The 136,311-nt window shown below is 44.9% G+C and overlaps 2 protein-coding genes across 3 annotated transcripts; both read left to right on the plus strand.

Annotated features, from left to right (window-relative positions):
* The first annotated feature begins 43,912 nt into the window (after nucleotides 1-43,912).
* Nucleotides 43,913-56,935, plus strand: LOC141270861 (uncharacterized). 2 transcript variants are annotated; one of them, XM_073680957.1, is made up of 8 exons: nucleotides 43,944-44,005; nucleotides 47,876-48,100; nucleotides 48,707-48,857; nucleotides 48,987-49,166; nucleotides 49,250-49,373; nucleotides 49,457-49,554; nucleotides 49,690-49,780; nucleotides 54,775-56,935. In XM_073680957.1, exons 2-8 carry the CDS (start codon nucleotides 48,003-48,005, stop codon nucleotides 56,115-56,117), a joined length of 2,085 nt encoding a protein of 694 aa, XP_073537058.1. In that variant the 5' UTR covers nucleotides 43,944-44,005; nucleotides 47,876-48,002; the 3' UTR covers nucleotides 56,118-56,935. The 2 variants fall into 2 exon arrangements, with proteins under 2 accessions (XP_073537059.1, XP_073537058.1); XM_073680958.1 differs by lacking the exon at nucleotides 47,876-48,100 and having other exon boundaries at nucleotides 43,913-44,005; nucleotides 54,775-56,932.
* A 7,722-nt stretch (nucleotides 56,936-64,657) lies between these two features.
* LOC141271713 (uncharacterized) lies at nucleotides 64,658-121,270 on the plus strand. The gene is made up of 13 exons (XM_073681804.1): nucleotides 64,658-64,710; nucleotides 73,730-73,879; nucleotides 74,009-74,188; nucleotides 74,272-74,395; nucleotides 74,479-74,561; nucleotides 74,760-74,850; nucleotides 76,666-76,811; nucleotides 109,780-109,929; nucleotides 110,059-110,238; nucleotides 110,322-110,445; nucleotides 110,529-110,611; nucleotides 110,805-110,892; nucleotides 117,415-121,270. The coding sequence occupies exons 2-13, from the start codon at nucleotides 73,802-73,804 to the stop codon at nucleotides 118,935-118,937; spliced, it is 2,850 nt and encodes a 949-aa protein (XP_073537905.1). The 5' UTR covers nucleotides 64,658-64,710; nucleotides 73,730-73,801; the 3' UTR covers nucleotides 118,938-121,270.
* The last annotated feature ends 15,041 nt before the right edge of the window (nucleotides 121,271-136,311 follow it).

A 136,311-nucleotide genomic window follows, 5' to 3' on the forward strand; every position in this document is an offset into this window, starting at 1 on the left:
GTAGGGGGCGCTGTTGGTATTGCGTCGCCCGGGGGTACTAGGCCTGGCGACCAGGCCGATGGTACTTCCTGCTTGGCCACGCTCGGGGTCGAGGCGTGTGACGTCACAGGGGTCGCGGCTTCCGTTTGAGGCCTAGTCTGCGGCGGTAACGTTGCAGCGACGGGCACGGCAGGGGGTACTTCGGGCTCTGCGACGGGGAGCTGGGGCAGGCACGCGGTTTCCCGGCTCGGGGTAGTGACGTCCCCTTTACCTGCCTCCATTCGTTCGGCTCCCTTCTCGGCGCCGTCTCCGGCCTTCAGTCCTCCTGCGCCATCCTCAGAGGCGGTCTGTCTCCTCGTCTCGGGTGGCGTGCTCCGCTGACGAGTCTCAGTCTGCTGGGCCATCTCTCGGCTCCACTCCGCCAACGTCTCTCGTTGCACCCGGGCCAACCTCTGTGCGAGGCCCTCCAGCGCAGTCTGTGCACACTCCCGATCTCGGGAGAGCTGTGTTAGGATCTCCAGCAGGCCTTCTGGAGTGGCGACCTGCAACAGGCTCCTGACCACTGGGTCGGTGCTGCCTGGAGTGGCGGCCCGCATCAGGCTCCTGACCACTGGGTCGGTGCTGCCTGGCTCTCCCTCCATCTCCGGGTGTGCTTTCTCTGGACTCTCTTCCAGACGTCTTGTCTCCGGGTGCGCTCTCTCCAGACTGCTCCAGGCGACACCCATCTTTGTTCTCTTGTTCTGTCTCCGCCCACATCGAGGGTGGTCCCGGGGCAACTTACTGATTGTCAGTTCCAGGGGCAGTTCTCTTACGCTGATGGACACTTCCAGCATCACAGTCTCTGTTGGTGGGCGCGGTTTCCGCTTTTGGCGCCATTCTTCGACCTGGCCCACGATGGGAGGTGGCCTCTTGCCACCCTCTGGCACGCCCATAATGGCGTCCGCTCTTCCAAGGCGGGAAATCTTTGGAAATGGCGGGAATCGTCTCCCAGTGGCGGGAAACTCCGTGGATGGCGGGAAAAAGCTGCAAATGGCGGACAACCGGCGGGAAACGACCTGTGATGGGGCCCGATGGCGGGGACCCTCCGGAACCGGCAGGAGACTTCTTTTTAAGGTAACGGTGTACTTATCTTCAGGCACGCAGTACCCGGTTGTTGCGGGCTCGTTATCCTGCCGACTACGCCAAAGTTGACGCGCCCCCTGGGCCAGTGTTGTTGGGGATACCCGGAGCCGGATCAGATGGGGGTTGTAGTCTCCGAGTGGCTGTGACCCGGTCCGTGCCCAGGGTGTCAAGCTCAGTGTGTGGCAGTCCTTATGATGTTACTAGATGTTCTTTTGTGTCGACTACGCCACCCGTTGAATTGCGGTCAATACGGCCGCCGCTGCAGCAGGGTCCGCTGAGGCTGGTGATGTATGTGCAGCTCAGGTAGTATAACCCCCAACGGGAGGGGTATAGCCTCAGGGGGTCAGTTGCAGAGGATGGGGGTTGTGGTGGTGCAGCGGGGATGGAAATGAGACTCAGAGTCGGGCTGTGCAGTTCAGGGTTTGTTTACTTACTGCAGTTGTTCTGGTCACTCCGGCCTTAAGTGACCACCCGAGCCGTGCTGCGTCCACCAGGTCCTGGACTCGGCCAACCCCCAGGTGATTCTGGAGCGTGGTCCTGAGCTCCCTTTCTGTCCTGTCCTCTTCTCTGGCCTTCCCCACCAGGGATCCACCTATGTCCGGCTCCCTCGGGCCTCTTGGTGGTAAACCCTTGTCTCTGGGTTCCCTGACCCTATTCCTGGTCTGCCTTCCGGGTGGATTTAGTGGGTGATCGTGGCAGATCCTGCCCACGACCTCCGGTCCCTGGCTAAGGTGTGCTGTAGCCTCTGCCAGCTTGGGATCCGGTACCCTGTTGCCAACTCTTCACCCTCTGGTCTAATTTGGGCTCTTGGAGTTCCTTCTTTCTCCCCCTCTGGGTCTTTCTTTCTCCTCTCTCTCTCTGGGCCTTGGAGCTGCTCTTCTCCTCTGCTCTCTTCCTCTGCTCTGCTCTGACAAAAGACTGACAGACTGACTGACGTCTCACAGACTGACCCTGATCTAAGATGGTTCCCACCTTATATACTCCCTCTATGTGTGAGCTCAGGTGACCAGCACCCAATGAGCTCCTAGCTTTACCCAGGCTGCTCCCCCTATCTGCCCCTACACTACTGGGATGTTCCACCCCCCTCCCACTCCAGCCAGGAACAGACACTGTCGTACCTGCACATTTCTCTAGTGGGAGTACCATCGGTCTGTTCCCCGGAAATGGGATGTGTGTAGTGCATGCAGCTAACTGAGCTCAGTTCCACACTCCATCCTTACCCGGGAGTGGAATATCACACCTCTGGCTGAGGTGCAATACCCCTGTAGCAGCCGAATCCTCAGGGTGCTACACTTGTACCCCAAAACATAGTGTCCGAAAATTGAGATTTTGGTTATGGCTATTATTCCATGTCATGTGATAAGGCTCGTTAAAGGGTCGATATTGACTTTTAGGATTATTACTTCCTATAGGTGGCACTAGAGTTCTAGTTCTCTTCCTCTCTGAAGAGACAATTTGCACATTTCCCAGAGGATCATTGAGGCTTAAAAGTCTCCTCACCTTGACAAGCTTAACATGTCACTCTCCGCAAGGAGAAATGTTACCCCTTGGATACCAGTATTAAACATATAATGATTTCTATAGATGGATTATTAATAAGGATTTATTATAACCGATGGATTCTCCTTCTCTCCAGGGCCGTCTACTTAGTGCATCATAAAGACTCACACCAGACCTTTGCTATGAAGAAAATGGCTAAGCGGAACCTAAATACTGCACAGAGATTGGAATGGGCCTTTCTGGAGAGGGACATCTTAACATTTGCTGATTGTCCATTTGTGGTCTCCATGCTCTGCTCCTTTCCAACTAGATCTCACCTGTGTATGGTCATGGAGTATGTAGGAGGTAAGACACATCTATTGTATTATATTCAGCCCATGTCGGCTTTCATCTTATCACTGCTCATATCATTAGGACATTGTTGGTTACATCCCCACAGAGCATTTACTATAGGTTATCTATTACCAAGATGCTCGTAAATTCATTGATCTTGGTGCAGGGGCGCTATGGGGCTCATCAGTCGGAGGGGGTCTGTCGACGCTCGGCAGTGGGCAGCATCCCTCCACCTGTCATCACAATTTCAGCGGTATTTGCTTCTTCAAGGAGGTGGGGCTGGTGGGGGCAAAAATACTGAGTAGGTGGCTAGTAGGGGCCAAAATACTGAAAGGGGGCCGTATGACTAGATATGGGGGGACTGTGAATGCTGAGTGGAGGTCATCATATTAAGTGGGGTGCTGTGGGGGTCCTCACTCTATATGGAGGCCCCCATTCTGTGTGGGGACATCATACTGAGTGGGGAGTTATGCGGACCATTATATCGTGTGAGGGACTGTGGGAACCATTATCCTGAGTGGGAGGGTTGCTGTGGGTGCCATCACACCGAGTAGGGGGTTGTGGCTGGCCTCCTTCTAAGTGGTGGCCTCCTTAGGAGGATTCACTGTGGGGATACCATACTCATTGAGTGTGGGTGTGGGCATTTTTGGGAGCATCATACTCTAAAATGGCCATAAAAGTTGTATTGCTGGTGAGAACACCAAGCTGCTTCAACAGGGATATAAATATATTTCTTTTTTATTTTTTAGGGTGGGGGGCAATTACAACTTTTGATATGGGGTCTTGTGATTTCTATGTGCGCCACTATCTGTGTGATCTCCCCAGGATGTTTCCGCTCACTGCTCATTATACATCATGGTTATCTGCTCGTGGTATATCATGGTTATCTTCTGTATAAACCCCTCACCGGTCATATTTCCTTTCTTCTATAGGTGGAGACTGTGGGACCCTTCTAAGCACCAGGGGTCCTTTCTCTGTCCCCATGGCCCGCTTGTACTTTGCAGAGGCGGTACTTGCCGTGGAATACCTGCATAGTTACGGTGTGGTGCACAGAGACCTGAAGCCGGAAAAGTAAGTGCCCCCGTAGTATAATAAAGTGGGGAAAGTTGACATTTATTATCATTCAGTCTGTGAGGCTAAAACCATCTTCTCTTTTGCAGCCTCCTGATTACATCTACTGGACATATTAAAGTTACCGATTTTGGGATTTCAAAACTTGGTCTAATGATACCGAAAACCAACACCTACAAGGAATTAGCAGTGGACATCTCCAGAGAGTTCCAGGACCGTGAGGTCAGCATCACCTACAAGAACTTAGCTTGTTATTTGCAAATCTCATCACACTATTGTCTCTTCTCTACGTTCTTCCTTTCTAGAGAACTTTTCCACTAATATTTTATCTTCTGCATTGTGTTTTAACGATGATATCTTGTCATAATAATTGTTTAATCGATTCTCATCTCTATCTTCTGTTGGTTTCCAGTTCTGTGGCACCCCATGTTACATAGCCCCAGAGATCATCCTGAAAGAAGGCTATGGAAGACCTGTTGACTGGTGGTCATTGGGGATCATCCTGTATAAATTCCTGCTGGGATGTGTACCATTTGATGCTGATTCCCTCACTGAGCTTTATAAAAGGGTTGTCATTGGTGAGTAGAATAATCCGATCATTGCGTTGATTGGTTACATTTGTTTAGTTATTTCCTTTGTTTTATGTTACAGTCCAGTAAAGAGGTTTTATTTTCTGTAATTTTCTATGTAACAGGAGAACTAATTTGGAATTGTGATCGCGCTCCACCCCTGGATGCTCAGAATCTCATCACTGAGCTGCTCAGAAGAAATCCTGTGCGTAGACTTGGGACAGGTAACAGATATACTAGTATTAATATTCCCTTATTAGACCAAGGACATATCGCTCATGTCCATGTAGATCAGCATTTCTCTATCAGCTCATCTACTGTATTTCTAGTTCTCCACACTAAGACTTTCAGTTTATTTCCTTCATGTCGGCTCAGTTTTGTCATTAGTTCAGATTACGATAAACTGTTCAGATATGGAGCCATCCCTGACTATGTCCGCATCACTTTTGTTTTTCTTTTTCTAGGAGGAGCATTTGAGATCAAGGTTCATCCATTCCTGAGTGACTTGGACTTTGACAACATTCTGAGCCAGGAGCTGGAGTATGTTCCTCAGCTTGTTTCAGACGCAGACACCAGCTTATTTATCAGTAAGTAGAAGGAGACGTCATCTAGACTAAGCGACTGTTTGTCTCATCTTCCCTAATATGTGATCATCTGTTCCCATTAATATTAGTGATAAATAGTGACTGTGTTATACTGACAACCTCTAATAATACTTCATTACCTATTTCTTGTAGATCATTCTGATATAAACAAACATCTTGTCTCAAAGGATGAGGAAGGCACAAGTGAGAACAATGAGAGCCTTGACTTCCAAAATTTTACGTCATCTTCTGAAAAGCTTTGTAAAGTAAGTATGTGATTAATAAATCCAAAATATGTAAAAAAAATAAAAAAAACTCTAAAAGTACATAAAAAAAATATTTTATATCTTATTTTTATCCGTATTTAGCTCTGTACCATCGCTACCAGGATGGTGAACAATGAGGATCCCAATGCCCCTCCATAGTATACACAAGAAACCAACACAAACATCTCAGAAATGTGAGTAGATTAGAAAGGGTCATTACTGGGAGTTGCAGGCTGATCTATGTACACAACACCAAATATAGGACATAAATAACAGAATATCAAATGCAGCATTCACCGCTTCATGGTTAACGGTCATTGTACTTTTGGCTTCAGAAAATGCAGAAGATAACAGCCCATAATTGTGGCATGTCATGCATTTTTAGCACTGCCTACTCTGTAGGAGAGCTGTAGTATTACTTGCCAGACATTCTTGGTAGTTGTGTTCTGATCCATGGAAGGTAGTTTTGAGCAGAAAACCTTCCCCACTATGACGGTGATATGTCCTATTAGGCCTTATAGTCAGTGTTCTTATAGTGAGACAACCCATTTTATACTGTGTTTACTTACGATTTACATGTTTTTCTTCTTCAAACAGGCAGAAAGAATCTGTTCCTGTATGTAATACAGACGATGCTGTTACCATCTTGCCACCCTCGTCCCCATTGCCAGGTATGTACATGTCTACAGCACCAACAATGTGAATGTTGACTTCAAGGCTCAAATATTTCCACATGGTTTTTCTGGTCTACTATGTTATCCATGTTTCATGGATCTCAGCTATGTTGACCATGGGTTCGTACTGTATCCCTATTTCCCTAATTTTTTACAGGAGTTTTTTTTCATGTATTCTGTATATTACGTTGTATCATCTAGTAACCTAGTGAGATATAGCGACTGTGTTATACTGACACCCTCTAACAATCCTTCCTTACCTATGTCTTGTAGATCACTCTGATGAAAACAACCATCTGATCTCAGAGGATAAGGAGGGCACAAGTGAGGACGATGAGAACTTTATCTTCCGAATATTTGCATCATCATCTTCTGAGAGGCTTTCTAAAGTAAGTATGTGATCGATAAATCCAAAATATGTACAAAAAAGGATCTACAAAATTAAAAAGTATATATATTTAATAACTTATTGTTATCCACATTTAGCACTCTACCACCACTAACGGGATGGTGAACAATGAGGATCTCAAGGCCCCTCCAGAGTGTACACCAGAATCCAACACAAACATCTCAGAAATGTGAGTAGATTATGGGGTCATTACTGGGAGCTCCAGGCTGATATATGTGCACAACATCAAATATAGGACATAAATACCATAATATCAAATGCAGCATCCACCGCCCCATGGTTATGAGTCATTGTGCTTTCAGCTTTCGGAATTGTTGGAGATAACAGCCCATAATTGTGGCCGGTCATGCACTTTTAGTGCTGCCCTCACTGTAGGAGAGATGTAGTATGAAATACCGGTCATTCTTGGTAGTTGTTTTCCTCTCAGCTCTCTATAAAAGGTAGTCTTGAGCAGAAGACCTTCCCCACTATGACAGTCATATGTCCTACTAGTCCTTATAGTCGGTGTTCTTGTAGTGAGACAACCCCTTTTATATGGAGTTTACTTGAGATTTACATGTTTTTCTTCTTCAAACAGGCAGAAAGTATCTGTTCCTGTATGTAATACAGACGATGCTGTTACCATCTTGCCACCCTCGTCCCCATTGCCAGGTATGTACATGTCTACAGCACCAGCAATGTGAATGTTGACTTCAAGGCTCAAATATTCCCACATGGTTTTTATACAATACTATAGGTCTCTTATGTTATCCATATTATGACAAAGCAGATCCTATAAGAAGATATTGTTATTGATTTTTGTTTTTAAATTTTTCATCAGAATTTCCATCTCATGAAGAAAGAAAATCGGCAATAAATCTGAGTATGGAGCAACAAAACTCAGAAAATGGAAAAAATGGGAAAAAGAGACGAGGTAAGTGTGAGAATCAACTCCATGTTGTGTGATGTCAGTGAGAATAATTCATGTGGAGTAGATGTCATCTGTCAGTGATGGGATTGTCACATGTATGATTGCTGACAATGACCCCTGACCTCTGTATGATAATATTCCTCTGCCGTCCGGCCACAGTGACTGCACAGCATTATCATGTAATATGGAGTCCCATCACTTACATTATATTTATTTCTCTTGTAGGTTCCATCTTCCGCCGGATCTTATCATCCTGCCGGCGTGGATTATCCAGGGCTGCTCGCGCATTTGCATGCTGTCACTGTTGCCCTAAAACCATCTAAAAGACGGGACACCTAAGCATCTAGCGCCCTGAAGTCCAGCAGATCCACCATCACTGCTGGAGCTGTATAGAAGGACCTTCACCATCTACCTGTGGCCTTCTGACTGGTCAACCTGGACAAGTTTCAGTAACGCCTCTGTCATCGGGCTCCGCGGTATTCATACTGCTCGTCTGACTTGTCATTTACTGATCACCTGGTATCTGACCTCGGCTATCTTCCTGACTTTGATTTAGTCTATTGATAATGTTCACGATTTTATTCATCCCATTATTAATTAAAAAAAAGTAAAATCTGTTACTGTTGCTCTGATTCCTTTTTGTGTTGAATTCACAAATACTTGTAACTCACTAATTGCTCTTCTTCTCACTAAATGTATTTCTCATTATCCTTAATGCAGCAGTCAGTCTCATATTTCTGTCCAGCAGTTACACTGGTGCCTCCACCCTGTACCAGTCATTACACTCATCCACAAACCTCTCCACACTGCTGCACAGTCCTGCATCTCTACCATATCTACACTCCAATGAGCTAAGATTAACATCCTCCATAATCAGGACCTCCCACTCTCATGTCCAAGACATTTTCTCTGCTGCACCAGCTCTCAGGAGTGCACTACTGCAGGCAATCAGGTTTATTCCCACTATCAGAAATTTTAAGTGTGCAGTAGAAACAGATTATTTGTGGCAGGACTATCAAATCACCTCACTATTCTAAGTTTTTCCTACAGCACTCAGTAGCACTTAATATTTGTACATATACAGATAATGGTTGGTGACTGGTTCATGCAGCCTTAATTCCACAAAGATAGAAATAAAAGGTCAACATGTTTCATACATCCAAACCATCCTTAATCATGGCAGAAAAACATAATTTTAAGTTCCCACTATGAATATTTGGTGAGATATCACAGCTGTGTATTTTCACAGCACAAAGAACGCATCTTACAGATCAGCAAATCACAGTGTGCTGACGCTTAGTGTTGTAGTTTTGAACAACACCATTCATTTTATCATATAATGTGTTGAAAAATGAGAAAAAATGCCAGGTTTGGGTTCCTTCATTTTACAGTGTGTATTGTGTTGTAAAAACAAACTGACAAAATGATTCAGAGTCAGTAGTACGATTACTGTGATACCAAACTTATAAGGTTTATATATATATATATATATATATATATATATATATATATATATATATATATATACAGTGTTTAGCATAGATCAGTACACCCAAATAGATTTGTCAGCAAACCTGTAGTTTCCTTTCAGAATCATCATTTTATATGGGATACCATACTACAAAATACTCTCGCAAATTTGAGCCATTGAATGCAAACAGGATTTGGTATTTTGCAGACCCCAAAAAAGTAATTTTCTTAACAAACTCATTCAAGATCATGTTTCAAAAATGAGAACATCCCAGTAACAGTCTTAAGAGAAAAGCTAAGTTTAGACAACAAAATTCTAATTAACAAGAACTGAACCACAGGTAAGTGTAATTATTCATTAAACAGATGTCCAGCAGACAGGTGTCTGTAAAAGGAAGTTACTTAATAAAGAAAACTCCTTCCCATTTCATGCTATCAGCAATGGCACCACATAGAAGGGAAATGTCACAAAACCTGAGAAAGAAAATAATTTCTTTGCAATAAATGTGAAGTCTACAAGAAGATCAGCAAAACTTTACTTATCAGTCAGAATACTGTAGCAAAAGTGATGCAAAACTATAACAAAGATGGAACTGCAACCATCTTACAGAGACGTCCAGGCCGACTATGGAAGTTAACACCTAAACAAAAGCGTCCTCTGATGAGAAGGGTAAGTGGCACCACATAGAAGAGAAATGTCACAAGACATTTCTGAGAAAGAAAATAATTTCTTTACAAAAAATGTGAAGTCTACAAGAAGATCAGCAGAGCTTTTCTTATCAGTCAGATGGAAGTTAACATCTAAACAAAAGCATCTTCTGATGAGAAGAAAATCGACAGGCAAATTCATTGCTATTAGCTGAAGAAGTAGAAAGCCAAACTAGGGTGAGTGTTTTCCATGACACGACACGGTGTACACTGCAAATGAATGGCATTCATGAGTGTCCTCCACAAAGGAAGCCTCTCTCCCTTAAAGCCCATGAACAATAAAAGTCCATCTACAATTTGCCAGGGTCCATGCTTAAAACTATGAGGACTACCGGGACTCTATACTGTGTATGTGCATCTTATGTGTATGTCCGTATTTTATGTTTGTGTGCACTATGTATATGCATACGTTAAAATGTGTATAGAGTATTAGCATGTGCAAATTTTATATGTGTGCCTAATATAAATATACATGGAAATGTATATGTAGGTGGTGCCTGATGGAGGGTGGGGGGCCCAGATCAGAAGTCCTGATTAAGGGCCCTTCACTGTCATTGTCTGCCCCTTATATAAACAGTAAAATCTCCTTTAATAACTGGACTTCCATTGGGGTGGACTTCTCATAGATGGCCAGTATGCATACTATATTGTGAATCTGGGCATCTCTCACAGAAAATCTGATCTGGATATGAGGGTGGTCTTCTATAAGCGGTGATGTTTTGGAGAGATTTAGGGAAAAGTCCCAATTCTTATCCATCGATCTGGTAATTTGAGTAAAATATTTGTGTTGATAACTGATCACAAAGTCACAAAATATGTAAGATTTGGCATAACCTGGTTCATTTTTCAAAAAGTTATGCTCAATTTTTTTAGCACCAAGTTTTGTTGCTTTTTTGTAGACTTACACTAACTTAGTATATTGTGTGAGAATTAAATGAATTATGAATTAGTTGGCGCATTTTACCACACTCTGGGGGTCCCTGACAGTCCTTCTTTACCGGCCCTGTAGTGATGCCAATGTAAACTTCCAAGTGACCGCGCAGTCAATCACTGTCACGAATGCAGGACAACCTATGATTAGCTAATTTTTGGGAAATCCTTATAACAAAAGGGGATTGAAAATATTTACAATTATTTTAAAAGCATTAAAAAAAAAACAGACCCAATACTTATAATTAGTTTGTTGAAAGTAGTCTAATTAAAGGGAGCTGAAAGGATTAGAGATTATGAACCCGATTCACCAGTGTTTTTGCCAGAAAACTGGCATAAAGCTCTTGAAAAGTTGCAAAGTTTTGTGACTTTTCCCATTTTCACATAATTTTAACTTCTTTAAAGCCCAAGACGTACTGATACGTATCTGCGCCCTGGGACTTAAGAGCCTGATACGTATTAGTACATCTTTGCGATCGCGCACACAGGCTGTGCGGGCGTGATCGCCGCCGGGTGTCAACTGATTGTCACAGCTGACACCTGGTGCTATGTGCTGGGAGAGGTCCCGCACATTAACCCCCGCAATGCTGTGATCGAAGTCGTTCGCAGCATTGCGGGGGCAAGGGGAGGTGATCGGGATAGTCACCTCTCCTGCCGGCGTCCAGCAATGTGTGCCGCGGCTTCCCGGATGTTGCCATGATGACCCGATTCACTGAGGGGTGCAGTTTTAAGAATGGTGTCACTTTTGGGTATTTTCTGTCATAAAGACCCCTCAAAGTGACTTCAAATGTGATGCGGTCCCTAATAAAATGGTTTTGTAAATTTTGTTGGAAAAATGAGAAATCGCTGGTCAATTTTAACCCTTATAGCTCCCTAATAAAAATAAATTTGGGTTCCAAAATTGTGCTGATGTAAAGTAGACATATGGGAAATGTTATTTATTAACTTTTTTTGTGTGACATATCTCTCCGATTTAAGGGCATAAAAATTCAAATTTTGAAAATTGCAAAATTTTCGCCAAATATCTGTTTTTTTCACAAATAAACACAAGTGATATCGAAGAAATTTTACCACAATCATAAAGTACAATATGTCATGAAAAAATATTCTCAGAACCAGGGGGATCCGTTGAAGCGTTCCAGAGTAATTACCTCATAAAGTGACAGTGGTCAGAATTGTAAAAATTGGCCTTCTCATTAACGTGCAAACCACTTTGGGTTGTAAAGGGGTTAAGGACTCTACCTGCATATACAGTCATGGCGGAAAGTGCTGGCACCCTTGAAATTGTTTCAGAAAATTACACATGTTTTATTACACGCATGTTTATTTCATTTGTGTTTATTGGAACAACACAAAAAAACTGAAAAAAAAAGGCAAATTGGACATAATTTCACACAAAACTCCAAAAATGGGCCGGAATACAGATATATATTTTTGATGGGACAACACTGAAGATGCGACACTTTGATACAATGTACAGTAGTCAGTGTACAGCTTGTTTAACTGTAAATTTGGTGTGCCTGCAAAATAACTCAACACACAGCCATTAATGTCTATACCGCTGGCAACAAAAGTGAGTACACCCCTAAGTGTGTTCTCAGCTGATGTTATTTGTTGGTTTTTCTTTGCATCCCGAACAATTTTCTTGGCAGTTGTGGCTGAAATTTTTGTTGGTCTACCTGACTGTGGTTTGGTTTTTACAGAGCATCTGATTTTCCATTTGTTAATCACAGTTTGAACACTGCAGACTGGCATTATCAATTCATGGGATATCTTTTTGTATCCCTTTCCTGTGTTATACTCTTTTTGCCTCCCTTTCCTGTGTTATACAGTTCAACTACCTTTTCCCGTAGATCCATTGATAATTCTTTTGCTTTCTCCATCTCAAAATCCAGAAACGTCAGTGGCTGGATCCCAGAAACTCACTCAGCTTTATGCACACACACTGATTACAAGCAAACAGTTCATAGGTGAGGATGTTACCTTTAGTAGCCACCCATTTGTGTCAAATTCTGTGCATGTTATCAGGCCAAAATCATCAGGGTATGTAAACTTTTTGATCAGGATTATTTGGATGTTTTTGGTTGTCATTAGTGATGAGCGAGCACTAAAATGCTCTAGTACTCGTTGCTCGGGTCGAGCAAATTGAAATACTCGGGTGCTCAACCCGAGCAATGAGCCCAATATAAGTCTAGGGGAAACTTGAGCATTTTTCAGGTGGCTCCCCACGGCGGTCTGCAGAGGGCCTAAAAATTGCCCAAATCGATCGGAACTGTGCTCAAATGACATGTGAACAGCATGGGGAAGACCCCTGGAAGCATTTCTGACTCCCAGATCACTGCTGTCAACAACGTTGTCAGAGTATTACGCCACTTTTACGACGTAAGGAACATCCTTTCCAGGGTGATGACTTGTATATAAGGCAAAATAAATAAACAAAAACAAAAATACTCCTACACACCTTGGGCTATGTTCACACGTAGCATTTTTGACACGTTTTGCACTTTTGCATTGCTTTCAACCAAGACAAATGCATTCACCAGGAAATGTCATTTTAACATTTTACAACCTTATCTGGCCATGTGGTGTGTGACACATCATCAGACACATGCATACAGTGCTGAAAAGACATGGGAACAGCAAGGGGAAGACCTCTGGAAACATCTCTGACTCCCAGGTCACTGCCTAAATGTGTGCCCATCATAAGTGATCCTTGGCACATGCGAAGATGCCTCCCGCCATGCACCTGTCGTTGCAGACTTGCAACAATCACCGTCCACGTCCTTGTCCCACTGCAGTGTTCAGTTGTCCCTACCCCATTCCTTGGAATGCAAGCACAAGAATGCCGGCAGCCACCCACCCACAGGCTGCAATACGATACTGCCAAATTTTTGACAGCTGCTTGCACTTGAAATGTGGCCTTTTAGGCTCGTGGAGGCGGAAGCTTTTCATAACCTCATGCCGGCGGCGGCCGGGTGTCCATACTCGGTCCCCAGCCGCCAGTATTTTTCCCGGTATCGCCTTCGCCTTCCACAAGCACGGGTCCCACAACATTACCCATGCCCTACCCAGTGCACTTACTAAGAAGGACTGCCTAACCACAAACACGTGGACAGGTGAATGTGGCCAGGGACGGTACGGAGCCAGTCCACAACTTTTTTTGATAAGAGTTGCATTTAGCTCAGTGAAAGGACTGGCATAGAGGGAAACCGTATCTACCCTGAGTGTCATTTCTCCCAGGAAGTCCTCTAAAGCTGCTTGCACTTGAAATGTGGCCTGAACATTACTGCTGGTACTTTTCTGTGGGAATTTTCTTGCCTCCTACCAGCCTGGAATATTTCCAGCAAACTATGGTACAACACCATGGTATTAGCACTGCCCCCAGTACCAGCAGCGAAGCCATCCTCAATTTCCTTCTCTGGAATTTTATTTGGTAGACTGAGTGGCTGCCAAAATACATTTTCTCACAAAGGAGCTGATGATAGAGTGGCAGTAGATTCAAGTTTCTCCAGCCTGTTAGATATTAGAGGGTGAACGGCAGCACATTGGATCAGTGGTTAGCACTGAAGTCTTGCAGCACTGGGATCCTGGGTTCAAATCCCAGCAAGGACAACATCTGCAAGAAATTTGTATGTTCTCCCCATGTTTGCATGTGTTTCCTCCTCAGTAAAAATAGAGTGTCCTGGAATCTTCCCACACACTTTTCTTAGCCAGGACTGCTTCTCGGCAGGGTTGGACAGTCCCACCAGAGAATTCTCTGGTGTGCCTTGGCTTCTACCTCAGGAGAGTTCATGATAGCGCTAACTTTGCAGCTGCTATGGGGCTCTTGAGCGAGTGAGAAAGGTTAGCCCTCAGAAACAAATCCTCTGGTGGGCACAATGTTTTTCAATCTGAAACAGCTTCTCAGTGGGAGTTGTATTTCACCACAGCCATATTCTTTAGCTCTGTGAAAGGACTGGCATATAGGGAAACCTTATCTACCCCGGTTGTCATTTCTCCGTCACCAGGTTCCGCCGATTGTAACACAAGACCATGCCTGCCTGTATGTTCAGCGGTGAGAGCCACAGATCAAGCTGCTGTGTTACAGCTTTCAACAACTATGCAGCGCTGGTCGGTTTGTCAATTAAGCATTAAGCATGTTATCTTCAGCACAGCCTGTTGCTGTTTGGCCAAGGCAGTGCTGCAGTGCTGTCAGCTTGTGACTGATGTGGTCATTTCGGAGATGGAGGAGGAGGTGCATGAGCTGAACAATGTGATTACATTGAGGTTAAATTGGTGATGCTGTTATTTATACTAAAGAAAGATCCTATTGTTATGTTTTTTTATGTTATTTTTTATGACAAATGCATTCACCGGGAAATGTCATTTTAACATTTTACAACCTCATCTGGCAATGTGGTGTCATCAGACACATCCTGTTTTATTTATGATGGAGGGACTCTGAAAGTCATAAAGCCTATTTTTATAGGAACATCAGACGGCCCTTACTATTCTTAAAAGGCCAGCAGTCGGCCCTAGCTATTGTTAGAGAGCCATCAGAGGGCTATGCTTTGTTGTTCCCATTATTAACAAGTGGGTCTCCTATACTGTTATTGCGCATCCAGTGACTGCAAGGGTTGTCAAAAATTTGGACGCAACCTAATACCCCTTTGAAGAGACATAGAGGAGGGTCTCAGTAAAAAAAATGTTCCCATTATAAAGGAGCGGGTCTTCTATAGTGGTAATGCCCATGCTGTGACTGCAAGGGTGGCCAAAATTTTTGAAAAAAAACACTAACAATTTAAAGACACAAAGAGCATGGCCACAGTAACAAGGTACGACATGTTCCCGTTAGAAAGGAGATGGTCTGCTATACAGTTATAGGGTATGCAGTGAATCCAACGGCTGACAAATTTTAGGAAAAACCCCACTAAGAATTTAAGGACACACAGAGCAGGGCCACAGAAACAAGGTACGACATGTTCCCATTAGAAAGGAGAGGGTCTGCTATACAGTTATAGGGTATGCAGTGAGTCCACCGGCTGACCAAGTTTAGGAAAAAACCCACTAAGAATTTAAAGACACATAGACCAGGTCACAGTAATGACAAATTCCCATTAGAAAGGAGAGAGTCTCCCATAGTGTTGGACTATGCAGTGACTGCAAGGGCTGCCAAAAATTTGGAGGCACTTCAATGGCCCTTGGAAGAGATGTGGAGGAGCGCATCATAAAAATTTTTTACCATTAGAAAGGAGCGGGCCTCCTATACTTGTAATGCCATGCACTAAGTGTATGGGCTGACAAACATTTACTCCTGGGGGGTATACATGAACATACTGTATAAAAATTTTTTTTTACGGGCATCATAAAAATGTAGCGCCCCGAGGGCTCGGCCGCTACAGGGGTATTGCACCTCTGCCAGAGGTGTGATATTCCACTCCCGGGTAAGGATGGAGTATGGACCAGGGTTCAGTTAGCTGCATACAGCACACTCACCCCATTTCCAAGGGACAGCTCAACGGTGCTCCCATTAGACAGAAATGCAGGCACGACAGACCATGTCCCTGGCTGGAGTGGGGAGGGGGTAGGAATACCCAGTGATGTAGGAGCAGATAGGGGTTGGTTCCTGAGCGTAGATAGGAGCCCATTGTTTGCTGGTCACCTGGGCTCATGTTCTAGAGGGAGGTATAAAAGGTGGGCACCATCTTAGAACAGTGTTCAGTCAGAGAGAAGAAGTGACAGAGTGGGGGCCTCTGCAAGGGGCTCTGCTCCGTAGGTGGGCCTAGCCTCTGAGGCCCAGCCATCACAGAGAGAAGAGAAGAAGAGAAGTTCAGTGAGTGGAGTAAGAGAAGGAGTTCAGCCAGAGAGGGCTGACAGGGAGCTGTGGCTCAGTCTGGGCCCAGCTCCACGAGGCAGGCCTAGGGTGAAGGCCAGAAACAGAAAGGAACAAGAACAGAAAGGAACAAGAACAGAAAGGAACAGAAGAGAAAGAGAAAGAGAGAAACAGAAGGGCTCAGGAACAAGACGGCAGAAGGGACCCTAAGAACCCACGAGAATACAGGGTGAAGGGTCAGGCAGATTAAGGGTACCGGATCCCAAGTTGGTGGAGGAGAAACAGCCCTCAGCCAAAGACCGGAGGTCGTGATCATTTATTGGTGTGACGCCTCATCAAACCTGCTAGGAAGGCACCATATAGGACAGCGGGGAACGGGAACCACGTTTACCCGCACAAGTCCGCCGCAGCTGGACAAAAGTGGGTCACTGGTGAGGCAGGCCAGAGAAAGGATTGAAGGGGTCCTGTGTCATGCTCCTGAACTGCCTGGGGTTGACCGAGCCCCTCACCTGGTGGACGCAGCACGGCTCGGGCGGTCATTGCTTACAGAAGTGACCCGGAGTACATGAACTGTGAGTAAAAGACATTGGACTGCAGTACGTTGTCTGTGTACTCTTTCGCTCCTCCAGCACTAACGGCACTGGGACTCTCTGCACCATCACCCCCACCATCCACTACACTGCCTTGGGGCGGCACTCTTCCCGTGGGGAGTCACACTATCTCAGCTGCATACATCATCAGCCCCAGCGGTCTGCCTTGCAGCGGCGATTCATAATAACCGCAATCCACGGGTGGCGCAGTCGGACATCACTTAGGACTGCTAAAGGACTACCACTGGTCTGACCACCCTGAGCCACGGAACCGGGTCGCCACTACTACCCCCACCGTCTCCCTATTGCCCGGCTCCGAGTGCCCCACGGCCCAGGGGCAAGTCAAACACACTTTAAAAAAATTATGTGGGTGTTGCATCATGGACCACGGTCACCCTGGTGATATGGTGGTGGAGGATGAGGAGAAGGAGGAGGACAAGAGCAAATAGCCAAAATCAGGAAGCGTATACCCATGTGTGGGTGTGAAAAGGTGCATGGGAATACACCTCCCAAGAAAAGACACTGGATTTGAGTTTATGTTACGCTGCTATCATTCGGTGGTGTTGAGAAGCCTGGCCCAATCCAGCCCTTGTTCATTTTTATAAGAGTCAGCCTGTCAGCATTTTCAGTTGACAGGAGGATGCGCTTATCAGTTATAATTCCACCAGCGGCACTAAAAACCCGATCTGATAAAACGCTGGCGGCAGGGTAGGCCAGGACCTCCAAGGCATAGAGAGCCAGTTCATTCCACATATCTAGCTTGGATACCCAATATTTATAAGGCACAGAGGAATCACGGAGGACGTTGGTACGGTACGGCAAGGTACTCCCTCAGCATCTTCCCAAACTTTGCACTCCTTGTGAGAGTACCCTGCGCCTCAGGGCCTGTGCGATGGGAGGGTCTGAGAAAACTCTCCCAGAACTTTGACAGTGTTCCCCTGCCTCTGCTGGATTGAAGTTGTGTCTCTCTCGCCTGTACTCCTTGGTTGTCGAACGAAGTGTGCCCTCTGCCTCCAGCGTTTTCAGATGGGAATTTTTTTAATAGGTCCGCAACAAGGGCCTTCTGGTACTGCCTCATTTTTGTACACCTGTCCGCCTCAGGAATAAGAGATATAAAGTTCTCCTTGTAGAGTGGGTCTAGAAGTGTCACCAACCAGTAATGACCTAAAATTTTGAGAATGCGAGGGTCATGGGAAAGGCAGCATAACATAAACTCAGCCATGCGTGCCAGACTACTAACAGGCAAGACTTCCGTGTCCTCACCAAGAGGATGACTGACCATGCTCTCCTCCTCCTCCTCTCTGTCCTCTGGCCATCCACGCTGAACAGACGGTATGACAGCTGTGCAGATAGCACCGTCTATAGTGCATGAAACTAGTTCCTGTCCTTCCTCCTCCTCCTCTTCCTCATTGTCACCCAATCCACGTTGGGATGAGATGAGGCTTGGCTGTGTGTAATCACCCTGTATGGTTAATTGCTCCATCTTATCGTGCTCCGCCTGCAATGCATCATCTTTGATTGTGAGCAGAGAGCGTTTCAGAAGACAGAGAAGCGGGATGGTGACGCTAATTATGGCGTCATCGCCGCTCACCATCTTGGTGGAGTCCTCAAAGTTTTGGAGGATGGTACATATGTCTGACATCCACGTCCACTACTGAGGTCTTATGTGTGGAGTCTGAACTGAATACCGATAGCCTTTTTGATGCTGGTACTCAACAACTGCCCTCTTCTGCTCACAAATCCTTCCCAACATCTGCAATGTAGAGTTCCAACGTGTGGGGACATCACACACCAGTCTGTGAGCCAGAAGCTGCAAACGCTGCTGAAACACTGCAAGGGCGGCAGAAGCTGTAGCTGACTTTCTAAAATGGGCACACAGGCGGCATACTTTAACAAGCAGATCCGGCAGCTCCGGGTAGGATTTGAGAAACCGCTGAACCACGAGGTTAAGCACATGGGCCAGGCATGGTACGTGTGTGATCTCGCCTCGCCTCAGAGCCGCCACCAGGTTCCGGCCATTGTCGCACTGTAAAATAATACTCTTCCTGTATTATTTTTTCTACTGAGGACTTCGCAAAGTATCAATATCACGATATTCTTATAAAAAAATGTATCTATTTATTCTTGGATTGTCCATTAAAAAGAATCAGATTGCAGCAGGTACATACAATAATTAGTTATAAAGTAATTGTCCATTTGTCCATAATTAGCTTAATTGTTGAGATTCACCCATCTTTCCTTGGATCCTGGCTGTTAAATCATGTCTTTGTCCAGCACGTGTCCAGGCCTACATGTCATCTGCTTCTCAGCATGAAGATTCTGTGTCTTGTGGGGTGGGCAGAGCAAGAGAGCCCCCCCTTTCTGTACCATGGGCTTTTATAGCCAGTCGTATGGCACACCTGTTCTACATATGGTAGTGAACCAAAAATGCACACACAAATAGCGCATGTCAACTAGACACGATGGCTGAGGCATAGAACTCAGATTTAAGAAAAATGATTATCGATTAACATTCCTAATGAATTTCCATAATTAACCATTTAACATTTCCCCCTTTTTTGAGAATAAAAGGACTTTAACTGAAAATTCTCTAAAGAAGATACATTCATCAATCATTTTTCTTTCCTTCTTCCTTGGCAATATCATTAAATTTCCATAATAATAATAATAATAGTAATAATAGTATCAATATCGGATTATTATTATATAATGATGTGAATTCATGTTATGGTAAGCCGTGACTAATATTCATTTAATATGTATAATTATACTTCCCTAAATCTAAATTGAAGTAATCACGGGTCCCATCGTCATCATCTGATGTCATCGGGTCGTCGTCTCGTCTTCTTCTTGGTTCTTTTATAACACGGTCTTTAGATGAAAACTCCTTTGAAATAAATGACAGCGTGTAGATATTGTACAGTCCATAATTGTGTTCATTATTGTTCAGTCCATAAACTGTTCTCTTTATTAGAAAGATCATGTGTCAATTGATAAGAAAACAAAGTCCATGGATGAAATGTAGCTTTAATATCTGTGCGATATTCTGGAATCTTCCGTGTGTCCGCACTGGTCTCGTGTCACTTTTGGAACAGATGTGACGTCTTTGGTCAGTAAAGCAAGGGTTAACTTGACACTTTCCTGCTTTATATAGCACCATAACCAGTACTCAGTCCTTTATATACAGGACACATATGCCAGGTATTACCTGTTCACCAGCTGTCATTGAAGCGTTGCAGGTGATAGGAAACCACTGGAACGTGATGAAACTTGAACACAACCCAGTTCATATAGGATCCTCGTCCTCTGCCGTCCTGGTGATCAGTGGTGTGAATTGTATTGTATGTAATGGACACAGTCTATTATCACTCAGCATTCACACCTGTTACCTTCTGAGACTTCCAGATATCTGCTGTTTCTTCTTGTAACCTTTGAGAATCTCTTTGATTTATAAATATTAAAAGTCTTTATTAAGAAAGAATTCATAATTGCGATGTCTTGATTGAAGTCTTCATTCCCTAATCTGATACCAAATCTGGCAATTTTTCCTAACCTATAATATCACAGCGTACCATAGCAATCAATAATATCCATCTAATTATTATCAAAATATTAAAATAAATTATGTTTGGAATAATAACCAATAATAGATAATAATTCATTATTAATCAAGTTCTCCATATGATAGAACATTTTTATGTCATAGGTGTAATTACCTTTTCCAACCCATAGGTGTCAGTGTGTTTTGAAACAACAAGTGTTTATATCTTTAATAAAACCAATAATACCAAAGAATGTATACTCCTGAACCAAAATGAATAAATATATATGAATTTATAAATGAATGAATGAATGAATGAATGAATTGTTGTGTTTACTCAGAAAATGTAAACATTTTTCTTATATTAATTCATATCATCATTATATTTGATGAAGCAATATTCTTGTACTTGACATTACCCCATTAAATATTAATGTGTTTTCTCAATTGAAATATTGAACTGAATTAAAATCAAAAATTGAGAATTAAAAATGAAAAATGGAAAAATAAGAAAATAAGAATAAAATTTTAAAAATGAAAAATAAAATTAAGTGTAAAAATAAGAATAAAAATAAGGCCTTTAAATTTTAATGACAAATGCAGAGTAATTATATTCTCCATAAAAATACCCTTATATCTCCATTATCTGGATGATTTCATATTTGTCATAACCTTGTATCACCAAAAAATTATTAAACTATGCAACTTTGCATGTAATACCCTTCTTAATTATACCATTGTACCTTATTAATATTTTACCTTTATTAAAATGTGTAAAAAATAAGTATTGATCAAAAGTGATTATGTAATCAGGATCAAAAACACATTTTCCCCCTTAATACCAAAAATATTATTTTATAAAATTTATGTATATATCAGAACCAAATTAAAAATAATTATTCTTCTATAAATATTTTGCATAAATTTCATATCGATGAGTAGCATAGATTTGTCTAAAGAGAGGTGTGTACCTATTTAGGTAACCATTAAAAATAATATCATAGTTATTCAAGAATATTATCATGTGGAAAATTATTCTAAATGTAAATTTGCTTTGTAAACCATTTTGATGTGTGGTTGCCCTTATCCACTATTAGTTAAATCAAGAAATAATAATTATTAAAGAAATATAGAAATATATATATTATGTAGATAATACCTAATTATGTATTATAATTTTTCTCAGAATTAAATATATTTTTGTACCTTCACATAAAGAAACATTTTTTTTCCAAACATACAAACGTACGAGGCCTCTGTCACATCAATCACACTTAGCAGCTGCTGATTTACTCATCTGTCACCTTCACTCTGACATTCACAGATCTGTTCAACTCAAACATTCCACATATGAAGTTTTAGATATATATATATTTAACCCAAAATTGTTGTATCCCAATTTATTAATGTGCATTGTCATATCAATTAAATATCTTAATATTCTTTGAATATTCCCCAAGTACATATTATATAATATGAGAGTAAGTCACTTAAATTTCAGACACTTAAAAAAACTTTTGTCTTGCAAAAATAGAAATGTCCTTAGGTTCCTTTTTTTTTTTTTTTTTTTTTACTCACTGGCTGCCAGGTTTTAAGTTACATCAGCTGGAAATAGAATGAATGGGATCCTATACTATTAGCTCAAAATTCAAAGGTCGCAGCTGTCACACGTCATGCTGTAAAGCTACTTTTTATAAAATAAACACTTCATGCACAGAAAATATTAGCAACACAAAAGAATTAATAAGTATTACATATATTTATAGTCCAACTAGTTATATTGTTAATTTTTTAAAATGTAACACACATAAATCATGCATTTTTTCAACTTCCTGTGTGAATAAAGAAATAAATCCATTTTAGAGTTGTTTGATCAAATCCTGCTTTGGAATGAAAACTCTTTAAGGAAATATAAGAAAATAAAATTAAATATCAAATTCATACAGAAACAGAATTATTTAAATATCTTATACATATATTGGTTGGTTCTAATGTAATTCAAAATATTGTTACTTAAATTTATATATGAAGTTCTAATTTATTAATTAATATATATATATTTTATAAACATATATATTAATACAATTATACACAATCTCTACTTAGACAAGTGTATATATATATATATATATATATACATACATACATGAACTACTAGAAACTATGTAACTACAATTTTACTGCATAAGATTATAAATAAATATTGAGACATTGTATAACATTTTGATACAAAATTATAATTACAGTTTTTCCTTAGCCACTCCCTAAACCAAATCTTCTGTCTCTCTCAAATATCTCCAGGAACGCCCTATTTAGGAAAGACATTTTTCTATCCTTCAAAACCTCAGAGAACTGCCTGTTCTTCTGTCCACATTCCATGACGTCACTCTCAGCTGGTCGTCTCACCTGCCTCTGTCCGTCTATTTCGGCCATTTTCTTTTCTAGAGAATCACAGTTCTGACTGAGAATTAACTCATTCTGTGAAGAGATGGACCTTTGCACTGGCTGATATGGCTTATAACAGATATGAAATCTTCTGCGTATTTGATAGAGTTCACTATGGGGATGACTCAGTCTAGGAGAGTTTGATATTGACTTTTGGTAAGATTTTACCTAACCTGGTTTTATAAAATTAACTTGATTTATTTCCTTTTCACGATTCTCATGTTTTCTAACAGAATCCAGCAACTGAGCACATTTGAATAGGGATTCTTTTTGTGACGCTATAACTCTAGATACTGGATCTAGGAATTTGAATTTTTGTACAAAAGTTGTTATCATATGTTGTACTTTTCCATTTTTGATGAGAACTTTGTACAACCGTTCAAATATGGACATAAATGTATATGTACATTCCTTCCTACCAATCCTTAGTTTCTGCAGATCTTCTATGTTGGGAAAATCCTTTGTGACACAATAAATCAAATATCTTAATCTGTCCGAATCATTTTCCCATCCATTAGGAGAGTCATTTTCACAGGGCATTAAATGTAAACGTCTGGACAATGTCACAGGAATCCATATTTTAAATAATTGATTCCTCTCCTCATTGGATAAATCAAACTTATCAGAGAAGCTCACAAATGTCTCTGAATTTCTACAGGCATGGATTTTGACATCATATTTTGGCATGATTTTGTATAATTTCAGCAAATTTTTCCTCATTTTAATTTGTAGTTGAGCCTGGGTAATTCCTGAATTCTCTGATATTTTTAGTGGCTCTTGTACGTCCGTTCCTCCTACGTCACTCACGTCTCCTCCCACATCACCTAGTATGTCGGTTTCTCGTATCTCAGTCATGTCTCCTCCCATGTCAGGTTTCTGTATGTCCGTCTCTTGGTCAGACCCAAGGTCACCTTCAGTTACAGACACGTGTCTTACTTCTTGTTCATTTTCCACATTACAGTCAGAATCAATCACCATCTGACACTTCTTCTACACTATTTTCCTGCTTAGAAATCTCTAACACAAGACTATGAAAAAAATCTACCAAATGTAGAATATTTCTCAATTTCTGTTTGTCTCTATTTACCAATTTAGAAGTTAACTGTAAATTCTGCAATTCACATTCTTTGTATAAACTGAGCCACAAAACTTCTATGTCATCTCCTACATTAACTTTGAAATTAATATTACTTTGTTTAGCAAAAGAAGAAATTATATCCATATTTTGCTTACCTTAAGATTCCTTGGCTTCTCTTTATCAGCACGTCCTGTCTTCAGTTGGTCTGATTCTTTCCCTGTGTGATTCTGTTCCTTGTTAGTACCTCTGCTTCCTGTTAGTCTTCAGTCTGTAGATTCTTTCTGCTTCTCGTGACAAATTAGTGAATTTACTGACACGTGAACAACAGCTGTTCAGCTTGTCAGGACTTCCCCCCTTGTTCACGGAAGAAATTCACTTACTTAATTTAAAAAAAAAACGAAAAAACAGGACTGGCTGGCTCACCATTGTAAAATAATACTCTTCCTGTATTATTTTTCTCTACTGAGGACTTCGCAAAGTATCAATATCACGATATTCTTATTAAAAAAATGTATCGATTTATTCTTGGATTGTCCATTAAAAAGAATCAGATTGCAGCAGGTACATACAATAATTAGTTATAAAGTCATTGTCCATTTGTCCATAATTAGCTTAAATGTTGAGATTCACCCATCTTTCCTTGGATCCTGGCTGGTAAATCATGTCTTTGTCCAGCACGTGTCCAGGCCTACATGTCAGATACTTCTCAGCATGAAGATTCTTCTTGTGGTGTGGGAAGAGCAAGAGAGCCCCCCCCTTTCTGTACCATGGGCTTTTATAGCCAGTCGTATGGCACACCTGTTCTACATATGGTAGTGAACCAAAAATACACACACGAATAGCGCATGTCAACTAGACACGATGGCTGAGGCAATCCTTGTATAGAACTCAAATTTAAGGATAAAATGAATATCCATTGTTAATTAACATTCCAAATGAATTTCCATAATTAACCATTTAACAGGTTTCCTCCCATCAACTCAGGAATAGGTTAGCATACGAGGGGGCAAAGGGGCTCCCCATCGCAGTACCCCTGAGCTGGTAGAAGTACTTCCTGTCAAAAAGAAAGATGTTGTGATTAAGAGTGAATTTTAGAAGATCCTCCATGAAGTCATTATGTCTGCTACACTCTATTGATCTCGATTTCAAGAAATGTCTTACTCCTCTGATACCGTCCTCATGCGGAATATTACTGTACAAAGCCTCAATATCTAGTAAGGCCTGCTCCCCTACATGCATGTATACATGCTCAAGGGTCTACATGGAGGGGAGCAGGGAAAGGGAAAACCAACTCCAGAGGGATTATTTCAACTGTAAAACCTCAGGACTTATTCTAACTGCAGGACCTCTGGCGGCACTGTGGAAATATTATACTGTGTGTGGGGGAAGTTGGTACGGTAGGAATATAATATACACCTGTTTATATGGAATATATATTTCATGTTCATCCCATGTGCAAGATACACAAGAAATCCATAATATCTCTACATATGTTTGGACCTGTAAGTTTATATGTTCATTCTTTTTATTTATTCCTTATCTTCATTCTTTTTAGTATGTCCCAGAACATTAAACTGTGTGGGGGGGCATCATACATCCTGCATAAGGGGCATAATGGGGGCATTATACTGTGTGGGGTCATCAAACATACTGCATAAGAGGCATAATGGGGGCATTACACTGCGTGGGGGCATCATACATCCTGCATAAGGGGCATAATGGGGGCATTACACTGTGTGGGGGCATCATACATCCTGCATAAGGGGCATAATGGGGGCATTACACTGTGTGGGGGCATCATACATCCTGCATAAGGGGCATAATGGGGGCATTACACTGTGTGGGGGCATCATACATCCAGCATAAGGGGCATAACACTGTGTGGGGGCATCATACATACTGCATAAGAGGCATAATGGGGGCATTACACTGAGTGGGGGCATCATACATCCTGCATAAGGGGCATAATGGGGGCATTACACTGTGTGGGGGCATCATACATCCTGCATAAGGGGCATAACACTGTGTGGGGGCATCATACATACTGCATAAGAGGCATAATGGGGGCATTACACTGTGTGGGGGCATCATACATACTGCATAAGAGGCATAATGGGGGCATTACACTGTGTGGGGGCATCATACATACTGCATAAGGGGCATAATGGGGGCATTACACAGTGGGGGCATCATACATACTGCATAAGGGGAATAATGGGGGCATTACACTGTGTGGGGGCATCATACATCCTGCATAAGGGGCATAATGGGGGCATTACACTGTGTGGGGGCATCATACATCCTGCATAAGGGGCATCACACTGTGTGGGGCATCATACATCCTGCATAAGGGGCATAATGGGGGCATTACACTGTGTGGGGGCATCATACATCCTGCATAAGGGGCATAACACTGTGTGGGGGCATCATACATCCTGCATAAGGGGCATAACACTGTGTGGGGGCATCATACATACTGCATAAGAGGCATAATGGGGGCATCATACATCCTGCATAAGGGGCATAATGGGGGCATTACACTGTGTGGGGGCATCATACATCCTGCATGAGAGGAATAATGGGGGCATTACACAGTGGGGGCATCATACAGACTGCATAAGGGGCATAATGGGGGCATTACACTGTGTGGGGGCATTATACATACTGCATAAGGGGCATAATGGGGGCATTACACTGTGGCGGGCATCATACATACTACATAAGGGGCATTACACTGTGTGGGGGCATCATACATCCTGCATAAGGGGCATAAAGGGGCATTACACTGTGGGGCATCATACATACTGCATAAGGGGCATAATGGGGGCATTGCACTGTGTGGGGGCATCATACATCCTGCATAAGGGGCATAATGGGGGCATTACACTGTGGGGGGCATCATACATACTGCATAAGGGGCATAATGGGGACATTACACTGTGTGGGGGCATCATACATCCTACATAAGGTGCATAATGGGGGCATTACACTGTGTGGGGGCATCATACATCCTGCATAAGGGGCATATGGGGGCATTACACTGTGGGGGGATCATACATACTGCATAAGAGGCATAATGGGGGCATTACACTGTGTGTGGGGCATCATACATCCTGCATAAGGGGCATAATGGGGGCATTACACTGTGGGGCAGTAAAGGGGTCCTGTACTATGAGAACAATACGTTTCCTCCCTTCCTGTCTCCATAGTTGGATCGTATGTATCTATTACAGGAAACAGAACAAAAACCTTATGATTCTTATAAAGGGGCAACACAAGACCCCAAAAGAGTCTCCGTGCTGAAGGGGTTAATGCCCCCTGCGCCCAGTAATGGGGTTCTCCACATACCTCCACCTGCAGAGCCGCCACCACATATATGGCTGCTCTGTGCGCACAGGAGCTGTGATGAGGTCACAGGAGGGGAGGAGTCAGGGGTCACATGATCAGGGCCTCAGTGGATGCAGGACTCTGCTGTGCTGGTTGTCATGGTGCTGGATGAGCTGAAGTTTATGTGTGGGGTCAGGAGGGGTTTACAGTGTGGATGTAGCAGAGCCGTGTGTGTACGAGGTGTACGGAGCGGAGCCGCGTGTGTACGAGGTGTACGGAGCAGAGCCGTGTGTGTACGAGGTGTACGGAGCGGAGCCGCGTGTGTACGAGGTGTACGGAGCAGAGCGGCGTGTGTACGAGGTGTACGGAGCAGAGCCGCGTGTGTACGAGGTGTACGGAGCAGAGCCGCGCGTGTACGAGGTGTACGGAGCGGAGCCGCGTGTGTACGAGTTGTACGGAGCGGAGCCGCGTGTACGAGGTGTACGGAGCGGAGCCGCGTGTGTACGAGGTGTACGGAGCGGAGCCGCGTGTGTACGAGGTGTACGGAGCGGAGCTGCGTGTGTACGAGGTGTACGGAGCGGAGCCGCGTGTGTACGAGGTATACGGAGCGGAGCCGCGTGTGTACGAGGTGTACGGAGCGGAGCCGCGTGTGTACGAGGTGTACGGAGCGGAGCCGCGTGTGTACGAGGTGTACGGAGCGGAGCCGTGTGTGTACGAGGTGTACGGAGCGGAGCCGCGTGTGTACGAGGTGTACGGAGCGGAGCCGTGTGTGTGCACGAGGTGTACGGAGCGGAGCCGCGTGTGTACGAGGTGTACGGAGAGGAGCCGTGTGTGTACGAGGTGTAGGGAGCGGAGCTACATGTGTACGAGCGGCTGGGAAAACTACCCATTCTTCGGTGACAGTAAAACTTAATCCCGGTATCGATCCACAAGTAGTGCCCTATAAGTACTGTCCAGAATGCGGTGATACATGATAACGTCCGAGAGTTCCAGAGAGGAGATCTTATTGTCCCTATAATCTCCCCGGAGCGGAGCTGTGCGTGTGTACGAGGTGTAAGGAGCGAAGCCGTGTGTGTGTACGAGGTGTGCGGAGCCGCGTGTGTACGAGGTGTATGGAGCGGAGCCGCGTGTGTACGAGGTGTACGGAGCGGAGCCGCGTGTGTACGAGGTGTATGGAGCGGAGCCGCGTGTGTACGAGGTGTACGGAGAGGAGCCGCGTGTGTACGAGGTGTACGGAGAGGAGCCGCGTGTGTACGAGGTGTACGGAGAGGAGCCGCGTGTGTACGAGGTGTACAGAGAGGAGCCGCGTGTGTACGAGGTGTACGGAGCGGAGCCGCGTGTGTACGGAGCGGAGCCGCGTGTGTACGAGGTGTACGGAGCGGAACCGCGTGTGTACGAGGTGTACGGAGCTGAGCCGCGTGTGTACGAGGTGCACGGAGCGGAGCCGCGTGTGTACGAGGTGCACGGAGCGGAGCCGTGTGTGTACAAGGTGTACGGAGCAGAGCCGCGTGTGTACAAGGTGTACGGAGTGGAGCCGTGACTATAATCAGCCTTTGGGGGATGAATAGTTTTCTAACTTTGACCTTAGAGGGGCTTATTACAATGTGATCCGCATGTTGAAGGGTGATGAGTGGAAATCGGCGTCTTTAACGTCTGAGGGTTTATTCTATAATCTTGTTCTGCCTTTTGGATTCTCCAATGCACCAACAGGATTTCACAACTTTCTGAATGACGTTTCTCTGATTACATTGGGAGATTTCTTGTGATTTATCTTGATGATATAGAATTTTCTCTCCTGATTTGGATTCTCACCAGGAACATGTCCGTGTTGTATTAGAAAGGTTGAGGGAGAATTCTTTGTTGAAAAAATTGAGAAATGTTTTTTTCTGTTCAGGAAATTTCATTCCTGGGGTTAATTTTATCGGCTGATGGGTTTACAATGGATTCTAAGAAGATGCAGGCCATAATAGATTGGGTCCAACCTAGTGACCTGAAACTGCAATGTTTTGTAGGATTTGCAACTATTATATATATACTGCTCAAAAAAATAAAGGGAACACTTAAACAACAGAATATAACTCCAAGTAAATCAAACTTCTGTGAAATCAAACTGTCCACTTAGGAAACAACACTGATTGACAATCAATTTCACATGCTGTTGTGCAAATGAAATAGACAATAGATGGAAATTATTGGCAAGTATCAAGACACATTCAATAAAGGAGTGGTTCCGCAGGCGGGGACCACAGACCACATCTCAGTACCAATGCTTTCTGGCTGATGTTTTGGTCACTTTTGAATGTTGGTTGTGCTTTCACACTCGTGGTAGCATGAGACGGACTCTACAACCCACAGAAGTTGCTCAGGTAGTGCAGCTCATCCAGGATGGCACATCAATGCGAGCTGTGGCAAGAAGGTTTGCTGTGTCTGTCAGCGTAGTGTCAAGGGGCTGGAGGCGCTGCCAGGGGAGGGCAACAACCCAGCAGCAGGACTGCTACCCCTGCCTTTGTGCAAGGAGGAACAGGAGGAGCACTGCCAGAGCCCTGCAAAATGACCTCCTGCAGGCCACAAATGTGCATGTGTCTGCACAAACAGTTAGAAACCGAGTCCATGAGGGTGGTATGAGGGCCCGACGTCCACAGATGAGGGTTGTGCTCACAGCCCATCACCGTGCAGGACGCTTGGCATTTGCCACAGAACACCAGGATTGGTAAAGTCACCACTGGCGCCCTGTGCTCTCTACAGATGAAAGCAGGTTCATACTGATCACATGTGACAGAGTCTGGAGATGCCGTGGAGAGCGATCTGCTGCCTGCAACATCCTTCAGCATGACCGGTTTGGCAGTGGGTCAGTAATGGTGTGGGGTGGCATTTCTTTGGAGGGCCGCACAGCCCTCCATGTGCTCACCAGAGGTTGCCTGACTGCCATTAGATACCGAGATGAGATCCTCAGACCCCTTGTGAGACCATATGCTGGTGCGGTTGGCCCTGGGTTCCTCCTAATAAAGGACAATGCCAGACCTCATGTGGCTGGAGTGTGTCAGCAGTTCCTGCAAAATGAAGGCATTGAAGCTATCGACTGGCCCACCGGTTCCCCAGACCTGAATCCGATTGAGCACATCTGGGACATCATGTTTCGCTCCATCCACCAACATCATGTTGCACCACAGACTGTCCAGGAGTTGGCGGATGCTTTAGTCCAGGTCTGGAAGGAAATCCCACAGGAGACCATCCGCAACCTCATCAGGAGCATGCCCAGGCATTGTAGGGAGGTCATACAGGCACGTGGAGGCCACACACAATACTGAGCCTCATTTTGACTTGTTTTAAATACATTACATCAAAGTTGGATCAGCCTGTAGTGTGTTTTTTCACTTTAATTTTGGGGGTGACTCAAAATCCAGGCCTCCATTGGTTAATAAATTTGCTTTCCTTTGATGATTTTTGTGTGATTTTTGTTGTCAGCTCATTCAACTTTGTACAGAACAAAGTATTCAATGAGAATATTTCATTCATTCAGATCAAGCATGTGTTATTTGAGTGCTCCCTTTATTTTTTTGAGCAGTATATATAGTGTAATGTTATAATTGATAGCATCCACCTTTCGTGTCTCCCCTATTTCCTCATAGATTGTAAGCTTGCGAGCAGGGCCCTCTCTCCTCCTGGCATCTGTTGATTTATGTGATTATTGTTATTCTGTAATGTCTTTTATTGTCGGTACAAGTCCCCTCTAAAAGGTAAAGTGCTGCGGAATATGTTGGGGCTATAGAAATAAAAATTATTATTATTGGAAATTCATTAGGGGGTTTTCTCAGATTGCTGAACCTCTTACTTACCTCAAATGTAAGAGGGCAGATCTCAAGGTTTGGCCACTTGATGCTATTGGGGCTTTTGTATTATTGAAAGAGTGTTTTATGTCTGCTCATATTCTAATCCAACCTGATCGTCAAGAACCATTCATTGTGGAGGTGGATGCTTTGGAGGTCGAGGTAGGGCCGTTTTATCTTAGGGTTCCAAAACTCTGACCAATTTGCGGTCATATGCTTTTTTCTCGAGAAAATACTTAGTTCGAGAACATAACCAGCCAGCTGTGGGCATGTTACAAACTTGATTTGGGAAAACTACCCATTCTTCGGTGACAGTAAAACTTAATCCCGGTATCGATCCACAAGTAGTGCCCTATAAGTACTGTCCAGAATGCGGTGATACATGATAACGTCCGAGAGTTCCAGAGAGGAGATCTTATTGTCCCTATAATCTCCCCGTTTATTACATCTCCATATAACAATCAAATGCTGTAATGTTCTAAATCCAACTACGTTATTACCAGTGGATTTAGAAAAGGGAGGAGAATATCAGGGTGGGGAAGACAGAGAAACTGTGAGCCAAAACCTGCCCCTGTTTTTCAGACTAGCAGATGAGGAAGCTCAATGTGACATTACACATGAACATGACAGTCAGGCATTGATGGATGCAGACACATAGGGCTTGTTAGATATCACTGATGTCCCCTCACTAACACTTCGGATGAGTATTTTGTAGATGGTTCTAGAGCTCGGGATAGTGATCAAGGACGGTTCATCACCGGGTATGTAGTAGTCCAAAATGGTAAGGCAGTATACATGAACCACTCTCCTCCAGCGGCTCTATGCCAGAGGCTGAGCTAAAGGCAATCGCTGCAGCGTGCAATCTGGGAAAAGGTAAAGAGATTCATGTATTTTCGGACTCGAGATATGTTTTAAAGGGGCGCACATGACTTTGGCGCCATTTGGCAGAGCCGTAAGTTTCTGACCTCTGCTGGCAAACCTATGAGACGGTAGAGCAGCTACTCACAGCACTCACCCTTCCCCGAAGAACAGCTATTGGCACACACATGAGAACAAACTCCCCTTGCTGTAGGGATTGCCTTGGCCGACCAGGCGGCTAAGGAAGCAGCACGACTACCTCTGACTAGAATACTGGCCATAGCAGACACGGCCCTCTAGGGGACTCAGTGACCGAGAGTGCAGGAAGCCCCTTTTCACAGAGGACACTGCCACCGCACCTGCCCCAGTGGCCGTTGATCGTGAACTACTGCAGGTCTTCCAGACCCAGGCTCCCCCACACAAACAACGCATGGGCCAAAGCGGGTGCTGTATGGTCAGGGGTATGGCAGGTAAACACCAGGTTTTTGCTCCCACGCTGCCTGTTCCCCATGATGGTTGCCCTTGCACATTTCCCCGGTGCACAACTCAAAGGGTGTTATTTGTGTAGTGGTGCTACAAAACTGATGCGCCTCTGGGTTTCCGAACACGGCTACAAAGTATGTCTAGTTTGTGTGAAACATAACCCCGATAGACCTATTCGAGTCCCACAAAATACACGCCCAAACCAGGTTACCTGTTTCAGAGACTGCAGGAGGACTACATACAGCTACCTAAGGTGGGTACTTATGAATACGTCTTGGTATGCATCGAACTCTTCCCTTGGTTGCCTGAAGCTTGGGCCGTGACCAAATCTAAAAACAAAAATTGATAAGTGAGGTGGTTTGTAGATATGGGGTACACAAAACCATAGAGAGTGACAGAGACACACACTTCATCAGAGAACTGATGAAACAGATCATGGCCAGTCTGGGGATCAAACAGGTTTTCTATGTTCCCTATCACTCACAAAGTAGTGTGAAAGTGGAACGTTAATGGTACTCTGAAATTAAAAATCCAGAAGTGCATGGAGGAAACACACTTGTCCTGGGTAGATTGCTTATCCATTGCATTATACGTATACAGTGTGGATCGCCCCAAGAGGTAGAGAGAAGCTGTCCCCTATGTAGGGATTTGTACTCACTGAGCCGCGTTGGAGGTAGGCACGGGTTCACACAGTGATGCAGTCCACGGGTTCAAACAAACTGGTGGTTTATTTAATGTCCATATACCAGTTAAGAAACAAAAGTAACAGCCTTTTCCTGGCAAGCTCAATATAACAAGTCCATGCAGCACGGCTTCAGCTGTTTAAACAAGGTGCTTTTCTATGCCTCCTGCAGAGCCTAAGAAGCACCTGCAAGGTCTGCTCACCTTGTCCAACAAACACAGACAGACAGAGACAGGCGCAGCTGTCTTAAATTAGCCTTCCAAGACCTGGACTGGAGGTAAGTGACCTAACAGGTAATACCTCAGAGTGTTAACGCCCACTTAATGGCCAAACATTCTTTTTCTACAATGGAGTAGTTCTTCTCACAATCAGAGAGCTTCCGACTGAGGTATATTACAGGGTGTTCTTGCTCCGTTAATCTCCTGGGACAAGACTGCTCCCAGCCTGACATCCGATGCATCCGTCTGGACCACAAACTCCTTTGAGAAGTTGGGCGCCACCAAGACTGGTTGTTTACAGAGGACCAGTTTCAGTCCCTGGAAGGCCGCTTCAGCTTCCGGGGACCACTTGGCCATAGCTGACTTCGTCCCTTTCAGAAGATCCGTCAACGGGGCTGCTATCAGGGCAAAGTTAGGGACAAATCTTCGATAGTAGCCCACAATGCCTAGAAACGCCCTGACCTGTTTCTTCGAGAGGGGCTGTGGCCAGTTCAAAATCGCCTCAACCTTATTTATTTGTGGTTTTATTTCCCCTCTACCAACCACGTACCCTAGGTACTTGGCTTCCTCCATCCCCAGGGCACATTTCTTCGGGTTGATAGTAAAGCCCGCCTTCCTTAGGGCATCAAGTATGGCTTGAACTTTGTCCAGATGACTTTCCCAGTCCTGGCTAAATTTGATGATGTCATCTAGGTAGGCCGCTGCATACTTTTTGTGAGGTGTTAAGATCCGGTCCATGGCTCTCTGAAAGGTGGCCAGAGCTCCCTGCAACCCAAACGGCATCCTGACATATTGATAACATCCGTCTAGCTCGAGAAGGCTATCTTCTCTTTGGACAGGGGAATTTGCCGATATCCTTTGGTGAGGTCCAGAGTGGTGATGTACCGAGCGGGTCCTAGCCTTTCGAGAAGCTCATCTACCCTAGGTATTGGGTAGGCGTCGAACTTTGAGACCTCTTTAGCTTCCTATCGTCGTTGCAAAACCGCCATTCCCCATCTGGTTTCGGCACTAAGACTACACTGTGTGCAGAATTATTAGGCAAGTTGTATTTTAGAGGATTATTTTTATTATTGATCAACAACTATGTTCTCAATCAACCCAAAAGACTCATAAATATCCAAGCAGTGCACAAAATTTAGAAATAAACATTTCTAACACGCAAAAAACAAAACCAAAAAAATTAGTGATCAATATAGCCACCTTTCTTTATGATGACACTCAACAGCCTTCCATCCATAGATTCTGTCAGTTGCTTGATCTGTTTTCCATCAACATTGCGTGCAGCAGCCACCACAGCCTCCCAGACACTGTTCCGAGAGGTGTACTGTTTTCCAACCCTGTAGATCTCACATTTTATGATGGACCACAGGTTCTCTATGGGGTTCAGATCAGGTGAACAAGGGGGCCATGTCATTATTTTTTCTTCTTTTAGACCTTTACTGGCCAGCCATGCTGTGGAGTAGTTGGATGCATGTGATGGAGCATTGTCCTGCATGAAAATCATGTTTTTCTTGAACGATACCAACTTTTTCCTGTACCACTGCTTGAAGAAGTTGTCTTCCAGAAACTGGCAGTAGGTCTGGGAGTTGAGCTTCACTCCATCCTCAACCCGAAACGGTCCCACAAGTTCATCTTTGATGATACCAGCCCATACCAGTACCCCACCTCCACCTTACTTGCGTCTGAGTCAGAGTGGAGCTCTCTGCCCTTTACTGATCCAGCCTCTGGCCCATCCATCTGGCCCATCAAGAGTCACTCTCATTTCATCAGTCCATAAAACCTTTGAAAAATCAGTCTTAAGATATTTCTTGGCCCATTCTTGACGTTTCATCCTATGTTTCTTGTTCAAAGGTGGTCGTTTTTCAGCCTTCCTTACCTTGGCCATGTCCCTGAGTATCGCACACCTTGTGCTTTTTGATACTCCAGTAACGTTGCAGCTCTGAAATATGGCAAAACTGGTGGCGAATGGCATATTGGCAGCTTCACGCTTGATTTTCCTCAATTCATGGGCAGTTATTTTGCGCCTTTTTTGGCCAACACGCTTCTTGCGACCCTATTGGCTATTTGCCATGAAATGCTTGATTGTTCGGTGATCACGCTTCAAAAGTTTGGAAATTTTAAGACTGCTGCATCCCTCTGCAAGACATCTCACAATTTTGGTCTTTTCAGAGCCAGTCAAATCTCTCTTCTGACCCATTTTGCCAAAGGAAAGGAAGTTGCCTAATAATTAAGCACACCTTATATAGGGTGTTTATGTCATTAGACAACACCCCTCCTCATTACAGAGATGCACATCACCAGATTTACTTAATTGGTAGTTGGCTCTCAAGCCTATGCAGCTTGGAGTAGGACAACATGTATAAAAAGTATCATGTGATCAAAATACTCATTTGCCTAATAATTCGGCACACAGTGTATAGGACTGGACCATCCACTTTTGGACTCTTCAAAGACTCCCAGGTTAAGAATCCGCCTTACTTCTTTTGAGATCACCTCTCTGCGGGCTTCGGGGATCCGGTATGGTTTTAGATTGACGCGAACATGAGGCTCTGTGAGAACCTCATGCTCTATGACCTGAGTGAGTCCTGGCAACTCCGAAAACAGGTCTTTATTTCGCTGTAACAACTCTTTGCACTGTTGCTTTTGGGCACGTGACAGTGACTCTGCCACCTTGACCTCTTTCACATCAGCCTCAGCCACTAAACAGGGAGCTTCCGTGGGCTCTCTATCTTGCCATGGCTTAATCAAGTTAACATGGTAAATTTGGAAGGGCTTCCTCTTCCCTGGTTGGTGGATTTTATAGTTGACTTCCCCCACTTTCTCTACCACCTCATAGTGGCCCAGCCACTTGGCCATGAACTTGTTCTCCACTGTGGGCACTAGCACAAGCACTCGATCTCCTGGATTGAACGATCTCACCCTGGCTGACCTATTATACACCCTAGACTGTGCCTCTTGTGCCTTGAGGAGGTGCTCCCTCACAATGGGCATCACGTGGGCAATTCTCTCTTGCATCTGGGCAACGTGCACCACCATGCTCCTATAGGGAGTGGTCTCAGCTTCCCAGGACTCTTTCACCACATCCAGGAGTCCTCGAGGGTGTCGTCCATAGACTGGTTCAAACGGGGAGAAACCTGTGGAAGCTTGGGGAACTTCCCTGATGGCGAACTACAGATAGGGAAGCAGATAGTCCCAGTCTCAGCCATCCTTTTCCACTGCTTTCCTCAACATTGCTTTCAAGGTTTTGTTAAACCTCTCGACCAGTCCGTCCGTCTGGGGATGGTACACGGAGGTTCTCAGTTGTGCAATCTACAGTGTCTTGCACAATTCCCTCATGACCTACGACATAAATGGAGTTCTTTGGTCTGTTAGGATCTCCTTAGGCAACCCCATTCTTGAAAACATGTGGACTAGCTCCCGGGCTATACACCTGGCGGAGGAGTTTCGTAGTGGTACTGCCTCCGGATACCGTGTAGCATAATCTAATACCACCAGGATATACTGATGCCCTCGGGCGGACTTGACCAGAGGCTCCACTAGATCCATTGCTATGCGTTCAAATGGAACTTCGATGACGGGTAGGGGCAGTAGGGGACTGCAGAAGTGGGCCACTGGGGAGGTTATCTGGCATGTGGGGCAGGAACGACAATAACTCTTTATTTCTCTATAGCAACCTGGCCAGTAGAATCTTTGGAGGATCCGTTCTTGAGTCTTGTCTGCACCCAGGTGACCACACAACACATGAGAATGAGCCATGTCTAACACCCTGCGTCTATAGGGCCCTGGCGCCAGCAACTGTTCTATTACCTCACCCCTTGGCTTGGTTACTCTGTACAACAAATCCTCATTTACAGCAAAATGAGGGAACCGAGTGTCAGCCCCCGGATCCTGAGGCACACCATTTAACACAGTAACATTTTCAAAGGCCCCTTTCAGAGTTAAATCCCTGAGTTGGGCAGTTCCAAAGTTTCCCTCGGACACCTCCAGCTCAGGGATATTGGCCTCAGTGGATGTTGTCTCATCCTCATTGCCCACCAGCACACACATGGGAAACTCATCTACTATGTTCTGCGGGTAAGTTTCCTTAGGGGCGATCTGGCTGTCGTCTGAGCAACCAGGTGTCCCCGCTTTCCCCCACATTTCCCAGAATAATGCAAAGTCACGTCCAATTATTATGGGATGCAATAGGTCCTTAACGACCGCCACTTCATGAGATGTGGTGCCACAGTCCGTGTTTACATCCACCTCGGCCACAGGATAGTTCTTAGTGTCCCCATGGATACACTGGACACCCACCACCTTCCCAGGAACCAGCCGATGAGAGAGCATGGCCCTTATCAGGGTCCCCAAACTTCCTGAGTCCAATAGTCCAGAGACTTGTGCCCCGTTTACTGTCACTGAGCATGCCTGAGGGCCCTCGCCATGTTGATGAACCGCGCTGCAGACGGGGTAGGCAAAATAAGAACAACGCCGGCCCATGTTGCAGTCCATTGGCTCAGAGTTTATGGGACACCGGGCGGCAATATGGCCAGGGGTATGGCATCTCCAACACACTATATTATGGGGTGGGACCTTGGGCAGCAACTTAGACCCCTCCCAAACTCTAGAACGCCCCCCAGGTGTGGCGCTAATTCCCTTCTTTTGGGTGTCCGCCGCCTTTTGGGAACCCCAGTATTGAGAGGCTACGACCCCTTGTTTTCCCAACGGACTCTCAACCGCCTGGTATCTTTCCACCAACCCCACCAAGTCATCGGCATTATGGGGATCTCCCTGGGCAACCCAGGATTTCACCGACTTCGGGAGAGAGTGTATAAACCTGTCTATAACTACCTTCTCCACCATCTGTGCTGGGGAGGAAGATTCAGGTTGCAACCACTTTTGGACCAGGTGTAAGAGGTCGAACATCTGGGACCGGGGAGGTTTGTCACTGCAATAGGCCCTGTGGTGCACCCGTTGCGCCCTGACAGTCAGAGTCACTCCCAAGCGTGCCAAAATCTCAGTTTTCAACTTAGCATACTCTTTCGCGTCCTGCAAGGCCAAGTCATAATAGGTCTTCTGCGGCTCACCTGTTAAATATGGCACCAGTACCTCCGCCCCCTGCTCTCAAGGCAATTTCTCCCGCTCTGCCACCCTCTCAAAGTCCGTCAGGAACGCCTCAACGTAATCACCCGGGGTCATCTTTTGTAATACTCTTCTTACTGTTTTCCTGACGTGGGAGCCATCACCTGGATCTGAGGATGTGGAGGTCGTCCTGTCACGGATCTGCTCTTCCAAGATCTCCATTTGTCTTTGCAGCTGTTGGAACTGCTGCATCAGAAGTTTATTTGTTTCCTGCTGCTGCTCCTGTTGCTGCTTCCTGCTCTGCTGCATGATCTGCTGCATGCTCTGCTGGCTCTGCAGGTACTGCTGCTGGAACTGCGCCTGCTGAGCCTGCTGTTGCTGAAGTTGCTGCTGCGCTTGTTGCGCCTGCTGTGCCTGCAACAGATGTTTAAGCAGGTCCTCCATTTTGTCCGACGACACTTATTAGCTTATGGCCGACTTCACCCAGAACATGTACATCTTCTTGTAGCAGTCACACTGCCGCTTGGGATCTGTGTCCGTGCTTCTAGCACCAATTGTAGGGATTTGTAATCACTGAGCCGCGTTGGAGGTAGGCACGGGTTCAAACAAACTGGTGGTTTATTTAGTGTCCATACACCAGTTAAGAAACAAAAGTAACAGCCTTTTCCTGGCACAAAAAGGAATAACAGAAGAAAGCTCAAAATAACAAGTCCATGCAGCACAGCTTCAGCCGTTTAAACAAGGTGCTTTTCTATGCCTCCTGCAGAGCCTAAGAAGCACCTGCAAGGTCTGCTCACCTTGCCCAACAAACACAGACAGACAGAGACAGGTGCAGCTGTCTTAAATTAGCCTTCCAAGAACTGGACTTGAGGTAAGTGAGCAGCTGTTCCCCCCCCCCCAGCTCTTTCAGCTGCTCGTAAAACCCGGCCATGTAATCCGGGCCCAATAAATTCCTCTCAGCACTATATGTGCTGGAGCCTGCTTCTCCGGGTCCTACATCACCGAAGCTTGGCACTTCGGAGACACATACCTCCCGTTTACAACCTCTCCGGCAGCCACCTTATACCTATTAAATACTGTTTGGTTGTGTCCCTAAGACAGGGTAGTATTTCCCACAGCAGCTGCAGCCTCCTACAGTTCCTTCACTGAATATGTCTTGGAGTTGCACAAATATCTGACTGTTACTCATAACCATGTTCTTACCTCTAGACCCCAATTGTATAAGCGGCACACACACTGGTACCAGGAGACTGGGTCATGGTCAAGAGACATATAGGGAGACCACTGAGCCCAGATACAGTGAGTCATTTTAAGTACTGACCACTGCTATTTCTGTCAGCCTCCAAGGCAAAGACACTTGGATCAACATCAGCCACTGAAAAAGGTCCTGATCCCCAGCAGCAGCAAAGATGATGACCCTGCACCTTTGTACCATGATGATGGCAATTGCATCCTTCTCCCTAACTCTCAATGAGGTACTAAAGGAGGAGAGGACTGGGACAACCAACTGATAAGTATCACCAAGTCCTGCTGCGAGGCAGTTTCTAAAGACTGAACTAAGAACTGCTGGATATGCACCCATAGCCCAATATTCTCTGATACTATGCCATATCTCGCAGTGCCCCTAACCCCATATGAGGCTTTCACCTATAGCTGTTTCCACAAAGAGACTTTTGGTACTGCCCGTTACGACGGAGGAAACCTCTGATGCAAGGACTTATGATTTATATATGATGACTTATACAACCCCTGGCAAAAATTATGGAATCACTGGGCTCGGAGGATGTTCATTCAGTTGTTTAATGTTGTTGAAAAAAAGCAGATCACAGACATGGCACAAAACTAAAGTAATTTCAAATGGCAACTTTAGGGCTTTAAGAAACACTAAAAGAAATCAAGATTAAAAATGTGGTACTCAGTAAGGGTAATTTTTTTCAGACCAATCAGAGGGAAAAAAAATTATGGAATCACTCAATTCTGAGGAAAAAATTATGGAATCATGAAAAACAAACACACAAAAGAACACTCCAATACATCACTAGTATTTTGTTGCATTACCTCTGGCTTTAATAACAGCTTGCAGTCTCTGGGGCATGGACTTAATGAGTGACAAACAGTACTCTTCATCAATCTGGCTCCAACTTTCTCTGAGGTTAGGTTGGAGCCTTGTCATGGACCATTTTCTTCGACTTCCACCAAAGATTTTCAATTGGATTGAGATCCGGACTATTTGCAGGCCATGACATTGATCTTATGTGTCTTCTTTCAAGGAATGTTTTAACAGTTTTTGCTGTATGACAGGATGAATTATCATCTTCAAAAATGATGTCATCATCCCCAAACATCCTTTCAATTTACGGGATAAGAAAACTGTCCAAAATATCAATGTAAACTTGGGCATTTATTAAAGATGTAATGACAGCCATCTCCTCAGTGCCTTTACCTGACATGCAGTCCCATATCATCAATGACTGTGGAAATTTGCATGTTCTCTTCATGCAGTCATCTTTATAAATCTCATTGGAACGGCACCAAACAAAAGTTCCAGCATCATCACCTTGCCCAATGCAGATTCGCGATTCATCACAGAATATGACTTTCATCCAGTCATCCACAGTCCACAATTGATTTTCCTTAGCCCATTGTAACCTTGTTTTTTTCTGTTTAGGTGTTAATGATGGCTTATGTTTAGCTTTTCTGTATGTAAATCCCATTTCCTTTAGGCGGTTTCTTACAGTTCGGTCACAGACATTAACTCCAGTTTCCTCCCATTCGTTCCTCATTTGTTTAGTTGTGCATTTCCTGTTTTGGAGACATATTGCTTTAAGTTTCTGGTCTTGATGCTTTGATGTCTTCCTTTGTCTACCAGTATGTTTGCCTTTAACAACTTTCCCATGCTGTTTGTATTTGGTCCAGATTTTAGACACAGCTGACTGTGAACAACCAACATCTTTTGCAACATGGCGTGATGATTTACCTTCTTTTAAGAGTTTGATAATCCTCTCCTTTGTTTGAGTTGACATCTCTCCCTTGTTGGAGCCATGATTCATGTCAGTCCACTTGGTGCAACAGTTCTCCAAGGTGTTATCACTCCTTTTTAGATGCAGACTAACGAGCAGATCAAATTTGATGCAGGTGTTAGTTTTGGAAATGAAAATTTACAGGGTGATTCCATATTTTTTTCCTCAGAATTGAGTGATTCCATAATTTTTTCCCTCTGCTTGGCCTGAAAAAAAAATACCCTTACTGAGTATTACATTTTTAATCTTGATTTATTTTAGTGTTTTTTAAAGCCCTAAAGTTGCCATTTGAAATGACTATAGTTTTGTGCCATGTCTGTGATCTGCTTTTTTTCAACAACATTAAACAACTGAATGAACATTCTCCGAGCCCGGTGGTTCCATAATTTTTGCCAGGGGTTGTATACGATGACTTATAAACGTTGTCTTGACAGACTCACTGACATCATACCCTGCATACCCTATAAATCCAAGGATTTATAATAAATATGTGGTCATCAGGCCTATAAATGGCTTCTCCCTGGTGCAGAGGGAACCTGCACCTTAGCATGCCTTACACCTGCTACCTTCATACTTCCGCCTAGTGATCTAGATATAAATGCTGTCCCCAAACATTCCATATATACATGAGCTGCAGACAATCCAACCGAATGGTAGACCTTATATAGTGGAAATGGGGATAGGGAATAATTGTATATGCATTTACCCTTTCATTACATAAATGTTGGTATTACTAGTGTATGTAACCGCTAGAACTGGTATATTTGTTATGACGACTCTATGTAAATAGATGCGTAAGACCAGACATATAAACCATTAGTTATCGCATCTGCAAAATATCACAGTGCTCCTCCAGTAAACATATATGACGAGATTCACAAACAAGATATCCGTCAGTGAACGGGATCTGTCCCCTCCAGGCTCACATAGCATGGGGAAGTAGCTGATGGATAAATTGTCTGTAAATAATAAAAAGGGAGGAATTGTTATGGTAAATATTTATACTTTGCTTTATAATTTAGACAATTCATATATCTTTGATAATTTTGTATTTTAATGTTAGCTTTATAAGTGTTCTTCATAAAAGCAGGGTGTTGTCTCTGATATAGAGATGTATTAAAGTCTTCCTTTGTTTCTGAACATATATTAAACTGATATAACCAGCCTCCTTGGGAATGCAGCAGAAGGCATGATTTATGACTTTGTTCTTTTCCAACTTATCCTCCTTTTTAGGTAATGTTATAGCAGAAGATGGAGTCCCTCAAGTTTAAAGGCCCCATCTATGCTATATAAGTCTGACAGTTATTTTAGGTGAAAACAACAGCTATGAATGTTCCTTCTTGTATCAATAGCGTGTCCTCGGGAGAAGATAAAGTATACTCCCTGGCCAGATGTTTCTTCTTGTAGCAATAATGTGTTCTTGCAGAAAGATGAAATGACCTTGCTAACTAGATAAGTCTAATTAAATATTTTAAAGCATACAGAAACTAGCTTTTTTCGCTTGTTCAGCTAAACTGTATAATCGAACCATATATGGCAAATCCGTTTCCTGCCTTTAGGGTGTATATTAGCCCTGTGTTTTGTAATAAAGTTTTTAGAGTATGTTTAGACACAAACATCCTGTCCTGTGTCTTCATTCTCTCCGAGCTCGTAATCCAAAGGATAGAAGACCCAAAATTCAGTGACGACAGCAACATAATGTAAGCTACTCCCACTTTCCTTCTCTTTATGGTTAGTAATAAAAACTTGTGACCAGGAGTCTGAGACTCAGACGAGTCTGGGACACAGACAGATTTGGTTGTGTTTCTCTTGTCTCCGATCGATCGACTCACTGATTTGATCAAAACTGGCAAACGTGTGAAACCCCTTTGAGTTTCTCCTAAAACTTTCTCTACAGGTTTCCACATCAACCTCGTACACACGGTTCTGCTTCGTACACTTCGTACACACGCGGTTCCGCTCCGCACACTTCGTACACATGCGGTTCCGCTCCGTACACACGCTGCTCCGCTCCTACACCTCGTACACACGCGGCTCCGCTCCATACACCTCGTACACACGGCTCCGCTCCATACATCTCGTACACGCGCGGCTCTGCTCCGTACACCTCGTACACACATGGCTCTGCTCCGTACACCTCGTACACACTCGGCTCTGCTCCGTACACCTCGTACACATGCGGCTCTGCTCCGTACACCTCGTACACGCGCGGCTCTGCTCCGTACACCTCGTACACATGGCGGCTCCGCTCCATACACCTCATACACACGCGGCTCTGCTCCGTACACCTCGTACACACACGGCTCCGCTCCGTACACCTCGTACACACACGGCTCTGCTACATCCACACTGTAAACCCCTCCTGACCCCACACATAAACTTCAGCTCATCCAGCACCATGACAACCAGCACAACAGAGTCTTGCATCCACTGAGGCCCCTGATCATGTGACCCCTGACTCCGCCCCTCCTGTGACCTCATCACAGGTCCTGTGCGCACAGAACAGCCATATAAGTGGTGGCGGCTCTGCAGGTGGAGGTATGTGGAGATCCCCCATTACTGGGCGCAGGGGGCATTAACCCCTTCAGCAGGGAGACTCTTTTGGGGTCTCTGTGTGGTGTGAACAGTGACGTAACAGCTGTGGACAATAATGTAGATACTAGTGATGAGCTCGCTACTACCCTATCAATCATCGGGGTGCTTGGGTTTCCGGCCAGCATGTTTTGCGGCTGTTAGGCAGCCAATAAAGGGTTTTTCCTGCCATGTACAATAATGCTGTAGCCATGTTTTCTACTGGCATTACTGTGATTGGCCAGCCGCATCGCGTCATTGGCGCACTATCCTCAGGAAGTAGTTCAGGGAGAGTTGTTTTTGGAGGGAAAGCTTAGATTAATGTCCGCCCCCACCTAAATATTATAAAGTTAAACCCTTTAGTGCTAAACCTATCAAATAAATAATGAATTTAAAAAAATGACCTGGGGTCCTGGTTTTGATAACCAGCCAAGATAAAGCAGATAACTGGGGGCTGATATTATCCGACTAGGAAGATCCATGGATATTGGCTCCTTCCCAGCTAAAAATACGAGCCCACAGCAGCCGCAGAATTGGCGCACCACATTAGATGCGCCAATTCTTGCACTTTGCTTAGCTCTTCCTGATTGCCCTGGTGCGTTGGCAATTGGGGTAATATTTATTGGGATGTATTGGCAGCTGGCATCAATCCCAGTAGTTAGTATTGGAGAGACATCAGACACCCCCATTACTAACCCAGTGAGCTAAAATAAAAAAAACACAGAGAAAACACTTCACCAATTTATTAATAAAAAAAAAAGCCATTTTGGTCCGAAATAGTCCAAGGATTCCAAAGTAGTCCACAAATGGCAACCTGAAAGACATAAAAAGAGAGAATTAAATGAATAAAGACAAGAGACAGTCCCTCATTCACCAATTTATCATCCCCGCAGCTCCAACATAGTCTATGGCGGTCCCACGATGTCCACCGATTCTGCAGTACAACCTATGGATCCTAATTCTGAGTTCGAAGCTTCATAGGTGTCTCCCGGTCAGACTGCGCTCCCCGAGAGCGATGATTTCAGTAACCTTACTGATGTCATCACCGCTGTCACCAGGTCTCGCTGAGTGCAGCCTGATCAGGAGAGACCTATGAAGCTTCATTCTCAGAACAAGGCTCCATAGGAAGAACTACTGAATTTTTGGACGTCATGGGAATGCCATGTACTACGTTGGATCTGCGGGGTTAATAAATTGGTGAATGAGGGACTGTCTCTTGTCTTTATTTAATTCTCTCTTTTTATGTCTTTCAGGTTGTCATTTGTAGACTACGTTTGAATCCTTGGACTACTTTGGTCCAGTATGGATTTTTTTTTAATAAATTGGCGAACGAGGAAACTGGGGAGTTTTTTTTATTTTAAAATAAAATATTTTTTTGTGTGTTTTTTTTTCTTTTAACTTACTGGGTTAGTAATGGGGGTGTCTGATAGATGCCTCTCCATTAGTAATCCCTGGGATTGATGCTAGCTGACACTACACATCTGACATCAACTCCAAAAAAATGACTCTAATTGGGAAGAGCCAGGCAAAGTGCCAGAATTGACGCCTAATGTGATGTGCCAATTCTAGGGCTGCTGCGGGTTGGTATTTTAAAGCTGGGAAGGGGCCAATATCCATGGACCTTCCCAAACTGTGAATGTCAGCACCCAGTTGTCTGGGTTACCTAGCTGTTTTTCAAAATTAGGGGGGACCCCATGTCATTTTTTTTTAAATTACATCTTTATTTAGTTCCCAGTAGCTACCTAGGAGTCAGAGATGCATCCAGGCATCTTCCCTATGCTGTTCCCACTCCATTTGAGCATTGTTTCCATCCATTTCAGCAATTTTCCTGCCCCCCGCAGCCCTCCTGTTTCCTGGAAAAATTATAGCGTTTCCCATTGACTTCGATTATACTCGGTACTCGACTCGAGTCCATCTGCATGTCCAACCTGCTCGATTCGAATAATGAGTACTCGAGCATTTTAGTGCTTTCTCTTTCCTACTGGATACAATTGATAACACTTCAGGGAATTTGCATGAATATGTGGTAAATACTTGCTGGGTATACATCAGCAGATCCATCAGCTGTCAGCACAAGCAGCCTTTCATGGGGACATCATGGAAAGGGAGTTGGCGTGTGAATACGCACCTGTTGTGATGATTCAGGGTCGAATTCCTTTTTCAAGCCTGTGTCATATCCCTTAGTTATACCTTATAAAGTGATTGTCACTTGACAAGAGGATACCAAATGTCAGAACCAATACACATACGTTACATAAAGATAATAAATGACACAAGAAAACAAAAAAGGGAAAGAAACGAACAACCACCGCACGTTCTTTGAGTTACAGGATTATAACCTATTGATACTAGAAATATATTACACAGGAGATATCGCAGCCAATTCCCACAAGAATAATCCTGGAAGCACAGAATTAGATATTATTTCTCAACAGTTTCTATAGGACTTAATACATTCCTGATTCCGGAGAGTAATATAAATATGAAAAAACAGAGGAATAAAGTTCAAAGAAGAAGCTTCATAGGTCGCTCCCGTCAGGTAAAATAAAAAACAATATGCACATGTGTCCCTATTAATTGGTGGGGAAAACTATCACCTTTAATAATCTTCAAACAATTCAGGCATGACGAACACGGAAAAGTGCCCCTTTTTGAATTTGAAAGAAAGTCTTTACAGATACTTTATAGTTTAATAGTATCAGCTCTAATCAAATGGATACATAGTGATGAACCCTATGGATACACAAATTGTGGGGTTGTTGTAAACATTTTATATTTAGGGAGTTTTTGTGTTGCCACCTTATAAGGATCACAATAATTTCCTTCCTTTTCCGCTGATCGATACATTCGACCCAACTATGAAAGACGATACCCAAGGAAACATGTATTGCCCACATAATACAGTGTGCCTTTCTTGGCCTCCACACACAGTATTGTGTTCCCCCAGTACCGCATCACCCCCACACACCGTAAAATGATTGCACCATCCCCCCACGCATAGTATAATGTTCCCACAGTACCACCATCCTCCACACACACTATGATAATACAAGATGCCCCACACAATATGTTATGACCCAAACCACAAGATAATAAATCCTCACTTATCCCCATCCTTAATGCTGTACAGTGTCTCTTTCTTGGTTCCCACACATGGTATAATGTTCCCATGGTACCGCCATCCCTCCACACACAGTACAATGTTCTCACTACCACCATCCCCCACCCACAGTATAATGTTCTCACAGTACTGCCATTCCCCCACACATAGTATAATGTTCTCACAGTACCGCCATCAGCCCCACGCACAGTATAATGTTCCCACACTATTACCACCCCCCCACACACAGTATAATGTTCTCATATTACTGCCATTTCCCCATACACAGTATAATGTTCTCACCACAGTATCGCCATCACCCCACACACTATAATGTTCTCACAGTACAGCCATTCCCCCACACACAATATAATGTTCCCACAGTACCACCACAATCCCCCACACACAGTATAATGTTCTCCCAGTACTGCCATTCCCCCACACACAGTATAATGCTCTCACAGTACCGCCATCATCCCCCCCACACACAATTTAATGTTCCCACAGTACCGCCATCAGCCTCACACACAGTATAATGTTCCCACAGTACCGTCACCCCCCCACACACAGTATAATGTTCCCACAGTACCGCCATCAGCCCCACACACAGTATAATGTTTCCACAGTACCGCCACCCCCCCCACACACAGTATAATGTTCCCACAGTACCTTTATCCTCAATTTTATTTTGAAATATTTTAACATGTGTTTTTTTGTTCTTTTTCCATGGAATACAGTATATGTAAGCCTAAGGGAAAATGCCCCCCTAAAAACCATCATATCCAGAGGAAAAAAACACTTTACATGGAGACATTGCCATCAAATACCTCCTGTCTTTGTGTTCTTACAAACAAGCTTTCATAAATGCCTCAAACTTCTGTGTGTGAATCAGACATGAGATCCAACGTGATTGAAGATTACAATCCGGGGAAGACGGGAAACATTCATGTAGACGGCCAGAGGTAATGTAGTTAGCAACAGACTCTGGCCAAATATGTTTGTACAACCGTAGTAGAAGATGAAGATGTCATCCTGATCATGAAGTAGTTTTTTCTCATGTCACATGTAATGAATATCTCCTGCAGTATTACTAATGCCGATTGCAGTGTCAGTAAATAACACACGAATTAGCGTTATGGAAGATAAGTCTATGAGAAACATAATCAGGTGCAGATTCCGAGGAAGAAACTGCTTGTTGTCTGTGGCCTAAAATATATAGGTTTTATTAGTAGATGTCAATGAAAAAAACAGAATGTTGTAAAATAATAAAAATATCATTGCTGCTTAGGTCCCCTGCCAGTCTCTGTATTTCCTGGTCAGTTCCAACGAACTTGTGATTCCTACATCTCATTAGGTTGCCATAGCAGTGAGTAACTTAGAACGTGTAGATGTTGTATTCTCTAGTCTTGTATGGACTGGAACATAAGTTGAATTGCTGACTAAGACATTTTCTCCATGCTCCCAATCACTGGCTATCTCCTGATATGTTTTCCCTTATTGTTTCCTGTAATTGTATTATTACACATGATTTTTATGATGTTACATCGGCTTATCTTCTTCTCATTCAGGTCTCTACAATATCGGATCTTTGCAGTGGAGATCTTCTATATTAAGAGAATTTTCCTGAATTACCCATCAAAGATGGATATGGACAGAGACAAGATGGAAGAGAGGATATTACACCTCACCCTAGAGATCCTCTTCCGGCTTACTGGAGAGGTGAGAGATTCTGATGACGTCACATTACATCATTCTTATCTATGGGAATAACAGATGGACAGAACTGGAGAGGTGAGGACTCTGGAAATGTATGTAGTGAGATTTTTTAATGTGGCTTTCCATAACTAGGATTACACAGTAGTGAAGAAGACCTCTATTGAGCGCTGTCCGGACCCTGTGTCTGAGGGATGGGGAAGACCCCTGAGCGCAATCACAGGGCCTCCACCTCACCCCCTGATACATGAGCTCATCAATGACCAGAAGATCCTAGAACTCGCCTACAAGATGATTGAGCTGCTGACTGGAGAGGTGACATTGCTGGGAATGCTGGGACATTATACAGTAACGCTATGAAGGGATCGGGGGGATGACGGTATCATTGTATGTCTCAGGTTCCTATAAGATGTCAGGATGTCACCGTCTATTTCTCTATGGAGGAGTGGGAGTATTTAGAAGGACACAAACATCTGTACAAGAACATCATGGTGGAGGTTCCCCAGCCCCTCATATCACCAGGTAGTAGACATGACTTAATATACACGGCCTATAATTATCTGTATGTAAAGAATGAATTCAGTCCCTGTATGTGTTTCCTCCAGATCTATCCAGTAAGAGGACAACACCAGAGAGATGTCCCCGTCTTCTTCCTCCACAGGACTATAAACAAGAAGATCCCAATGTTCCTCAGGATCATCAGGTAGACGTATATGTTTTATCCACCAGTATTATATGTTTTATACTTGTGTAATGAGAATGGTGGAGATGGCAGGATTAGAGCTGATCATAGATGTGACTTCTCATCTGTCTGTGACTTTTACAATATTTGTTTCAGGGTGAAGATCTGACCCTTATTAATACTACAGAGACATATGTGAGGGGTGATGAGCGGTGTAAAGAGGAGAATTCTACAGATAACTGCCCAGGTGAGTAGTAACCACTAAATGCAGAGAAGTCACAGATTCTTCTCAGTCACCGGCTGTGGCTGCTTTATAGGAGGTGTAGTCTGGCCGTATCACAATCGTGAGATCACCGTTTTGGCACTAGACCACAACATTCATCTCCACTCAAAACTGTTCAAATGACTTTGGGAATTGAAAGCCCTTTTCTATAGATCTTACAACCTGGAGGATCCACCTACCCACTTGGATTAGTAGACGCTGACCCTTACCTGCCCAGATCTGTAAACTTCAAAGCCAAATGACAGCGCACGTAGAATATACTGACAAGTTACAAAAATAACTTGAAGAAAAATATTATGATGGGCCTCCTAGAGAAAGCGGAGGGTAATGATGCTGTTGGCTTCCTAGAATCCTGATATCTTATTGGATGAATCTACCTTCTCTCTCTTCTGAACTGCTAATGACGAGCCCAGGGGATGGGGACGTACTCGGCACCCGGGCCTTGATGCCTGATCTTGGTGGATGTCGCGGTAGTCGGCGCCCGGGTTGGTACCCTGGGGTATCTCTTAAAAATGGTAATTTAAGTTTGGGGTTTAAATGTTCGTGATGCCACCTGTGGTATCTGGTGAGGATCACCAGCGCTGCAGCAGTCCTCTGAGGCCGGTGTTTAGGCAGCTTAGATGGTGTAGCACCCCACAGGTGGAGCTGGGCCTCAGGGCAGCGTAGATGTAGGGATGCAGGACAGAGGGGACCCAGCCGGGTCAGAGCAAGAATAGGGACACACACGATAGTCACTTCAGTACCTTTACTGGTGGTGTTTAAGGCACGATCCGGGGCGCTTTAGGGTGAAGGGTGCATATCAGAACTCTCCCTGTTCCTTGCCTTTTCTTGGTAAGTCTCTGACCTGCTTGGAGGTAGGCCTAACTTAGTCTCTGTCTTACACCTGCTGACCTTGTGGTAGGGCCTTCTGTTGGAGATCCCTCTCCCTGCTTGCGGGGCCTCCGTGAATCCTGGCTCTGGTACGTATCAGCTTCTGGTGAACCTGGGACCTGTAGTTCACCAGGGATTCCGGTTGTTTCCTACTGGGTCATAGAGATCCCTGTAAGCTCGGACCCGGTGTCCGGTATATGCTTTCGGGGTGAGCTGGTTAAGCTCCTCTGCCCCCTATGTTACTCACTCCACTCGCCTTCGGCCACACTCGGGCCCTCACTAGGCTACACACAGCAGCAGGCACACTGCTTCTTCACCGCTCTTATGGCATCGGTATGCCCTAAGCTCACTAACCTGAGCTGTTCTCTAAGCTTTTGCACTAGAGGAACTTGCACTGAGAACTCTGTCCCTCTCTGACTCTGAGCAGGAACTCTGTTCTCTAGACTGAGCTCGACTCTGTATTCAGACCTGTACTTGCTGAACTCTCCAGAGGAACTGCCTGCCTAACTCCACCCTCCGTATATATATCCCTATCCGGGCTCCCTCTGGTGGTCTGAGGTGGTAGGGTGGAGGTGTATGTATGCTGTGAGGGTCTCTTGTGGAGAAATCCGTACCATGCACCCCTCTGGGATCTGTGGCCCCATTGCGCATTAGGGCGCCACGCTAAATGTTCTTAAAGTGGGGCAAAAGTATTTAGTCAGCCACCAATTATGCAAATTCTCCCACTTAAAAAGATGAGAGAGGCCTGTAATTGACATCATAGGTCGACCTCAACTATGAGAGACAAAATGAGAATACAAATCCTGAAAATCACATTGTCTGATTTGGAAAGAATTTTTTTTCATATTTTGGTGGAAAATAAGTATTTGGTCAATTACAAAAGTTCATCTCAATACTTTGTTATATATCCTTTGTTGGCAATGACAGAGGTCAAACTTTTTCTGTAAGTCTTTACAAGGTTGGCACACATTGTTGCTGGTATGTTGGCCCATTCCTCCATGCAGATCTCCTCTAGAGCAGTGATGTTTTGGGGCTGTCGCTGGGCAACACGGACTTTCAACTCCCTCCAAAGGTTTTCAATGGGGTTTAGATCTGGAGACTGGCTAGGCCACTCCAGGACCTTGAAATGCTTCTTACGAAGCTACTCCTTCGTTGCCCTGGCGGTGTGCTTGGGATCATTGTCATGCTGAAAGACCCAGCGACGTTTCATCTTCAATGCCCTTGCTGATGGAAGGAGGTTTGCACTCAAAATCTCACGATACATGGCCCCATTCATTCTTTGATGTACACTGATCACTGGGCCTGGTCCTTTGGCAGAGAAACAGCCCCAAAGCATGATGTTTCCACCCACATGCTTCATAGTAGGTATGGTGTTCTTTGGATGCAACTCAGCATTCTTTCTCCTCCAAACACGACAAGTTGTGTTTCTACCAAAGAGTTCTACTTTGGTTTCATCTGACCATAAGACATTCTCCCAATACTCTTCTGGATCATCCAAATGCTCTCTAGCAAACGTCAGACGGGCCTGGACATGTAATGGCTTAAGCAGGGAGACACGTCTAGCACTGCAGGATCTGAGTCCCTGGTGGCATAGTGTGTTACTGATGGTAGCCTGTGTAACGTTGGCCCCAGCTCTCTGCAGGTCATTCACTAGGTCCCCCCGTGTGGTTCTGGGATTTTTGCTCACCGTTCTTGAGATCTTTTTGACCCCACGGGGTGAGATCTTGTGTGGAGCCCCAGATCGAGAGAGATTATCAGTGGTCTTGTATGTCTTCCATTTTCTAAATATTGCTCCCACAGTTGATTTCTTCACACCAAGCTGCTTGCCTATTGCAGATTCAGTCTTCCCAGCCTGGTGCAGGGCTACAATATTGTTTCTGGTGTCCTTCGACAGCTTTTTGGTCTTCACCATAGTGGAGTTTGGAGTGTGACTGTTTGAGGTTGCAGACATGTGTCTTTTATACTGATAACAAGTTCAAACAGGTGCCAATACTACAGGTAATTAGTGGAGGACAGAGGAGGCTCTTAAGGAAGAAGTTACCGGTCTGTGAGAGCCAGAAATCTTGCTTGTTTGTAATTGACCAAATACTTATTTTCCACCCAAATTTGAAATAAATTTCTTTCCAAATCAGACAATGTGATTTTCAGGATTTGTTTTCTCATTTTGTCTCTCATAGTTGAGGTCTATCTATGATGTCAATTACAGGCCTCTCTCATATTTTTAAGTGGGAGAACTTGCACAATTGGTGGCAGACTAAATACTTTTTTTCCCCACTGTATATGGTCCCTACAAGACCAGGTCCAGTCTTTCTGGCCAAACTTCACTTTTTCGATCGACAGCATTAAATGTGCAGTGAGAGCCGAGTGTGAATTTCTGTATGATAACAGAGTTTCCCTTTATCTAAACTTTTCAATTTCTTTTAAAACCAACTAACTTCATACAGGATAGCGATAAACTACAAAAAACATTACACCTGTGCCATGATATATCTCTAAGCTGTGCGTGGCTGATGGCTGTAATATACATTTATTCACGCCTGCAGGAGATGTGTTGGCATGGCTCGAGCCCTGGTTTCATGGATTCACTCCACGTCATAAATTCCATTATGTTTTCAATCCTCAGGAATTCAGATTACTGCACAATCTCTCCTGAAATAGGGGCACTAATACTTTCTCTACTCTTCTGGTCAGGACTCATAGTAGTTTCAATGGTCCACCATAAATGAGTGCAACTCTGGTTTAGTAATGGAGTTCTCCCCTCATACATATGTTGTTGTTTGGGATGTAACATATTTTTTTTATTCTATATCTTCCCAATGCCAGAGATCTAAATTTAAGACACCTCAGCTCTGCACTATTATAAAAAGTTCTCTTTGAATGCTTAATATTTCTTCTTGAAACTCATCTGACAGAAAATATTGGTCCTTACGATAGTTTCGATTTCCAAGAGCCACCGAGCCCCATACTCTAATTACCCCAGAGAGGTTTCACCACTAATTACTCATTTTTTACTGATGAAGACTGTTGAGTTTGATAATTTCAGTAGATGTGTTATTGTCTATACTCACAGTAGGGTGTGATGCTTTCCAGTTGGCTGAAGCAGGGAGCAGATTACTCCAGCTGGATACACCCATTCTGCCGGACTGGACAATACTACTGGTCCCAGCAACCCTTATCTTAGTGGCTGGACAGAGCATGTGATGCCCAACGCTTTTGGTTTTGACGTCTCCTCCATCACCAGAGCCTCCGATAGAATAAATAATGCGGCTTCTGGTGAGAGAAGCAGACGTCTCAGGAGCAGATCCCAGATGAGATGGGACACTCCATTTGCAGAAGCCCTAATATGACAAAATTGCTAAAAACTAGAGCAGTAGAAATCCCCATAGTGACTCCATTTTGGAAATTATAACCCTCAGTGAATTAATCTATAGGAGTAGTGACTATTTTGATTCCACTGGCACTTTCCTGAAATTAGCACGTACTGGATGTTTGAGAGTGAAAATTACACATTTGCCGTTTTATTACCCAACACATAGTGCCAAGATTGTGCTCCAGGAGACACACCCCGTAAATTCAGTGGGATCTTCTCACCATAGTAATTCCAAATACATGGATGCTAAATGTGGTTTGGGCACGCTACAAGGCTCAGAAGCGAGGGGAGATATGACTTTGGGAGAGTGGATATTGCTGGATTGGTTTATGGAAGCCATGTTGATTCTCAAGAGCCTTGGAGCCACTAATAATGAGGAAAACTCTGTTTTCCATTGACAGATGATGGATCTTAATGGGGACTTGTTTTTTGCAAGATGAGTAGAAGTTTTCATTGATATTATTTTCACCTACATAACATTGTTTGGTGTTTCTATTCCATTTTTGGGAGGCAGAATAAACAAAGAGTTGAACACCACACTCTACTGGTTCATCCTATGAGGTTTTCTATTAGACTGTTAACTGTCATTGTCTTGGTGAATAATTCAATAGCTTACATAACTGGCCGTTTCTGCAGACATTTTAAGTACAAATGTACAAAAATATATAAATTTAAAGATATTTTATTTAAAAATAATAACTGGTTTTATTCTTGGCAGATGACTGTACCAGGAGATCAGAGGGACAGCTGACATCTTCAATTTTTAAATCAGATGATCTTGAGATTCCACAGGATATAATTGAAGTGAAGGCCATTACTCCAGATATACCATCATCCCTTCACAGCACAGATCTGTCATCTGATCCTTTGAAACAGGTCCTGTCTTCTGATTCATTACCGGCTACTAAGGAAGATCAAAATCACAAAATGAGCATTAAAAAACGAACTGCTCCTAAAGCAAAGAAGCCAGTTGCACATAGTTTTCCCCTCAAAAAGTATTTTCTTAAACATCAAAAAATTCAAACAGCAGAGAATAGATTTTCTTGTTTCAAGTGCGAGAAATGTTTTAACCAGAAATCATACCTTGTTAGTCACCAGAGAACTCACACTGAGAAGAAGCCCTTTTCATGTTCAGAATGTGGGAAATGTTTTACAGAAAAATCAAAGTTTATCAGACACCATAGAACCCACACAGGGGAGAAACAGTTTTCCTGTTCAGAATGTGGGAAATGCTTTAACCGTAAATCGGTTCTTGTTGAGCACCAGAGAACTCACACAGGGGAGAAACCGTTTCCATGTTCAGAATGTGGAAAATGTTTTAACCAGAAATCGCATTTGGTTAAGCACCAGCGAACTCACACAGGGGAGAAGCCTTTTTTATGTTCAGAATGTGGAAAATGTTTTACAGAGAAATCAAATTTTATCAGACATCAGAGAACTCACACAGGGGAGAGACCGTTTTCTTGTTCAGAATGTGGGAAATGTTTTAGCCATAGATCAGATTTTGTTGAGCACCAGAGAATCCACACAGGTGAGAGGCCTTTTTCATGTTCAGAATGTGGGAAATGTTTTATCCATAAATCAGACTTTCTTAAGCATCAGAGGACTCACACAGGAGAGAAGCCTTTTTCATGTTCAGAATGTGGGAAATGTTTTGCAGTGAAATCAAGTCTTATCAAACATCAGAGAACTCACACAGGGGCGAAGCCTTTTTCCTGTTCACAATGTGAAAAATGTTTTGCAGAGAAATCAAGTTTTATCAGACATCAGAGAACCCACACAGGGGAGAGACCATTTTCCTGTTCAGAATGTGGAAACTGTTTTAGCTATAGATCAGATTTTGTTGAGCACCAGAGAATCCACACAGGTGAGAGGCTTTTTTCATGTTCAGAATGTGGGAAATATTTTAGCCATAAATCAGATTTTCTTAAACATCAGAGGACTCACACAGGAGAGAAGCCTTTTTCATGTTCAGAATGTGGGAAATGTTTTTCAGTGAAATCAAGTCTAAACAAACATCAGAGAACCCACACAGGGGACAAGCCCTTTTCATGTTCTTAATGTGGGAAATGTTTTACACAGAAATCAACTCTTAATAAACATCAGAGAACTCACAGAGGGGAAAAGCCTTTTTCATGTTCAGAATGTTGAAAATGTTTTAATAAAAACATTCATACTCACTCCTACTTCCATGCCAATGCCATTTCAGCAGTGTGTTGAGTTCACGGTGCTCATATGAGGTTGTACATCACACGAGCCCTGTGCCCAATCGGCCCCGGCTTTGATGTCCCTGTCTTCGGGAGTGTTGAACATCATCAGGAAGCCAGGGCTGCGGCTGCTCTTTGACTTCCTCTTACTGTTTGAGTTGTCTAAAGGTGGGGACAGTGAGACCAGCAGGGCTCACTTGACATAACAACCTCACATAAGGCCTGGGAACGCAAGTACCGACACAGCTGGAACTACGCTGGCATGGGAGGTTTGTATAATTGTTATTATTTTAACAGGATCAAACATGAGGAATGAGAAGGGATTGTCCTAGTACTGGACAACCCCCTTTAAAAGTCAAAAATCCCACACAGAGAGAAGCCATTATCACACCTAGAGTGTGAAAAATAAATTACCGGAAAATCGTTTTTTGTTCACCATGAAAAATAACTCAGATGAAAAGAAACTATGTATGTTATTGACAAATTGTACAAAAACATAACAGACAGTTGTATAATTAAATGAGAAAGGAAAACTACTTGAGAACTTACTGTATGATTTGGACTATAAGACAATTTTAGCAAGAAAAGATCTTGCTAATAAGTGAGTGCATCTTATAGACTGGAGGCAGCTTCCTGTGACAGAGGAGAACAATGAGACAGTGTCCTTCCTGAACACTGAGAGAACTGCTCTCTCCTCCAGCCCGACACTTATGTAACTAATTGGTGAAGAGCAGGAGAGAAAGGTACCAGGACCTGCGCAGAGGTTGCACGTCCTGAGTTAACAGATGAAGGACCTACCACCTGACTAGCTCAAGGACGTTTCAGATCATGTAATTAATCACACGACCTGGATGGAACTGCAAAATGGGGTAATGCATATGTAGTAGAGCTGTGTGTATGTAACTGTGCATATGTAGCCGAGCTGTGTGTGTATTTAAATATGTTTCATGAAGAAAAATCTCATCCATTAAAATGTAGATACTATATTTATACCTCATTAAAAAGGAACTACTACTCATTTTCCCAATCAGGCAAATTTTACACATTGTCACTTTAGAAATGAAAAAAAAAATGTATATAATTCCTAGGCCATATAAATTAAATCAGGGGTTAAAGGCAGGTAGGGGGAGGGGAATGGAGCCTCAATTCTTTCCCTGTTAGTTATCCCTCATTATTTACTCTTCCTTACCACAGAGGTTGGCACCCTAAATCAAGCGCACAAGTTGTGGTACCCCTGCTTACAGTCGTTTCACCCTGATTATCCCTATATGATCCTAGGTACTACGACCCCTCACAGGAGGAAAAAATTAAACCAAACATAGTTTTGTCAAATCATCATGAGTAGAGATGAGTGAACATTTCAATGTTCGGTTTATGATCGTAGAATTTGCAATAGACGCCGATTTAAATAGTTGAACATTCATCAAACATTTCCAAACCCCATTGGATTCAATGGGAGGTAATACCAAACGAATACACAACACCTTCAAACGGGCCCAAAAGCTACCAAAACCGATCAAATTAGGGGCAGACATCACTAAAGTGGCATCAATTTCGCTAGAGTAGATATAGTATAATTGGGACCGACACCTCTTCCACTACAGCCAACCCAGCAGATGGAGACCCAACCAGGAGTGTTCACATTTCCAAAAATTAGTGTTAACATCTGCAGCAACGAGGTAAGTAAGAGAACAGCACCACACAAGGATGTGCACACCTACCATGTAATTATCAAACATAAGTAAATGTATATTTTATTATATAGCGCAAAGAGTAACACACAAAGTAAAAACATCTAAAACTAGTTATACAAAGCATCCCTGCGGCAGGGATATATAAGACCTAGAATGATGGCAGCTAAATATAGAAATAAAGGACAAATAGATGTAAATAATTTTACCTCACAGCATATGACAATCTAAGGGACATATAAAATCTATGATGTCATTGTTGACATTAATATGTCATAAAAGTCCATGAGCAGAATAATATATGATACGAGATCTATGACATTGTGATTAACATCTGATCAGTAGGCAAAGCTACATGATACATACCATTGGGCTTTCCCTCTTATCCCTCCTGCCTTTATTCCCGAGCGCGCCCTCGGAGTGCGCCCTCCCTCTTCATGCTTATTAATTATTAATATCTGCAGCAATAGCAGGCCCAGAAGCCATGCTAAAGATCTCACAGATTGCAATTACGTGAGATCAATGCAGCATACTAAAATCTAGAACATCACCTAGTCTCTACATTCTGCGATTGGGGTGCAAAAGTCCTTGGAGATCCATGACTTGTTCATCTTGATGAAAGTTCGGTTGTCTACACTTTCAGGGGACAGCCGGTTGCTCTTATCCGTCAGGACACCACCAGCAGTGCTAAAGACACGTTCTGAGAGAATGCTGGCTGCCGGACATGATAAAACCTCCAAGTGGTGATTGGTGAGCTCAGGCCACTCATCCATTTTTGAAGATGTAAAAGGGTCCAAACCCTCCCTGATGGTATTGATATGGAGCTCTATATACTCTTGCATGCAACATCCTCTGCAGTTGTTCACCACGTGTTAGACTTGTACTCTGTTGTGCTGGTGCACGAGCTGATGTAAAAAATGTGTCAAAGGACTCACAGAAATTGCTTCTGCCACTTACACTGGGCTGCTGCTAATGCTTTGGCATTGATGAATTGACGTGCATCACTGCTGTCTTGGGGAAAACCTCTCTTAAGGTTGTGTAAAAGCTTGTTTCGATACTCCAGCATTCGCTGGTCCCTTTCCAGGGTGGCAAAATTTACTCTCATACTGTGGATCTGGCAGAGTGGCAACCCAATAGTCAGCACTATTTTGAATCCAAACTATACGAGGATCATGTTGCAGATAGTGCAGCAAGAAGGCACTCATATGTCGGGCGCTTCCATGAGGTCCAAGCCAATGCTGTGTTGGTGGCTGGGTAACACTGATGCTTGTTTCCTCCGTCCCCTCCTGGCAACCACAAACAACAGAGAAGGGATGATTATCCTTTTAATTTCCTGACTGTTGCTAACCCATCACCTCTTCCTCCTCCATTTGTTCCTCGGCTCTTGCACCTTCACAAACAGTTTGTTGGGTATCACCAGCCCCCCTCAATTGCAGTAATCCAACCTCCCTCAGCACACGCCTGTGTAACAACAGTCTGGACCTTTGAGACATTCTTATCCCTTCCTCATCCTCCTCTTCATCTGGGACCACCACCTCCCAGGCTATTCAAAGTCTGCTCCATCATGTAGATGACTGGAATATTGATGCTGATAATGGCATCGTCAGAGCTAACCATCTTAGTAGCTATTTCGAAACTGTGCAGAAGGGTGCAGAGATCCTTAATCTGTGCCCACTCCGTAAACGTCATATGCCCCAGTTCGTACTGCCAGGTCATACTGCGTCAGGGCTCGTTGCTTCTGCCACAGTCGCTGCAACATGTGTAGAGTGGAATTCCACCGTGTCGGCATATCGCATATCAACCTGTTAACTGGCATGGACAAAGACCTCTGTATCGATGCAAGTCAATGACCTGAGAGGTGCGAATAGCAGAAGTGAGCGCACAGCTTCCGTGCTTTCTGCAGCAGCTCATCCAGGCCGATATACTGCCTGAGAAATTTGTGTGCCACCAGGTTGAGGATGTAAGGCACATATGTGAGCATGCCTCGGCGTATGGCCGCCACCAGGTTTGCACCATTATCGCACACGGCCTTCAGCAGAGACAGCCATTGCTCAAACTCAGCCTGGAAAGCAGTCCACAACTCTTCAGCTGTGTGACTGCGATCTCTAAGGCATAATAATTTTAACACTGCCTAATTGCGATGAGCCCTGGCTGAACACTACGGAGTTGGTGGTAATTCGCTCAGCACAGTTGAAACGCGTATCTCATTAAGGCAGAGGTTGAGTGCGCAGGTGGAGGCCCTAGAGGAGGCAGAAGCAGTGGAGGAAGTGTGAAATACACAGGTTTGTCATGCAAGCCTTGGGGATTCCAAGTAGCCCCTTCCCTGCTTGCCCCCACAGCCACCAGAGACACCCAGTGCCCAGTCAGCAATATGTAACGTCCCTGGCCATGCTTACTCATCCAGGTGTCTGTGGTGAAATGCACCCTGTCAGACATAGATTTAGTCAAGGAACGGGTGATGTTGTCTGCGACATGCTGGTGTAGCTCAGGCACAGCTTTCTTAGAAAAGTAATGGCGACTGCGCAACTTGTTCTTTGGGACTGCAACAGCCATGAGCTTTCGGAAACCATCTGTATCTACGAGGCGGAAAGGTAGCATTTCCGTGGCCAACAGATTGGAGATGGTGGAGTTCAACTTCTTAGCTTTGTCATGTGTAGGAGGAAACCATCTTTTGGGTGACCACAACTGCGGGACCAAAAGCTGGCTGCAGTGCTGAGTGAGGGCGGAATACGGTGAACCGGACAAACTACTGGACCGTGAGTGAGGTGCAGGTGGAGATGTTATGGTGGATTGAGAAAGTTGTGGTGTGCTCGTTCTCTGAGATCAGTTAAAAACAGCAGGCTTCCGTTACAGCTGCCGGGTTCTCACTCAGCCTGAATGGAGGGGGTAAAGAACCGGAAGTTCTGCGGTCAGAGACCTGCGTGACAATCCTTGGCACGGTAACAAAGGACAAGGAAGAAGGCAGCAAATGCGGTTGATGGGGTTGCTGACAGTTGTTGAGATCCGCTGGTTTGCATTTTATCACAGTGAGATTGCCAGAGTAATGCATGTTGATTGTGCATGTGAAGGTTCATGCATGTAATAGTCAAATTATTGCACTTTTTCCCTCCACTGAGTTTTTTTTGCAAAGTTGCCAGATAACGTGAGTTGGCCCATAAGGATGCAGTGCTCGTCATGGTTGCATCATTCCATGTCTGCGCCGTAGGGCGCAACGTAACCTCCTTGTCTTCCAAATCCTCAGATGACCTACTCAGCTGTATACCTCTGGGTTCACACCAAGTGGAAACTACAACCTCATCATCATCCTCCGTGTTATCCCATTCCTCGCCCAGAGAGTCACCCTCTTCCTCTTCCTGCCCTGGACAGCACAGTACAGTCCTCGTGAGCCTCAGGTATCTGAGTCTCAACAGGATCACCCCCCCCAGGGGTTAACGTCTAGGGACGAGGGTCAGAATGCTTCTTGACCCCACTTCATCCTGCCCCGGGTCCAACCTAAAAAAATTTGGGCATCGGTGTTGATGATTTCCTCCTCTTGACTCTGTGAATCTTTGGAGTACAGTTCTGATGCCCATGGCATAGCATATGTGAACAGCTCTGCAGACTCACCCATCTGTGGTTCCCTACAGTCAGCTGGGTGGTTGGAGAGTTGTGATGCGGGGGGAAGCAAGGGTAATTGGGGTGCCACCTCCGTGGACTGTACTGTGTGTGATGTTGAGGTAGAGGAAGAAGAGGAGAGGCCACTTATAGCAGCGCTTGCCATCGACTGGAGCACATGCTCTTTTTGGCCCTCATCAACAAGGCATACCACTGTGCGGCTGCCAAAGAAAGGGAGTGGAGTAGCCTGTCCAGTAACAGAAGTTGTCAGTTGTGTTTGGATAAGACGTGATGGTGTTGGTTCACTAGTGCTTTCACTAACATTACCACCTACCCCACTTATACCTTGAACACCAAGCCTATTCCCCCTTCCACCATGACCTCACTTTTTCCAACTCATGTTGCTCAAATAGTGTGGTAGTGGCACGCTATTAGCAATAAAAAAAATAGATTTTTTTACTCTGCACCAGCTCAGCACACAGCTGCAATTCAGCGGTAAAAAATAACAAGGTGAGATATGGCGTGGTGAATCACGTTAGCAACTGAAAAAAAATGGTTTTTTTTTACTCTGCACTGTCAGAGACTGGGATCTTACTTCTCTCAGGTAGATTCTGGATAGCTAGAGATCTCAGCTGTGAAGGTTCGAATAAGACAGAACTCACAGGTTTGTCTCAAAAGAATCTCTGATTATTACTAGACATGCTAATTTTTTATTGTATTTTTGTAAGAGGTAAGATTACACAAAACGACATATGGTACTTGGCAGACATTTGGGTCAAAATAATTACTTGTCAAACCATTATCAGTTTACTATGATGGACGGTGTGGGCGATATCCTTTGTCACAGTCAAAAACTGTGTGAAACTGTCAACCTCGGCTAACCACTTGTTCTTGGGATGAATCCGGGAAATGCCATTGTTAGTACATTTATGGAGTATTTTCCTAGAATTGGTATTTCTGAGAAAAGGAATGATGTTTCTTGTCACTTGGACAGACTTGGAAACAGATGATAATTACAGGCAAATTCTTTAGTATGTAGAAACGTCATTCTCTTAGAATATTCTAGAAAAACAAGAACTGAATATTGTCTCCATTTTATCACAAGAGATTAACCATTTCTTTAACAACTCCCCTCTTTTATCATCTTGTCTATCTGTCCCTCATTCCTTTCCCTACCTGCCACTTAGGTCTGCAAGATAACCCTACTCCACAAAATACAAGGCTAATCCATTGTATATCATGGGATACCAGTCCTGCTGTGTATCCATTCAGATTAAGCTTGTTGATCAGACCTACAATCCCTTCTGCCTTTATTTCTATCCATGTGTTGTTAAAGAGGGGTCAGATGTACGTGTATATGTAAAACTACATGAAAAACAAGTGATATACAGTACAGACCAAAAGTATGAACACACCTTCTCATTTAAAGATTTTTCTGCATTTTCTTGACTATGAAAATTGTACATTCACACTGAAGGCATCAAAACTATGAATTAACACATGTGGAATTATATACTTAACAAAAAAGTGTGAAACAACTGAAAATATGTCTTATATTCTAGGTTCTTCAAAGTAGCCACCTTTTGATTTGATGACTGCTTTGCACACTCTTGGCATTCTCTTGATGAGCTTCAAGAGGTAGCCCTCATACACACACGGCTCCGCTGCGTACACCTCGTATACACGCGGCTCCGCTCCGTACAAGTCGTACACAAACGGCTCCGCTCTGTACATACGCGGCTCCTCTCCGTCCACCTCGTACACACACAGCTCGAGTACACCTCGTACACACGCGGCTCCGCTCCGTACACCTCGTACACACGCGGCTCCGCTCCGTACACCTCGTACACACGCGGCTCCGCTCCGTACACCTCGTACACACGCGGCTCCGCTCCGTACACCTCGTACACACGCTGCTCCGCTCCGTACACCTCGTACATACGCGGCTCCGCTCCGTACACCTCGTACACAAGCGGCTCCGCTCAGTACACCTCGTACACGCGCGGCTCCGCTCCGTACACCTCGTACACGCGCGGCTCCGCTCCGTACACCTCGTACACGCGCGGCTCTGCTCCGTACACCTCGTACACGCGCGGCTCTGCTCCGTACACCTCGTACACGCGCGGCTCTGCTCCGTACACCTCGTACACGCGCGGCTCTGCTCCGTACACCTCGTACACGCGCGGCTCTGCTCCGTACACCTCGTACACGCGCGGCTCTGCTCCGTACACCTCGTACACGCGCGGCTCCGCTCCGTACACCTCGTACACGCGCGGCTCCGCTCCGTACACCTCGTACACACGCGGCTCCGCTCCGTACACCTGGTACACACGCGGCTCTGCTCCGTACACCTCGTACACACGCGGCTCTGCTCCGTACACCTCGTACACACGTGGCTCCGCTCCGTACACCTCGTACACGCGCGGCTCTGCTCAGTACACCTCGTACACGCGCGGCTCCACTCCGTAAACGCGCGGCTCTGCTCCGTACACCTCGTACACGCGCGGCTCTGCTCCGTACACCTCGTACACGCGCGGCTCTGCTCCGTACACCTCGTACACGCGCGGCTCTGCTCCGTACACCTCGTACACGCGCGGCTCTGCTCCGTACACCTCGTACACGCGCGGCTCTGCTCCGTACACCTCGTACACACACGGCTCTGCTCCGTACACCTCGTACACGCGCGGCTCAGCTCCGTACACCTCGTACACACACGGCTCGGCTCCGTACACCTCGTACACGCTCGGCTCCACTCCGTACACCTCGTACACACGCGGCTCCGCTCCGTACACCTCGTACACACGCGGCTCCGCTCCGTACACTTCGTACACACGCGGCTCTGCTCCGTACACCTCGTACACACGCGGCTCTGCTCCGTACACCTCGTACACACGCGGCTCTGCTCCGTACACCTCGTACACACGCGGCTCTGCTCTGTACACCTCGTACACACGCGGCTCTGCTACATCCACACTGTAAACCCCTCCTGACCCCACACATAAACTTCAGCTCATCCAGCACCATGACAACCAGCACAGCAGAGTCCTGCATCCACTGAGGCCCCTGATCATGTGACCCCTGACTCCTCCCCTCCTGTGACCTCATCACAGCTCCTGTGCGCACAGAGCAGCCATATATGTGGTGGCGGCTCTGCAGGTGGAGGTATGTGGAGACCCCCCATTACTGGGCGCAGGGGGCATTAACCCCTTTAGCACAGAGACTCTTTTGGGGTCTTGTGTTGCCCCTTTATAAGAATCATAAGGTTTTTGTTCTGTTTCCTGTAATAGATACATACGACCCAACTATGGAGACAGGAAGGGAGGAAACGTATTGTTCTCATAGTACAGGACCCCTTTACTGGCCCCACAGTGTAATGCCCCCATTATGCCCCTTATGCAGGATGTATGATGCCCCCACACAGTGTAATGCCCCCATTATGCCCCTTATGCAGTATGTATGATGCCCCCCACAGTGTAATGCCCCCATTATGCCCCTTATGCAGTATGTATGATGCCCCCCACAGTGTAATGCCCCCATTATGCCCCTTATGCAGGATGTATGATGCCCCCCACAGTGTAATGCCCCTTATGCAGGATGTATGATGCCCCCACACAGTGTAATGCCCCCATTATGCCCCTTATGTAGTATGTATGATGCCCCCACAGTGTAATGCCCCTTATACAGTATGTATGATGCCCCACAGTATAATGCCCCCATTATTCCCCTCATGCAGTATGTATGATGCCCCCACAGTGTAATGCCCCCATTATGCCCTTTATACAGTATGTATGATGCCCCACACAGTGTAATGCCCCCATTATGCCCCTTATGCAGAATGTATGATGCCCCCACACAGTGTAATGCCCCCATTATGCCCCTTATGCAGGATGTATGATGCCCCACAGTGTAATGCCCCCATTAAGCCCCTTAGGCAGTATGTATGATGCCCCCACAGTGTAATGCCCCCATTATGCCCCTTATACAGTATGTATGATGCCCCCACACAGTGTAATGCCCCCATTATGCCCCTTATGCAGTATGTATGATGCCCCCACACAGTGTAATGCCCCCATTATGCCCCTTATGCAGTATGTATGATGCCCCCATTATGCCCCTTATGCAGTATGTATGATGCCCTCACAGTGTAATGCCCCCATTATGCCTCTTATGCATTATGTATGATGCCCCCATTATGCCCCTTATGCTGTATGTATGATGCCCCCACAGTGTAATGCCGAAATTATGCCTCTTATGCAGTATGTATGATGCCCCCACACAGTGTAATGTCCCTATTATGCCCCTTATGCAGGATGTATGATGCCCCTCACAGTGTAATGCCCCCATTATGCCCCTTATGCAGTATGTATGATGCCCCACATAGTGTAATTCCCCCATTATGCCCCTTATGCAGGATGTATGATGCTCCTCACAGTGTAATGCCCCCATTATGCCCCTTATGCAGTATGTATGATGCCCCCAAACAGTGTAATGCCCTTATGCAGTATGTATGATGCCCCCACACAGTGTAATGCCCCCTTTATGCCCCTTATGCAGTATGTATGATGCCCCCCCACAGTGTAATGCCCCCATTATGCCCCTTATGCAGGATGTATGATGCCCAACACAGTGTAATGCCCCCATTATGCCCCTTATGCAGTATGTATGATGGCCCCACACAGTGTAATGCCCCCCTTATGCAGTGCGTATGATGCCCCCACATAGTGTTATGCCCCTTATGTAGTATGTATGATGCCCCCCACAGTGTAATGCCCCCATTATGCCCCTTATGCAGGATGTATGATGCCCCCACACAGTGTAATGCCCCCATTATGCCCCTTATGCAGTATGTATGATGTCCCCCCACAGTGTAATGCCCCCATTATGCCCCTTATGCAGGATGTATGATACCCCACACAGTGTAATGCCCCCATTATGCCCCTTATGCAGGATGTATGATGCCCACACAGTGTTATGTCCCATTATGTCCCTTATGTAGTATGTATCATAGAATGGTAGAGTTGGAAGGGACCTCCTGGGTCATCTGGTCCAACCCCCTGCTCAAAGCAGGATTCACTAAATCATCTCAGACAGATGTCTGTCCAGCCTCTGTTTGAAGACGTCCATTGAAGGGGAACTCACCACCTCTCGTGGCAGCCTGTTCCACTCATTAATCACCCTAACTGTCAAAAAGTTTTTTCTAATATCTAATCTGTGTCTCCTCCCATTTAGTTTCATCCCGTTGCTTCTAGTCTTTCCCTGTGCAAATGAGAATAAAGATGATCCTTCTACAATTTGACAGCCCTTGACATATTTGTAGACAGCTATTAAGTCTCCTCTCAGTCTTCTTTTTTGCAAGCTAAACATTCCCAAATCCTGCAACCGTTCCTCATAGGACATGGTTTGCAGACCAGTCACCATTCTGGTCGCTCTTCTCTGAACTTGCTCCAGTTTGTCTATGTCTTTTTTAAAATGTGGTGCCCAAAACTGTACACAGTATTCCAGATGAGGTCTGACCAAAGAGGAGTAAAGACCGATAATGACTTCACGTGATCTAGACTGTATGCTTCTGTTAATACATCCCAGAATTGTATTTGCCTTTTTTGCTGCTGCATCACACTGTTGACTCATGTTCAGTCTATGATCTATTAGTATACCTAAGTCTTTTTCACATGTACTGTTGCTTAGCTCTATTCCTCCCATTCTGTATATGCTTTTTTCATTTTTATTGCCCAGATGTAGTACTTTGCATTTTTCCCTGTTAAAAACCATTCTGTTGGTTGCTGCCCACTGCTCCAGTTTATTTAGGTCTTTTTGAATCCTCTCTCTCTCTTCTCTAGTATTAGCTATCCCTCCTAGCTTTGTGTCATCAGCAAATTTAATCAGTTTACCCTCAATTCCTTCATCTAAATCATTGATGAAGATGTTGAACAATACAGGTCCCAGGACAGAGCCCTGTGGTATCCCACTTGAGACATTCATCCAGCTGGATGTGAAGCCATTTACAACCACTCTTTGAGTCCGATCACTAAGCCAGTTATGAATCCACCTAACAGTTGCCTGGTCCATTGCATACTTGGTCATTTTTTCAATAAGGATGGTGTGAGATACTTTGTCAAATGCTTTGCTGAAGTCAAGATATACTATATCTACAGCATTTCCCTGATCCACCCAGTCAGTGATTCTGTCATAGAAGGAAATTAAGTTAGTCTGACATGACTTGTTAGTTACAAACCCATGCTGACTCTGGTTAATCACTTCATTCTTATCCAGGTACTTACATACATGATGTTTAATAATTTGTTCAAAGATCTTTCCTGGTATAGAAGTCAGACTCACCGGCCTATAGTTCCCTGGGTCCACCTTCTTCCCCTTTTTGAAGATAGGAACAACATTTGCTCTTCTCCAGTCTTCTGGGACTTCTCCTGTTCTCCAAGAATTTTCAAAGATTATGGTGAGTGGTTCTAAAATTTCTTCTACGATCTCCTTCAGTACTCTGGGGTGTAATTCATCTGGACCTGGAGACTTGAACTCATTTATGTTAGCTAAATATTCCCTCACAATCTTTCTGTTTACAGATAACTTGGATTCTTCTATTCCTTTAAAAGGACAGTGAAAATCAGTTGATGTTACATTTTCTTTCTGAGAGAAAACAGATGCAAAATAGGAATTAAAAAGTTCGGCCTTCTCAACATCCTCTCTTACCATTTCTCCATTTTCATCCTGTAAAAATCCTATAGCATCTTTGACTTTTCTTTTACTTTTGACATACCCCCAAAATCCTTTTTTATTGCTTTTGACATCTCTTGCAAGCCTTAATTCATTGTCAGCTTTAGCTAATCTGATACGTGCCCTGCAGGATCTGCAGACTGCATTATAATCTTCTTTAGATATGCCTCCCTCTTTCCATTTAATAAACATTTCTTTCTTTCTTTTTAGCATGTGTTTAAGTTCTGTGTTCATCCATCCTGGTTTCCTTAAATGCTTCCCATTCTTCCTACTTTTCGGGATTGTTAACGATTGTGCTTTGAGAATCTCATTTTTAAAAATTTCCCATCCTTCCTGGACATTTTTGTCCTTAAGGACATCCAGCCATTGGATCCCTCCTATTCTCTTTCTGAGTCTCTTAAAATCTGCCTTTCTAAAATCTAACCTTGAAGTTTGAGTCTTCACATGTCTTCCTCCTCTAGTTATCCAAAATTCTATAATAGCATGATCGCTGCCTCCTAGGGTCCCAGCCACCTTTACCTCCTCAACCATTTCCTCCCTGTTTATAAGGATTAGATCCAAAGTAGCAGATCCCCTTGTTTTCTCCCCTACCTTTTGGAAGATAAAGTTGTCAGCAAGAGAGGATAAGAATTTGCTTGACCTGTTAGTTTTACTTGAGAGAGATTCCCAACAAATGTCTGGATAGTTGAAATCTCCCATGACCACTACGTCATATTTTTTGGAGAACTTGGTCATTTGATACATAAAGAGTTCATCCATATCTTCAGCTTGCCCAGGTGGCCTGTAGTAAATGCCTACAATGGTGTCCTTTCCGTTGTTCTCTCCTTGTATTCTTACCCAAACAGTTTCCACAGAACTCCCAGTCTCTGAAGCTTCAATCTCTGTGCAGATATACGCTTTTCTAACATACAATGCAACACCTCCTCCTCGTTTATCAATTCTGTTTCTTGCAAATAAGTTGTATCCTTTTAGCCTTTTATTCCAATCATGTGTATCGTCCCACCAAGTTTCAGTGATTCCAATGACATCATATTTCTTTTCCTGCGTTAGTATTTCCAATTCTCCTTGTTTGTTGCCCATGCTTTGTGCATTTGTATAAAAACATTTTAGTTTGTGATTGGTTTCTCTTCCTCCCATATTTTTATTTAGATTTTTTTGTCTTTGTTCTTTCTTTCCACTTCCAGTAGCAGAGATCTCAATAGTATTTGTCAGCTGTATGATGCCCCCACACAGTGTAATGCCCCCATTATGTCCCTTATGCAGTATGTATGATGCCCCACAGTGTAATGCCCCCATTATGCCCCTTATGCAGGATGTATGATGCCCACACAGTGTTATGTCCCATTATGTCCCTTATGTAGTATGTATGATGCCCCCACACAGTGTAATGCCCCCATTATGCCTCTTACGTAACACTTGCAGAGGCATATCTAGGTGTTCAGCTCCAGGGGGCGCAGTGTCTGAGTGGGCCCTTACTGGTAACCCTGATTACAGCTATGCTGGTGCAGACTAAGGCCCCGGCCCCACTATCAGTATTTAGTCAGTGTTTTTCTCAGGAGTGGGAGTCAAAATCAGGAATGGGTGATAAATGCAGAATTGGTGACTTGTTTCTATTATACCTTTTCTCCAATTGTTCCTCACCTGGTTTTGGCTCCCACTCCTGAGAAAAAATACTGACCGAATACTGATAGTGGGGCCGTGGCCTATTAGTGGGTATAGGAGAACCTCCGCAGATGACCGCAGTGTAACTAAAAGAAAAATCTCCACAAAGCCCAACACTATTCCCGCCATACAGTGACATCTAGTGGTAGATACCGGTCCTGCAGGACTTATAGACTATACAGCACAGTTACAGATGATCACAGCTGACGTTCTTTCTGATGGAGTCGTTCACTTTTCCATCTTTCTCAGAAAGACATTGCGATTTCTCCAGACAGGACTGATCTGAAGAGCTTACAGCACAGACACATCTGACTCCTCACCACCATTCCCATCTATTGCCAACCTGAACAATCCCCTCATCCTGACGATACCCCAATGCTGAGCCGCCGCTGCCGTATGTGTCCCTTTTACTGCACGTGCTGTGTGGTATAAAAGCAGTGATCCTCTCACTGCCCCACATAATAAGGCCACTGCTGTGCTCCTTACATAGTAAAATGTCTTCACAGTAGCCTCCACACTCTTTAATGGTTCCACCAGTAGCTCCCACATTGCATAAAGCCCCCCACAGTAACTCCCACACTGTGTATAGGACCCCATACTGTATGATCGTCCCCCAGTAGCCTTCAAACTGTATAATGGCCCTCGCATTAGCTCCAACACTGTATTATGGTCCCCGCAATAGATCTGATGCTGTACAATGGCCCCCACATTTGCGCTCATGCTGTATAATGGCCCCCACATTAGCTCTCACGCTGTATAATGGCCCCCGCATTAGCTCCCATGCTATATAATGACCCCCACATTAGCTCCCACGATGTCTAATGGCATCCACATTGACTCCCACACTGTATAATGGCTCCCGCATTGGCTCCCACACTTTATGATGGCACCCGCATTAGCTCTCACGCGGTATAATGACCCCCGCATAAGTGCCCACACTGTATAATAGCACCCGCAATAGCTATCACACTGTATAATGGCCCCCGCATTAGCTCTTACGCGGTATAATGGCCCCAGCATTAGTGCCCATGCTGTATAATGACACCCGCATTAGCTCTCACGCTGTATAATGACCCCCGCATAAGTGCCCACACTGTATAATAGCACCCGCAATAGCTATCACACTGTATAATGGCCCCCGCATTAGTGCCCACGCTGTATAATGGCCCCCACATTAGCTCCCATGCTGTATAATGGCCCCTGCATTAGCTCCCACACTGTATAATGGCCCCCACATTAGTTCTCATGCTGTATAATGGCCCCCACATTAGCTCCCATGCTGTATAATGGCCCCCACATTAGCTCCCATGCTGTATAATGGCCCCCACATTAGCTCCCATGCTGTATAATGGCCCCCACATTAGCTCCCACGCTGTATAATGGCCCCCGCATTAGCTCCCACACTGTATAATGGCACCCACATTAGTTCTCACGCTGTATAATGGCCCCCACATTAGCTCCCACACTGTATAATGGCCCCTGCATTAGCTCCCATAGGTTATGATCTCTGTCTGTCCCTTTCTGTGGGCTGCTACTTACACAGTCCTGATATATGACAGAGCTAAATAGAAGAAAATAGAAACAGCTAGTAGGCGCGCCCCTTGGAACGTCTTCTCTCCTTTTGCCTTCTCTCCCTTTGGGGTCTTGTCTATACAGAGTATATGTTCAGGGGCCTGCACCTATATTTGATTATCTATTTGCGCCTACTGGCTCTTTCTTTTTAGCTCTTTATCATATACTGGTGCTTCTCACAAAATTAGAATATCATCAAAAAGTTAATTTATTTCAGTTCTTCAATACAAAAAGTGAAGCTCATTTATTATATAGAGTCATTACAGAGTGATCTATTTCAAGTGTTTATTTCTGTTAATGTTGATGATTATGGCTTACAGCCAATGAAAACACAAAAGTCTTTATTTCAGTAAATTAGAATAATTAACAAAAAACACCTGCAAAGGCTTCCTAAAGCATTTATAAAGGTCCCTTAGTCTGTTTCAGTAGGCTCCACAATCATGGGGAAGACTGCTGACATGACAGATGTCCAGAAGCCAGACATTGACACACTCCACAATGAGGGTAAGCCACAAAATTGCTGAAGAAGCTGGCTGTTCACAGAGTGCTGTATCCAAGCATATTAATGGAAAGTTGACTGAAAGGAAAAAGTGTGGTAGGAAAAGGTGCACAAGCAACCGGGATAACCGCAGCCTTGAAAGGATTGTTAAGAAAAGGCCAGTCAAAAAATTTGTGAGAGATTCACAAGGAGTGGATTGCTGCTGGAGTCATTGCTTCAAGAGCCACCACACACAGACGTATCCAGGACATGGGCTACAAGTGTCGCATTCCTTGTGTCAAGCCACTCATGACCAATAGACACCGCCAGAAGCGTCTTACCTGGGCCAAGGAGAAAAAGACCTGGACTGATGCACAGTGGTCCAAGGTGTTGTTTTCAGATGAAAGTAAATTTTGCATTTCGTTTGGAAATCAAGGTCCCAGAGTCTGGAGGAAGAGTGGAGAGGCCACAATCCAAGCTGCTGGAGGTCTAGTGTGAAGTTTCCACAATCAGTGATGGTTTGGGGAGCCATGTCATCTGCTGGTGTAGGTCCACTGTGAGTTATCAAGACCAAAGTCAGCGCAGCCGTCTACCAGGAAATTTTAGAGCACTTCATGCTTCCCTCTGCCAACAAGCTTTTTGGAGATGGATATTTCATTCTCCAGCAGGACTTGGCCCCTGTCCACACTGCCAAAAGTACCAATACCTGGTTTACACACAACAGTATCACTGTGCTTGATTGGCTGCAAACTTGCCTGACCTTAACCCCATAGAGAATCTATTATAGAGAATCTATGGGGTATTGTCAAGAGGAAGATGAGACACCAGACCCAACAATGCAGATGAGCTGAAGGCTGCTATCAAAGCCACCTGGGCTTCCATAACACCTCAGCAGGGCCACAGGCTGATCGCCTCCATGCCACATTGCCGCATTGATGCAGTAATTGATGCACAAGGAGCCCCGACCAAGTATTGAGGGCATTTACTGAACATACATTTCAGTAGGACAACAGTTCGGATTTTAAAAGCATTTTTCAAGCTGATGTTATAAAGTATTCTAATTTACTGAGATAATGACTTTTGTGTTTTCATTGGCTGTAAGCCATAATCATCAACATTAACAGAAATAAACGCTTGAAATAGATCCCTCTGTGTGTAATGACTCTATATAATAGATCCCTCTGTGTGTAATGACTCTATATAATAGATCCCTCTGTGTGTAATGACTCTATATAATAGATCCCTCTGTGTGTAATGACTCTATATAATAGATCCCTCTGTGTGTAATGACTCTATATAATAGATCCCTCTGTGTGTAATGACTCTATATAATAGATCCCTCTGTGTGTAATGACTCTATATAATAGATCCCTCTGTGTGTAATGACTCTATATAATAGATCCCTCTGTGTGTAATGACTCTATATAATATATGAGTTTCACTTTTTGTATTGAAGAACTGAAATAAAGTAGCTTTTTGCTGATGTTCTAATTTAGTGAGATGCACCTGTATGTATACCGGGTGTGCCCCCGTTTTCCTACCTGTGTTGTCTTATTACTATCATATGTTATTTTTTGTTCTACTTGTTATATTTGGGTTGATATGATGAATATAAGCCTTAAGATTGCGATTGTAGGTATTTCATTTCTCATGTCACATGTAATGAATATCTCTTTAATTTACAGTATTTATTAATCTTTTTTACATCTACTTGTTACATCGGCTCATCTTCTTCTCATTTAGGTCTCTACAATATCGGATCCTCTCAGTGAATATCTTCTATATAAGAGAATTTTCCTGATTTATCCATCAAAGATGGATATGGACAGAGACAAGATGGTGGAGAGGATATTCCACCTCACCCTAGAGATCCTCTTCCGGCTTACTGGAGAGGTGAGAGATTCTGATGACGTCACATTACATCATTCTTATCTATGGGAATAACAGATGGACAGAACTGGAGAGGTGAGGACTCTGGAAATGTCTGAAGTGAGATTTATTAATGTGTCTCTCCATAACCAGGATTACACATTAGTGAAGAAGACCTCTAGTGAGCGCTGTCAGGACCCTGTGTCTGAGGGATGGGAAAGACCCCTGAGCACAATCACAGGGCCTCCACCTCACCCCCTGATACATGAGGACATCAATGCCCAGAAGATCGTAGAACTCACCTACAAGATGATTGAGCTGCTGACTGGAGAGGTGACACTGCTGGGAATGCTGGGACATTATACAGTAACACTATGGAGGGATCGGGGGGATGATGGTATCATTGTATGTGTCAGGTTCCTATAAGGTGTCAGGATGTCACTGTCTATTTGTCCATGGAGGAGTGGGAGTATTTAGAAGGACACAAAGATCTGTACAAGGACGTCATGATGGAGGTTCCCCAGCCCCTCACATCACCAGGTAATAGTCAGGACTAAATACACACAGCCTATAATTATCTGTATGTAAAGAATGAATTCAGTCCCTGTATGTGTTTCCTCCAGATCTATCCAGTAAGAGATGTCCCCGTCCTCTTCTTCCACAGGACTGTAAACAAGAAGACCCCAATGTTCCTCAGGATCATCAGGTAGATGGAGAGAAGGTGTCATGAGATCTCCTTTATAATGTGTAGACGGCTGTGAAGGTCTTGTGCTCAGTCTTGTTTTATCCACCAGTATTATATGTTTTATACTTGTGTAATGAGAACGGTGGAGATGGCAGGATTAGAGCTGATCATAGATGGAACTTCTCCATCTGTCTGTGACTTTTACAATATTTGTTTCAGGGTGAAGATCTGACCCATATTAATACTACAGAGACATATGTGAGGGGTGATGAGCGGTTTAAAGAGGAGATTCCTACATATGACTACCCAGGTGAGTAGTAACCACTAAATAATGAGAAGTCACAGATTCTTCTCAGTCACCGGCTGTGGCTGCTTTATCGGTGGTGTAGTCCGGCCGTATCACAATCGTGTGATCACCATTTTGCCTCTAGATCACAACATTCTCCTCCACCCAAAACTGTTCAAATGACTGTGGACATTGAAAGCCCTTTTCTATAGAACTTACAACCTGGAGGATCCACCTACCCCCTGGGATTAGGAGACGCTGACCGTTACCTGCCCAGATCTGTAAACTATAAAGCCGAATGACAGCGTACTTAGAATGTGCTGACAAGCTAGAAAATCACTTGAAAAAAAATATTGTGATGTGCCTGTAGAGAAAGTGGAGGGTAATGATGCTGTTGGCTTCCTAGATCCCTGATATCTTATTGGATGAATCTCCCTTCTCTCCCTTCTGTGCTGCTGAATGTCCTCATATGGTCCCTACAAGACCAGGTCCAGTCTTTCTGGCCAAACTTCACTTTTATTATCGACAACATTAAATGTGCAGTGAGGCCAAGTGTGAATTTCTGTACAATAACAACAGAGTTTCCCTTTATCCTGACTTTTCAATCTCTTTTAAAACCAACTAACTTCAAACAGGATTGCGATAGCATTACATTGCGATAAATACACATTCATTCTGATTTGATAGTTTGATTGTGGTGGGATCGGCCGGCCTCACTATAAGTGTGTAACTCCCTGGTAGTCTTTAACCCCTTCATGACCAAAGCATTTTGCGTTTTCGTTTTTTGCTCCCCTTGTTCCCAGAGCCATAACTTTTTTTATTTTTCGCTTTTACCATATCATGTACTAGAAAGTGGGGAGAAAAAAATCCAAGTGCGGTTAAATTGCAAAATAAAATGCAATTTCACAGTTGCGTCTCCATTTTTCGTTATCTGGGGTCGAGTGAGGGATTAGTTTTTTGGGTGCCGAGCTGATGTTTTTATTGATTCAATTTTAGGGGTAGATCCGATGTTTTGATCGCCCATTATTGCATTTTATTGCAATGTTGCGGCGACCAAAAAAACATAATTCTGGCATTTTTTTCTCGTTACGCCGTTTACCGATCGGATTAATTATTTCTTTATATTGGTCGGGCGATTCTGAACGCGGCGACACCAAATATGTGTGTGTTTTTTTTTTATTGATTTAGTTTAAATGAGGTGAAAGGGGCGTGATTTAAACTTTGATATGGGGATGTTTGAGAGTGAAAATTGCAAATAGACCATTTTATTGTCCAACACATAGTGTCCAGATTGTGCTCCAGGAGACACACACCATAAATTAAGTGGGTTCTTCTCACTATAGTAATGCCAAATACATGGATGCTGAATGTGGTTTGGGTGCACTGCAAGGCTCAGAAGTGTGGGGGGGATTTGACTTTGGGAGAGCAGATATTGCTGGATTGGGTTATGGAAGCCATGTTGCTTTTCAAGAGCCTTTGAGCCACTAATAATGTGGAAACCTCTGGTTTTCCACTGACAGATGATGAACCTGAGTGGGGACTTGTTTTTTGTGAGATGAGTAGAAGTTTTTATTGGTATTATTTCACCTACATAACATTGTTTGGTGGCTTTTTATTCCATATTTGGGAGGCAGAATGAACAATCAGTTGGACACCACGCTCCACTGGTTCATCCTATGAGGTTTTCTATTAGACTGTGAACTGTCATTGTCTTGGAGAATAATTTAACATTTTTAAATAACTTGCCATTTCTACAATCACGTTAAGTAGAAATGTTCAAAAATATAAAATTCAAGGATATTTTATTCAAAATATAATAATTTGTTTTATCCTTGGCAGATGACTGTACCAGGAGATCAGAGGGACAGCTGACATCTGCAATTTTTAAATCTGATGATCTTGAGATCCCACAGGATACAATTGAAGCGAATGCCATTACTCCAGATATACCATCATCTCTTCACAGCAAAGATCCTTTGAAACAGGTCCTGTCTTTTCATTCATTACTGACTAATAAGCAAAATCAAAGTCACAAAATAAGCATTAAAAAACGAACTGCTCCTAAAGCAAAAATATTGTTTGGACGTGTTCCGTCCCAAGGTCCGTCCCTGCCCAGAAGCACTTGTCCGTGGTTAGGTGGACTTTCCCCGTAACTACATTGTTGAGGGCACGGCTAACGATGGACACGTGCTTGTGTAATGCGGTGACGACACACGGGGAGAAATAGTGGCGGCTGGGGACCGAGTACCAAGGGACGGCCGCCTTCATCAGGTAACAGAAAGCTGCCGTCTCCACGAGCCTAAAGGGCAACATTTTGAGCGCAAGCAGTCGCAAAATATGTGAATTTAGTAGTGTGGCCTATGAGACGTTGGCTCCTTATTTGCGTTTGCGTTCCAAGGACTGGGGTATTGACAACTGAACGCTACGCTGGGACAAGGACGTGGACGTGCTTGCTGATGGTGCTAGTTGAGTGTGCAATGACCGGTGTAAGGCATCTTCACATGCGCCATGGACAGAGGATTGGTTTGCATGCACAACAGCGGAAGAAGCAGTGATGTCACCCGCAGACACTGTTCCTGGACCCTTGGATTTGGGCCACTTAGTCAGATGCTTTGCTGCCATCTTCCTGATCATGCTTGTGGTGGTCAGGCTGGTAGTTTTGCTACCTCTACTGATGCTGGCCTGGCAGGTGGTGCAAATGGCCTTTTTGGGGTTATCGGCAGAGTCTTTAACCCCTTAACCCCCGAGGGTGGTTTGCACGTTAATGACCAGGCCAATTTTTACAATTCTGACCACTGTCACTTTATGAGGTAATTACTCTGGAACGCTTCAACGGATCCCCCTGATTCTGAGACTGTTTTTTCGTGACATATTGTACTTCATGATTGTGGTAAAATTTCTTCGATATCACTTGCGTTTATTTGTGAAAAAAACGGAAATTTGGCGAACATTTTGAAAATTTTGCAATTTTCAAAATTTGAATTTTTATGCCCTTAAATCAGAGAGATATGTCACACAAAAGAGTTAATAAATAACATTTCCCACATGTTTACTTTACATCAGCACAATTTTGGAACCAAAATTTTATTTTGTTAGGGAGCTATAAGGGTTAAAAGTTGACCAGCGATTTCTCATTTTTCCAACAAAATTTACAAAACCATTTTTTTAGGGACCACATCACATTTGAAGTCACTTTGAGAGGTCTTTATGACAGAAAATACCCAAAAGTGACACCATTCTAAAAACTGCACCCCTCAAGGTGCTCAAAACCACATTCAATAACTTTATTAACCCTTCAGGTGCTTCACAGGAATTTTTGGAATGTGGAAGAAAAAAATGAACATTTAGCTTTTTTCACAAAAATGTTACTTTATACCCAATTTTTTTTATTTTCACAGGGGTAACAAGAAAAAATGGACCCCAAAATTTGTTGTGCAATTTCCCCTGGGCACGCAGATACCCCATATGTGGGGAAAAAACACTGTTTGGGCGCACGGCAGGGCTCGGAAGGGAAGGAGCGCCATTTGACTTTTTGATTGTAAAATTTGCTTGAATAATTAGCGGACGCCATGTTGCGTTTGGAGAGCCCCTGTGTGCCCAAATATTGGAGCTCCCCCACAAGTGACCCCATTTTGGAAACTAGACCCCCAAGGCACCTATCTAGATGCATAGTGAGCACTTGGAACCCCCAGGTGCTTCACAAATTGATTCTTAAAAATGAAAAAGTGAAAAAAAAAACACTTTTTCATTTTTATGAATCAATTTGTGAAGCACCTGGGGGTTCCAAGTGCTCACAATGCATCTAGATAGGTGCCTTGGGGGGTCTAGTTTCCAAAATGGGGTCACTTGTGGGGGAGCTCCAATGTTTGGGCACACAGGGGCTCTCCAAACGCAACATGGTGTCCGCTAACAATTTGAGCCGACAATTTGTTAGCGGATACCATGTTGCATTTGGAGAGTCCCTGTGTGCCCAAACATTGGAGCTCCCCCACAAGTGACCCCATTTTGGAAATTATACCCCTCAAGGATTTTATTAAGGTGTATAGTGAACATTTTGAACCCAGAGGTACAACACAGAATTTGATAACATTAGGTCATCATATTGAATAAGTTATCATTAGTCTTCAGCGCAAGTGCTCGCTACTTGAGTTTGCATCGGGTACTCAGGTATGCACCATGTACAGCGTGTGCTCGAGTGACATGCTCGAGTCCCTGCTCTGCATGTTTCATGGTTATTAGACACCCCAAAAAAAACATGCGGGGATCGCTCGTGCATGGCAGGCAATCCCCGCAAAGTTTTTTTAGCCGCGAAGCATATGGGGCAGAGACTCGAGCATGTCACTCAAATACCCACGATACTCAATGCATACCAGAACACCCGATGCAAACTCAAGTAGCGAGCACTTGCGCTCAACACTAGTCGCCATATCGTCATCTTTTTTTCTTACTTTTGAAAAAAATCCCAACCCTATCACAACTCTAACCCCAAACCCAGCCCTAACCCTAGCCCAACCCTAACCCGAGAGTTTATTTTTTACGCCGTTCCTCGTGCGGTATAAGTGATTAGACGACTTTATTCTTCAGGTCGGTGTGATTACAGCAATGCCAGAATCATATGGGGTTTTTATGATTGACAGCTGTCACACACTAAAATACGCATTTTTTGTAAAATCTAGTTTTTGCATCGCCATATTTTGAGAGCTATAATTTTTCCAGATTTTGGCAGACAGTCATGTGACGGCTCGTTTTTTGCGGGATGAGTTGACGTTGTTATTGGAGCCATTTTCAGGCACGTGACATTTTTTGATCGCTTTCTATTCCGATTTTTTGGGAGGCAGAATAAACAAAAGCCAACAATTCAGGAATTGTTTTTTTTGTTTTTTTTTATTCTGTTCCGCGTGTGGTAAAATTGATATGGTAGCTTTATTCTTCGGGTCAGTACGTGTACAGCGGTACCACATTTATATAGTTTTTCTATGTTTTGCACTTTTACATAATAAAAGCAATTTTATAGAAAAAATTATTTTTTAGCATCGCTTTATTCTGAGAGCTATAACTTTTTTATTTTTCGGCTGATGGAGCTGTATGGTGGCTTGTTTTTTGCGGGACGAGATGACATTTTCAGTGGTACCATTTTTATTTATAGTTGTCTTTTTGATCGCGTGTTATTCCATTTTTTGTTTGGCGGTATGGTGATAAAGCATTTGTTTTTTGCTTCGGTTTTTTTTTTTTTTTTTTACCGTGTTCACTGAAGGGGTTAACTAGTGGGACAGTTTTATAGGTCAGGTTGTTTCGGACGCGGCGATACCAAATATGTGTACTTTTATTGTTTTTTTTTTTTTTTTTTTGTATAATAATATTTATTGACGGGTACATTATATTTTTATTTTTGGTGGATTATTTTAAAAAATATTTTTGCAATTTTTTTTTAATTTTTTTTTCACTTTCTGATAGTTTTTATACTTTATTACTTTGTCCCACTATGGGACTTTCACTTTTTTTTCTCTGATCGCCTGCTTGGCACAGGAATGCAGCACCATCCCTGTGCCATGCAGGCTGTCAGCGCTGGACAGGGAGAAGATAGTTTGGAGATGCACTGCGCATGTCCAAAAAATCTTCCTGCTGTCTGGTGACCCGGATGTTGTCATGACGACATTGGGTCGTCATGGCAACATCCTGGAAGCCACGGCAGACAGCGCTGGAAGCCGGAAGAGGAGGTGAGTATCTGCGATCACCTCCCCTTGCCACCGCAATTCTGCGATCGACTTCGATCGCAGCATCGCGGGGGTTAATGTGCTGGGAGCGGTGCTTGACTGCTCCCTGCACATAGTACCGAGTTTCAGCTGTGACAATCAGCTGACACCTGGCGGCGATCGTACTCTCACAGCCTGTGTGCGCACGCGATCGCCATGACGTACTAATACGGGTCTGGCTCTTAAAGCCCAGGGCACAGACGCGTATTAGTACGTCACATGTTGTTAAGGGGTTAAAAAACAACCAGACTCGGAAAGACCTAACAGTTGTACTGGCAACGTCCGTCATGTTGATGTTACGGGGAACGGTTGCCCGCCTTCTGTCTGCGGCCACCACACTGCTTCTTCCTGCCTTTTGTGGTGCTATGCCTCCCCCCGTGTGCTGCTGTCCTCGCTCTATATGTTCTCTTGCCAAGTTGGGTCAGTTACTATATCATCCACCACCTCGTCTTCCAATTCCGCACCCTGGTCCTCCTCCTCACTTTCTGGCAATTGTGTCTCATCATCGTCCACCTCTTGTGACACTTTCCCACCGTCGCCTTCGTGTGACCGTGGCTGCTCAAATATTTGGGCATTGCTACATGCGATCTCCTCTTGCCCCGCTTCAAGTGGACCGGGGGAGAGGCCCGATTTCTATAAATGGAATAGTGAACATCTCTTCAGACTGTCCAAGTGTGGGATCAGTTGTCTCCAGGCACTCGGAATGGTGGGAGGAAGGAGGATCAGGGTGAGGAATATGCGGTCCAGACTCACGGTTACTGAGACTTGACTGTGTGGCAGACAGGGTGGTGGTGGCTAAGTGACTGGAAGCATGGAATCTGCTATCCAACCAATAACCTTTTCACACTGATCTTTGTTCGATAGTGCTGTTCTGCGGTCCCCTATTAATTGCCACAGGAAGGTCGAGCGAGAAGATGTGGGTGTTTGTTGTGGCACAATTTCAGCTAGCCCATGGCCTTGTCCTTGTCCTCTGCATGCACCATCATCACCATCACGTCCACTTCCCCGTCTCTTGCCCCGCACCTTGCCCATTTTATATATTTTCCACGTTCAGTACAAATGGCTGGATTTGAACCGCAGTGATATGTGATACGTGTGACGGACAACCACAGTTTTAAATAGCTGGCCTGTAGGTAACTATTTTTAATTAGTTACCTACTGGAGAGAGTAAGGAGAGCATTATAGAAGATGACCCCGGGGGATGATGTTGAGGCGTTCCTGACTGTTTTTGAGAGGGTGGCGGAATGGGAGAGATTGCCGCTGGGGCAGTGGGCGGAGGTTTTGGTGCCATATTTGCCCGGGGAGCCGCAGAAGGCCTATTATGATCTGACTTTACAAGACGCAAAGGAATACGCCAAATTGAAACCGAGATATTGGCACTCTCAGGAGTGACTGTCTGTCAAAGTGCAAAGGGTCCATCACTGGGCATATGCTGGCGACAGACCTCCACGCTCACAGATTTTTGACTTGCTACATCTAGTCCAGATGTGGTTGCAGCCACAGTCTTCCTCTCCTGCCCAGATGGTTGAGCATGTGGTGATGGACAGGTTCATCCATTCCCTACCCAGGCCAGTGCAGATCAGGGTTGCCCAGGGCAACCCTTGGAACACCGACGACCTTGTGGGTCTGGTAGAGAGCTACCAAATGGTTGAAAAATCCCTCCCTGTACTGGAGTGCCCAAAAGGGGGTGGGTTTACTACGGAAGGGGTTCAGAGCCACAACTGGGGGGGCGTCCCACTTCCACTGAAGGTGCCGCAAGGACTGTTGTTAAGGATGTAATCTGTTGGCCGTGTCACAATCCAGGACACGTGGCCGCCCAGTGTCATACATCTGTTGAGTCAATGGACTGCAGCCTAGGCAGACAAGGTTCACATTATGCTGTAAGGCAGCGCTAGTCATCATGCTGGGAGATACTCTCTGCACCGGGTAAATTAAGGCACACCAGGCAACACCTTCCGGTATTTCACAGTCCAGCAGTTTATTATTTATCATAAACCGCTCATAACCGAGTCCATCTCAGTGGCTCGCCGACATATCATACACATAATGTCCAAGAGCCTTTCCAGCGACAGACACGTCCACTTAGCTCCAGATACAGCCCTCAGCTAGGCAACAACATAAATGTCCACATCAATCAGTGTTTTTACCTTCGCCGGGTTTTAGCTGCTTTAGGTTTGTTCGGCCACCGCTGTGGCTTTACGGCTTCCCAGATGAGGGTCTCCAGCCCTCGTACCATCCAAGGCTACTGGTATGTTTACACAGCCAACATCCAGCCTCTGCCTTTCAGGCTTCACCAGGCCTCTCTAGGCCTCACTAAGCCTCTCCAGGCTGATGGTGCCCCACACGGGAACAGGCCTCACGCCTTACCCCCCCTGTCTCAAAACTACCAGGGTTTTTATATCTTCCAATGCACACAGGACCTGTGCTGATGTCACAGTCATGTGATTAGACATTCTGTGTGCACAGGACCTGTGCTATGTCACAGTCATGTGACCAGTCACCTGAGGGGGAGGTACATGGTCAGCCAAAACACATCCTGGACCACTACCATAATGCCACAAGCTGCTGCATTACATATCCCCCCTCTGTTCAAACTTGTGGCATTGAACACACAATATACACAATCACATTATAACCCCCAGTTCACACAGAGACCATGTACTTGACAATTGCGCTGCTCAGCCCCTGGAACATTAGCCAACGACATTAGCCCATTCCTTTAGGGACCTACCATCTGTCATTGTCACTGACTTCGTCAAGTCACATTTCCGGGTCGTAACCTTGTCAGACCTCCCCCGCTCCCAGCGGTCGGTCGTAACCTTGTCAGACCTCCCCCGCTCCCAGCGGTCAGTCGTAACCTTGTCAGACCTCCCCTGCTCCCAGCGGTCAATACCGCAGAATGACTCACACACCCTGGTATCTAAGGTCCGGTTAGACTCCGTACTGTCCCATACTCTATTGGGTCGTTTGTATGGGCCTCTCAAACCTGAGTTACTGGAGGTCTCACTACCTCTAAACCCATGCCCACTACTCTCAGGACATCTTGATAGGTCCCTAACTTCAGCTGTAGCTGTTCTGTTATTTAGGGGGCCCTTTCTCTGTCTGGTCTCACAATTTCTAGACAGCTGCCACCTTCTGCCGCTCAGGCGATTCTGTCTTTCCACTCGCAGTCTAGCGAGATTCAACTGTTCTACCTCTCGCAGGTAGGTCACTCGGTACTCCATCAGCATGCGTATATATGCAAGACTTTCTTCCGTTCCTACAGCGGAGAATGACACCATGCCGTCTTCATCTGGTATCCAGTCCTGTCGATCACGTGGACTGCTTACTCTCATCACACCCGACTTCTTTACCATCATCTGCATGGCTCGGCCATTTCTCCCAATGAGCTTTCTCACCAGAACATGAGGCACCCGGATGACCTCTTCCCGCAGACTCTGAGCTTTTCTCATAAGCTCCAGTTGTCTAACGGCTTGTTCCGTCTTCAACCGGAGAAACTGCTTCGTGTGAATATATCGCCAGTGTATGTCACTTAGGATCGCCACCCTCTTCACTGTGACTTCAGTCGTGGACAGGACCACCAGCTGTTTAGCTTCTGAGGTCGAGTACACCTCACAGGCTCCCACGGCCTTCTTAAACTCTTCATGCACAGACTCACTGGTGCATTCTCTCAAATCCTCGGGTACATCTATGAGGCACTTGTACCGAGAGGTTTCTGTCTCACCAGTGGTCTCCAAAAGATCATCTAGCTCAGGTTTCAGGGGCAACTGACTTTCAGCTTCTTCACCCTGTATACTTCCCCTGAGCTGACTCACAGCTACAAATTCACAAATTTTCATCTTTACCACTTCCATTTCATATTTATCTTCTGTTAACACTCTCTTGGCTCTCCTCAGGTCCACCTTCTCATGGTATAAGGGAGTGAGTGCAACTGGTTTGCCCTTTTCCTTCTCCAAGGAGGCCTCGTTCACTGAGTGATACTTTGCTAGGCGACCTTTGAGCTCGAAAACTTCTTCCTCTAGCTCAGCTACTCGCCTCTCAGCAGCCCATATCTGAAGCTCTTCCTGCTTCAACTGCTCTTTTAACAGTAGAGTTCTCTCAGACTTCTCTGTCTCCAATGCGCCCACTCGGCTCTCAACAGCCAGTCTTTCAAGCTTCTCTTGCTTCAAATGGGCTTGTAGCGACTCCTTGAGCTCCTTGATCTCGGCTCCTACTTCCACCGAATCATCCGAGTTCGCATTATTCGAGTAGGTATTTGTTTCATACCTCCCATCTCCAATGGCCAACTCCTGGCCCTGGTCTGTGGCTTCTCCGATAGACTCCTCCATCTTTTTCCGCTCAGCTTCCACCTTGCTGATTCTTTCCTTAAGGCATGTCTCTGCCCTCTGGAGATTATCACAGAACGTCTGCAACTCCTTCACCTGAGCTTCCAGACCAAGGGTCTTTCTGCGGAGGTCACCATTTTCATCACGGGTGTCCTGCAGAGTGGTCTCAACCACTTGGTGCATGTGCTCTGCATCCGCCTTATCATCCTCTAGTTGTGCACAGGACCTGTGCTATGTCACAGTCATGTGACCAGTCACCTGAGGGGGAGGTACATAGTCAGCCAAAACACATCCTGGACAACTACCGTAATGCCACAAGCCGCTGCATTATAATGCTTACCCAGCCTGCAGTGTGGACTGTCAACCCAGCGAGGGACCGCAGGCGTGTGCCATTTCTGTTAATGGGGTGATGGTCCTGGGGTTGTTGGACTATGGGAGTCTGGACCCCTACTAAATCTGTGGGCGTCTGCTGCATACATGGGGACGCCAAGAACTACCCGGTGGCCAGAGTGACAGCTGGAACAGACTGTGGCGCCCAATCCCATGAGGTCAGGGTGGTCAAGGACCTGATGCATCCCGTCATATTGGGGCGCGATTTTCTCTTGTTCTGGGACTTGTGGGGGAAGGGATCGAGACTGAGTTACGTGGACAAAAGCCAGGACCCGAGAGAAATATCCCAGTCGACATCGGAAGTGGATGAGTTCCCACTGTGTCCTTTCTGGCGACGAGGACCAGACTGTGACCAAGGTGGCCGACCTCTCGGAATTGGAGGTGCCCGGAGAGAACTTTGGGTCAGCTCAAGTTCAGGAAGTGACTTTGAAAGGGGCGTGAGAGAATGTTACTGTTTGTAATGGTATTGCTCAAGTGCCGGGGGTGGAAACCAGGTACCCACACTTTCCAGTTCAGGGGGAGCTTTTATACTGGGTAACTAACTAAAAGGTGAAGAGGTAGTGGAACAGCTGTTAGTTCCAGGGTCATACCGTCGGAGGGTATTAGAAATGGCCCACTCACATATTCTAGCGGGACAGCTACAGTTGAGAAAACCCAGGAGAGAATATTGAGGAGGTTCTATTGGCCAGGATGTTACCGGGAAATCTTAAACTATTGTAGGTCCTGCCCCACCAGCCAGATAACCGTGCCAACCTCCCACTTCCGTAGTCCCTTGGTTCCACTACCTATGATAGAGGACCCATTTCAGAGGATTACCATGGACCTCGTGGGTCCCTTAGTTAAACTGGCTTGGGGCCACCAATATATCCTGGTGGTCATGGCCTATGCGAACCGGTACCCCTAAGGAACTCATCCAGTAAAAGAATAGCCCGAGAGCTGGTCCATATTTTTGCACGGACAGGTCTGACAAAAGAGATTTTGACAGACCAAGGAACCCCCTTCATGAGAAGAGCGATGAAGTAGCTATGCAGAGCCCTTCAGATTGCCCAGATTCGGACCTCAGTTTACCATCCGCAGACGGACGGCCTAGTGGAACACTTCAACAAGACCTTTAAAGGCGATGCTCAAGAAGGTCGTTGAAAAGGATGGGGCGAGACTGGGACTACCTGCTCCGATTTCTACTTTTCTCCATCAGAGAAGTTCCTCAAGCCTCCACTGGCTTCTCTCCATTTGAGCTCCTGTATGGACTTCATCCAGGAGGTCTCCTTGATACTGCCAAGGAAACCTGGGAGGCCGAGTTCACACCCCACCGGAGAATCATTGAACATATCGCCCAGTTACAGGAGAGAATGGCGAAGGTGATGCCCATCAGGAAGGAACATCTCCTTCAGGAGCAGGAAGCCCAGGCGAGGGTCTTTAACTGGTCGGCAAGACTGGGACAGTTCCAGCCTGGGGATCGTGTTCTGGTTCTCATTCCCACCGTTAAAACGAAGCTCCTGGCCAAGTGGCAAGGCCCGTATGAGGTGGTGGAGAAACTCAGTGAAGTGAACTACAGAGTCCATCAGCCTGGCTGAAGAAAACCAGACCAGGTGTACCATGTAAACCTGCTCAAGTTGTGGCGAGATTGGGAACCCGTGAGAACTCCTTGTCTGGCAGCCACTCCCAAAGGCCAGATTGAAGATGGCACTATAGCGGAGACCCTTTTGCCAGCCCAGAAGCAAAGTGTCGAGAACTGCTCCAGCAGAATTGGGACCTGTTCTCAGAGCTGCTGGGGTATACCCAGGTGGTAGAACATAATGTGCTAAATTAGCCACATGTAATGGTGAACCTGAAGCCGTAAAGGATTCCTGAACACGCCAGGAGGTGATCACGGCCGAGGTGAAGAGGATGTTAGACCTCGGCGTGATAGAGAAGTCAAAGTGGATGGTTGAGCCCCATCGTCCTTGTGCCAAAACCCAACGGAGAATGGAGGTTTTGTGACGACTACCGCCGACTGAATGAGGTGTCCAAGTGTGACGCATACCCGATGCCTCACGTCAACGAGCTCATCAAGAGGCTGGGACCAGCGAGGTATATTACCACCCTCAACCTGACGAAGGGCTATTGGAAGATCCTTATGTCCCAGATGGCCAAGGAGAAGACAGCTTTCTCGACAACTCATGGGTGCTTTCAATACACTCGGATGCCGTTTGGACTACAGGGGGCCCCAGCCACCTTCCAGAGGGCTATGGATCAGATCATAGCCCCACATAAGGAGTATGCCGCAGTCTACCTTGGTGACACTGTAGTCTTTAACTCAGACTGGGCTAGTCATCTACCTAAACTACAGGCCGTTCTGGATGCTCTGAGGAAGGCAGGATTTACTAAAATCCAAGAAAATGTGCCATTGGAAAAGAGGAAGCCAAGTACTTGGGCTATGTCATCAGGAGAGGCAAAATAAACCCACAAGTCAATAAAGTGGAGTCAATCCAGACCTGTCAGCAACCACTCTCCAAGAAGCAAGTGAGATCGTTCCTGGGAATGGTGGGATATTACCGGCAGTTTATCCCAAGTTTTGCCATGATGGCTGCGCCACTTACGGACCTCTAAAAAGGCACCAGATCAACCATGGTGAAGTGGACGGAGGAAACAGTGACCACGTTTCAACAGTTGAAGCTAGCACTGTGTAAGCAGCCGGTCCTGGTCGCATCAGACTTTAAAAAAATAATTTTTGGTCCAGACAGATGCTTCAGAGGTTGACCTAGGAGCCGTACTCTCTCAAGAGATAAATGGGGAAGAACATCCCATTCTCTATCTGAGCCGGAAGCTCTTGTCCTGCGAGAAGAACTACGCAATAGTAGAAAAAGAGTGTTTAGCCATAAAATGGGCCTTAGATACACTGCGATATTACCTACTAGGCCGGAAGTTTAAATTGGTTTCAAACCATGCCCCTTTGAGATGGTTGAGGAAAAAGAGGGGTAAAAATACTAGGGTAACTAGATGGTTCTTAGGTCTTCAAGACTTTAATTTTCATCTGGAGAATAAGCCCGGGAAGTTGCACGGGAATGCTGATGCCCTGTCTAGAATTCCCTGTCTGGTGTCTGAAGGTGCCCAAACCCCCAGCTTTGGGCAGAGGGGGGGAATATGTGACAGTCACTGGTGTTATTTCCTCCAGCATGTTATATATTAGGGGTTAACTCACCTAAAGGGTGTGGTTTTATGTGAATGGCAAAGAGGGTGGGAAGTCATTCACCCTACCTCCCCTCAGGGTGATGCTGAGCAAGCTTAAATGCTCAGTCACTATTTTTTTTCTGTTGAGTTTGGAGAGGCAAGGTGTCCAGACTGGAATGCCATAGCTCAGGAAGGAGCTAAAGGCTTGGCTACAACCTGTGTGGGCGAACCTGTCCTATCATTTATCTTTTGTTTTGTAGCTTTGCCAGTAAGGCTGTGTTTATTTTGCTGGAGCTGCAGGGCTTTATGCCATACAATAAAGCCTGCAGAGAAAACCCGGTTCCCCAGTCTACTTCCGAAAGTGGCCGATGTAATATGACCTCTGCCAGGTTCTGTCCAATGGAACAGCGGCACCAGCAGTCAGACCCTCAGCGAAAAGCAAATGATGCCTCTTTACAAAAAGAAATCGGTCCAAAAAATGTTTTCGCCAACTATGACCTGGACGACTAATCAGGCTGTATGGGCAACATGGTAAGCGAGTATCATGGTGTTTTTTAAAGGTTGCTGCTGAAGACTTAAAATAAATTGTCGATGAGATCTGAAGGACTTATTGCAGGTCTACATGTGAGGACTTTGATGCAGATTATTTCTCCCACAAATCCCAATGTGTGAACACGCCCTGATACAGATCCACCTGCAGTTACTCTTCACTAATTTTACACCAAGATTTATAATTATAGAAATGAAAATTCAGCCCATAGTTCTCACAGTTTTATTAAAACACATACTGTATATAAATAATGCTAACAAAAAGGAGAAAGCTATAAATATATTTATACATACAAATTGTAACTTTACAAATCAATACATAGAATTAAGCCACGTTGGACATTAGGGCTAATGAAAGCAAAAACGTTTTGACCCGAGTTCCCAGTGCTTTAGTTGTGAAAATTTTGACTTCTGTATTTACCATAAAATTCCTTTCTCGTTGAATAAATGAAGGACAAAAGAGCGCAAGTATATGCCCGGCCAATAGTGAGCATTCCATATTATGACCCTGAGATATACCAGGGTCAGAGAGTTGATGTCCACATGAGCCATCCAGATCTCCCTGAAGGGAGAGCTACCCCCCCCAATCTGAAAAGGTGAAATGACCACAGGAGGCTGCCTGTGGGGTTCCCAGCAAGATGTGAAACCATGCGGTGTCCCCAAATGACAATGGTGACAGAAGGCGCCTGTGTCTTTTGTCTAGATGTTTTCCGAGGAAATGAGTGCCAGGACATGAGAAGAGCCTGCACGGGGGCCGGCAGAAGTGCAAACACCGGCTGGAACCTAGGAAATAAAACCCAGGAAAATATCCTATGACAATTCAGCTCTAGGAATGGGAATGGGTTTCCTCGTCTGGGTTGCGGTTTAGGATGAAGTGGAATATTTAAACATGGACACCTGGCTATTAGGCACACTATGCTGAACATCATCAATTATCATCCTTGTATCAAGCCTCCTGATGAACCTGTTGGGGAAAAGCGTTGAGGCAGATTTCTGAAACATTCTCTGATGAATACCATACACCTTCCTTTATACAGTGGGGAAAATAAATATTTTATATACTGCCGATTTTTCAAGTTTTCCCACCTACAAAGAATTGAGAGGTCTGCAATTTCTATCGTAGGTACATTTCAACTGTGAGACAGAATCTAAAAAATAAAATCCAGAAAATCACATTATGCTTTTTACATAATTAATTTGCATTTTATTGCATGCAATAATGATTTAATACAATAGAAAAACAGATCTTAATATTTGGTACAGAAACCTTTGTTTCCAATTACAGAGGTCAGACGTTTCCTGTAGTTCTTGACCAAGTTTGCACACACTGCAGCAGGGATTTTGGCCTACTGCTCCATACAGATTTTCTCCAGATCTTTCAGGTTTCAGGGCTGTCGCTGGGCAACGTTGAGTTTCAGTTCCCTCCAAAGATTTTCTATTGGGTTCAGGTCTGGCGACTCGCTAGGCCACTGCAGGACCTTGAAATGCTTACAGAGCCACTCCTTAGTTTCCTTGGCTGTGTGCTTCGACACATTGTCATGCTGGAAGACCCAGCCATGACCCGTTATCAATTCTCTTACCGAGGGAAGGAAGTTGTTGGCCAAAATCTCTTGATATGTGATCCCGTCCACCCTCACTTCTATATGGTGCCATCGTCCTGTACCCTTTGCAGAAAAAGCACCCTTAAAGTAGGATGTTTCTCTCACCCTGCTTCACAGTTGGGATGGTGTTCTTGGAGTTGTATTCATCCTTCTTCTTCCTCCAAACACGGCGAGTGTAGTTGATACCAAAAAGTTCTATTTAGGTCTCATCTGACCACCTGACCTCCCATGCCTCCTCTGGATCATGCAGATGGTCATTGATAAACTTCAAACTGGCCTGGACATGTGCTGGTGTGAGCAGGAGGACCTTGCTTGCCCTGCAGGGTTTTAATCCATGACGACATAGTGTGTTACTAATGGTAATGTTTGAGACTGTGGTCCCAGCTCTATTCCGATCAATGACCAGGTCCTCCCATGTGGTTATAAGATGATTCCTTACCTTTCTCAAATTCATCCTTACCCCACGAGGCGAGATCTTGCATGGAGACCCAGACCGAGGAAGATTGACAGTCATCTTGTGTTTATTCCATTCTATAATAATTGTGCCAGTAGTTGTTGCCTTCTCACTAGGCTGTTTGCCTATTGTCCTGTAGACCATCCCAGCGTTGTGCAGTTCTACAATTTTGTCCCTTAGCTCTTTGGTCTTGACCATGTTGGAGAGGTTGGAGTGTGATTGATTGAGTATGTGGACATTTGTCTTTTATACAGGTAATGACTTCAAACATGTGCAATTAATATAGGTAATGAGGGCAGAGTAGGAGGGCTTCTTAAAGAAAAACTAACAGGTCTGTGAGAGCCAGAATGCTTGCTGGTTGGTAGGTGATCAAATACTTATTTCATGCAATAAAATGCAATTTAAAAAATCATACAATGCGATTTTCTGGTTTTTATTTTTAGATTCTGTCTCTTACAGTTGAAGTGTAGCTAAGATAAAAATTACAGACCCATCCATTCTTTGTAGGTGGGAAAACTTGCAAAATCGGCAGTGTATCAAATACTTATTTTCCCCACTGTACAAGTGCTTCTAACTAAATTTAAGATACCATCAAAACGTGATTATCTCATATTAAATTCTCTATGGTGTTAAGGTCAGGCGAGTTTGCAGCCAATCAAGCACAGTGATGCTGTTGTTTTTAAACCAGGTATTGGTACTTTTGGCAGTGTGGACAGGGGCCAAGTCCTGCTGGAGAATGACATTTCCATCTCCAAAAAGCTTGTCAACAGAGAGAAGCATGAAGTACTCCAAAATTTCCTGGTAGACGGCTGCGCTGACTTTGGTCTTGATAAAACACAGTGGACCTACACCAGCAGATGACATTGCTCCCCAAACCATCACGGATCGTGGAGACTTCACACTAGACCTCAAGCAGCTTGGATTGTGGCCTCTCCACTCTTCCAGAAGAGACAATTACCCATTAAAAATTAACTTTTAATCTAAACACACTAAAATAGTGTACTCAATAGTACAGTTGGGACAAACTAACATATAAGAAAAAAGACAAAGAAGAAAGTTTAAATGAGGGATAGGGTGCATCGATAATAGATGCTACCACACTGGAATACAGCCACCTTCTTCTTTTTTTCCCCTGATGAGCCCCACATTCAAGGAGGGGGGGCGAAACGCGTAGGAATTATGGGACTATTTTTTTGGACATTTGATCCACTGGTGTATTTTCATATTGAAGGAAAACCTGCTGCACTGATGTCTTTTTTACTCAGGAAGAAATACCATTTAGCTTACTTTATACTCACCTGATGGAGTACTATCTTCAGGGGTACCTGGTGTCTTTTTTTCTCTGGATTGATATATGTTAACTCTTTCCGTTGGTGATCGCATGGCTGAATTTGATCTCTACAAACTGAATATCTTTGGATCAACAAGTGGAACTTGCCTTTACACCAGCCTGAACATTTCTTGGATGCAACAAGATAAGTCCATTGATTTTTTTATTGTTATTACATGTATACATGTTTTTCTGACTAGCAGCTTTTTTTTCATTTGGGACATTGTCATTTTTGTATCCATCAGCACCTCTAATATCGTGTATATTTCCCTTAACTGTTTTTGGTGAACTACAATTACTATGAAATACTCTGTGGTTCTAATTGGAGATTTTTATTTATTTTTTTCTCTGGGACACTGCTATTTACTACTTATTTTCTACATTTTTTGATCACTGGACTACTATTTTGCTTTATATTGGTGTAACATACCTGGCGGCGTCCTTGCATGGTGGTCCATCTCCCACTGTGCAAGAGGGCGCACTTGATCTCCTGTCCAGAATGTCTCTCTGGCTTCCCTCCATGCTGTCTGTTTGTGTCTGTTTCTGCTGCTTAAGGGCGGCGCCCGATCACTTCCTGCCTTTTGTACCTGCTGTGGGTCACACCCCTTGTGCGTCCTCAGCCTATTGCTGTCTGTCACTTGGTATATAGCTCAGCAGCTCCCTTCTATCCCTGCCTGAGCATAGTGTTTCCTTCAGTGTGTGCTTGCACTCTGAAGGTGCCAGGTCCCGTCTCTTGTCTCCTGCTTTTTGTATCAGTTCCCGTGTCTGAACTGAGTCCTGTATGTCTCCTGCTTTGCGGTATCAGCTCCCGTGTCTGAACTGTGTCCTGTATGTCTCCTGCTTTGCGGTATCAGCTCCCGTGTCTGAACTGAGTCCTGTATGTCTCCTGCTTTGCGGTTTCAGCTCCCGTGTCTGAACTGTGTCCTTTTTGTGTTCTCTGGTCTGTCCTGTCTGAACACGCTCCTTGCCTGTTCGTTCCGCCTTCTAGTGGCCGATTTCCTAGACCCGCTCCTGCGTCTGGTCTGTCCTGTCTGAACACGCTCCTTGCCTGTTCGTTCCGCCTCTCTGGGGGCCGTATTCCCAGACCCGCTCCTGTATCCCTCTGCAGTGTCGGTCTCCTCCGTACACTCAGTTCCAGTCTGAACTCTCTCCTGTCCTTTACCTGTTTTGCCTCTATGTCCGTTCCCTTCCTTTTTCTGCAGAGTCTGAACTCGTACCTAACTCCTGCTTGTTGTCTCTGCAAGTACTGTGTGAGTATCTGGCTCTGTCTTTCCCTTCCTGTCTGTTCCGTGTGAACAGAGCCCTGTCCTCCCTGCTCAGCCTTGTCTGCACTCTAGCTGTGCTTGCCTGTAACCCTCTGCCTGTATTGTTCCTGAGTCCCGGTGTGTACTGGGTCCTATCCCGCCTGTGTTCCTACCTGCTAGTGCCTCCCTGTCTGCACTCTAGCTGTGCTTGCCTTTACCCCCCTGCCTGCATACCCGTCGTGCCTGCCTATACCCACCAGTCTGTGTGCCAGCCTACCAGCCTGTTCCTGTATTCCCCTGTGTGGGTCAACAGCCGTGTCCGGGGTCTGTCCTGGAGTAGCACCTGGTCCCTCTGCTCGGTTCCTCCTTGGTGCACTGGCGTCGTATGCCGTCGTGCGACCCTGGTCGGATCGGGTGAATACTTAGTCACGCCCCTCCAGGCATTCACTCTCCGGCACGGTCCAGTTGAATCACTACAATCACACGCACACGCCGCTTAGCCCGGGCGTGTGCATAACAGCATGCTCAGGCCATGGTTCCCGTTGAGCCCCACGGCCTTCGCTCTTTGAGAAGTTTTTCCAGCGAATACATGCATTAAAATAAATAAATAATTTTTTTTCCCCCTTTAGCTGAGTTCCAGGCGAATTACGCACCCGTCCAGATGGATCTATCAGCTCTCGTTCCTGCGGATCCGCCACGTTACTATGGGGATCCAAGACAGTGTCGTGCATTTGTGGAGCAATGCATGCTACACTTTAAGGCCTACCCTCTCTATTTTCCTTCCGATTGGGCTAAAGTGGCCTTTATGATTGACTACCTAGCGGGTGATGCCTTGAAATGGGTCACCCCCCTATGGGAAGCATGGGATCCTGTCATCCTTGACCTGCAGGCCTTCCTGGTGGCCTTTCGTATGGTCTTCGAGGACCCTAACTCTGAAGCCCCTGCTGAAGCTTCACTTCCCAATATCCCGGAGCAGCCCCGACGGGTAATGTGTGTGGGTAGCGCAATAGTCCTCCAGCCCAATGAGACTACTGCCCACCCAGAATCCTCACAGGGTGACTACGCTTTCCGGAATACTTCTCTCAACCTCAAGAGGCAGTCCAGACGTGCTAGACTTAGAGGCAAGCCGTCACGCCAGGGTCTGTCCTCCCTGAGACCTCCTGACCCCAACCTTGAAGTCCCTACTGAAGCTTCATCTCCCTGTATCCCGGAGAAACCCCAATGGGTAATGTGCGTGGGTAGTGCACCAGTTCTCCTGGCCGAAGAGACTTCTGCCCATCCAGACTCCACACAGGAGAACTTCCTGCACCCGGCATCAGATGCTTCTTTCTCTTTAACCGGTGTGCATGTCCAAGGATGCTCCAAAGTGGTAGTTACCTCCGAGTCTCTACACCCCTCCGACCAGGCGGAGGATCCCCTGTTGCCTCCTGAACCCTCCGGGATACCACTCGATGACAAATGGAGAGAGACTTCTCTACACCCGGTACTCAATACTTTGTCCGCTTCGTCCTGTGAGCCTGACAATGGGTACCCCAAAGTGGTAGTTACCTCCGAGTCTCTACACCCCTCCGACCAGGCGGAGGACCTCCAGTTGTCTCCTGAACCCTTCGGGGTGCTACCTGGTAGCGAAAGGACAGAGACTCTCCTATACTCTGTACCTGATACCTCGCTCGCTTCGTCCAGTGAGTCCAACTTAGTGTACTCCGAAGCAGAGGTTACTCCTGAGTCTCTACACCCCTCCGACCAGGCGGAGGACCTCCAGTTGTGTTCAGAATCCTTCGGGGTGCCACCTGGTGGTGAATGGACAGAGACTTTCCTATACTCGGTACCCGATACCTCGCCTGCTTCCTCCAGTGAGTCCGACCTAGTGTACTCTGAAGCAGTTGTTTTCTCTGAGCCTCTGCACTCTTCTGACCCGGCGGAGGACCTCCAGTTGTTTCCTGAATCCTCCGGGATACCACCAGATAACAAAGAGACAGTGACTTTTCCTCATTATGTACCTGATAACCCGTCTATTTCTTCCTGTGAGCTTGACAAGATGTACCTCGAAGCAGAGATTACCCTTAAGTCTCTGTCCCCCTCCAACCCAGTGAACGACTGGCCCTCGAATTCCCTGCGGAAGATTCTGGCAGGCCTGAAGAAGAGGGGGCGTAAGGGGGGAGGTACTGTAACATACCTGGCGGCGTCCTTGCATGGTGGTCCATCTCCCACTGTGCAAGAGGGCGCACTTGATCTCCTGTCCAGAATGTCTCTCTGGCTTCCCTCCATGCTGTCTGTTTGTGTCTGTTTCTGCTGCTTAAGGGCGGCGCCCGATCACTTCCTGCCTTTTGTACCTGCTGTGGGTCACACCCCTTGTGCGTCCTCAGCCTATTGCTGTCTGTCACTTGGTATATAGCTCAGCAGCTCCCTTCTATCCCTGCCTGAGCATAGTGTTTCCTTCAGTGTGTGCTTGCACTCTGAAGGTGCCAGGTCCCGTCTCTTGTCTCCTGCTTTTTGTATCAGTTCCCGTGTCTGAACTGAGTCCTGTATGTCTCCTGCTTTGCGGTATCAGCTCCCGTGTCTGAACTGAGTCCTGTATGTCTCCTGCTTTGCGGTTTCAGCTCCCGTGTCTGAACTGTGTCCTTTTTGTGTTCTCTGGTCTGTCCTGTCTGAACACGCTCCTTGCCTGTTCGTTCCGCCTTCTAGTGGCCGATTTCCTAGACCCGCTCCTGCGTCTGGTCTGTCCTGTCTGAACACGCTCCTTGCCTGTTCGTTCCGCCTCTCTGGGGGCCGTATTCCCAGACCCGCTCCTGTATCCCTCTGCAGTGTCGGTCTCCTCCGTACACTCAGTTCCAGTCTGAACTCTCTCCTGTCCTTTACCTGTTTTGCCTCTATGTCCGTTCCCTTCCTTTTTCTGCAGAGTCTGAACTCGTACCTAACTCCTGCTTGTTGTCTCTGCAAGTACTGTGTGAGTATCTGGCTCTGTCTTTCCCTTCCTGTCTGTTCCGTGTGAACAGAGCCCTGTCCTCCCTGCTCAGCCTTGTCTGCACTCTAGCTGTGCTTGCTTGTAACCCTCTGCCTGTATTGTTCCTGAGTCCCGGTGTGTACTGGGTCCTATCCCGCCTGTGTTCCTACCTGCTAGTGCCTCCCTGTCTGCACTCTAGCTGTGCTTGCCTTTACCCCCCTGCCTGCATACCCGCCTGCCTGCATACCAGTCGTGCCTGCCTATACCCACCAGTCTGTGTGCCAGCCTACCAGCCTGTTCCTGTATTCCCCTGTGTGGGTCAACAGCCGTGTCCGGGGTCTGTCCTGGAGTAGCACCTGGTCCCTCTGCTCGGTTCCTCCTTGGTGCACTGGCGTCGTATGCCGTCGTGCGATCCTGGTCGGATCGGGTGAATACTTAGTCACGCCCCTCCAGGCATTCACTCTCCGGCACGGTCCAGTGGAATCACTACCAATCACACGCACACGCCGCTTAGCCCGGGCGTGTGCATAACAATTGGTCATTTGATGTGGCTTTTTGAAAAAAAATTTCTGGACTTTATATTTATTTCAAGATCTAATTGGACTACTTTTTGAGTCTTATATGACTCTGCATGCTGGTGGACTACATTTTCATACACCTCAATTTTTGCTGACTTATTGGGGCATTACTACTACTGTGGACATTTAGTTTTCTATATGCCATTGACGTTATTATTGGATATTTGCTGAACACGCTACTTAGGACGCTGTTTGTCAAATTTATATGTGTACTTTTTGAATTGCATTATTAAGGTTCTTTGGGGACTAGGTTAAGGATAGCCTTGGCGCAGCGGGGGCATTATTTGAATTTTGGGGGTTGATACAGTCCACTGCCAGGAAGGGATTAATTTATTATCCCTTGTATCGTATCAATTACGTTGACACTATCTCTAGTCCTTTTCACCTTTTATATCCCTCTATGTCTTTTTTCTTATATGTTAGTTTGTCCCAACGGTACTATTTAGTACATTATTTTAGTGTGTTTAGATTAAAAGTTAATTTTTAATGGGTAATTGTCTCTTCCGGTAGATAATCTTTATTTACCCTCTCTCCAACGTATGTTGGTTATTTTCTGGTATTTGGCCTCTCCACTCTTCCCTTAGTCTATGGGACCTTGATTTCCAAATGAAATGCAAAATTCAACAGCATGGACCACTGAGCAACAGTCCAGGTCTTTTACTCCTTGGCCCAGGTAAGACGCTTCTGGCGTTGTCTATTGGTCATGAGGGGCTTGACACAAGCAATGCGACACTTGTAGCCCATGTCCTGGATACGTCTGTGTGTGGTGGCTCTTGAAGCAATGACTCCAGCAGCAGTCTACTCCCTGTGACTCTCCCCCCAAATTTTTGAATGGCCTATTCTTAACAATACTTTTATGGTTGCGGTTATCCCTGTTGCTTGTGCACCTTTTTCTACCACGCTCTTTCCTTCCACGCTCTTTCCTTCCACTCAACTTTCCATTAATATGCTTGGATACAGCACTCTGTGAACAGCCAGCTTCTTTAGCAATGACCTTTTGTGGCTTACCCTACTTGTGGAGTGTGTCAATGACTGCCTTCTGGACATCTGTCAAGTCAGCAGTCCTCCCCATGATTGTGGAGCCTACTGAAATAGACTAAGGGACCTTTTTAAACGCTTAGGAAGCCTTTGCAGATGTTTTTTGTTAATTATTTTAATTTACTGAGATAATGACTTTTGTGTTGTCATTGGCTGTAAGCCATAATCATCAACATTAACAGAAATAAACACTGGAAATAGATCATTTCTGTTTGTAATGACTCTATATAATGAGTTTCACTTTTTGTATTGAAAAACTGAAATAAACTTTTTGATGATATTCTAATTTAGTGAAAAGAACTTGTATATACCATGAGGCATTATCTGGTCCTATTTAATGTATCAGTGTATTTTTTATCTATATATCAGGGTTAACTAGGGTTTTTCAGGGACAGCCACCAGTAAGCGGGGACGCCATTGACATTCCTTAGTGTGCTAACCTCCGCGGCTAGACAGTATCACCTTTGTTTAGGTGCGGGATAGAGTACGATAGTGACTGTGTTACGCACACGCCCGGACTGACTGGCGTGAGCATGATTAGTGATCCCACTGGACCATAAACTGAGGAGTGCCTGGAGGGGCGTAACTAAGTATCATCCCGGTCCGACCAAAGTCGCACGGCGGCTCAATCGACTCCGTGAACCAGGTAGGAACCGAGCTGAGGGACCAGGTGCTACTCCAGGTCAGACCCCGGTCACAGCTGTTGACCCACACCGGGGAATGCAGGAACAGGCAGGTTAGGCTGGTATGCAGACAGGTGGGTATTGGCAGGCATGGCTGGTATGCAGACAGGTGGGTACTGGCAAGCATGGCTGGTGTGCAGACAGGGGGGTACTGGCAGGCATGGCTGGTGTGCAGACAGGGGGGTACTGGCAGGCACGGCTGGTGTGCAGACTGTTATGTTCTGCTACCAGAGCTAAGGAAAGAGAGGAGATCTGTCCCTACGATAGAACTCAGCTTAATCCCTACGATATAACAGGGAACCTGATCCTGTGATCAGACCTGCTAAAGTCCTAAGCTAGTCTGTACGCAGACCTATAGATGTGGGGAAGGAATCCCTACAAGTACTAAGGACTGGGAGGAATATGGGACACCTCCTAACAGAAATAGTAGCAGACAGACGAACAAACAAAATATATAGAACATAGAGGTCAGTAGACCAAGCAAACTAACAGAGCAAGACACAGAGCACAGGCTAGCTAGAAAGTAGATATACAATGAAGTCCAGCAAAGCCAGAAGGGCGGAGCAGGATTAAATAGGCCAACAAGGTCATGTGACCAGCAAAGGAAAAAAAAAGCAAGGTTCTAACAGTACCCCCCCCTTCTAAGAGGATCCTCCGGATCCCCTAGGACCAGGCTTATCAGGAAATCTCCTGTGAAACGCTCTGATAAGTCTGGACGCGGAAACATCATCCGACCTCACCCAAGAGTTATCCTCGGGACCGAAACCTTTCCAGGCCACAAGATACTGCAAACTACCTCTATACCGTCTAGAGTTAAGGATGCGAGAAATTTCATATTCCCCGTCCTCCACCACCGGAGGAACAGAGGCAGAGGCGTCACAATCCGATACAACAGCTTTTTTCAACAGAGAGACATGAAATACCGGATTAATTCTCCAGGAGGTAGGAACCTCCAACCTAACAGCAGATTGGTTGACAACCTGAAGCACCTTAAAGGGCCCTACAAACTTGGGACCCAATTTCTTTGAAGGAATCCTCAACCGCAGATTCCTAGAGGACAACCAAACCATGTCACCAACAGCGAACAAAACCTCCTGTCGTTTCCTATCAAAGTAGTCTTTAGATTTTCTGTTGGCCTCCTGAAGATTACCACGCACATCCGTCCAAACTCTCTCCAAATCACCGGAAAAATTCTCCTCCTCAGGCACGGCAGATCCCAACTTGGAGAACGACCCAAACGACGGATGTCTCCCAGAACAACAAAAAAAAGGCGAACAACCAGCAGAAGAAGATGTATGATTGTTCAGAGCAAATTCAGCAAGTGGCAGAAACTCAGACCACCCCTCTTGATTGTCTGCCACAAAACAACGCAAGAACTGCTCAACATCCTGATTTTTCCTTTCTGTCTGGCCATTAGATTCAGGATGATATCCGGATGAGAACGACAAATGAACTCCCAACCTATCACAAAAGGCACGCCAAAAACGAGCCACGAACTGAGGACCCCTATCAGAAACAATGTCAGTAGGAACGCCATGAAGTCTGACAATTTCCTTGACAAAGGCCTTAGCGAGAGTTTTAGCGCAGGGCAGTTTGACGAAAGGAACCAAGTGACACATCTTGCTAAAACGGTCCACGACCACCCAGATGACAGTAAAACCCTCAGAGGGGGGAAGGTCAGTTATAAAGTCCATAGCCAAATGTGTCCAAGGAGCACTGGGAATCTCCAAAGGACAAAGCAACCCCGCAGCAGGAGTATGTGAGGACTTAGATCTAGCACATATAGTACATTGACGCACCCACTTAATGACTTCCTTCTGCCATCCAGGCCACCAAAAACTGCGACCCACCAGTCTCTTGGTCTCAGAGATTCCGGGATGACCTGCCAACCGAGATTCGTGACACTCAACAAACAAATCTCTCCTAAAGGTCCCAGGCACAAACAACCTCCCATGAGGAGTATTAGAAGGGGCATTCTCCTGTGCTTTAAGAATCTCATTTTCCAAAACGGAGTCCAAAGCAGCTATCACAACACCTTCTTGTAAAATGTTCTCCTCTTTCTCAGCACCGACTATGGGAGAAAAACTGCGAGACAAGGCATCCGCCTTAACATTCTTAGTACCAGGGATGTAAGTAACGGAGAAATTAAACCGCGAGAAAAACAGTGCCCACCTAGCCTGACGGGCATTCAGGCGCTTGGCAGCATCAATATATATCAGATTTTTATGATCCGTAAGAACCTGAACGGGAAATTCCGCACCTTCCAAGAAGTGGCGCCAGTGTTCAAATGCGAGTTTAATAGCCAATAATTCCCGATTACCAATATCGTAATTCAGTTCAGTCTCCGAAAATTTTTTTGAAAAAAAGGCACAGGGATGTAATCCATCCCCGTTATCCTGAGACAATACTGCGCCAACCCCCACAGAGGAAGCATCAACCTCAACCAAAAACGGCCTAGTAACATCAGGCTGCATAAGGATGGGAGCAGAGGTGAACTTCTCCTTGAGATACACAAAAGCTTCAATGGCCTCAGAAGACCACTGAACCGCATCAGCACCTTTCCTGGTGAGATCAGTCAGAGGTTTGACAATACTAGAAAAAATTTTTATGAATTTTCTATAGTAATTGGCGAAACCCAAAAACCTCTGTATCGATTTCAAACCAATAGGCCTAGGCCATTCCTGCACAGCCTGAACCTTAACCGGATCCATCTCAAAACCTTTGCTGGAGATAATGTAGCCCAAAAAACTAATTCTCTGTACAGCGAACTCACATTTCTCCAGCTTAGCAAAAAGCGAATTGTCCATTAATAACTGTAATACCTCACGCACGCTCCGCCAATGAGACTCCAGATCCGGCGAATAAATCAAAATGTCATCCAAATACACAACCACATTTTTACCGATCAAAGGTCTAAGGATGTCATTAATCAGATTCTGAAAAAATGCAGGAGCATTAGTAAGACCAAAAGGCATAACCAGATTCTCAAAATGACCCACAGGAGTGTTAAAAGCAGTCTTCCATTCGTCACCCTCCTTCATGCGCAACAGATTGTATGCCCCCTTAAGGTCAATTTTAGAGAACCACTTGGCCCCCATTAACTGGTTAAACAGATCAGGAATCAATGGCAGTGGGTAAGGATTGCGTACAGTAATTTTGTTAATCTCACGAAAATCCAGACAAGGACGTAAACCGCCGTCCTTTTTTTTTACAAAAAAAAATCCAACCGCCACAGGAGACTTAGAGGGCCTAATGTGACCGGCGGCCAAACTTGTCTGAATGTATTCCTCCAAAGCCTTCCTCTCAGGAATAGTAAGGTTAAATAAACGACTTTTAGGAAGAGTCGCTCCAGGGACAAATTCAATAGAACAATCATAGTCTCTATGGGGAGGCAAAACCTGCGATTCCTTCTCAGAAAAAACTCTCCAAAAATCCTGAATAGGAACAGGCAATTCTCCCCTATCCAAAGCTGCAATACGCCCATTACAACACTTGTCATAACATTTATGGCTCCAGGATTTAATTTCACTGGTAGACCAATCCAGTACAGGATTGTGAAATTTTAACCAGGGCAATCCCAATATTACTGGAGAAGGCAAGTTATTCAACACTACCAAATCCAATTTCTCATGGTGAACACCATTAATAGTGAGAGGAAATTCACAGACCTTGAGAGTAATATTCTTCAAAGGGGAACCATCCACAGAAACCACAGCAATGGGGGATGATAAAGGTTCAGGTTTTAAATTGAGTCTTTCCACGAATCCCCCATCAATAACATTCAGAGTAGACCCACAATCGACAAACACCCGAAATTCCATTAATTTTTCCTGAGCAATCGTGGAAGCAGCTAAAAATACACCCTTGGAATTTAAACAGGCAATACGGGCATGACTGACCATTTTTTTTTTTTCTTTCTTCATACGAAGCTCACAGCCTTTAATCAAATGACCAGATTTTCCACAATAGAAACACAAGCCTTCAAAAAATCGACGGTCTTTTTCTTGAGAGCGAGGTGCCACCGATCCAATCTCCATCGGTTCACCACTGTTAGTACATACATTCTCATAACCAGAAACTGACATAGTAGAGGATTTGCTCTCATTAACCCTTGCACGCAGTCTTCTATCCACCCGTATAGCTAATTGCATAGCCTGTTGCAAATCTTCAGGTGTAGGATAAGCAATTAGCAGGTCTTTAACCCTTTCACTGAGCCCAGCAAGAAATAGACCCTGTTTGAGTGGACCAACGACGGAAATGAGTGCAATATTTTTCCACATTACCTGATCCTTGTTTTAAACGTCTCAACTCAGTCTCAGCTGATGCGACACGGTCAGGATCATCATATAATAGTCCCAAAGCAGAAAAAAAACTATCCACTGATCTGAAGCATGTATCACTAGGTTGCAAAGAAAAGGCCCACTCCTGAGGCTCTTTGCGCAAAAGTGACATTATGAACCCTACGCGCTGGGATTCATCCCCAGAGGACTTAGGTCTCAAACGAAAATACAATAAGCAAGCATTTTTGAATGAAAAAAATTCTCGGTGTTCACCAAAAAATAAATCCGGCAAACATACCTTAGGCTCCAAGAAATGTGCTCCAGGACAGTTACTCACGTGCTGACGGAGCTCGGCCACCTCCAGAGAGAGTCCCTGCAGGCGATGAACCAAATCCTGAACCGACACCATGATGGAACAGAAAAATCTTTCCTTAGAGAATTTGCGGGCTGGACTTACTGTTATGTTCTGCTACCAGAGCTAAGGAAAGAGAGGAGATCTGTCCCTACGATAGAACTCAGCTTAATCCCTACGATGTAACAGGGAACCTGATCCTGTGATCAGACCTGCTAAAGTCCTAAGCTAGTCTGTACGCAGACCTATAGATGTGGGGAAGGAATCCCTACAAGTACTAAGGACTGGGAGGAATATGGGACACCTCCTAACAGAAATAGTAGCAGACAGACGAACAAACAAAATATATAGAACATAGAGGTCAGTAGACCAAGCAAACTAACAGAGCAAGACACAGAGCACAGGCTAGCTAGAAAGTAGATATACAATGAAGTCCAGCAAAGCCAGAAGGGCGGAGCAGGATTAAATAGGCCAACAAGGTCATGTGACCAGCAAAGGAAAAAAAAACTAAGAGCAAGGTTCTAACACAGACAGGCAGATACTAGCAGGTAGGAGCGCAGGCTGGATAGGGACCAGTACAGACTGGGATACAGGAACCGAGCCGCAGGTGCGGTGGACAAGCAGAGCAGAACTGCAGGTGCAGTGAGCAAGCTGAGCAGAGCAAAACCGCAGGTGCAATGAGCAAGCGGAGCAGAGTGAAACCGCAGGTGTGGTGAGCAAGCAGAGCAAAACCACAGGTGCGGTGAGCAAGCAGAGCAGAGCGAAACCACAGGTGCGGTGAGCAAGCAGAGCAGAGCGAAACCACAGGTGCGGTGAGCAAGCAGAGCAGAGCGAAACCACAGGTGCGGTGAGCAAGCAGAGCAGAGCGAAACCACAGGTGCGGTGAGCAAGCAGAGCAGAGCGAAACCACAGGTGCGGTGAGCAAGCAGAGCAGAGCGAAACCGCAGGTGCGGTGAGCAAGCAGAGCAGAGAGAAACCGCAGGTGCGGTGGGCAAGCAGAGCAGAGCAAAACCGCAGGTGCGGTGAGCAGCAGAGCAGAACAAAGCAGAAGGTGCAGGCAGGCAGGACAGGGCTCTGTTCACATGGAACAGACTTGAAAATACAGGAAGATAGTTAGAACACAGGAGGTAGATACAGAGGCAGGGAAATGGGAAAAGCAGAACCAGATACACACAAGGTACTTACAATGAAGTAGCGAGTGGACACTAAACTCACAAACAGAAGTACAGAGACAACGAGTAGGAGTTAGGTACTGGTTCAGACACTGCAGGAAAAGGAAAGGATCGGACATAGAGACAAACAGGTAACGGGCTAGGAGACAGTTCAGACAGGAACTGATACAGGAACAAGATACAGGAACGAGCCTGGGTACTCAGCCCCCAGGGTGGCGGAAACAGACTAGAAGTCACAGGTAACGGCCCTGGGTATTCAGCCCCCAGGGTGGCGGAAGCAGACTAGATTCAGGACAGGACCTGGCAACTCACAGTTGTACAGAACACACTGTAAGGAAGTGTTGCTCAGGCCCCTCCTACTGGGTGGAGGGGGTTTAAGTATCCAGTGACTCGCAGCAATAGGCTGGGAACACATTAGGACTGCCCACACTGTAGCTTTAAGAATCAGGAAGTAACAGCGCCGCCGCCCTAAGCCAGCAGACAAGAGACATACAAACAGCATGTACTGGAGCAAAGTGTGCAGCCTGGACTGATAGGTAAGATTGCGGTCCTGCATGATGGGAGGTGGTAAGCCATGCAAGCACGCCGCCAGAAATGTTACAGACTGTATCAATTATTCAGCAACATCATTGTTTACTGTATAGGGTAATAAAGTATAATAAAGTGGTTAAGGACGTGACTTAACTAACATTGTGCAGTGAGTCTGTTTTCCTCATAGTGACGGATATTTCTTGTTGCAAACACTGATATTATTTTTCACGTTAAACCTTTCTTTAAACTTTTTGAAACAATTTTCATTAGTGCGATCATACAACATACAAGCCTCTGATTGCTCCGGTGATGCACTGTACTACTGTAGTGCCGTGTATTATCACTGCCTGTCCGTGTAATACTAACAGTCCCATACACATGAGATAAGTGTTGGCTGAACGGTCATTTGGCAGGTGGCTATCTCTCCCGACTCCCCCATACACACAATTATTCCAATTTTTCTGCGGTCTATATGAGAGAGTCAACTCCAGACTCTTCTAGGATTATCTACAGGAATAACAAACAGAATAGCTTCTGAAATTCAGGATGCCAGATTCTTCTCTGCCCTGACATGATTTGTCAGGAGGACCCCAAATACATTATATAGTCGACCAAACCCCCAAAATCAGTGCTTACATGCAACTTTAACCTAATTATTATTATTTATTATTATAGCACCATTTATTCCATGGCGGTTTACATGTGAAAAGGGGTATACATAGCAAATACACTTAAAATAATCTTGAACAAAGCGAATCAGCGACTGGTACAGGAGGAGAGAGGATCCTGCCTGCGAGGGCTCACAATCTACAAGGGAGGGGTGAGGATACAGTAGGTGGGGGTAGAGCTGGTCGTGCAGCGGTATGGTGGGAGCGGTGGTTACTGCAGATTGTACGCTTGTCGGAAGAGGTGGTTCTTCAGGTTCCTTTTGAAGGTTTCCACGGTAGGCGACAGTCTGATATGTTGGGGTAGAGAGTTCCAGAGTAGGTGAGATGCACTGGAGCAATCTTGTATATGATTGTGGGAGGTGGAGATAAGAGGGGAGTAGAGAAGGAGATCTTGTGATGATCAGAGGTTGCGGCTAGGTAAGTACCGGGAGACTAGGTCACAGATGTATGGAGGAGACAGGTTGTGGATGGCTTTGTATGCCAAGGTTAGGGTCTTGAACTTGAGTCTCTGAGTAATGGGGAGCCAGTGAAGAGATTGACAGAAAGGAGAGGCAGGGAATAGCGGGGGGACAGGTGGATTAGTCGAGCAGCAGAGTTTAGGATAGATTGGAGGGGTGCGAGAGTGTTGGAAGGGAGGCCACAGAGCAGGAGGTTGCAGTAGTCGAGGTGGGAGATGATGAGGGTATGCACTATTGTTTTTGTAGAGTCTTTGCTGTGGAATGTGCGGATCCGGGAGATATTTCTGAGTTGGAGTCGGCAGAAAGTGGAGAGGGCTTGGATATGTGGTTTGAAGGAGAGATCAGAGTCCTGGGTTACACCGAGGCAGCGAGATTGTGTTACTGGGGAGAGTGGGCAGTCATTCACTTTGATGGATAGGTCAGATGGGGGGGTTGAGTGAGGTGGGGGAAAGATGATGAATTCAGTTTCTCGATGTTAAGCTTTAGAAATCTGGCAGAGAAGAAGGATGAAATAGCAGACAGACATTGTGGGATTTTGGTTAGCAAGGAGGAGATATCGGGTCCAGAGAGGTAGATCTGCATGTCATCAGCATAGAGGTGATACTGAAAGCGGTGAGACTCTATGAGCTGTCCCAGGCCAAAGGTGTAGATGGAGAAGAGCAGGGATCCTAGGACTGAACCTTGGGGGTCACCGACAGATAGGGGGTGAGATGAGGAGGTGGTGTGTGAGTGGGAGACGTTGAATGTCCAGTCTGTTAGGTATGAAGAGATCCAAAATAGGGCCAAGTCTGTGATGCCAAGAGAAGAGAGAGTCTGTAGTAAGAGGGAATGGTCTTTTAACATCCCCATAATATGTATGGGGATGTTAAAAGGTAACTTATTGGACGTTACCTCTGGCCTGGCCTAATAGACTTTCGTACATTGCAGGCCCAGACACCATTATTAGGCATTTAAGTATCGGAATAACTAGGCAGCCCCATACTATCGAGTATTTAGGGGAAGAGGGGCATTGAGCCGAACTCTGTCAAACTTTCTGAGATGCCATGTTTTCTTTTGACGGCAACAAGTGGTTAAACTGGCAGGGTTTATGTTGTTGCAGCTGCACCTGTGCCATCCTAGCGGTGTACATCTGTGTTCGGTGCCCAATTTCTCATTAAACAAATGTTTAATGTTTTCAAAAATAAGAAAATGTGTCTTATGCTTTTTTTCTTTTTGCAAGAATTTTAGTGCCAGTTTTATTTTGAAACTTTTTTATTTCTTCTTTTTTTCTGGTGTTTTTCTTCTAAGGCCATAAATAAACCCCATAAAACACTGTACATGGAGACTTTGGTGTCAAATAATTTCTGTGGTGTTTGTGCAAACAAAAAAGCTTTTATAAAAGCCTCAAACTTCTGTGTGTGAATCAGACCTGAGCTCTAACTTGTTAGAAGATGACAGTCTGGGGAAGATGGGAAACATTCATATAGACCAGGGGTCCTCAAACTACGGCTCGCGGGCCACATGCGGCCCGCGGAGGACTTTTATCCGGCCCGCCGGGCTATGGGCGGAGGAGAGAGGAACGGTGCCATTGCCCTCCCTTCCCCCCGCTTGCTCAGGTCCCCGGCAGGCGGATACTTACCTCTCCTCGTGCCTCCGCAGATCCGCTGTCTTCCTGCTCTGCACTTCCTGTGACGTCTCAGGTCAGAGGGCGCGGTGACGTCTTCACACCGCGCCCTCCCGAGTGCCGTCACAGGCAGCACAGAGGGGGAAGACGCCGCCGCAACGCTGGAGTCCAGACCAGAGCAGCGGCAGCAAGTGAGAAGTGAGGTGAGTATTGGATTTTTTTTTTTTTTTAATGTATGGAGGCATAGGTCATTATATGGGGGGGGTGACATCCTGCAAGGGGTATAATATGGAGGGGTGACATCCTGCATGGGGCATTATATGGGGGGGGTGACATGCTGCATGTGGCATTATATGGGGGGTGACATGCTGCATGTGGCATTATATGGGGGGGTGACATGCTGCATGTGGCATTATATGGGAGGGTGACATGCTGCATGGGGCATTATATGGGGAGTGACATGCTGCATGGGGCATTATATGGGGAGTGACATGCTGCATGGGGCATTATATGGGGGGTGACATGCTGCATGGGGCATTATATGGGGGGCGGGGTGACATGCTGCATGGGGCATTATAAAGACAGGGGAGTGATATCCTGCATGGGGCATTATATGGGGGGGATGACATGCTGCATGGGGCATTATATGGGGGGGATGACATGCTGCATGGGGCATTATATGGGGGGGTGACATGCTGCATGGGGCATTATATGGGGGGTGACATCCTGCATTGGGCATTATATGGGGGTGACATCCTGCATGGGGCATTATATGGGGGGAAAGGGACATCCTGCATGGGGCATAATATGGGGGGGGTGACATGCTGCATGGGGCATAATATGGGGGTGGTGAAATGCTGCATAGGGCATAATATGGGGGGGTGACATGCTGCATGAGGCATTATATGGGGGGGGTGACATGCTGCATGGGGCATTATATGGGGGGTGGCATCCGGCATGGGGCATTATAAGGGGGGGAACAGCCTGCATGGGGCATTATAAGAGGTGGAACAGCCTGCCTATTGGGAACATTTACCTGCCTATTGAGGACCTATGCTGCCTATTGGGGATATTTACCTGCCTATTGGGTACATTTACCTGCCTATTGGGTACATTTACCTGCCTATTGGGGTCATTTACCTGCCTATTGGGGTCATTTACCTGCCTATTGGGGACATTTACCTGCCTATTGAGGACCGATGCTGCCTATTGGGTACAGTTACCTACCTATTGAAATACCGGTTTATCTAACTTTACTTGTTCTTCATTTTAAATATTGTATTTGTTCCTGTATTGTTTTTTTTTACTACAAAATAAGATATGTGCAGTGTGCATAGGAATTTGTTCATAGTTTTTTTTTTAAAACTATATTCCGGCCCTCCAATGGTCTGAGGGACCGTGAACTGGCCCCCTGTTTAAAACGTTTGAGGACCCCTGATATAGACGGCCTGTGGAGATGTAGTCAGTGACGGACTCTGGCCAAATATGGTTCTAGAGCCTTAGTAAAAGATGAAGATGTCGTCCTCATCATGAAGTAGTTATTTCTCATGTTACGTGTAATTAATATCTCCTGCAGTATAGATAATGCCAATTCCAGTGTTGGTAAATGAGACGAGAATTAGCTTTATGGAAGATGAGTCTATGAGAAACGTGTTCAGCTACAGACTGCAAGGAAGAAACTGCTTGTTGTCTGTGGCCTAAAATATAAAGGTTTTATTACTAGATGTAAAGAAGAAAACAAAATATTGTAAAATAATAAATCTCCTCATATGTTTCCCCTTATTATCTCCAGTAATTGTATTATTACACAGGATTTTTATGATGTTACATCGGCTCATCTTCTCATTCAGGTCTCTACAACACCGGATCCTCTCAGTGAAGATCGTCTATATAAGAGAATTTTCCTGATTTACCCATCAAAGATGGATATGGACAGAGACAAGATGGTGGAGAGGATATTACACCTCACCCTAGAGATCCTCTTCCGGCTTACTGGAGAGGTGAGAGGTTCTGATGACGTCACATTACATCATTCTTATCTATGGGAATAACAGATGGACAGAACTGGAGAGGTGAGGACTCTGGAAATGTCTGGAGTGAGATTTATTAATGTGTCTCTCCATAACCAGGATTACACAGTAGTGAAGAAGACCTCTAGTGAGCGCTGTCAGGACCCTGTGTCTGAGGGATGGGGAAGACCACTGAGCCCAATCACAGGGCCTCCACCTCACCCCCTGATACATGAGGACATCAATGACCAGAAGATCCTAGAACTCACCTACAAGATGATTGAGCTGCTAACTGGAGAGGTGACACTGCTGGGAATGCTGGGACATTATACAGTAACGCTATGAAGGGATCGGGGGGATGACTGTATCATTGTATGTGTCAGGTTCCTATAAGGTGTCAGGATGTCGCTGTCTATTTCTCCATGGAGGAGTGGGAGTATTTAGAAGGACACAAAGATGTGTACAAGGACGTCATGATGGAGGTTCCTCAGCCCCTCACATCACCAGGTAATAGACAGGACTAAATACACACGGCCTATAATTATCTGTATGTAAAGAATGAATTCAGTCCCTGTATGTGTTTCCTCCAGATCTATCCAGTAAGAGATGTCCCCGTCCTCTTCTTCCACAGGACTGTAAACAAGAAGACCCCAATGTTCCTCAGGATCATCAGGTAGATGGAGAGAAGGTGTCATGAGATCTCCCCTATGATGTGTAGACGGCTGTGAAGGTCTTGTGCTCAGTCTTGTTTTATCCACCAGTATTATATGTTTTATACTTGTGTAATGAGAACGGTGGACATGGCAGGATTAGAGCTGATCATAGATGTGACTTATCCTTCTCTCTGTGACTACTTTTTCTTTCAGGGTGAAGATCTGACCCATAATATTACAGAGACATATGTGAGGGGTGATGAGCGGTGTAAAGAGGAGATTCCTACATATGACTACCCAGGTGAGTACTGACCACTAAATGTAGAGAAGTCACCGATTATTCTCAGTCACCGGCTGTGGCTGCTTTATCATTGGTGTAGGGTCTGCTGTATCACAATCGTCTGTTCACCAATTTGCCTCTACACCACAACATTCTCCTCCACCCAAAAATTTTCAAATGACTTTTGGTATTGAAGCCCTCTTCTATAGAACTTACAACCTGGAGGATCCACCTACCCCCTGGGATTAGGAGACGCTGACCGTTACCTGCCCAGATCTGTAAACTACAAAGCCAAATGACAGCGTACGTAGAATGTGCTGACAAAAGTTAGAAAATCACTTGAAGAAAAATGATGATAGGCCTCTTAGAGAAAGCGGAGGGTAATGATGCTGTTGGCTTTCTAGAATCCTGCTATCTTATAGGATGAATCTTCCTTCTCTCCCTTCTGTGCTGCTGAATGTTCTCATATGGTCCTTACAAGACCAGGTCCAGTCTTTCTGGCCAAACTTCACTTTTATGATCGACAACATTAAATGTGCAGTGAGGGCCAAGTGTGAATTTCTGTACAATAACAACAGAGTTTCCCTTTATTCTGACTTTTCAATTTCTTTTAAAACCAACTAACTTCAAACAGGATTGCTATAAACTACATAAAAAAAATATTACACCTGTGCCATGATATATCTCTAAGCTAAATTTAAGACACTTCAGCTTTGCATGATTATAAAAAGTTCTCTTTAAATGTCTAATATTCTTCTTGAAACTCATCTGATAGAATATTGTCCCTTACAATAGTTTAGATTGCCAAGAGCCACCGAGCCCCATACTCTAATTACCCCAGAGAGGTTTCACCACTAATTACTTATTTTTTACTGATGAAGACTAGTGATGAGCGAGCATACTCTCAAGTACTCGGTACTCGCCCGGATGCTCAGGTCCCCTCCCTGCATGTTTGGCGCTCTTTAGAGCGCCAGTCAACATGCAGGGATTGCCTGCCACTCACTGTAATGCCGCAGCCATATTGGTTGTGGCATTACAGTGATTGACTGGCCGCACAGCGTCATCAGGGCTATATCAGACCTGGTGCCGCCGTGCTCGTCAGTCTACTCCGCAATCAGGCAGTATAGGGAGAGGTGCTGCTGACCTAGGGAGAGATTTGGTTGTGTATTAGGTAGTGTAGGGAGAAAACAAGTACATTACACATATCCATCTCAACAAACAGTTCTTCTGAGGACTAATCCATTTGCAGAGATATCAGGCAGGCAGGGTATATAGCAGACTGCAGTGCATATAGCACAAGAGGCTCCATTCCAGTTCTGCCTTCTGCTGGATGTGTTGGATATTTCTAGAAATAGGCCCAGGTCTCAGGGGCCAGGAATAATTTTTTGGGGGTCTTAATGCTCATTATTTGCTTAAAAAGCAATCCAGAGAACACCATTTTTCTGCGCCATTTGCTTGTTGGCACTGCAGAATACAGCCAGGTCCTTTCCATATTACAGCGCTAAAAATCCAGCTATTTAAAACTGTGGTTTGTCCGTCACACGGATCACATATAATTGCGCTGAAAATACTGCCATTTTTGGCCTCCATTCAAATTTTTCTTTCGTGTGTCAGCAAAGTTTTTGACACCGGTTTGCTGTTCGAAATAGTTACCTACAGGCCAGGTATTTAAAACTGTGATTTCTCTGTCACACGGATTACATATAACTTCGCTCCAAATTCAGCCATTTGTAGTGAGCGTGGAAGATATTGTCCTCAATTTAAAATGGGCAAGGCGCGTGGCAAGGGACGGGTAACTGGACGTGATGGTGAGGGTGCATGCGGAGGCCGAGGCCGTGGGCAAGCTGAAATTGTGCCACAACAAACACCCACATCTTCTTGCCCGACCTTCCTGTCCCAATTCCTAGGGGACTGCAGCACACCACTATTGAACCCAGAGCAGTGTCAAAAGGTTGTTGGTTGGATAGCAGATAATGCTTCCAGTCACGTTGCCACTACCACCCTGTCTTTCACACGGTCAAGTCTCAGTAGCCGTGAGTCTGGACTGCATATTCCTCACCCTGATCCTCCTTCCTCCCACCATGCCGAGTGCCCGGAGACAACTGATCCCACACTTGGACAGTCCAAAGAGCTGTTCACTCTTCCATTTATAGATTCGGGCCTCTCGCCCGGTCCACTTGAAGCGGGGCAAGGGAAGATCGCATGTAGCAATGCGCAAATATTTGAGCAGCCACGGTCACACGAAGGCGATGGTGGGAAAGTGTCACAACAGGTGGACGATGATGAGACACAATTGCCAGAAAGGCAGAAGGAGGACCAGAGTGCGGAAGTGGAAGACGAGGTGGTGGATGATATAGTAACTGACCCAACCTGGCAGGAGGACATGCAGAGTGAGGACAGAGGCAAACAGGGGGAGGGAGGCAGAGCACCCCAACAGGCAGGAAGAAGCAGTCTGGTGGTCACAGACAGAAGGCAGTCAACCGTTCCCCGTAACACCAACACGAAGGAAGTTGCCAGTACAACTGTTAGGTCTTCCCGAGTCTGGTTGTTTTTTAAAGACTGCCGATAACCCCCAAAAGGCCATTTGACCATCTGCCAGGCCAGCATCAGCAGGGGTGGCAAAACTAGCATCCTCACCACCACCAGCATGATCAGGCACATGGCAGCAAAGCACCCGACTTTGTGGGCTGAACCCCAGGGTCCAGGAACAGTGTCTGGTATCACTGCTTCTTCTGCTGTTGTGCATGCAAGCCAATCCCCTTTCCATGGTGCATGCGAAGATGCCTCCTGCCCTACACCTGTCATTGCACACTCTCAAGTAGCAGCATCAGGAAGCATGTCCACGTCCTTGTCCCAGCGCAGCGTTCAGTTGTCCATACCCCAGTCCTTGGAATGCAAGCGCAAATAAGCATCCAACGCCCCACAGGCCACACTACTAAATTCCCACATTTCACGACTGCTTGCGCTCGAAATGTTGCCTTTTAGGCTCGTGGAGACGGAAGCATTCCGCAACCTGATGGCGGCGGCCGTCCTCGGAACTCGGTCCCCAGCTGCCACTATTTCTTCCAGTGTGCCGTCTCCGCATTACACAAGCACGTGTCCCAAAACATTAGCCGTGCCCTCAACAATGTAGTTACCGGGAAAGTCCACCTAACCGTGGACAAGTACTTGTGGGCATGGATGGTACATCTCGCTGACGGCACACTGGGTTAACATAGTGGAAGCCGGGACCCAGTCGGACCTTGGGACGGAACACGTCCTCCCGACGCCAAGGATTGCGGGCCATAGGTCAATCAGGGTTGCCCCCAGAGTCTGCAGCTCCTGCACCTCATCCTCCTCAGCCTCCTCCTCTTCAGCCTCCATCTCCGAAATGACCACATCATTCACAAGCTGGAAGCACTGCAGCACTGCCTCGGCCAAGCGGCAACAGGCTGTCCTGAAACTAATATGCTTAGGTGACAAACCGCACAATGCTGAAGAGTTGTGGACTGATCTGAAAGAACAGGCAGATCTGTGGCTCACACCGCTGAATCTACAGCCAGGCATGGTCCTGTGTGACAAAGGCCGGAACCTGGTGGCGGCTCTGAAGTAAGGCAAGCTCACGCACGTACTAAGCCTGGCCCACATGCTTAACCTCGTGGTTCAGCGGTTTTTCAAATCCTACCCGGAACTGCTTGTTAAAGTACGCCGGCTGTGTGCCCATTTTAAAAAGTCGCCTACAGCTTCCTCCGCCCTTGCCGTGCTTCATCAGCGTTTGCAGCTTCCGGCTCACAAACTGGTGTGTGATGTCTCCACTCGTTGAAACTCTACACTGCAGATGTTGGGAAGGATTTGTGAGCAGAAGAGAGCAGTTGTTGAGTACCAGCATCAACAAGGCCGTCGGTATTCCGTTCAGACTCCACACATAAGCCCTCAGGAGTGAACATGGATGTCAGACATATGTACCATTCTCCAAAACTTTGAGGACTCCACCAAGATGGTGAGCGGCAATGACGCCATAATTAGCGTCACCATCCCGCTTCTCTGTCTTCTGAAACTCTCTCTGCTCACAATCAAAGAGGATGCATTGCTGGCGGAGCACGATGAGATGGAGCAAGAAACCATACAGGGTGATTACACACAGCCCAGCCTCATCTCATCCCAACGTGGATTGGGTGACAATGAGGAGGAGGAGGAAGAACACGAGCTAGTTTCACGCGCTATAGATGGTAATACCTGCACAACTGTCATACCGTCTGTTCAGCGTGGATGGCCTGAGGAGGAGGAAAGCATGGTCAGCCTTCCTCTTGGTAAGGACACGGAAGTCTTGCCTGTTAGCAGTCTGGTACGCATGGCTGAGTTTATTTTACTCTGCCTTACCCATGCCCCTTGCGTTCTCAAAATTTAGGGTGATTGTCATTACTCGTTGGTGACACTTCTAGACCCATGCTACAAGGAGAACTTTAGATCTCTTATTACTGAGGCGGGCAGGTCTACAAAAATGGGGCAGTACCTGAAGTCCCTTGTTGGGGAACTATTAAAAAAATTCCCATCTGAAAACACTGGCGGCAGAGGTCACAGTTCGTTGGACAACCAAGGAGTACAGGCGTGAGAGACACAACTTCAATCCAGCAGAGGCAGGGGAACACTGTCAATGTTCTGGGACAGTTTTCTCAGCCCCTCCCATCGCACAGGTCCTGAGGCGCAGGGTACTCTCACAAGGAGTGCAAAGTTTGGGAAGATGCTGAGGGAGTACCTTGCTGACCATACCAACGTCCTCTGTGATTCCTCTGTGACTTATAATTATTGGGTTTCCAAGCTGGATACATGGAATGAACTGGCTTTCTACACCTTGGAGGTCCTGGCCTGCCCTGCCGCATAGTTTTATCAGAGCGGGTTTTTAGTGCCTCTGGTGGAATCATAACTGATAAGCGCATCCGCCTGTCAACTGAAAATGGTGACAGGCTGGATTGGGCCAGACTTCTCAACACCACTGAATGATAGCAGCGTAACATAAACTCAAATCCAGTGTCTTTTTTTGGGAGGTGTATTCCCATGCACCTCTTCACACCCACACATGGGTATACACTTCTTGATTTTGGCTTTTTGCTCTTGTCTTCCTCCTTCTCCTCATCCTCATCCTCCACCACCATATCACCAGGGTGACCGTGGTCCGTGATGCAACACCCACATAATTTTTTAAAGGCTGTTTATGATGCACGCACAAAAAATTTTTTTATACAGTATGTTCATGTATACACCCCATGGGTAAATGTTTGTCAGCCCATACACTTAGTGCATGGGCATTACAAGTATAGGAGATCCGCTCCTTTCTAATGGTAACATTTTTTATGAGTCCCTCCTCCACGTCTCTTCCAAGGGGCATTGGAATGCTTCCAAATTTTTGGCAACCCTTGCATTCAGTGCATAGTCACACACAATGGGAGACCTACTTCCTATTAACATTGGGAATATTGTTTTAAGGAGGCCCTCCTCTAAGTCTGTTCAAAGGGGTGTTGGGGTGTGTCCAAATTTTGGGCAGCCCTGCCACTCACTGCATACGCCATAACAGTATAGGAAACCCATTCTTTATTAATGGGAACAATAAAACATAGCCTGCTGATGGCTCTCTAAGAATAGTGAGGGCCGACTGCTGCCCTTTAAGAATAGTAAAGACCGCCTGATGGCCCTATAAAAATAGGCTTTGTGACTTTCAGAGTCCCTCCTTCATAAATGAAACACTATGTGTCTGATGATATCTCACACACCACATGGCCAGATAAGGTTGTAAAATGTTAAAATTACATTTCCTGGTGAATACATTTGTCACGGTTGAAAGCAATGCAAAAGTGCAAAAACGCATTAAAAACGCTAAGTGTGAACATAGCCCAAGGTGTGGAGGAGTATTTTTGTTTTTGGTTATTTATTTTGCTTTATATGCAAGTCATTACCCTGGAAAGGATGTTCCTTAACATATTTCTCAGAAAAATCCATTTTGGTTTCGTTTTTGTATGTTTTATTGCGAGTTCGTAAAAGTGGCGTAATATTTCTGACAACGTTTTTGACAGAAGTGGCCTGGAAATCAGAAATGCTTCCAGGGGTCTTCCGCATGCTGTTCCCATGTCATTTGAGCACTGTTCCCATCGATTTGGGCAATTTTTAGGCCCTCTGCTGACCGCTGGGGATGCCGCCGGTAAAATACTCGAGTTTCCCATAGACTTACTTTGGGCTCGTCGCTCGGGTCGAGCACCCGAGTATTCCAAAGTGCTCGACCCGAGCATCGTGCACCCGAGCATTTTAGTGCTCACCCATCACTAATGAAGACTGTTGAGTTTGATCATTTCAGTAAATGTGTTTTTGTCTATAGTCACAGTTTTTGACTGCCAGACTGAGTAGTATCTTCACAGTTTCTTATTAGACTATGAACTGTCATTGTCTTGGTGAATCATTCCATATTTTTACATAACTTACTATTTTTACGGAGAGTTTAAGTAGAAATGTTCAAAAAAATCTAAAATTCAAGGATATATTTTGTTCAAAAATAATTAGTTTTCTTCTTGGCAGATGACTGTACCAGGAGATCAGAGCGACAGCTGGTATCTTCAATTTTTCAATCAGATGTTTTTGAGATCCCACAGGATACAATTGAAGTGAATGGCATTACTCCAGATATACCATCAATCCTTCACAGCAAAGATCTGTCATCTGATCCTTTGAAACGGGTCCTGTCTTCTGATTCATTACCAACTACTAAGGAAAATCAAAGTCACAAAAAAAGCATTAAAAAACTAATTGCTCCTAAAGCAAAGACGCCATTTTCACATTCAGAACACGGGAATAATTTTCCCCTGGAAAAGTGTTTTCTTAAACTTCAAAAAATTCATAAAGCAAAAAAGGGATTTTCTTGCTGCAAATGTGGGAAATATTTTAACCAGATATCAGATCTTGTTAGGCATGAGAGAATTCACACAGGTGAGACTACTTATTCATGTTCAGAATGTTCGAAGTGTTTCAGCCACAAATCAAATTTTGTTAAGCACCAGAGAACTCACACAGGGCAGCGGCCTTTTTCCTGTTCAGAATGTGGGAAATGTTTTAGCCAGAAATCAAATCTTGTTAGACATGAGAGAATTCACACAAGGGAGAAGCCTTTTTTATGTTCAGAATGTGGAAAATGTTTTAGCCAGAAATCAGATTTTGTTAAGCACAAGCTAACTCACACAGGGGAAAAGCCTTATTCATGTTCAGAATGTGGGAAATGTTTTAGCCAGAAATCAAGTTTTGTAACTCACCAGAGAACCCACACAGGAGAGAAGCCTTTTTTCTGTTCAGAATGTGGGAAACGTTTTAACGATAATTCATATTTTGTTAAGCACCAGCGAACTCACACAGGGCAGAAGCCTTTTTCATGTTCAGAATGTGGGAAATGTTTTAAAGATAAATCAGATCTTGTTAAGCACCAGAGAACTCACACAGGGGAGAAACCTTTTTTGTGTTCAGAATGTGGAAAATGTTTTAACCAGAAAACAGATTTGGTTAAGCACCAAAGAACTCACACAGGGGAGAAGCCTTTTTCCTGTTCAGAATGTGGAAAATGTTTTAGCCAGAAGTCAAATTTGGTTAAGCACCAGAGAATTCACACAGAGAAGCCTTTTTCCTGTTCAGAATGTGGAAAATGTTTTAGCCAGAAATCAGATTTGGTTAAGCACCAGAGAATTCACACAGAGGAGAAGCCTTTTTCCTGTTCAGAATGTGGAAAATGTTTTAGCCGTAAATCAGATTTGGTTAAGCACCAGAGAACTCACACAGGGGAGAAGCCTTTTTCCTGTTCAGAATGTGGGAAACATTTTAACGATAATTCATGTTTTATTAGGCACCAGCGAACTCACACAGGGCAGAAGCCTTTTTCCTGTTCAGAATGTGGGAAATGTTTTAGCCACAAATCAAATTTTGTAATTCACAAGAGAACCCACACAGGGGAGAAGCCTTTTTCCTGTTCAGAATGTGGAAAATGTTTTGTGAAGAAATCATCTCTTTTTAGTCGCCAAAGATTTCACACAGGGGAGAAGCCTTTTTCATGTTCTTAATGTGTGAAATGTTTTACACAGAAATAAACTCTTAATAAACGTCAGAGAAGTCACACAGGTCAGAAGCCCCTTTCATGTTCAGAATGTTGGAATTGTTTTAACTGAAAATTGTACCTTCTTAAAGGAGTTGTCCACTACTAGGACAGTCTCTTGTCATTCCTCATGTTTGACCTCGTTAAAATAAAAACACTCATAATAACTTTCCGTGTCAGCACCGTTCTAGTAGTGTTGAGATGAGATTCGCATTCCCGGGGCTCATGTGAGGTCATCACATCACACAAGCCCTGCATTCAATCGGCTTCACTGTCGCCGCTTTCGGATTTGTTGAACACCAACAGGAAGCCAGGGCTGCAGCTGCTCTCCGACTTCCTCTTAATGTTCAATTTGTTCGAAGGTGGGGACAGTTACGCCAGCACTGATTGGGCGCAAGACTCTCAACAACCTCACTTGAGCCTCGGAAATGAGAATGCTGACAGCGCTGGATTGGGAAGTTTGTGTAAATGTTTTTATTTTAACAGGATCAAACATTAAGAATGAAAAGGGATTGTGAAAGTAGTGGACAACCCCTTTAAACATCAAAAATCCCACATAGAGACTAGTCCTTATCATACCTAGAGTGTGAAAAGTGATTTTCTGGAAAATCGTATTTTGTTGACCATCAAAAACAACTCCGATGGGGAGAGAAACTATATATGTTATTGACAAACTGCAAACAGTTGTACAGTACAGACCAAAAGTTTGGACACAACTTCATATTTAAAGATTTTTCTGTATTTTCATGACTATGAAAATTGTACATTCACACTGAAGGCATCAAAACTATGAATTAACACATGTGGAATTATATACTTAACAAAAAAGTGTGAAACAACTGAAAATATGTCTTATATTCTAGGTTCTTCAAAGTAGCCACCTTTTGCTTTGATGACTGCTTTGCACACTCTTGGCATTTTCTTGATGAGCTTCAAGCGGTAGTCTTCTTTAAATGAGGTGTGTCCAAACTTTTGGGCTGTACTGTATATGTACAGGTTAAAAGTTAACGCGTTTCGAAGTCATACACAACCTCAGGACATAACCTAATAGGTACCATGTGTAACTTGAGTTTTATATGCTTTTTGAAAAAAAACACCAAACAGGGGGGACACATGATGTGTCAATTTCATATGTAAATACATTAAAAAGAGGTCGGTTGAAGTGTTAAAGACAGAAAAATATTGAATATATTAATTGCATTAAAACATAATATCGTATATTAATAAAAACAACTGAAAAAGAAATGTTCATACCATTTGAGTAAAAAAAAAAAAAAATTGTTGTATGTATGTATTCCTAAATGAGGTGCGAACTGGTGCTCAATTGATTTATTGGAGTATGAATGTGGTTTAACAGTGCTGAAGGCCACCCAAGAGTTTCAATGATCAGAATAGAGCTGCAAAATTGGTTCATTATGAAAGGGGGAATGATATCCCAATGGTTTATACTTAGTCTCTAACAATATTTGGCACAATTATTCTATATGACATTAGAAAAATAATTATTAAAAAAGAGAATATAATGTTAACCAGTAGGTGGGGAGAAATAATGAGTGTGTGCTTAGTGGTTTTAGAGCGCGGTTTTTCTGGTGCTCCAAATAGAGCTTGTGATCATTACCAAAGGAGAGCTTCTAGTGTGGGAGCTGAATGGCATATCTGACAAAAGGAAATGTCAGATACGCCTGATAATTAGATGAGTGAGGTGGACTGTAAAGTAAGTTGATACACACTTCGGTTTAAATAAGATGAATAGTATAACACACAGGAACGTCGGCTGATCTTCCAAGCCGCACCAGAGGATTGCGGTCGACAAGCGTTCCGAGTCAGAGGCAAGCAGCAGGACAAAGAAGGTTGTCAGGTAAAACAGGATGGTGGATGTGAGAAAACAAGAAGAGATCAAGGGAAAATGGGTGAGCGGCTTCATATAATAAGATGTATTAAACGAAGGAGAATGGATCAAACGCTTACAATGTGTATTGGAAAGCATTTCATGTGTACTGAGCTGTTAGGAATAAATAGATTATTGTCACATCTTTGTGATAAACTATACTAAGTGAAGGGCTAAGTGCCAAGCTTTAATCTATACTTAAAATATATCCAATGATACCAAAAAAATGTGTTGTATATGCAGCCAATCGAATATGAGCTCTTTGTATATATGAATTGTGAAAAACGCGCTGAATATCTCAAAAATAAATGAATAACTGCTCATTGCAAAAACTATTTTAAAATAAATAGATAATTGATTAAAAGAGATCATTTGTCATTTGTTGATCCTGGAATATTATTAATCATGTTAAAATCTCAATTAATTAGTTCATAAATCTAGATAAAAAAGGAATAAATAAAGGGGGGAGGGGTTGATCCAAGGATTAATTAAAAACTGATAAGTGGGAATAAAAATTATTAAAGGAATATATCTGTGATTTCAATGTAAAAAGTTAGAGATGCGGTAAGAAGTAAATGCAAAACTGAAAAATATAGAAATAATTGCAGTATTTCATATGAATATAAACCAATATAATATATAAGTAAAGGTTCCAAAAACAGTGTTTCCTACCTTTTGTTATCTTCTGACACTAATGATCTGTGCCATATGAAAATTATGGATATATCCGAATGATGATCCTTTTGTTCTCTCCTAAATTAACTGCCCTGCAGAGCGTTACATTCTGCTCAATAGAGATCCTGGCAAATATTCTGCAGAGTGTTGCACTATGCTCAATCAAGATCCTGGCAAAATGCCAGAAAAAGTACATCCCGTTATGCCGGGTACTGGATTGTGTGTCCCAATCTTAGGTGCACTCGTGTGGTGTATGTATCTACAATCCACGTGGTGGAGAAGGAGCTGAGCGATATGAATGCGGTGCCGTCTGGCCACCGTATATCGCGCTGCCGCCTTTGCAGGTAAGTGACATCACTCAGGCAATGAATTCCGGAGTGAGTACAGTTCTTACGCGTTTCAGCGGTTACGACCGCCTTCATCAGAGATGGTGCCTGTTACCTATGGCGGTGTTTATATAGGTGCCTGTCGGGGAAATATTGTCAGGAAAATTTTCTTCCATATTTGCCTGACATAGATGTTCACCCCCTCCCTTATTCCCCTTTTTCTCAGCACAAAAGCCCCAATTAACACAGTCCAGAGATGACAATCTACAATGTATTCCTGCAAATTATCACCCACAGCCAAAATAGCTTATACAAACAACTGGCAGCCAAGAGGTGCCACCAAGCTACTTAGGATGCAATTAGTGTCAAGATCACAGTAATTTGTGTGTGATGGGGAAGGTTTGCTTTCCCCCAACTTAAAAAAGAAACCTCCAGCCACTTTGTCTCCGATATGAAATATTGTATGTTCCATAATTCTAGCGGGACCCATATTTTTATTGATAGCAACAGCCCAGGAATGTATCCATAGTTTTCCATGGCTGTAAGCAAAATCAGGGCGATGTAGCGCAAAAACACCAGAATAGCAGACTGCAGCTATGCGATGTGTAGTCTGTAAATGAATGTAAAATCATAATAGAAAATATGATATCACTTTTGGGCTTCTGGGATCAACGAGCGATGAGTTATTGCAGAAGTTAGCATTTTTAATAAAAATGTACAGGCTGGAGACCGGCCCACATGATGTCACCAAAGGGGGCGTGTGGACATATCTCCCCTTAGGTATAAGAGAACACATGGACAATACAAGAGCACTCATTGCCAGGGTGGTATAAGGATTATAAACACCTGGTCGTGTTCGATAATGCTCAAATCAAGCTGAGGAGCCCCTTCTCCACCTATATTGAATCGTCGCAGTGTTCTGTTTCTTTTGTCCTGTAATCGTTCCCTCCCCCAAAGCCACATACGCTACCAAAACGCAGGCGTCCGCCCAGGCCTGCATTATACACTGCTCAAAAAAATAAAGGGAACACTTAAACAACAGAATATAACTCCAAATAAATCAAACTTCTGTGAAATCAAACTGTCCACTTAGGAAGCAACACTGATTGACAATCAATTTCACATGCTGCTGTGCAAATGGAATAGACAATAGATGGAAATTATTAGCAATTATCAAGACACCCTCAATAAAGGAGTGGTACTGCAGGTGGGGAACACAGACCACATCTCAGTACCGATGCTTTCTGGCTGATGTTTTGGTCACTTTTGAATGTTGGTTGTGCTTTCACACTCGTGGTAGCATGAGATGGACTCTACAACCAGAAGTTGCTCAGATAGTGCAGCTCATCCAGAATGGCACATCAATGCGAGCTGTGGCTAGAAGGTTTGCTGTGTCTGTCAGCGTAGTGTCCAGAGGCTGGAGGCGCTACCAGGAGACAGGCCAGTACACCAGGAGATGTGGAGGAGGCCCAAGGAGGGCAACAACCCAGCAGCAAGACCGCTACCTCCGCCTTTGTGCAAGGAGGAACAGAAGGAGCACTGCCAGAGCCCTGCAAAATGACCTCCAGCAGGCCACAAATGTGCATGTGTCTGCACAAATGGTTAGAAACCGACTCCAGGAAGGTGGTATGAGGGCCTGACGTCCACAGATGGGGGTTGTGCTCACAGCCCAACACCGTGCAGGACGCTTGGCATTTGCCACAGAACACCAAGATTGGCAAAGTCGCCACTGGTGCCCTGTGCTCTTCGCAGATGAAAGCAGGTTCACACTGAGCACATGTGACAGACGTGACAGAGTCTGGAGATTCCGTGGAGAGCGATCTGCTGCTTGCAACATCCTTCAGCATGACCGGTTTGGCAGTGGGTCAGTAATGGTGTGAGGCGGCATTTCTTTGGAGGGCCACACAGCCCTCCATGTGCTCGCCAGAGGTAGCCTGACTGCCATTTGGTACCGAGATGAGATCCTCAGACCCCTTGTGAGACCATATACTGGTGCGGTTGGCCCTGCGTTCCTCTTAATGCAGGACAATGCCAGACCTCATGTGGCTGGAGTGTGTCAGCAGTTCCTGCAAGATGAAGGCATTGAAGCTATGGACTGGCCCGCCCGTTCCCCAGACCTGAATCCGATTGAGCACATCTGGGACATCATGTCTCGCTCCATCCACCAACGTCACGTTGCACTACAGACTGTCAAGGAGTTAGCGGATGCTTTAGTCCAGGTCTGGGAGGTGATCCCACAGGAGACCATCCGCAGCCTCATCAGGAGCATGCCCAGGTATTGTAGGGAGGTCATACAGGCACATGGAGGCCACACACAATACTGAGCCTCATTTTGACTTGTTTTAAGGACATAACATCAAAGTTGGATCAGCCTGTAGTGTGTTTTTCCACTTTAATTTTGGGGGTGACTCCAAATCCAGGCCTCCATTGATTAATAAATTTGATTTCCATTGATGAGTTTTGTGTGATTTTGATGTTAATAATCAGTCTATCATGCAGCCAGCAGCAACCGTGCGGGGCGTACACCCATAATCCTGGAGCTGGAATTCGGAGGTGTGACGCCATACGCTCTCTGTGTGCTCGCCGATGCCCAAGGAGTGAGTAGTTTGGATCGTGTGCTCGCGATTCCGGATGAAACACTGATAGCGTGACGGCACGGTGTGATATTGCGTGATCTCCCCGTTGTCGTCCCTGTGGGTGATCCCTGACCGTGCCTGTTACCTATGGCAGTGTTTATATAGGTGCCTGTTACCTATGGCGGTGTTTATATACACATGTGGTCAAAATTGTTGGTAAACCTTGTTTAATGAAAGAAAATCCCACAATTGTCACAGAAATAACTTGAATCTGACAAAAGTAGTAATAAATTAAAAATCTATGAAAATGAACAAATGAAAGTCAGACATTGCTTATCAACCCTGCTTCCACACAATTTTAAAAAAATGTAACTTATGAAATAGGCCTGGACAGAAATGATGGTACTCTTAACTTAATATTTTGTTGAACAACCTTTTGAGGCAATCACTGCAATCAAACGATTCCTGTAACTGTCAAGGAGACTTCTGCACCTCTCGACAGGTATTTTGGCCCACTCCTCATGAGAAAACCTCTCCAGTTGTCTCGTGTTTGAAGGTTGCCTTTTCCAGACGGCATGTTTCAGCTCTTTCCAAAGATGCTCAATAGGATTTAGGTCAGGGCTCATAGAAGGCCACTTCAGAATAGTCCAATGTTTTCCTCTTAGCCATTCTTGGGTGTTTTTAGCTGTGTGTTTTTGGTCATTATCCTGTTGCACGACCGATGACCTGCGACTGAGACCAAGCTTTCTGACACTGGGCAGCACATTTCTATATAGAATCCCTTGATAGTCTTGAGATTTCATTGTACCCTGCACAGATTCAAGACACCCTGTGCCAGATGTAGCAAAGCAGCCCCAGAACATAATCGAGCCTCAACTATGTTTCACAGTAGGGAGTGTTCTTTTCTTGATATGCCTAATCTTTCGGTCTGTGAACATAGAGCTGATATGCCTTACCAAAAACTTCCATTTTTGTCTCATCTGTCCATAGGACATTCTCCCAAAAGCTTTGTGACTTGTCTACATGTAGTTTGGCAAATTCCAGTCTGGCTTTTTTATGATTTTTTTCCAACAATGGTGTTCTCCTTGGTCGTCTCCCATGAAGTCCACTTTGGATAAAATAACGACGGATGGGGCGATCTGACACTGATGTTCCTTGAGCTTGAAGTTCACCTTAACTTCTAAAGAGATTAATCCTGGGCTTTTTTTTACCATTCCTATTATCCGTCTTTGATTTGTCATCAATTTTCCTCCTGCGGCCATATCCAGGGAGGTTGGCTACAGTCCCATGGATCTTAAATTTCTGAATAATATGTGCAACTGTAGTCACAGAAACATCAAGCTGCTTGGAGATGGTCTGATAACCTTTACCTTTAACTTTTAACATGCTTGTCTATAATTTTCTTTCTAATCTCCTGAGACAACTCTTTCCTTTGCTTCCTCTGGTCCATGTTGAGTGTGTTACACACCATGTCACCAAACAGCACAGTGAGTATCTGTAGCCCTATATACAGCCCCACTGACTGATTACAAGATTGTAGACACCTGTGATGCTAATTAGTGGACACAACTTGATTTAACATGTCCCTTTTGTCACATTATTTTCAGGGGTACCCTCATTTCTTTCCAGGCCTATTTCATGAGTTTAATTTTTTTTTTAATTCTGTGGAAGCAGAAAAGCAATGACTGGCTTTCATTTGTTCATTTTCAAAGATTTTTAATGTATTATTACTTTTGTCAGATTCAAGTTATTTCTGTGACCATTGTGGGTTTTTCTTTCATTAAACGAGGGGTACCAACAATTTTGACAACATGTGTAGGTGCCTGTTACCTATGGCAATGTTTATATAGGTGCCTGTGACCTATGGTGGTGTTTATATACTATATAGAAAAGCTCCTAATTTATGCTTCCGACAAGCTTTTTGGAGATGGAAATTTCATTCTCCAGCAGGACTTGGCACCTGTCCACACTGCCAAAAGTATCACTGTGCTTGATGGGCCAGCAAACTCACCTGACCTTAACCCCATAGAGAATCTATTATAGAGAATCTATGGGGTATTGTCAAGAGGAAGATAAGAGACACCAGACCCAAAAATGCAGACGAGCTCAAGGCTGCTATCAGAGCAACCTGGGCTTCCATAACCCCTCAGCAGTGCCACAGGCTGATCGCCTCCATGCCACATTGCCGCATTGATGCAGTAATTGATGCAAAAGGAGCCCTGACCAAGTATTGAGGGCATTTACTGAACATACATTTCAGTAGGACAACATTTCGGATTTTAAAAACATTTTTCAGGCTGTTGTTATAGAGTATTCTAATTTACTGAGATAATGACTTTAGTGTTTTCATTGGCTGTAAGCCATAATCATCAACCTTAACAGAAATAAACACTTGAAATAGATCCCTCTGTGTGTAATGACTCTATATAATAGATCCCTCTGTGTGTAATGACTCTATATAATAGATCCCTCTGTGTGTAATGACTCTATATAATAGATCCCTCTGTGTGTAATGACTCTATATAATAGATCCCTCTGTGTGTAATGACTCTATATAATAGATCCCTCTGTGTGTAATGACTCTATATAATAGATCCCTCTGTGTGTAATGACTCTATATAATAGATCCCTCTGTGTGTAATGACTCTATATAATAGATCCCTCTGTGTGTAATGACTCTATATAATAGATCCCTCTGTGTGTAATGACTCTATATAATAGATCCCTCTGTGTGTAATGACTCTATATAATAGATTCCTCTGTGTGTAATGACTCTATATAATAGATCCCTCTTTGTGTAATGACTCTATATAATAGATCCCTCTGTAATGACTCTATATAATATGAGTTCCACTTTTTGTATTGAAGAACTGAAATAAATAAACTTTTTGATGTTATTTTAATTTAGTGAGATGCACCTGTATATACCATACTAAAAGCCTAAAGAAAATAGGGGAAAGGGGGGGAGGGAGAATAAAGAATCCTAAAGAATAAAATATACATAAGTACACGTGCGATCTGGTTATCTAGTACGTGTTTTGCATAAGATGAGACATCGGTGTATTCACTGGGACTTTTTGATACAAATTTAAGGATTTCGTCCTTTATTTTCTTATCAGGATCTGAGGAAGTGTCTTCAGAATTATCGCTTTCTTCATCCACAGGCAAATGACAGTAAACGCTATTTGAATGAAACTCACTATATGATTGATTAGGTGATATGGATTCCGTCTTCATAAATGGCGGTATAGGACTCCTCGTATACTCGTTCTCTCTATTGCCATCACAGACTTTGTAATCCCGTGTCCGCAGTCACTATTACTGAATGAGACAGTTTAGGGGACGTAGATGTGATGTAAAGTTGTTTCCTATTGTTATCTGTGTCCCTGAGAAAGGTGTTGTCCTCTGCCTGTGTTCACATTCTGCACTTTGCCCGGCCCTGGCTTTACATGTGGCTTATCAATATTCACGTCACTCATTGACTGCAGGGAAGAGCTGAGACATCGCTGTGCTGGAGCCAGAATTGCTGGTGACCTGTCCTGTATGTCTGTGGGAGGACAATAGTAACATGGTTTTTAAGGTTGAAGGAAGACTAAGTCCATCTAGTTCTAGAGTCTGTGCCTTCCTCTATGTATTATCAAGATCAGCGCCAACACTCAGCTGTTTTCCAGCTGCTGCCATCGATAGAAAACACCTGAGTGAGGACAGCAGAGGCGCAGGGACTTCCAGCAGCGCAGGGACTTCCAGCAGCGCAGGGACTTCCAGCAGCGCAGGGACTTCCAGCAGCGCAGGGACTTCCAGCAGCGCAGGGACTTCACACTTCACAGCGGCTGTTAATCAGCTGGATGAGATCTGGCAGGCTGACGGGTGGAGGGATCCAACCTGCATGGGAAAGGGCACCATGCATGCTCGGCCTCTAGAGATGGCTATAAGGACGGATATAGATACTAGTAATGCTATCACTAGGGGGCGCCATACTGACCATCAGAGGGACATATATTTTGAATGTGGCATCATTTATAATAGGTTTAATTTACAAAAGCTTTTCTTTACATGATGTCCACAGGATTACCTATATGTTCAATGTTGGCATCACCCCTTTAAGGAGACATCCGTAATTGCTCTTTGGAGAGCCCGTCCTCCTAATGTATACCAATACTCCTGCTTCTCGTCCACATTCTCCTCTTTGTGGAGAATGGATTTGGCTCTTGTAAATGAACGCTTGCTGGGTCTTATATCTGACATCAGCTCCTGCCCAGAGCGCTATCCCATCATTCTCCTCTGTGTCTCCCTAAGCTTAATCCCCCAATACAGTACAGACCCAAAGGGAAATTAACCCCTTTTAGTTGCAAGTTATGGATCTTGAGGGGAAAATTGAAGGGAAACTAAAGGAGAATCTTGTGTTATTAAAAATACAACTTCTATCTTATATGTATGGGAAGCCATGAAGGCCGACCTTAGAGGAATATTTATAACAGAAATCTCAGCAGCTGAATCTCGGACTAAGCAGCAGGATCAATTGGTGTTTCAGGAACTGGGAGATGCAGAGAGTGCGATGATTACAGATCCAACGCCGGCTGCGCAAAACAGGCTGAAAGCAGCTCAGGACCTGCTGGATCAGGGAACATTGCAGCTGCAGGAAGGAAGAAGATGTTTCATAAGATGCAATATTGTGAAGAGGGGGATAAAGCAGGTCACTTATATCTGTGATAGCTGTCACCCAGAGGGACTCCGCCTTTATATCCAGTCTGCAGACTAGGGAGGGTAATGTGGTAGAGTCCACAGTGGACATATTGAAAGTGTTGGAGGAATACTTTGCAAAGCTGTATACTTCTCAGTTTCAACCCTCAGAAGAACAGACCCAGACCTTCCTAGATAAAGGCTCAGCTCCCCGTCCTTTCCTTAAGACTCTCGCAATTTATTAGATGAATCGCTTTGATGTAGAAGAGCTAGAATGTGCACTGAGCTCAATGACCAACGATAAAGCACCGGGAATGGACGGTCTTCCAGTGGAAGTAGATAAGAGATATAAGGAAGTATTACTACCAATATTATTGGAGGTATGCAATTCGAAGGGGGATCATTGCCACGCCCATGCACAAAGCCATAATTAAAGTGTTACCTAAAGAAGGCAAGGCCCCCAGCTTGCTGGCATCCTATAGACTCATCTCTCCTTTAACTTCTTGCTAACAGACTTTCAAAAGTAATTTCAATAATACACCCCGATCAATCTGGGTTTATGTCAAATAAGTCCACAGCGATCTCAGAAGGCTTTATATTGATATACAAGCAAGGACTGATAATATTGGTCATAGGGGGATCCTGTCTTTGGATGCAGCTAAGGCCTTTGACAGTGTAGAATGGCGATATTTGTGAGCTACATTGCAGCAGATTGGCTTTGGTGACAAATTTATATAATGGGTGCAATTGCTTTATTCAGACTCAAAGGCCAAAATAAGAGCGAATGGCTCTAAGGCTAATCGATTTTTGTTGCACAGAGGTACAAGACAAGGGTGCCCCCTGTCTCTCTTATTGTTTTCAATAGCAACTGAACCTCTTGTGGCAGCAATTAGTAAAATGTCTGAGATAAATGGATTTAAATATGGGACCAAGGAAGAGAAGGTGGCACTGTTTGCCGATGATTTACGATTATTCCTTGGGGATGCTCGGGGGTCTCTGGAGAGCATGATGATGACTATCTTTAGCTGACTTATTCCTTCCAAAGACGATACTAAGGACTAGGGAGCACTTATTATGGGTGGAGAAATGGCCATTCGGGCAAACAGGAAAAGGAAGGAAAATTAAAAAAAAATGGGGATGATCACCATAATTACAATAAAACGGCAAGGTTCCAGCAGACTGACTGATCCGACTGTTAGGCCATGGCTTCACTGTCAGTATTTGGTCAGTATTTTTCCTCGGGAGTGGGAGCCAAAACCAGGTGAGGAACAATCAGAGAAACGGTCTAATAGAAACAAGTCACCAATTCTGCATTTATCACCCACCTCTGGTTTTGGCTCCCACTCCTGAGAAAAAATACTGACCAAATACTAATAGTGGGGCGGTGGCCTTAAAGACAAACTCAGCAAGAAGTAAGAATGAAGTCGCAACAAAACACTGAGCTGCAACAAAACACCTTAAAATTTGAGATTGATTAGTCCTTTCTGTCTGACCATTGTTTTCAGGGTGGTAGGCACAGGAAAATAAATGAATTCCCAGTTTATTACAAAACGCTCTGCAGAATTTGGAGACAAATTGCACTCCCCTATCAAACACAATGTTAAGAGGGAATCCCATGTAGCCTTATTTTATGAGAAATAAAAAACCTGGAGAATATCTCTGACAAAGGAACAAAATGAGCCCGTTTACTGAATCAGTCAACGACCACCCAAAGACAGTCTTCCCACCAGACAGAGGCAAATCCGTGATGAAATCCATGGACAGATGAGTTCACTGTCTTTCTGGAATTGCAATGGAGCCAATACTCCAACCGGACTGTTATGACAGACTTTAGCGTGTACGCAAACTTCACAAGCAGATACAAAATCTTTAATATAATTATTCATAGATGGCCACCAAGAAAGCCTAGTAATAGCTTTCTGCATAGCTGTGAACCGCGGATGACCACTCATGATTAAATCATGAAACTCCTGAAACAGACGCAATCTTAGGTATACAACTACAAATAATTCGGGCCTAGGTGTGGCGAAAGGAGCAAACGATTGGACTTTACGGATCTCAGCTTCAACCTCCAAGGTTATCACAGAAACCACAATGCCCTTGGAGAATGGAGGTTTTGGAGGAGAAACAGAACTAAAACTGCTTGGAAAGTGATAGAGAAATTGAATCTAGAGAAAAAAAAAGCACCCTCTGGCCTGTCTAGGAGTTAGCCATTTAGCTCATTCAATATACGCTAAATTCTTCTGGTCAGTGACCACAGTGATTTCATGAACTTCTCCCTCCCTTTGTCTTCAAACCTTAAAGGCTAATTTAACAGCAGGTAACTCACAATTCCCAACAGCAGAATTTCTTTCAGCAGATGAAAATTTTCTTGATCAAAAACCATGTGGCCGCAAATTGGAACACTGACATAAAACGGCCCCTACCCGGACCTCCGAAACATCCACCTCCACAATGAATGGTTCTTGGAGATGGGGTTGGATTAGAACAGGAGCAGACATAAAACACTCCTTCAATTTTTCAAAAGCCCTCATAGCATCCGGTGGCCAAACCTTGAGATCTGCCCCCTTACATGTGAGGTCAGTAATCTGAGAAAAAAAAACCTAAAGAATTCCCTATAATAGTTGGCGAATCCTACAAAATGTTGCAACACTTTCAGGTCACTAGGTTGGACCCAATCTATTATGGCTTTCACCTTCCCAGGATCCATCGTAAACCCATCAGCCGATAAAATGACCCGGGAATGAAACTTCCTGAATAGAAAAAAAAACATTTCTCAATTGTAACAAACAAAGAATTCTCCCTCAACCTTTCTAATACAACACGGACATGTTCCTGGTGAGAATCCAAATCAGGAGAGAAGATTCTATATCATCAAGATAAATCACAAGAAATCTCCCAAAGTAATCAGAGAAAAATCATTCAGAGAGTTGTGAAATCCTGTTGGTGCATTGGAGAATCCAAATGGGAGGACGAGAGTATCGAATAAAACCACTAAGTACACCTCGTACACGTGCGGCTCCGCTCCGTACACACGCGGCTCCGCTCCGTACACCTGGTACACACGCGCAGCTCCTCTCCGTACGCCTCGTACAGGCGCGGCTCCGCTCCGTACGCCTCGTACACCGCACGCCTCGTACACGCTCGGCTCCGCCCCGCACGCCTCGTACACGCTCGGCTCCGCCCCGCACGCCTCGTGCACGCTCGGCTCCGCCCCGCACGCCTCGAGCACGCGCGGCTCCGCCCCGCACGCCTCGTGCACGCTCGGCTCCGCCCCGCACGCCTCGTGCACGCGCGGCTCCGCCCCGCACGCCTCGTGCACGCGCGGCTCCGCCCCGTACGCCTCGTGCACGCGCGGCTCCGCCCCGTACGCCTCGTGCACGCGCGGCTACGCCCCGTACGCCTCGTGCACGCGCGGCTCCGCCCCGTACGCCTCGTGCACGCGCGGCTCCGCCCCGTACGCCTCGTGCACGCGCGGCTCCGCTCCGTACGCCTCGTGCACGCGCGGCTCCGCTCCGTACGCCTCGTGCACACGCGGCTCCGCTCCGTACGCCTCGTACACACGTGGCTTCGCTCCGTACACCTTGTACACACGCGGCTCCGCTTCGTACACACTGTAAACCCCTCCTGACCCCACACATAAACTTCAGCTCATCCAGCACCATGACAACCAGCACAGCAGAGTCCTGCATCCACTGAGGCCCCTGATCATGTGACCCCTGACTCCTCCCCTCCTGTGACCTCATCACAGCTCCTGTGCGCACAGAGCAGCCATATATGTGGTGGCGGCTCTGCAGGTGGAGGTATGTGGAGACCCCCATTACTGGGCGCAGGGGGCATTAACCCCTTCAGCACAGAGCCTCTTTTCGGGTCTTGTGTTGCCCCTTTATAAGAATCATAAGGTTTTTGTTCTGTTTCCTGTAATAAATACATACGACCCAACTATGGAGACAGGAAGGGAGGAAACGTATTGTTCTCATAGTACAGGGCCTCTTTCTTGCCCCAGGTAGTGTAATGTTCCCATAGTACCGCCACCCCCCCACACAGTATAATCAGAGGTACAGCTAAGGTCTGATGGGACACGTTGTGAGATTTTGACCACCCCCCATCCTGATATATACAGTGGGTACGGAAAGTATTCAGACCCCTTTACATTTTTCACTCTTTGCTCATTGCAGCCATTTGGTAAATTCTATAACGTTAATTTTTTTCTCATTAATGTACACTCTGCACCCCATCTTGACTGAAAAAAATGTAGAAATTTTTGCAAATTTATTCAAAAAGAAAAACTGAAATATCACATGGTCATAAGTATTCAGACCCTTTGCTCAGACTCTCATATTTAAGTCACATGCTGTCCATTTCCTTGTGATCCTCCTTGAGATGGTTCTACTCCTTCATTGGAGTCCAAATGTGTTTAATTAAACTGATAGGACTTGATTTGGAAAGGCACACACCTGTCTATATAAGACCTCACAGCTCACAGTGCATGTCAGACCAAATGAGAATCATGAGCTCAAAGGAACTGCCCAAGGAGCCCAGAGACAGAATTGTGGCAAGGCACAGATCTAGCCAAGGTTACAAAAGAATTTCTGCATTACTCAAGGTTCCTAAGAGCACAGTGGCCTCCATAATCCTTAAATGGAAGAAGTTTGGGACCACCAGAAGTCTTCCTAGACCTGGCCGTCCTGCCAAACTGAGCAATCGTGGGAGAAGAGCCTTGGTGAGAGAGGTAAAGAAGAACCCCAAGATCACTGTGGCTGAACTCCAGAGATGCAGTAGGGAGATGGGAGAAAGTTCCACAAAGTCAACTATCACTGCAGCCCTCCACCAGTCGGGCCTTTATGGCAGAGTGGCCCAACGGAAGCCTCTCCTCAGTGCAAGACATATGAAAGCCCGCATAGAGTTTGCTCAAAACACATGAAGTTCTCCCAGACTATGAGAAATAAGATACTCTGGTCTGATGAGATGAAGATAGAACTTTTTGGTGATAATTCTAAGCGGTATGTGTGCAGAAAACCAGGCACTGCTCATCACCTGCCCAATACAATCCCAACAGTGAAACATGGTGGTGGCAGCATCATGCTATGGGGGTGTTTATCAACTGCAGGGACAGGACGACTGGTTGCAATTGAAAGAAACATGAATGCGGCCAAGTACAGAGATATCCTGGATAAAAACCTCTTCCAGAGTGCTCTGGACCTCAGACTTGGCAAAAGGTTCACCTTCCAACAAGACAATGACCCTAAGAACACAGCTAAAATAAAAAAGGAGTGGCTTTAGAACAACTCTGTGACCATTCTTGACTGGCCCAGCCACAGCCCTGACCTAAACCTAATTGAGCATCTCTGGAGAGACCTGAAAATGTCTGTCCACCAACGTTCACCATCCAACCTGGAGAGGTTCTGCAAGGAAGAATGGCAGAGGATCCCCAAGTCCAGGTTTGAAAAACTTGTTGCATCATTCCCAAGAAGACCCATGGCTGTACTAGCTCAAAAAGGGGCTTCTACTCAATACTGAGCAAAAGGTCTGAATACTTATGACCATGTGATATTTCAGTTTTTCTTTTTTAATAAATTTGCAAAAATTTCTACATTTCTGTTTTTTTTCAGTCAAGTGGGGTGCAGAGTGTACTTTAACCCTTTAAAAGCCCAGGGCGTACTAATACGTACCTGCACCCTGGGCTTTAAGAGCCAGGTATGTATTAGTACGTCCTGTGGATTTCGCCCGCACACAGGCTGTGCAGGCGCGATCGCCGCCAGGTGTCAGCTGATTGTCACAGCTGACACCCGATGTTATGTGCTGGGTGCTCCCGGTACATTAACCCCCGCAATGCGGCGATCAAAGTCGATCGCAGCATTGTGGGGGCAAGTGGAGGTGATCGCCGATACTCACCTCTCCTGCCGGCGTCCAACGTTGTCTGCCGCGGCTTCCAGGATGTTGCTATGACGACCCGATGCTCAGGGGAAATTGCACAACAAATTTTGGGGTCCATTTTTTCCTGTTATCACTGCAAAAATAAAAAAAAAATTGGGTCGAAAGTAACATTTTTGTGAAAAAAGTTAAATGTTAATTTTTTTTTTCCACATTCCAAAAATTCCTGTGAAGCACCTGAAGGGTTAATAAACTTCTTGAATGTGGTTTTGAGCACCTTGAGGGGTGCAGTTTTTAGAATGGTGTCACTTTTGGGTATTTTTTGTCATAAAGACTAGAGATGAGCGGTGTTCGACTCGAACTGTTTGCCAATCTCAAATTCGAGCTGTTTTGGGCAGTCTTCGAGCCGTTCGACAAACCCGAACGATTTGCAAAAAATTCGGCTGTTCAAGGTTATGTTTGATAACTGTTCGTGCACCAAAAGCGTAACTGGATTTTTTCATAGTAATACTGTTAATCAATGTTAATAGACAGTTTCAGTGTAGAGTGGGCGGGGGGAGGGGCAGGGGATGGATCTCTGCAGAAATAAAGCCGATCTCCATTTTTTTTTCTTTCCCACATTTACAGTGGCGCGGTGCAGTCTGTCAGCCTATCAGCAGCGCACACAGGCAGCGAAGTGCTTTTTTTTCACACAAGCAAGGGCATGTGTCATTGGCTGTGTATGTCACATGTCCTTGCCCTGTAAGACCAAGCCATTTTCCCCGTCGCCACCATTTTCTCACTGCTGCAGCTGAGTGTTAGACGGCACCACTGCTGCTGTGAGAGCTATACAGTATAACTGTGTGAATTGGGAGCGAATTTGCTGTTAAATAGAGAGAGAGGTTTAGGTAGTAGGGACTAGTTGTAATTGCAGCCCTTTTGAGGGCTAGGTTACAGCAGTTCCTAGCACTTTTTGCCAGGCAGGTCTGTGCCAGTGCTGTGCCAGTGTTTTTCACAGCATTTGGCTAAATGTAGCTAAGCCAATCCTTTTGGGCCTGTAGAAGTGTCTGTTAGTCATTGGAGTAGCCCATCTGAACCAAGCTACACCACCTATGTATCTAATGACAATTTTTTACTGCATCTAGCCCAGTAAATCTTTTTGGGCCTGTAGCAGTGTCTGTTAGTCATTGGAGTAGCCCATCTGAACCAAGCTACACCACCTGTGTATCTAATAACAATTTTTTACTGCATCTAGCCAAGTAAATCCTTTTGGGCCTGTAGCAGTGTCTGTTAGTCATTGGAGTAGCCCATCTGAACCAAGCTACAAAACCTGTGTATCAAATA

Source organism: Phyllobates terribilis, unplaced genomic scaffold, assembly GCF_046119375.1.
Source record: "Phyllobates terribilis strain yellow unplaced genomic scaffold, ASM4611937v1 Scaffold_5__5_contigs__length_657084704, whole genome shotgun sequence".
NCBI lineage: Eukaryota > Metazoa > Chordata > Amphibia > Anura > Dendrobatidae > Phyllobates > Phyllobates terribilis.

Excerpts from the sequence above, each read along its gene's own strand:
- LOC141271713 (XM_073681804.1), top strand. The coding sequence starts at position 73,802 with ATGGATATGGACAGAGACAAGATGGTGGAGAGGATATTCCACCTCACC. Across the intron at positions 74,396-74,478 it reads CCAGCCCCTCACATCACCAG|ATCTATCCAGTAAGAGATGT; the intron begins GTAATAGTCAGG and ends TGTTTCCTCCAG. Across the intron at positions 110,239-110,321 it reads TTGAGCTGCTAACTGGAGAG|GTTCCTATAAGGTGTCAGGA; the intron begins GTGACACTGCTG and ends TGTATGTGTCAG.
- LOC141270861 (XM_073680957.1), top strand. The coding sequence starts at position 48,003 with ATGCCTCAAACTTCTGTGTGTGAATCAGACATGAGATCCAACGTGATT. Across the intron at positions 49,167-49,249 it reads TTGAGCTGCTGACTGGAGAG|GTTCCTATAAGATGTCAGGA; the intron begins GTGACATTGCTG and ends TGTATGTCTCAG. Across the intron at positions 49,781-54,774 it reads TTCTACAGATAACTGCCCAG|ATGACTGTACCAGGAGATCA; the intron begins GTGAGTAGTAAC and ends TATTCTTGGCAG.